The sequence below is a fragment of the Tenebrio molitor genome, chromosome 1 (assembly GCF_963966145.1).
Source record: "Tenebrio molitor chromosome 1, icTenMoli1.1, whole genome shotgun sequence".
Taxonomy (NCBI): Eukaryota; Metazoa; Arthropoda; class Insecta; order Coleoptera; family Tenebrionidae; genus Tenebrio; species Tenebrio molitor.
The window spans coordinates 20,067,151-20,211,329 of record NC_091046.1 but is presented as its reverse complement, the minus strand read 5'-3'; the positions used below and the strand labels follow the sequence as shown (position 1 = coordinate 20,211,329).

Below are 144,179 nucleotides of genomic sequence, written 5' to 3'. Positions count from 1 at the left end.
GATAGCCCCGGGATAATGTTGCATCTAGAAGATCAGCTCAACAGTGATGTGTTTATGTTAGGATTCTTGAAGACGTGATGATGCCCTCAGTTTCAAGAATTTTTTCGAATTTTAACTTCATATTTCAACAAGACAATTGTTCAGTGCATACAGCACATAGGGTAGCAGAATGATTCAGGAATAATAGCATAAACGTTCTTGATTGGCCGAGTCGCAGTCCTGATTTGAACCCTAAAGAAAACATGTAGGGACTTTTGGTTCGTAATTTGCAACAACGACAAGTGATTCGGAATAGGGCAGAACTTTTGACTGCGATTACTAATGCATGGCAATCATTACCTAGGAATTATTACAGAGATTTATGCCTCTCCATGTCGCGTCGTGTAAGGCGAGTTATTGATGCCAATGGAGCGATGACCAAGTATTGATTTTAAACTTCATTCATTTTATCTTTTGATTTAGCTAAGTACTTAAACAAAAATAAATGTTTCATTTCCTTGTCTTTGCCTTAATGTTTTTCGTTTGATTTTTTTAAAACTACGTCATACTCGTATAATTTCCACGGTTCTCTGTTTGGTGCTTTAATCCAAAAATAGCCGCAAGTCTGCCTCTAGTGCCACTAGCGGTCGTGTGGTAATTGTGTAAGAGTAGAACTTGTCCTTTGTATTTTGTATTCACAAAATTTGAACTGATGGACTGAATGACAGATTGTCAAAATGACAATAACGATAAAAAAAGCGAGGTTATTGGTGCTTAAGGGTACTTTACACTTTATGTCAGGGCCTTGAAAGTGACGGACGAAATTTTTTGGCCGCAATAGTACTGTCGCGAGCAATAAATTTTGGTCGTCAATGTCATTTCAAAATTTGGTTAGATTGTCACAAATTTAAAAATTTTCCCTGCCTGATTATGCCCATGTCAACAAAGTGTCAAAAAATGAGAAAAAAAATGACAATTAATGTCATACAACATGATGATAGGTTATGATATTTACGACTGTTTTACAATGGAGCATATTCGATTGCGTCAAAGAATGACCTTGACGATCAAAATTTATTGCTCGCGACTGTACCTATTAACAGGAGGTAGCAGTAGTGTTTTGAGCCAAAACGGTGCAAGAAGAAATGATGTGTTCAATGGTTTCCCCTTCAGTTCCGCAAATCCTATATTTATCAATGATCGATTGTAAACCGCATATGTGTTTTTTATAATTTCTTGTATTTATAACACGATCTTGTATTGCAAATATAAAACCCTCAGTCTCAGGATGAATATTTGATTTTTTAAGCCATGCATGAGAAGCTTGAATATTAATTTCTGGCTGTTCTAGTTCTTTAAAATATCTCCCATGTAAAGACTTTTGTTTTATATTTGCTATAGTGTCAGGTATATTTGGCTCAACAATATCTGAAATTATATTATCACTTAAATTTAAAGGTGTGTAACCTTTATCCGCTGAAACCAAAGCATTAAAAAAATGTTATCACGAGCTCTATTGAGAAAGTAATTTTTTAGTGAAGCAATTTGATTGTGTTGTAGAATTTCTAGATTTGAAAAACCCCTACCACCATTTTCGCGTGGTAAATTAAATCTTTCAATAGCAGATTTGGGGTGATTTTGTAAAGAGAACTCTAGTTTGAATATTTATATTCTGTAAATTAGTTTTGGACCATTTTATAACACCAAAAGAATAGGTCAACAATGGAATAACATATGTATTAACTGCTTTAATTAAATTATTACCGTTTAATTTTGATTTTAAAATAGATTTAATTCTTAAATAAAATTAGTTTTTCAATGTGAAGAGTGCAACAGGAACTTTAAAAATGAAAAGGGTCTTAAAATTCATAGAACAAGAATCCATGGACTAATGGGACAATCTTTTTTGTGTGAATCATTTTCCTCAAAAATTGATAAAACAAGAAGGAAAAATGAAACAATCCATCAATCTCTACCTACTTCCATGGACTATGAGAAACAATCCGGATCACAAGATAGTCAACCTGATGGATCTCAACGATTACGTTGTACTCTATGTCCTGGAAAATCATTTAAGGATAACAACAGATTGAAAATTCACGTAGATAAGTATCATGTCGATAATAATCTAGCAACTTTTTCTACTTCTTCTTCAACCAATTCAATAACAAAATTGCTAATTAATTTGAAACTTCAGTTACCAACTATTAGAAGAATTCCAAAAGCTTGCAGACATTTAGCTGCAGATAAATTAAGTTCCATTATTAATAATTGTCTTTCGACCAAATCATTATCATCCTTTGAGAATCTTTTGCTTTTTTCGTATAGAGCTTTCAATGTAGCAGAGAAATTTGATAAGTCGTTGAATAAGCATATAAAAGAAAATCTTTCTAATTTTGAAGTACCTCAAATACGAACTGGTTCTAAGAAACGTACAAATTTATCATTAGCTAAGAAAGTAGAAGCAAAAGTAGCCGATTTTGATATCAGAGGAGCTGTTAAATTATTGTCCTCGGATGACTCATTAGCTTCATTCAACGAAGATGTTGCTGAAGAACTTAAAAAAAAACATCCTTCACCATCTCGCGAACTTTTTTTCGCAGACCCTTTCAAACCAGGAGACATTAGTTTAATAGTCAATGAGCAAAACGTTCGAGAAGCTATCAATTCATTTCCTGCCGGTTCTTCACCAGGTTTAGATGGCATGAGACCACAATACTTGAAAGATATCATATCTTTGTCAGCGGGTGAAGCAGGTCAGAAGGCACTAAGAGCTTTAACCAAACTGTGCAATTTTTTATTATCTGGGCAACTTCCTTCAGAAATCTGCCATTTATTGTATGGTGCGTCTTTATGTGCCCTTAACAAAAAAGATGGAGGAATTAGACCGATCGCTATCGGAAACTGTTTGCGAAGATTGACCTCAAAGCTAGCCTGTTTTCAAAGTCGAAATATTGTAAATTCGTATTTATCTCCACACCAACTTGGAGTTGCAACTAAACTAGGATGCGAAGCAGCAATTCATACCACACGAACCTTTGTTAATAACGATCAAAACCGTGGCAAAGTTCTTCTTAAATTAGATTTCAAAAATGCCTTTAACTCAGTCGAACGGGATTGTATTCTGAAAGAAGTCCAATGTCATACCCCACTTCTGTACCCTTATCTTTATCAATGCTATAGAAATCCTTCAACTTTATTTTTCGGTAATCATTTAATTTCTTCTTCTGTTGGAGCTCAGCAAGGAGATCCCTGCGGTCCCATGATTTTTAGTCTTGCCATTCAACCAATTATTTTATCTTTGGATTCTCAAATGAATATATGGTATTTAGATGATGGAACCTTAGCTGATTACCCAGAAGTAGTTTTATCCGACTTTAAGAAAGTTATAAATTTATCTCAGGAAATTGGCCTTGAATTAAACTTTAACAAATGCGAGATCTTTTGCTGTTCTGGAGACACAGATTTAAAAGTCATAAAGGAATTTCAAAATTTAGCACCAGGCATTAAAATCTGTGACCGAGAAAGTTTATCTCTTTTAGGTTCTCCAATCTTTGACCAAGGTTTCAAAAACACAGTCGAAAAAACTATAATTACAGTTGAAAATCTTTTAAACAAAGCTGAACTCCTTAACAGACACGTGGCTTATACTTTAATCAAAAACTGTCTTTTCATACCAAAATTTAATTTTTTATTAAGAACAACTCCATTTTGGAAATTTTCTAATTATGTTAATTCAATTGATTCTTCTTTAAAGTCTTGTTTAGAGAGAATACTTAATTTACGTTTAACTGATTTACAATGGCGTCAGTCCACTTTACCGATTAGATTTGGTGGTCTGGGAATTCGTCGCATTTCCGATATTTGCCTCCCTGCTTTCCTATCTTCAATTAATGGGGTTAAAAAGCTTGTTTCTTTATTACTAAACTCAAAGGATAATGAGCTTAATATTCACCATTATGATGAAGCTTTAGCAGCCTGGGGTGTAGCAAATGAGAACGAAATACCAACAATTCCACAATTTCAGAAGAATTGGGATAATATTAATATCAAAGGAATAATTGCCAATGACTTAATCTTTAATTCACCTAGAGACTTGGCTCGTTTTAAAGCTTTGCAATGCAGAGAATCAGGATCTTGGTTACATGCAATACCTTCTCCTAATATTGGTACTCTTTTAGATAACACTTCCTTCCAAGTTTGTATTGGTTTAAGATTGGGTTGTAATCTTTGTACACCTCATATTTGCAAGTGCAATGCCAAAGTTGACGAAATTGGCACCCACGGTCTAAGTTGTTTCAAAAGCAGTGGTAGATTTTCAAGACACACTGAAATTAATTCCATTATCAACCAGTCTTTAACTTCAATTCATGTGAATTCAACTTTAGAACCAAACGGACTGTCTCGGGATGACGGAAAACGCCCAGATGGGATGACTTTAGTACCGTGGATTAAAGGTCAACCTTTGGTTTGGGACGTTACTGTTGTAGATACACTTGCAGACAGTTACGTATTGAAATCATCTGAAGTCTCAGGTTTTGCCGCTGAAATGGCTTGCAAACGCTAACATAGCAAATATAGTTCAATCATTTCGTCAAACTACGTGTTTAAAGGTTTAGCATTTGAAACCTTAGGCCCTTGGTGCAAAGAAGCCATCGATTTCATTAATGTCATCGGAAACCGACTTATCGCGGAATCAGGCGATTCAAAATCAAAGAAATTCCTTTTCGAGAGGATTTCCCTTGCCATTCAACGTGGAAACGCTGCAAGCATTCGGGGCACTTTTCCAGATTCCGCAATATTATCGGAAATTTTTGTATTATAAAACAAAAATGTTTATGTAATTATTTTAAATAAAATTGTTTTTCTAAATTTTCTTTTATAATTGAATCTTGAATATGATTTGATTGATTAATACCTAAATATTTATAAAATCCTTCTTTATTGAAATTTTTAATGATTTCTCCTTCTTTAGTTATATATTCTAAATTTTCGTAATGACCGCGACATATTGATTGCGTTTTACACTTATCAATACCAAAACTCATGCCAATATCATTTGAGAAATTTTCAGTTATTGTTAGTAAAGATAAAATATGATTCTTTTTAGATGCATAAAGTTTTATGTCATCCATATAAAGAAGGTGATTTAATTTGGATAGTGTGGTATTATTAAGTCTAATATTAAAACCGTATCCAGTGCTATTTAATAGATTTGTCAAAGGATTAATGGCTAGACAAAACCATAAAGGACTTAAAGAATCTCCTTGATAAAAATATTATTATAAATTTTATTACAATTGGCCTGGTTTTTTGACAAACAACTTATTACTGTTTCAAAATGTTGTCTTTAGAACAAAGAATTTCTTTAACCCAATATTGGACCGGTTTTTTGCACATAATTACAAAATTTAATGAAAAATTTCCTAACAGTTATGTATCAGGCATGTATGTTTAGAAGTTTAAACTTAATAGGATAGTTTTATATTCAATTATCATTTGATTTTTTTACAAAAAAGGAAAATATTTTTTCTGCATTTTCTTTGATTTTAATGTTAAGTCTTCCTCTGTGTTGAAAAAGACTTTTTAATAACGAAAATGGGGGTTTCAGATCAAGCAAAAAATATTATTCCTCTGAAGTTTTTGGGTAAAATCAAAAATAAAAAAATTTTCTCTCTTGTAAACTCAATCCGGGGACATACTGTGTATATTAATACGTGAAGGAAAACGTTTGTACCCCTTTTTAAGCAAATTTTCCGCACGGAGGGTTGTGAGATTTGGCATAGTTAAAGTTTATGTGGAGAAGGACTGCAGAAAGATAAAATTTATGTATAATATACAGGGCGTCCCCAAAAAAAGAGACAAATCCATAGCTCCCTTATTTATCGGACGATTTTAATTATCTACACAACAAATTAAATGGTTGTGAATAAGCTATAAAATGGAGTACTATGGCGGCCAAAAAATTTTGACCGTCATTGTCTGTCAATTCAAAAAAAAAAATTGTAATCCGTACTTTATTGTCATCATGATTACCGTCTTGATTATGAACGTTATTTTTTGGGTGGTAAATTTCAAAACTCAAAATTATTTTGTCATTTCTACTACACAGAACGTTTACCTCAGGTTATCTATGTACGATTGCTCTAATTTTGTTCATTCATATCGGATTTTTGGAATATCTGAGCTTCAAACAGTTTAAATTGATTGTCAAAATGACAAGAATCGGAAATGGGGTTACGATTCCTAAAGGTTTATTTACACTTTACTTGAATGTCAAGAAAGTGACGGCCAAAATTTTTTGGCCGCCATAGTACTAAATTCACGTAAAACCCAAAGTGCTTCAAGGTTAAACTGTCAAAATATTTTTTTCAAATACGGACACATACTTTTTTTTACTAATTCTGATAGAGATTTTTTATTCTGAAAACAACAATGTATGACATGTGTAACCTGATATAAGAAAATTAAAAAAAAAATAACACTACATTTTGAAACAAATAACGAGCACCAAGCGAGAAGCTATCAAAATTCATTGCGTTACAATGTAATAAATTAACCAAATTAAGTTAGGTGGAAAAACAAATGACAAATATGTAATAACATTTGGGATTGCACGTACAGAGCGCAGTTTAAGCATCGACGATAGTAGCATTTTTTAACTTTTTTTTTGGTTTTTGGGTAAGTAGGTGTACACTTGTGATACACTGTTCTTTTTAGAATAAAAAATCTCTATCAGAAGTGTTAAAAAATTATGTGTTCGCATTTGAAATTTTTTTTTTTGACAGTTTAGCCCTGAAGTCCTTGGACCTATATGTGAATTTATTAGGGCTTTTTGTAGTCTATTTAGGGCCATTTAATTTGTTGTATAAATAATTAAAATCCTCCGATAAATAAAGGAGTTATGGTCTCAAATTCTTTTTCGGGGACACCTGTGTGTTACGTCATACACTGTAAAAAATTAGCGGAGTAAATGCGGAGTGAATTTGGAGCGAATGTGGAGTGGGTGATTTGTAATTGATTTAATCCCACCCGCAGTGAAATCCACTCCAAGAGGGAGTTTATTTAGATTATTCATAAAAAAAACTCTTCGGAGTGAAATACAAAATTCTTTGACTATGAATGGTTTGCCACCACATAACCGAACCGAATGCAATAAGAGAATTTTGATTCCACGTATAAATTTAACATATTATTATTATTATTATTATTATGATCAGCGATCGGGCAGAGGCAGAAGCCTGTTATGCCCGCGCTATTGGTATAGGTAGCGCTTAGCGTTATGGTCCATCTGGTGGTCTAGACTTTAAGAGACTGTCATATTTTGCTTTAAAGGAATCAGCGGTTTTACAGTTGACAATCTCTGGTGGAAGAGAATTCCATTGGTCAAAAATTCTATTTGTAATAAAGTACTGTCTTGCAGTTGTCACGAACCTGTCCTTTAATAGTTTCAAAGAGTGTCCACGTGTGCGACCCCCCTCGTGCAGAGTAAACAAATGCCTAATAGGGGATTGTTCAGAGGACAAGGCGCGAAAAACTACCAGGAGGTCACCTCTCACACGTCTAGCTGACAGACTCGGAATGCCCATCAAAGAAAGCCTGGCTGTATACTGGGGTCTGCTTCTGCCAAACGGCACTCTAGTTGCTCTCCGTTGAACCGACTCAAGCAATTGAATATCCCGCTGTAAAACAGGAGTCCAAACACAGTTCGCAAATTCCAAGACAGGCCTGACATATGTCTTGTACAGTTTCGCAAATATTGCTGGACTACTTTTGCGGAAGACTTTGTTTAGAAGGAACAGCATGGAGTTGGCCTTCTTAGTTATTTTTAGAATATGATTGGACCAAGACAGATCAAAGGAGACTGTAACACCCAGATCACGATAGTTGTCAAAACTGTCCAGTTCCTTGCCGTTGATGCGATATATATGTTTGGGGTTAGTGTTACCTATGTGCAGTACGCCACATTTATCCGAGTTCAAGGGGAGTAACCAGTCACAGGACCAGTCATGAATGGCCAAGAGATCCTGCTCCAATGCCATACTTTGGTTGCTTATGTTGTATACTTTGATGTCATCAGCATACATTGCAAAAGGCGATCTCAATATGCATCCAAGGTCAGCAGTATAGGCTATAAAAAGCAGGGGTCCCAGCACTGAACCCTGCGGCACCCCACTGTGTACCCTGACAGGGCGACTATATGACTCGCCCACCCTTACACAAAAAATACGTTCGCTTAAAAAAGCGTTGATCCACGCCAAGAGATTTCCTGATATTCCCAGATGCTGTAGTTTGGAGATTAGCCGTCGCTTAGGAACCCGATCAAAAGCCTTGGAGAAATCCAAATACAGTACGTCCACCGAGTTGCCATTATCAACCTCCCTAGTCCAATCTGCCAGACAGGCGAGAAGGTTAGACTGGATAGATTTACCTGGTAGAAAGCCATGTTGCTGCAATGGAATTAAATCACAGTCAAGAAGAAATCTAACCACCCGGTCGTAGATTATCGACTCCATCGCCTTGACCACTAGGGAAGTTAGACTAACAGGTCTATAATTTGCAGCGTCGAATTTGTCACCTTTTTTAAATATGGGACGCACTATTGCCGATCTCCAGTCCGGAGGTAGAACCCCCGACCTAAACGACTGCTTCATCAAAACAGACAAGGGGACACTGAGTTCGGCGGCACATTTTGAGAGAACCTTGGCTGTGATAAGGTCCGGCCCTGGAGACTTAGACACCTTCAATTTCCTGATTTTCTCGCACACTACTGTTTCAAGAAAATCGATATCCGAGAGAAAAGTGGAATTGGGCGGGCCAGGGACAGCAGGGATCCGGTCCCGTGATTCTTTCGTAAAAACTTTAGAAAAAACATCGGCAAAAATGTCGGCGACAACATCGCTGTTGTCTGTCACGGAGCCAGTAATATCTCTGACCTGTGGAGTTCCCACTGGACCCGACAGTTGAGTGCGGATGTGCTTGTGAAAGTGTTTGGTATCTTTGGAATTAGCAATACTCGCCTCATATCTAGTTCTAGCCTCCTTAATAGTGGTGGAAAGTTTATTAGAGAAAGCTCTATGGGTCTTATAATCAGCTTCAGCCCCAGTCCGCCTGAAGGTACGCCACAACGATCGTTTTTTCCTAATCAACTTTAGAATCTTGGAGTCGATCCAAGGCTTCTTTGATGATCTTTTAAAAGTTACTCTAGTAGTATGCTGCGCAATCGTGTCTTGCAAAGTGGTTTTGAAAACTTTCCAGTTATGGGTCATAGAAGTATTAGAAAGTAATAAATTCCAGTCAACAACTGATAGATGCTGATTTACCGCAGCCCATTCTACCACTGTTCTCTCAAATGAAACAGTCTTCAATCTGGGACAAGAATAGATCTGAAGCTCGATTCCCAGGGTCACGTGATCTGAGATCCCAATTGGACTCAGGTGTTTTAAATTTGTGAGCGAATTATCATCTGAGGAAATGATTAAATCCAGAGTGGATGGTGTCTGATTGAGTCTGAACCTTGTGGGCTCCGATACAAGTTGACATAGGTGGCTGTTAATAATTAGATCAGCCATTAGTTGAGATGAGTTGCTGAATGGCCCGCTGGAGTCCAAAGGCCATAGCAAGTCCGGCATATTAAAATCACCGAAAATGAAAATCTTTTGTGATGTGTCCGCCAGACCTTTGATGAAATCCATCAAGATTTTGTCGTCACTGATAGACGACGAAGGTGGCCTGTATACGCAACCCAAAACAAATGATACCGTTTTGCTGTGCACCCCAAGAAACAGTGCTTCAATACCGCGGAAGTCCCCGGATATTGGTTGTATCTTAAAGTTGGTCAGAACTCTGTTCGCAAAGTACATACAAACACCACCACCCCTCCTGCCGAACCGATCCCTCCGGAATAGTGTGTAACCTCTTATGGAGACCAAACTGTCGGGGATAGAAGATGAGAGCCACGTTTCGGTCAACAGAATGATGGACGGCTCGTCCCGACCCACAAAAGCACAAAAATCATCGTATTTTGCTAAAAGTGATGCGATGTTGGTGTAAGCTATACTACAGGATAAATAATTTGCGTCTGACGTGAATGTTGTTATGTTAAAATAATTGTCCTTACTAGAATTTACGGCTCGCCAACTATGGTACTCAAGTTCAGGTCATCGGCGCTCACCGAATCCTTAGACAATAAGGCTTTCCGGATTCGCCTCTGTATTTTTCGACACCTGTTTTTGATGCTCTTGTGGGGGACCACGTTGTAAACATCATGCAAGAGGTTAATTACGCCTTGAGTATCATTTGTGAAAGATCGTACCAGAGCAAGTATATCCGTTTCACCGCTGACTTTCTCCATGAACTCGACCATTTGGTCGAAGTCCATTGGATACTGCTCAGAGTTAACAGCATCTTTTGCAAGCATTAACAGTTCAGAAGTAGAGGTCAGGCTTTCCACTGAGTCACTGGATCTTATCTTTTTGGATTTACCGGTGCTATCGGAATTCGCGTTCGTAGGGTTTGAAGGGCTTAACTCTGTCTCGTCGTCATCCGTCATTTGCCGCTTTCCTGCCAGAGTGTCAGTCGTAACATGCGTTGTAGGGTTCTTATTAGGGGTAGATGTTTCAAGGTCAGCATCTCTGTCTTGTGGACAGTCGCTCGCATAATGGCCAATCCTTTTGCACTTAAAACATATATCGTCGAAGGTCATAAATATACGGTAATTTGTATTATCGAACTTTAACACGACCGAATCTGGCAGCCCGATAGCGTCATCCGGCTGTACATATATTTGTCTGCGAAAACTAAGGACATGTGAATATTCATCATCTAGTATTCTTGCCCTGACAAACGACATTTGCGAAAGTACAGTAAATCCAAGAGCTCTAATTTGATTCTCGAAAACATGATGGGGAATTGATGGACAAACATTTGACAAAATAATACGACGCGCAGGGTTTATTAACCGACGTACCCCAACGACCTTGTCATTGATGGTGATGGATGAGTGGTTTAAGACCACGTCATCAACCAAAGACTTACTACTTAAATAGATGCAAATTCGTTCGTTAGAGATTCTCGATGCAAATAAAACGTTCTTGGGAGATACTATACTACCTATAGCTCTCACATAGTCCTGTAACATTAGTCCGTCGGTAGCATTACAAACTACCGCCTGCTCTTTACCAGGGAAAATTGTTGGCGAGTCGCTCGCCATCTTGCAATATGATTTGTATTAGCGCTCTAACCCGGGGGCGAAACCCGGAGCACAAAAATTAAATTTGAGGCGAATACTGCGAAAGGACGCAGTCATTCGCCTCCCGGCCTGCCGTTAAAAGAAACTTATCTCCGGTGAACAAAAACTCGGGCGATAATACCAGCAAGCAAACGCCACCAATGTCATAAATCAATCAACTGCTGCAAATCACAATTGCACCAATTTGGGTGTTTCTTATGAGACTTACGAGGAATCGACGATATACGAAATTAGGTGTAAATATACTTGCGTAAATCACAGTATGAGCGCTAAAAACGGAGAGCACGAAGAACACGTCTGTGCACCACACTCACTCACTCACACTCACTCTATATTCAGGTACTATTTTACCATTTAATTTTCAAAGAAGTCAATTTCCAATTATAACTGCATTTGCGATGAGAATGGCCCTCAAATGTCACATGATTTATATTGACAAATCACAACTCCGAATTGTTTGAATAGCAACCAATCACAATTTAATTAAGCGGAAATTTTCCCTAGGGAAAATTTCCGATATAATTGACCTAGGGAAAAATTTTTTCGGGCGATTCTCTTCCGAATATACCTCGGGGCAGATATATATCGCCAGAAATTTTTTCTTGCAGTCCAACACTCATGTTTGTCGCTCAAAATTACCCTCGCCGTTTGTTAGTCTCGCTAAAACTCAAAAACGGCTCGACCGATTTGAATAATTATTTTTTTATTTTGTTCGCTTTACTTCAGGTGTGGTTTAAAAAGAAAACAAAATCGGAAAAGTTGCCCGGAAAATTGGAAAATTCGGGAAAAACTGAAAGTGCTTTTTTCTGTGGGAACGGCTGGAACGATTTGGCAATTTTTTTTTTTAGTGTTCGTAATAATCCGTATGAGGTTTTTATGTAAAGAAAAACTGGAAAAGTTGCCCGGAAAATTGGAAAATTCGGGAAAAAATGAAAGTGCTTTTTTGTGATGGATATGCATTATTTTTTTTTTTTTTTTGTTTTGTTCGTTATAGTCGTGAAAAACTTTTCAGGAAAAAAAATCAGGACAATTACATAGGTAAGTCGAAAAATTCGGGCAAACTGCAAAAATTATAATTTTTGGATGCGTTCTCGATCATAACTGACGATAGGAACGACATATTTGATTAATTCTTTTTTTTTTTGTTCGATATGCCCCGAGATGGAAATAACTCAATTGAAAGTTTTTAATAGAAAAAAAAATCTGGAAGACTTGGAGAAAAATCTGGAAAAACTAAATTAAAATAATTCAGGGAAAACTGAACGTGCTTTTTTGTATAAACTCAAGACTCAGGATTCGAACGATGGCTATGCGTAATTCTTTTTTGGTTTTGTTTGTGAGGGTTTTGGACAAGTTTTCGGAAAAAAATTCGGGACAATTACAAAGGAAAGTCGGAAAATTCGGACAAATTTAAAAAATTATAATTTTTGTATGCACTCTCGATCATAACTGACAATAGGAGCTATAATCTATTCCATCTTTAAAAAAAACAATAGGTTGCCATGCTTTAATTTTATTAAATTGGCAGTACTGAGGAAAGTAGGAGTTATATTTCATTTCATGTTGGTTGTAAACCTTTTTGAACTAAATTTGAAATCCTATGTTGCAAGATGATTCTAAAACAAAAAGTAAATAACGTCATCAATAAATGTCATTTTGACGTTTTTCTAATTTATTTTAAATTAAACAACACAAAGTATTAATTTAAAGGGTTTACTAATGCATAATGCCAAAAGGTGTGTCTTTGGGGACAAAGCGTAGTGTGTTGAAGTGCTACACACATTTTAAACGAGATAGGCCCGATGTAAGTAACGATGCGATTATTATTAACAGATTGATGGCCATCTTCAATGTGAGAACAATGAATTTGTATTTGATTAAATCCTAAACTGTATACATTACCGGGTGGGGAATCGTATACGCGCACGCGAGAAATCGCGACTTCTAATTAAATAAAATTGTCGAAATTTTTCAGACTTACCTGGCTATTGGTAAGGTACATTTCATAATTTTTTGATAATTTTTCACTTACAAACAAAGCCAAAAAAAATTAAAATGTAAATTTCAACCAAAAAGTCAAATTCTGATTTTTATACTAACCTACCCAGATTCACTTCCTATAATTATTTACGAAATCTACGGAAAAAAATACCAATTAGATTTTGAATTAAACGCAGTTTTACATTTCAACTTTCAAAATCATTTTTATTTATGACCTGCTACTTGTGCTGTCGTAAATTTAGGTGACAATGGAAACTGTCAATTTTATGGCAAAAAGGTTTAAAACGGTCGGCTATACCTTTGTTGGGAAATTATACCATTGTGCCGTAAATCACCCGTCTGGTTTACGTTTAAATAAAAAAGCGAATTATTTAGCTAACCAAGTCAAAATTTGTAATTGTGCCACCAGGGTTTGATGGGCTAGCTAGATACAGATTCATTTAGTGTAAAAACTTTGTAGGTAAATTAACAGTTAATTTCAGAAAACTAATAAAACTGTTACGGCCTTATTTTTTAACAAAAAAAAAATTAAAAATTCTCAAATATACCTTATCAATAATTAGTCAGGTATATAAAATTTCACCAATTTTATTTAATTAGAAGTCGCGATTTCTCGCGTGCGCGTATACGATGCCCCACCCGGTACAACTTCCATAATTCGGACACACTCTGGTTCTCTAGTCGATTCGTAAAAAAGCGGAACATAAGTATGGCAACATTGTGACTTCAAAATGTTCAAAATTCCTAACCAAACTTTTCTTCAGATATACAGGATGAAATCTGTCAGATTGTCATGGCCAAGCATCGTTTTTTTAAAGTTGGAATACATTATACATATTTGCTTGATGCTTTTTTTTTGTTTTCAATTGAAAAAAAACCTGGAAGATTTGAAGGAAAATCTGGAAAAACGCAATCCAGTAAATTAAAACAAAATTACATTTGCTTTGTTTTGTTACGCGATCTGTCCCACAAATGTAGTAGTTGTTTTATTTCTATTCCAATTTATTTGCCTACATGCACAAATGTCATGTGACAGCTGATTGTGAAATTGGGAATCAAACCAATCGGATTGTTTACTTGAACATCGATCTTGCAATCGAAATCGAAATGTAAATATTGGGTGACTCAAAATAATTCAAAATAATGTGTACCTAATGAAATTTTAAAAATCAAATGCACGCTTATGAAATGTCATACAAATGTCAACTCTATCCCATTCACACAGTTGCCACATAAATTTTCGTACATAGTTGCAATACTTATTCATAATCATTTTGAATCACCCAAGAAAACTGCTTGAGATTCATTGTGATTTCAAATTTAATGGAAGAAACAAATAATTAGTTTGGACATGAAATTCTGACTTAATTAAATTGTGACTTAAATTCTGGAACAACTCGATCACATTCCAGGCACATCACACATTTTCAGTATTTCAGCAGTGTAGAATACTGCCGATAGAATTCATCTCCCATGTAAAATTCCTCATTTTTACTTTGTTTACAAATTTCCAATAGCTTTTCACAAATTCACAAAACGATCACAAACAAATTTAGGTATTGAAATTTGGACAAGACAACGTCTGTCGAGTCAGCTCTTCGCGATATTATAATATTGGGTTACCCTCCGGATCGACCACTCTTCTTCTAATTTGGAAAGAATGATACCTCGTAAACGTCAAATTCGCCTGTCAACTCTGTCAAAGCTGACAACCGGAAATCAGAAATGCGTTTAGATCACAGTTGTACCAATTGTATTTATATTTCATGTACATAAAAGACATCGAATTGATTGGAATTGTAAACAAGTTTCATTTAATAACCGAACGAAATTCAAACCGTATAAGATATAGCCAGTACTATTGATGTCAATGAATTGAAGTTGGAAGGTTGATTAGGATTGATTATGGCTAATCAAAATGTTACAAAAAAAAAAATTCAAATCGATGAAGCCGTTTTTGAGTTTTAACGAGACTAACGAACAGCGATTGTAGGTGATACGAAGTTCACCGGGTCAGCTAGTATTCAATAAAGGCAGTTCACACAAATTTCTCTTTCAAATATCAGCTGTGGCCAAGATCTCGTGTCCGGAATAGTATCAGTTGGAAAAGACATGCGGTTTCATCCTCAAGACCGACTCTGTTTATGTATTTTAATCAATTGTAGTATTTTTGGAAAACTAAGCGTAGGTATTAAATGTAAAGAGAGAAAATAAATACAAATTTAATAGTTATTTTTGTCTTAAGTGCGCAAAATGATTGTTTTTTGTTGGCGCATTCGAATGAGTTTGAGGTCTCGACCTGAGGGTCTCTCATCTTATGCACGAAATACCAACATTATTTTATGATATTTATCAAATAGGTACCGTTGTCGTTGAATACTTGGTCATAATTTAGTTTAAAATGCATTTCATCGAAGAAGCTGCATTTATTGCGTGCAGAAGTGTGTTGCCGGACAATTCCAAAGACCGGTAGATACAATCAAGCTTATGAAAATTTCATTAAATTTAATGGTGTGCAACGAATGATGTTTTTGACATTTTTTCTTTTTTGTCGTCCAGGGCACGAAAGTTTTTCATAGCTAGCAACTGATCCCCTAGCTCCCTAGCATGTTTTACTTTCACTTTCAATCGCCTTATTAAAACAGAAAGTTACACTTTCGTAGGGAGGAGAATGAAAAATTCATACCTACTACATATATATACCGGGTGTAGAATTGGTTTACGAGACATAGGATTTTACATGTAAAAATAAGGAGATCCAATTATTGGCTCCCCTAATAATTTTATGGCAAAATGGTTAAAATAAAAGTTAGAGAGAATTAAAAGTACTGTCTAATTCCACTCTTTGTTTTTTTCTAACATCTTGTGGTACTGAAAGAAAAGCAAGAAAAGAGTTAAGACAAAAATACTAAAAAGCAGTACTAGCAATGAAATTTGACTTCTAAAATTATTTGTCGGGTGGTTTCACTATTATTTAATTTTCTTTTGATCTGCCCTTCAAATGAACTCGTACAGGACTACAGGACGAATGAAAAGGTATCTTGCATTAAATGTTCAAACTTCTCTCCAATTCTTCGAATTGTTTCTATGGCTGAAATTGGTCAGTCTGGGAAACCTGAAGCAAATGTTGCTTGGAAGTTTCTTAAAGAAGATCCTCAATAATACCATCTAAAGAAAGAAATAAAATTTCATGCCTAGTAGCACTTTTTAGGATTTTTGTGTTAACTCTTTTCTTGCCTTTCTTTCAGTACCAGAAGATGTTAGAATAAAACTAAGATTGAAATTAGACAGTAATTTTAATTCTCTCTAACTTTCATTTTAACAATTTTGCCATAAAATTGTTAGGGGAGCCAATAATTGAGACTCTTTATTTTTACATGTAAAATCCTATGTCTCGTAAACCAATTCTACACCCGGTATATACTATATAGTATTTTTATCTTCCTAAGGAGTTTTGGCTTAAGTCATAAATAAACCGAACAAAGACCCTACTTAAAGAAATTTATTGTGATATTGTACCTGTCAATCACTAGCCGGCCTCGGAGAAAAAAATTACCTGGGGTAGTACTCAAAATATTTGTCGGAGACCCTCTAGTGATTGACAGGCACAATATGACAATAAATTTCTTTAAGTAGGGTCTTTGTTCGGTTTATTTAGGGTTTAAGTCAGAATTCCTTAGGAAGTTACAAGCACTATACAAAACGATCAGACATTCAAGTTGTCCGCTTGCGCTGGTCACTTGGTTACGAATTTTTGCAAAATTTTCTTTGGCTGTTTTAATAGGTATGTTTTTTCACTGATTTTACGATGAAAATAGTATATTAAAGAACAAGTTTTATAAGGGTTGATTTGGCGCACGAGTCCCAGGTGTAGAAAACTAGCCGTAGGGGAGTTTTCTATGGGACGAGTGCGCCAATGCCCTTATAAAACGAGTTTTTTTTGTTATTTTTTCGAATTTGCACCCTTTTTTAAACAAAACATACCTGCAAAACATGTGTGGTAATGTAAATAATACTACCTTGATTAAACCTCGCAACTTTCTGCGTCACATGTTGTAGTGACCCAGTTTAAAATTTAAATTTAAGTTTCCGGTACCGCCACAACAGCGCGCCAAATGTGAAGGTACTAGCGGCTAGACTGGGAACTACTAGCGGAAATATAGCGGGGAGAAAACGGGCTCGCGCGGGTGGTTGAAGGGGGTAGTTCACTTTTGTTTGGTTTTTCGAAACGAACAGACCTTGCGAAGAGCGATCCAATATTCCAAAAATCTGTAAGTTACATCTGAACCGATTACACTACCGTTCCGAGTAGATATTTTGTGTCCCCGTGAAGAATTCAACGTTTTTAATTCACCTGGGTAATTTATCCCACTTTCGTTGTTTTTTTTGTGTTTTGTTTTGGGACCAGGACCACGTGGTAAGGGTATGTTGTAGATTTCATTTTGTTGCATGCTGTTTCTTTAAGAGGCGTCCATTTGTTAATTTTAAGCGTTATCCCTAAATTTCTCCCGGGAGGTTCTTTTTTTGTAATCTTGTAATTTCGGAAATTAGGAGCCGTCGTCCGAACCGCGAGCGTCCATTTTGTTTTCTTTTTTCTTCACTAACATTTTACTTTCGCGGCACTCGACCCGCCATCTTTTTTTGTTTAACATTACCAGCGATTATTGTATTCGTGATTTATGTTGTTTCCTGATATTTGAGCCATTTAAAGTGATTCTATTCTATCGTTATTGAATTGCACGTTTGTTCTCTTTTATTTCCTCCTTGTTTAATGTTGCGGTTTGTTTTTGCTTATGTTATCCTTGTTTAATGTTGCGTTATGTTTTGTGTATTTCATCATTGTTTAATGTTGCGCTTTGTTGTGTCGAATTTTCGCATCGTTGAATGTTACGCGTCGTTCGATTGAATTAAACTCGGGTTTTCTTTATGTTGTTGTTAAGCACCGCTAGATTTCGGAAGAGTTAAAGTAAAATGTTGTAAGTGCGCCACTATGGGGGGTTAGGTTTCAATCAGGAAGTCGTGGGGTTGTCTAGTAAATTTCTGGGGAGGCCACGGTTAAGTTACAGCCGTTAGCGGAGGCGGACCTAAGTCCTGCTCGATGCGGCTCTGGGATGCTGACGTGAAACCTCCGTCGCGGTTCTAGAGATCTTAGGTTTTTGTCGGTAAACGGTTGGTTGGGGAAGGTGGAGCAAGCTCTGCTCGAAGCGGCTTGGGAAGCTCATCGTACAACCCCGAGGCGCTCTGTCACTATTGCTGGGTCGGTGAAATAGCCCGACGTTCATTACTAACCTGAGTATCTAGAAACGTCGCTGGTCTCAAGCCGATTTAGATTATTCTTCTGAGTCCCCTCGCGGCCGAGAGTTTGTTACCTCCAGCTCTAAGCTCCCGTTGGCGTACCTTGACCGCGTAGTTTCAAATAACCATTGTTTTTGTCATTAATCTAATTGTGAAATATGAGTAATACCTGGGATACGGTTTTTGAAGAGGGTTTTTCATCCGTCCCTGTCTGTAATAACTGCCTTATAATTTGTTTACATCAAAGTTATTACAGGCATTTTTAATAAAAGGTATTTTGCGTCCCTCACATGTGTGTTTTATTTGCGGCACTCTTCCAACTGGAACCCTCACCGTTTGCATTCCGAACCTTTTCCGCCAAAAGAAAATCACAACGTAGGGCTCCTCCGATTCGATGACGATCACGACCACATTTGTTACCGTTTTGCGCAGGTTCAAATATTTGGCGGAAAAAGTAATGTATTCAAATCATTACAATGTGGAAATCGCGTCGCGCCTTTGATTTGATTTCGACAGTACCTACCTACCTAAACAAAATGAACGATGTAAGGATATTACGATCATAAAATTTGGGACATCAAACTTCTGTCACATTAAAAAAATTACTCTAAATCATGCTTTATTGAAACTGTCACATGAAAGATGAAATTGTTGTCAATATGACACCCGTTTAAAATATAATTTTTTTAATATACGAGTACATTTGGGTATTTATTTTATATTTTTTATTAATTAAAACCTCGTTCTATTCCATTTGTCTGATTTTTAAAACTTCTTGAATATTTTCTCGGTAAATCTGACATTCACATTTTCAAAATTGACACAATCAAAATTGAGGTTATCAATACATAAGGGTCGTTTTAGAATGTATGACAGCACGATGACATTAGTGTCCAAAATTTTTTGATCGCAATAGTACTAACAAACACTCAATTTTTAAACAAACATGAAATAACAGAAAATACAACCGTCCGCTTCGCGAGCTAAAGGTCGAGAGCCAGCGTTTCTCCCAGTGTCCCTGAGCTGAAAACTGTCAAAATTTGTACAGTGGACGGAAGATCTTAATTTATAAATTTCAAATTACTCAGTGAGGAATACTGTTCTATTGATTTGTAATATTTAAACTATAAAATTAAAAGTTATTCTTCACTTTTTTAGGTCAGTGGAATGTTCTACGTTCTACACCGTTTATTTCGTTGGTCGAGTTGTTTGCGCATGCTTGCAAAGCGTTTCCATAATTACGCCATCTGAAATGCGAGAATTCATTTAACACATAGCGCATAGCCAAAGCACTGGCACAGCGCGCGCCGCTCGGTGATCAAAATTGCAGCGGCCCCAGATATCAGGTTCAAACGTGCAAAATAATAGTTATTTTCGATATAAGGACGGTGTCACATCATTTTTCAGGTCAGCTCAGCTCAGGTCAGGTCAGGTGTAGTCGGCGTTTTAATTTTCAATATTTAAAATCCGCGCTTAAACAGTTAGGGGCGGAGCGTGCTTAGGCTATGTGCTAAATGCATTCTCGCCCGTGGGCGACTGGCAACAGTGTAGCTTAATGTTGAAGAATAATTTTGTCAGCCAAATTAGGACTACGAAAAGTATTAAATTTTTGTAATTATATGATTATCAGTAACGATTATATATGTAAAAATTTATATTTCGTTACTGACAGAAGAAGTTTTTGTACAGCGATCTCGCTTAAAATGACCAGTACCTAAAATTTAATTATACTGATTGCGGTCAACCTTATTAATTAGCTACTGTAATCTTTAGTGTTTAACTGATACATTTTCATAAAGTTTTTGTGGTGTTAAGTGTGTGGTAAGGTGAGTGTTATTAGGTAGATTTTTGCATGATGTATTGTTAAATATAAAAATGTAATCAAACTTCTCGATGATAGTTGGTCTTAAAAACTGATTTTATTTTTTAGGTATATTTATCTAAATCTAAATTAAGATGGATATTTCTGAATTACCAGAAGATAGTGATACTAGTGATGAAGACTACCTTCCTGAGAAAAAACCAGAGGAAGTTGTATCAGAAGTTGATTCAGATGGGGATCCGGAAGATGACCTCGTAGGCAATGAGGATGCAGTTGAAAAACCAAGAAAACGAACTAAACATGCAGTAAAATCCAGAAAAAAGCAAAAGCATGGAAACTGTGGAATTGAAGTGTTCAGTAATAAACATATAGCTTCAAATAAAATATAAATAAGCTACAAATATTTCAGCTAATGATGAAGCTAAACAGCTCACAGAAGAAGAAAAGAAGAAAAAAGAAGAAGATGTTTGGGCAGATTTTATGAAAGATACTGGGTTTAAATCAAGAAAAGAGAGAACTGTAAATGTCTCAGCAAATAAAGCAGAGGGATCTGTTAAACCAAATGATGTTAAACTAATAGAAAAAGAGTCATCAACTGATAAAGTGAAAATTACTGAGATATTTCAGTTTGCAGGTGAAGAAGTGACAATTGAGAAGGAGGTCCCAAAAGATTCAGCACAAGCTAGACTATTAAGTAAAGCTATTCCAGAAAGTACAAACAAGAGTAATGGCCGAAACAAGGGTGGTTTAAGTGGGATAAGTGGTATTTTAAGCCACTTGGGTAAAAAGCCTAAAATAACTACTTTAGAAAAATCAAAATTAGATTGGGACAAATTTAAGAAGGAAGAAAATCTGGAAGAAGAGCTTAGAACCCACAATAAAGGGAGAGATGGGTAAGACGTTTTTGTTGAATAGCTAAAATCCTGTTAAAATGATTTTTACAGATATTTAGAAAAACAAGATTTTCTACAAAGAGCTGACTTACGGAGATTTGAAATAGAGAAAAAAATACGTACTATAGAGAGAAATAAAAGAGTTAATAATTCATAATTACCATGTCTGTGGAAAGTACAGTATTGATTGTATTTATTTTTTACATTCCACTTCATTCTTAAATGTTTTTTCATTAAAAATAATTTCTGATCTGCATGTACTAACATACATAAGTTACTCACTTTTTCCATAATCTAATCTGATAAATGAACAACAACTGAAAGAAATATATTTATTTATACAACATACAATTATTATTGTCAAAGTATAGGAGAAAAATTGTACAAAAGTTGAGTAATAAAGTTATATAATACAATAGTTTTTTTTAAAGAATATGTCTAATGCTTAACAAATCTCTTATATTTAGTAGGTGTGTAATAAAGGACAATTACATATGTATTTAGTTTAAAAAAGTATTAAGTAGTAGTACATGTACCATCAATACATATAATGTTATGGTATATATAATATCTAGGCCCATTTTGGATATTTTCAATGAATGCTTACGTACATGAGAACATAAATTACAAAGATGTTATGGATGCAGTAGAAAATATTCGTTTTAGAAATAATGTGCATGCTTTAACTCTAATTTTTGGATATTCTTTTGAAAAACATCAGAAGTTTCGCCAAACTGATGTTTATAAACTGACCGGAACTTTCAAACGTCTATTCAATGAAAGGAAAAATTGTTAATTGTTATTTATGATCTTTATGATGGAAGGCGAGAAAAGTCTGAAAATTGTGAAGTAGGAATATTTGTTATGTTTCTAAAACGACAGATTCAATTATATACAATATGTTGCATTTAAGATCAAGATAGCCTTTTGTTTTCTTTATTTTTAGTAATAGAAATAAGAACTTTTTGCACAGTTGCACACATTCATGAGGTGCATCGTTTAAGGTCAAGACGAAGTTTGTAAGTTGTAAACCCGACAACTGCGTCTTCGCGAATTTTCGATATTTTGTTTCATATTAGAGATATCAAAAAAGTTATGAAACAACCATTTTTCAGAATTCAATTTTATCTTATCGAGCCTTACAGGGTTACATGAATGACCCCCTTAGTATGTAATGTTGTGCATTAGTACGGAAACGAAATATTTGGTCAAAAACAAATGAAAAATAATAATAAATGAAGTTCTACAACTGCGCAAAAAAATCTGTATTCCCAAAAATAACGAAGATATCAGGCTTTCGTTATCTTAAACGAGACACAGTGTAGATATACCGGGTGTAGAATGAATTTTGGTACATAGGTACTTTACGTGTAAAAGTAAAAATCCTCGGATATTGGCTCCCCTAATTACGAGTATTTTAGAACAAACCCTTAAATACAAAAGTTGTAAGGTTTTAAAAACGGTTCCCAATTCGTATTTGTTTGGTTTTTTAACATCTTCCGGAAGTACACAATGGAAATAGTAATTTATTATACCTACGAGTTTTATAAGACACCATTTTGTCGCACGCGTTTTTTAGAGCACGAGGAGCGTAGCGACGAGTGCTATGAAGCAAACAAGTGCGACAAAATGGCTTATAAAACGAGTATAATACAATATTTTTTCTATTTTGCCCCTTAAATTTAAAAAAAACTTCAAAACATAATGGTAGGAAAATTATATGTGGCAAATATAAGGGTTGGTAACGCTGGTAAACAGACGAACAATTGTAAGTTTTGAATTTAAAGTATCGTGAAGTGCAGTGATCACCTAGCAACAACTCACTATGAGTCACTGCCAACATTAAAAATTTAAGTAAATGTTCCTGAAACGCGTATCGAAAAGAGCTCCTTTTCGAAACCCGTTTGAGTGTTATACTGACTGTGTTATAGGTGCAAAATAGAAAAAAAGTATTAAAGGATTTGTCAAAATAGCAATAGCTGGGAAATGTAAACGAGGTGACAACCAAAGATGACAATGTATGATATTAGACATGTCAAACTTGGAATTGGTCGCTCCGGATAGAATACAGGAAATGTTGGTTGCATGTATCTAAAAGACATGGCTATTACAATTTTATCGGTAGATTTTTAATATTTAATTTTTCTTGTCGAACAGAACCAGAAGGTGTTAGAACATAATTAGAAAAGGATTTTGGTACAATTTTTTTACTCTACAACTCTTGTGTTTAAGGTTTTGTTGGAAAATAATTAGGAGAGCCAATATCAGAGGATTTTCACTATTGCACGTAAAGTGCTTATGTACCAAAATCCATTCTACACCCTGTATGTATTCTGGTACCTATATGTATAGGTATAGAGAGTAGAGGTCTTGGATTTTCTCATGGACTCTGGGTCATATCTGCGCAAACGACGAATATCGGTCTCAATTAGGCGCTACAAACCGACCGGAAGTTCCGTTAGTTTTGTCTGCTAGACGTCTATTATCCGTTCACGATTGTTTCAAATTCGGACTGTCTATGAAAATCTGACATTTTAGTTGGCAGTATTGTGATTTGGCATAATAAATCTATTTTAGGTTATAATTGAATTACACTGAATCAATTAGGGAATTGACAACAAGACGAATATTTAATAATGAAACGTCATATGACAGGACCTGACGCCAATCTAACAAAAAAATATCGTGGCCTCCTGCGTGTTTAAAACAATCGTGAACGGCATATAAGAGTAGATAGTGTTCCTCCACGTGTTACTCCGTCGCTAAAGTAGTCAACATTTTCTGTTTTCATTTCCAGATTTTTCACTGGTTTATCGCTCCGCCTTTGCGCAGATATTTCCAAGGTCACAGCCCATGAGAGAATCCAACCATTTGCCCATGTCTACAAAATTCTCATTGAAGTTAACTTTGCACTTGTGGATTTTGATGTTAGGTAATAATATTTTTCGAAGTGAAGATGAACATTTATTAATTTAAACTGTACACTGCTGTGCAGAAAAATCGCGTAAGTACACTTCAAAAATCAAGTTTTCAAGTACCTACTATTCCTGCCAAAAAAATTTCGTCCACCCTTTTCCTGTCAATTCAGAAAATTTGAATTTTACTACTTACACACTACGTAGTGTGTTGATTTAGTGACCTTAATAAGAACAAGCATACAATTTAATTGACACGTCAACATGTGAAGCGAGGTTATTCGTTCCTAAAGGTTGCTTTACACTTTTACAGCATACGTGAGTGGAATGATAGTTGTGGACGAAATTTTTTGTCGCCATTGTATTTACCTACAATTGGTTGCAAAAAAAACGGAAACTGTCAGAATAAAACGGACACATTTTTACAATTTTTTCATAGTGTGAAACCTTCTTACAAGAGTTACGTTAGAATTATAGTTGACTCAAGTTGCAAAAAACCACTTGTCATTTGCAACAGCATTTTTCTCATATTTTTGAACCAAATAAAGGCACAAAGGGACCAGAAAATCATAGTTTGGGTTGAATATTTTCCATATAAGTACAGTTTTAAAGTAATTTCAACTGACTAATGCCATAAAAGTGCTGTTGCAAATGCAAAGTGGTTTTTTGCAACTTGAGTCAACTTTAACTTCAAAATTCAATGACATTTTTAAAAATTACTCGATGGGTATTGTCAAGTAGACAGTTAATTGACAAATGGACAAAATCAAATTTACATTAGGAAAATTTTCGTTTTCCATTTTTTTTGCAACCAACTGTATAGTTGGTCAGAATAAAATTGACACATTTTTACAATTCTAACATAGTGTCTACTGTCTAGTGTGAAATCTTCTTACGAGGGATAGGTTAGAATTAACGTCAAAGTTGAATGACATTTTAAAAAATTATATGATAGGTAGGTATTATCAACTAGACAAGTAATTGATTTATATTTGTAAATTAAATGGGTTATAAACTGTTAATGAGATTGTCAATATTTCATTTGTATTTGTTATTAGGAAAGTGAAATAGGTAGTTGTTTGCCACTGACAAATAAAAAGTCAAAACCAATCTAGAAAAATAGGTGTACACGATTTTTCTACACAGAAGTGTACAGATTTACTTACAGATAGGTATTAAGTAATTAAAGAAATTATTGAAAGTGATTATTTCCTGCCACAAGCATAAAGTCCCTGATCAACACTATTTTTATCTGTTCGTGTAACTTTTCAAGTTAGACTTGTAGTGATTTCAAAAAACACTTTAACATTTCAATGATCTCAAATTTTTTATCATGTTTTTGATAATAAAAATGCGAAATCTGTCTGATAAAATTTCTCATCTGAAAAAAATCGGTGCTGACGCTAGGGCATTGTTACAAATACCAAGGGGACTTCGATGAGAAATTTTTATTGACATGCTGTCGTTGCAACGACAATAAGGCCCGGTTTATTCACCTTCAAGTTAATTTATCTGGCCAATAGTTGTTATGATTTAGAATCTGCTATTGGTTCAAATAAAGTTACTAGAACTTACTAGAAGGTGGTCTATTGATATTTTTGTTTTAAAAGTTTTATCACAAAATATTTTAGGATTAAAGTTTATCTTGATTTCGTTTCATATAAAATAATGTCTTCAATAGGCTTTAAGGAAATTTTTGTATCTGCACTTTTTATCTTTTTGTCGGTTTTTGAAAAGAAACTTTACAAGTACTTAGGGGTTTTGTCCTAGCAACGACGATGTTGTATATATTTTGTACTCAATACAACAGTAGTGTAAGTACCTACTATTGTGAGAAATGAAATGTATTCCAAATTATAAATTGCGTAGAGGGATTAAAGTACTCGTACCTTCATTAGGTGACCTTATAAAACTATGTAGGAACATATTGCTCGTACGCACGTACAGTCATGTTCAAATAAATTTGGGACAACTGTTGTAACATACCTAACTCTCAATTTTACTTGTTCATTTAGGTATATGATTTATATCTGGCACAATTTTTTTTTTGGGTTTTAAATGTGACTTGAAGCACTTAATTAATATTTTATTAAAAAAACATTTTGGTTAAAATTAACAATTCACTAATTCAGTGGTTGTTATTTTATTATCATTAGGCATTTTGCGGTAAAATTGCTTTGAAAAGGATAATCACTTGTCAACTTTGACAAATAAATGAAATCTGCTATTTGTTCTGGCAGAAAAAAATCCATGGAAATATTGTTCAATGTTCAGCCCACATTACCTTCGAAAAATAAAATTGTCTCAGATTTATCTGAACATGACTGTACCTCCCTAAAGTAAATCTAATTCGGCTGTCCATATGTGGTCGTTTATTGAAGGCATTTATTAAAAACTTCAAAGTGAACAGTTTTTCTAGGCACATAGTTTTAAAACCAAAACCTGGATGAAAATTGTTCGAATTTATGTTAAATAAGAAAAATAGTAAACGAAAAAACATTATAAGTAGGTAATTGTTTTTTACTTGTGATAATATTGAAAACTTAGTATTCCCGCGGTGTGCGGTCTTAAACTAAACCAGTTCTAATAGAAAATAAAATATTGTCATGTGCTACCCAAACATACTTAAGGATAGGCGAAAAATCTTTAATTTATGTAAAAAGGAATACATACCTATTTAAGTAAAATTTTAAGTCGATTTTATGACAGTAAAAACAAAAACAAGTGCTTTCGCGGCCAAAATACATTGGTCGTCACTTTTTGACACTTCAAGTGTAAATCAAGTATTAATGTCAATGTACATGACAATTTCAAATTATTCTTGTCAAAAACATGGCACCTTCAGTTTTTAATAAATATAGAATCGTCTTACTTACTTCTGAAGGGTTGTCTATGGGGCAAATTGTCGAAGTAATGGGTATAGCAAAACGTGTTTTTACGTATGTAGGTATGTAGTTAACAAGTGGTGAAAAAATGGTTTAGTAGACATTTTGAGAACGGTAAAAAATAAGGCTAACCATCCTAAAGCTTGCTTTACAATTGAATATCATTAATGTCACATTGCCGATCAATGTATTTTGGCCGCGATAGTACTATGGCGGCCAAAAATTTTTAGCCGTTACTATCTTGACAATCATGTAAAGTGAAAATAAACCTTTAGGAACCGTAACCTCACTTTCGATTCTCGTCATTTTGACACTCATATTGTTATTCTGACAATCAATTTAAACTGTTTAAAGCTCAGATATTCCAAAAATCCAGCATGAATGAACAAAACTGGAGCAGTCGTAAGTACTATTTCGGACACGGAATCTTGGCCAACATTTTTTTGGAATTTCTAAAAAAAATGATGTAAAGCAATCATTAGCGTCATTAATAAATGACAATTATTAAAAATCACTTTGAAGTTTTTATTCTGACATTAAAAAAGCAAGAAAATGGCATTATCGAGTCAAAAGTTGGATTATACAGGTGATTTTGAAAGTTGTGCAGATATTTTAATCACGAGCCACTGGCTTCATGTAGAACTCGGAAAAAATATTTAAAAAATTCTAAGTCAAAAAATAAAATGACATTTATTTTTTGAGCTACAATTTTTTTTAATTGCTTTTAGTTTTCTACGTTGTCCTACAACCTCGTAGTTATAATTTCGGCACATTTTAAAAATACACCCTTGTATATCATGTTTTATAAAATGTACGCCAATGCGAAGTAACCTATAGGAAATATAAAACAAGGAAACCGCATTGGTGTACGTTTTATAAAATATGATATACAGGGTGTATTTTTAAAATGTGCCGGAATTTTACCTACGAGGTTGTTTGACAACGTAGAAAACTAAAAGCAATTGAAAAAAATTGTATCTCAAAAAATAAATGTCATTTTATTTTTTGACATAGAATTTTTTAAACATTTTTTCCGAGTTCTACACGAAACCAGTAGCTCGTGATTAAAATATCTGCACAACTTTCAAAATCACCCTATATTCAATAAAGGCCAGTTCACACATATTTGTCAGTTAAATGTCAGTTATGGCCAAGATTCCGTGTCCGGAATAGTACATAGAAAACTTGAGGTAAACGTCTGTGTAGTAGAAAATGACAAAATAATTTCGAGTTTTGAAATTTACCACCCAAAAAATACCAATCTTGATTATGACGGTAATCATAGTGACAAAATATGGCTTACAAATTTTTTTTTTTTTTGAAGTCAGAAATTGACAGCTAAAATTTTTAGGCCGCCATAGTACCTACAAAGTACAAACTGCAGAGTCTCTGTTGGTGTTGGTTTTTTGTTGATAAATTGTTTTGATAATTTTAATTTTTGAGCATACAGAAAAATATGTTGAGAAATTCATGTAGGTATAAATTAAAGCAATTGTTTTTTGATGAAGATGAATATAAAAATGTTTTCCGACGACCACTATGCAATATGGCACATTTCACACGGTTTTTCCTTAGTGAAAATTTAAAATTGCAAACGATTTCAACACGAACACGAACGAACAGCCTAAGCGTGTACAATGAAAAATTTGAGAAATCTGATTGGCCGACAGCTGTGTGTTATATTGTACACGGGCCGATGATGTCTATCTCCGTGCAACGGCATAATTATTTTGTCCGCAGCTCTGTCGAATGATATTTGAAGTTTGAAGGGATGCCGAATATTAGCGTTTTTTTTTTTGTGGTCGTCGGAAAAATATCGTGTATACCACGTGTTGAAAATTCGATTTCACACTCGTTTGCTTAAGCCACGCGCCTACGGCTTGTGGCTCAATTCTGCAAACTCGTGTGAAATCTTTCATTTTCAACTCTTGATATACAATATACTATTTAGACGTTAAGGGTTTAAAAAACTATTTCACGTTGTTAAAAATAAACGGAGTTGTGACCCTTTTATGTAACTGCGAATTTTCTTACTCGTTTAGTAAAATATATAGGTAAGTACTATTCCGGACACGGAATCTTGGCCACAATTGACATTTAACTGACAAATACAAATGTGTGAAATTGCCTATATTGAATATAACCTAACTTTTGACTCGATAATGCCATTTCCCTGCTTTTTTGATGTCACAAGAAAAACTTCAAAGTGATTTTTAATAATCGTCATTTATTAATGACACTAATGATTGGTTTACATCACTTTTTTTAGAAATGTCTAAAAAAATGTTGGCCAAGATTCCGTGTCTGGAATCGGACCTGCAAGGTATTTCACGGCGGAATTGAAAATGCAACCCAAATCCACAATACATTTGCAACGCTAACTACGGTATTGTTTTAAAATGAAACTATGAATCCATGATAGATTTGCTTCCAATAATTTTATTTGTCACAACTGACATTTACCAAAAAGTTAAAATACGACGATTAAAATGCATTCGAACCATGAGAAAAGAGACATGATCTTGATTTAAGGCGAATGTAACTAATAAAAATGCCTCTGCCATACCGTTGCGCTTTTATGCAGACAATAAACATTTTCCCCAAAACTCTTTGTTTTCTCACAATTTCATTTAGCTAAGCGAATATGACATTTATGTAAAAATTTTCGAAACTGCACAGTTAACCATATTTTACGTTTTTTAAATGAAAAAAGAAATATCCACGTTAGCGTTGCAAATGTATTGTGGGTTGCATATTCAATTCCGTGGGGCTCATTATCAGTCGTGAACTACCCTGTATATTTTTAAAATAACGTATTTTATTTCAGTTGTTTTATGTTTAAATTTCGTAGACATGCCTACTCATACACAGAGTAGTACAATGTGATCAAGAATGTGTTGGTAACAATGAAAATTTGAATGATTTTGGTACCACTGTAATCTAAACGCACTTCCGGTTGTCAGCTTTGACAGAGTTGACAGGCGAATTTGACGTTTACCATCAAAGGGTCATTTTTGTAACAGCATAAACATAACCGATATAACCTAATTTTTTTTTTAATGTCGTGTCAAGTTAAAACTTCGGGTCAGTGTCAATTACGAAACGAAAAAATACCAATATTTTTCAATTGTTTCATTGCCAACAGACTCAGTCATTGTTGATCACGCTGTATTTATTTTATTAATTTGTATAGGGTACCTAAGTATCTGGAAATTACCGAAATGCAAAATTATGTTTAGAAATGAGAGTAGGTAGATAGAACACATTGTACAGTGCCTACTTACAATAAATATTAAAACATTGATCATCTTAAAAATACCGGGATATCAAAAATTATCTTGGTCAAAGTTGGTCATGGATTTTCAAATGATTGTCGATGCGTTTGTGTCAATCGTTTTTTGAATGTCAAAATCTTTCAAACAGTTTTATTTTTTATTTTTTCCTATACTTTGCAGTTGCAGTCATGACGAAGGATTTTTATGCATGCCTTAGAAATCCACCAAATTCGACTAATTTTCAATTTAGAGAGGTGTCATGTGTGACTGTAAGGGATTTAATTGACGGTCTAAAAAATAGTAATTGCAACGACATCTACGATCTTAATGTTAATCTAATTAAAACCATCAAAAATGTAATAATCTCCCCATTAACTAAGCTAGTTAATCTATGTATTCGTGATAATACTTTTCCAGAGTGCTTGAAAAGAGCGAAAGTGATACCTATCTATAAAAAAGGGGATAAAAACAACCCGTCAAACTTTAGACCCATTGCGCTCTTACCGATATTTTCGAAACTTCTGGAAAAAGTACTGTCTATGCAGCTCTCAGAGTACTTAGAATCAAACAATTTAATATCAAAATATCAATTTGGTTTTAGAAAAAAAAAGTCAACAGTGGATGCTGTGTTAAATCTTTATAGCTTTGTAACTTCATGCTTTGAGAGCGGTGATATGGCTCTTGTTTCTTTCCTTGATCTCTCCAAGGCATTCGACTGTGTTTCTCACAGTATTTTAGAAAAGAAACTCCCATCGTATAACCTACACCCAAATAGCTGTAAAATGCTGAAGTCATATTTAGCAGATCGAAGCCAAGTCGTAAAGTTTAAAAACAAAACATCAAATTGCTTACCAATTAATCAAGGGGTTCCGCAAGGGTCAATACTGGGTCCATTACTTTTCATTATATTTATAAACGACTTACCACTATCTCTGAAATCGTCAAGTGGGTTATACGCAGACGATACAACTGTTAAAAATAAAGTAACGACCTACGAGTCGATACCAATAATTCATGAGTCAGCCTTAAATGAAGCCTTGGAATGGTTTCAGGCTAACAAATTGTGCCTTAATGTGCACAAAACACAAAACATGTTATTCTCTCTACGAAAAACTGAGACGCCAGAAAATTTTCAAACCTCAGCAAACTTCCTCGGTCTTCATATTGACCCAAAGCTTTGTTGGAGTATACATGGAGATTCAGTTGCAGAAAAAGTATGTAAAAATATCTTTCTCCTAAGAAATCTCAAAAATCAACTTTCTCCTGAATATCTGAGAAGTATCTATTTCGGAATTTGCGAATCACACCTAGTATATGGCCTCTTAGTATGGGGACACACTACTATTCGCCATCGGCTATTTGGCTTGCAGAGAAAAGCGATACGCATCTTAGCAGGTTTAGGCTATACTGACGACTGCAAAGTTTATTTTACATCATTAAACATACTTACCTTACCATCACATTATATATTGGTCTGTTTAATTTATGTTAAAACTCACCTGGATGAATACACTTCTCATCGCGAGATTCATACTTATGGAACCCGAAAAAAATCAAATCTATGTTTAAAAGAACTTAGACTTAATAAGTCTCAAACTGGAGTCTTGTTCTATGGTATTAAGTTTTACAACAAATTGCCAGAGGTGGTCAGGAATGCTAGTGTAGACAATTTTAAAATAAACATTAAAAAATTTCTTCTAAAGAAAGCCTACTACAGTTTCGAGGATTTTCTGAGGGACACGATTGATACATTAAATTAATATAGATATAGTTGGATTGGTTTGACCTACTTTTATTGTGTGCTATGTTGTTGAAGCATCGTGTATTGTGTTTTGCTATTTTGTTCTACATACTCTATTGTACATATTTTGTTCTTGTATATGTTTGACGGGTGCGATACCTATTGGGTGGTGCACGAATAAAAATTATTATTATTATTATTATTATTATTATTATTATTATTAAATTGTGTTGGTGTGTTTCGCGAAACTGGCTCTATGACTCATTAAAAAGATGCTGGTATGCCAATCGTTCGTACCGAAGAAATCGTCACACGAAATAAATTGAGACGGACGTTTTCCAATCCATGACCACCTTTGACCAAGATAATTTTTGATATCCCGGTATATTATACCTATATATTTTATATTTAATAGAGAACAATCAAACCTTCAGAATTTTACCTTGATGAGAATTGACATTTGGTAATTTTTTTTAACATTTGTAAAATGTGATATTTTATTTACTTAATCAAATAAGAAATAGTTTTTGAAACTACACTGAAAAGTTAGTAACATAGAAAATAAGCTTATCACAATAACATTAAATAGAATACAGTTATTTTAACCACAAACATTTCTTTAGTAGGTAAACCATGTGATATTTAGTGCCTTGAATATGTTGTGCGACGTTATACATCAATATTATCATTATATTTCACAGTGACAAATTTATGGCTTTATTATATTCATTACCTAGGTACGTTCTGTTGATAATTTTATTCTATAAATATAGTATGGGCACATAAGTTCAGGGTGCATCTAAAATGCGTGTGTTAATTTTAACACGTAACAGAGCTTATTATATAAAACTTTTTATCAATTTGAATTTTTTACAAAAGAGCGTCACAAATTGATTTAACATTTGGAATAAATGAGCAATCAAAATGTAGGTATACCTACTCACCTATGGGTATATTGTTATAGAAAAAATTAAATAATTAAAATTAAAATTCTCATGGTTATAAAAACACACAAAATGACTCGTTTGGTAAAAATTGGGGCGCAAAAAATCTTGTAAAACTTTTGCGAATTTTGCAAAATGTTATGTTTCATAAATTGACGAGTTCTTTCAGTGGTTAAAATTAACACACGTATTTCGAATACACCTGTATATGAAAATATTACGTACTGATTCTTCTTATAAATGAAGAAAAAAATCATAGATGCAATTTTTTTAATTTGTGTTTTTCGTGGAGAATCGCAAGTTGGAAAGTTTGTTGAGCATTTCTTGATGCTGATATAATATCCCCTTAGTCCATAAATTTGTGCACTATTTAAAATAGTAGATATTTATTCACATTTTTAGGTCGTCATTTTATTATTCGTAGTTGTTACGGTTGTTAAATCTTGGATGTAAATAATTAATTAGTAAATGATTTTAATATGGAAAAAATGTTTAAGTCAACTGTTTAATTGAGATTCAGATTTTAGATTTAATTGATCTTAATCATTTGTTGATATATCAGCGATGTTCAATCCATTGAAAAGAGAGAATTTTTCTTCTAGATTCTTACGAAATTCTATAGGTATTCTTTTAGCTTGAAAAAAAAAACGTTTCTGTCATGACGTAGACGTTCTATGAACTATGAAGATATCTTAAGATATCTCAACGATGACTGTGGATGTAATGCTAGCAAAATTTATAAATATACTGGGTGCCCCAAAATTCGCGAAACAACTCAATGGGGCAATGTCAACTCACGTTAGAAAATTATGAGAAAAATAATTTAAAAAATCTATACCTTTTAAATTTGAAGATTTGAAGGTGCAGTTTTGATCTCTTTTATTTTAAATATTAAAGAAGATTTTGACTATTTATCTTTTACTAGCCAGTGGCGTAATAATACTGAACGATTGTGATCAGGTTTGCAATTATTTTCTTCATTACTTACTTCCAGCATATCTAAATAGTACTTTTATGTTAATTTTACCTCAAATAACTAACGTACGGCAACATGCCTTTGATTTTTCTCTCTCATTTCTCTGGATCCAACAAAAATGAAATATGTATTTGCAGACTATTGAGATACATACAGTCTATTCACTTTTGTTTTAGACCAGAGTAGGCTATGGAAATTTGGCGAGTTGTATGGTAAGACTGTGGCTGAATGACAATATACATCATGTATAATATTTGAGGTTACACTTTCTTGTCAAAATTCATGACCATGTAGCCAAGCATTATCATTTTCCAATTAACTACATAGTTTCGAGGACTCAATAATGTGTGTATTTAGTGATAAATGTAAATATTGCACAAATTTAAAACTAATTTACCTTAATACTTAATAATAATGTCAAATTTGACACTGGCAGTTCGAACAATTTTGATTTTGTTATTTTGACATAGCCCTGATACCAACATTTAAAAAAATTAAAATAGCCTACTCTGGTCTAAAACAAAAATGAATGTATTATAGAATGTTTTTAAATGTTGCCACAGTTAGTGTAACAAATAGGTCCATATCTTTTATAAAAAAGAAGATTGATTTTTTTAAACATTTCTACTTGATATTTTAATGACTACTTAACAACGTACCTACTGCTAAGTTGTTCCGCGAATTTTGGGACACCCAGTATAATTACACATATTAAACAGAAAATTTCTCTTCTCTGAAAATGGATTTTTATTATCGTATACAGGTTGTCCCGAAAGTACATTTGAAAAAAGTCATAGAATTTTCTTAATAAACGTACGACTATCGAAAAAAATAAAAGAAATGAAGTTCTATAGATGCAGGGTTTTTATAGATCTGATTTGTCGAAAAATTTACTTTCGGCCGATATAATTTATTTCTATCTTTTTTATGAGCAGATATTTATAAAAAAACTGTTAAAAAAATGTCATGTTTTAATTTTTGCATCAGAATGTGGCTAATGGCGTATAAAATCAATATCTGCAATCGAAAAATGTTTGATAATTTTTGAATTAAATCGATTTTAATGGAAAATTTGCTTATTTTAATAATACCATGTGCTAAAATTAATTTAACATGGTAAAATTGTGTGAAAATACCTGAATGTACCACAAGGCTGAATAAATTAAACAACTAATAATTGAGAAAATGCCAACATTTGACCTAATTAACTTATAAATTTCATTTTTGAATATTGTGTGCCTTATGAATAATAAATTAGGTCTGCAAAATATGAAAACGAAATCATAATTTTTAAGATCAATTTTGTCACAGGCGGTAAAACATGAATCACCCTGTATAGGTACCCTGTAGAATTCTAATTGTAAGTATTCGACCGGAGCCGGCGCCAGACTTCCAAACCCATTTCGACCGTTGAGATTTTACCACAAATTATAAATTATGTGTTTACTTGTATGTAAAATGTTGTACTATGTGGTCAACATATTGTACTGGGTGTCTGCACGAAAACTTTGGAGAAGTTTATTTCTGGTGCCTTTAACGTTCAGATTTGAAATTTTAGAATACGAGTTAGCACATTCTGGGATGTAACTTTTTCAGAGTCAGCACCAGTCATGAAAATTTCAATTGACACCCTACAATTTTTATGATGGATTATGAAAGAGTACATCTTTTTTAGCACGTTCGTCTAAGGTGTTTGAAAATTCAATATCTTAATCGATTACATAACCGGGAAAGTGGTATATAACTAAATACAGGGTTATTCACGAGAGGGGTACTTCTGAATTTTTATTTTGCCGCAACCAACAATACCAATGGCAGTAACTACTAAATCAAATGTGTTATTTCTTTTAAATTAGAAATCAAAGTAAGTTGGATAGATTTATCAGAAATGTCAGATTGGCAGAGAACCTGTATTTAATCAAAATTCAACAAATAAATTAACGAATTAAGTTAATGCAAAAGGTGTTCGAAGTGTCTACCATCGGCTTGTAAACATCCGCAGCGGCGACAGAATTCTTTCCACACTCTCCATAAATGAGGTGCATGCCAGTCTTTTCGTTATTGTAAAAACAAATTTTTGCAATTGACAAAGATTTTTTGCTTTAACGTCAAAGAGACAGGACTAACACCATCGTGGATTCAGTTATAATTATTTTCAAAATTTGAAATGAAGATATTGTTGCAATGTGTATGATGGGTTGCGGCAAAAAGAAATTCAGAAATAACCCCTCTCGTGAATAACCTGTAGGTATATAAACTTTCCCGGTTATATACCTAACTTGACATCTGTCAAAGATAACCTCAAAATGTACAATAAATTAATGTTTTTTAAAACTTTGCCTAAACGAACACGAAAAATGTTACTTATTCAATATTCGTGCGCTGTCAGTTTTCAGATATTTGGCCTGTTTTGCAGCACTTGGCTGACGCCTCTTGCTCAAATTTCGGCCTCATACCTGAAAAGTGATCTGACAGCGCTACTCATATGAAAATAACTATTATAATATTCAAATGGGAAACTTTTTTTATTCATGGATTTGGAAAAAAATACAACGGCAAATTTGATATTTAAAGAAAAATCTGAAAGAAAAAAGCACCAAAAATTATTGCTAGTTTTAAGATAGGTACTTAAAGCTCAAATTTTTCTTACTCGTACAATTTCTGCTCAGTAAAGTTAAAATTCAATTTCGGAATATTGTTTTTTTTTTAAATATGTAGGTAGCAACATTTTTTATTACTCTTATCGGTATGCTCAACATAAATTGCATTTAGGAATCATTTTTAAATGTCAAATTTGACGTAGGTAAGTATACCGGAATTCAAGTGATAACTTGTCTCAGCTACATTTTTAACTTTTAAACTAAAGCAGCGGCCGCAAAATTTTTATTAAATCAATGAATATAAATGATTCCCACTTTTTGATAAGTACTGTATAATAATATGGGTTAACAGCAAAAATATCGTTTCAACCGCAAGGATGCGTTCTGTAATTAATTAGGTAACATAGTAATAGATGAATGTTTGTCTATATGACGTATCGCAAGTTCAAATGACTGAAATACAGTCTCTTTATATTTTGAGCATTATATCAAAGAATCATTGTAATGATCTTTTTTTTCTATTTGACATTATAATTCATAGTTTTAAAAATATGTTTTTTTTAGTCTGATTTTTTTTTGGAAACAAAAAATCAATAAATATTCACGTAATTTTAAAACTTCGTTTTCTTCAAATTTATGCATGTTTTTGGTTAAAAACAACAGTGTTTCAGGGCTTTCATAAATGATTCGTGTCACAAAAGTGCTGTGTCTTCATTTTAATAAATAGAGTAAAAACACACTTGATGCATGAATCATTTATGAAAGCCCTGTATTTAAAAAATACCATTCAAAATTCTATGTGGTTAAATCATCAGTCATCACTAATGTAGTCAGGAGTTAAATCGTACTGGCGCGTCGTAAGTTTGTAATCAGTTATTAATGTACAGTATGTATGTACAAGGTAATCTTGGTTTTTAACATTTACTCTACCAACAGGAAAGAGAATTAACTATCGAGCGATCAAATTAATTTGTAATCGAGTCCATGGATTTGAATCCGTATGTCTTTTGCGATTGATATGTCTAGATCTAACCTGTGTTTTAAGCCGTGTTTTTTGGAACGTGGAGTTCAAGAAACGACATACGACTTCGGATTCATGGATAACTCGATTACAAATTAATTACATTGAAAATTGATTGACTCTTAGACCTTTTTTGCGGGATATGAGGGATCCACATTGAATATAAGGAATTATGCATCTTAAAATGTTTGTTGTTAAGAAGACAGCATAGATTTAAGTAGCTGCAAGTATCGTAACAGCAAAGAAACTTTGCGTTGAAACGGTTGATAAATTCTATTAAATTAATCAATCGAACATCTTAATTTTGAGTTCATATTAGGTTTCACACATTCTTTGCTATTTAATTAAAATAGATAATTTTACAAATTTCAGTTTGAGTCTAAGATTAGTCAATGACTATAGAATACCTATATTCATAATGTAAAATCCTTTTTCAATATAAAAAGTGTTAAGATATGCTTAATTAGAAGTATAAATATAAAAACTCTACATAGACGAATACTTACACTTTCGTAATTGATAAATATGTAAATAATTAGGTCATATTGATAATAAGTGTAAGTATTACCATTTCAGTAGAAGGTGTAATCAGTAACACATTTAATTAATTACTTTTCATTACATATGCAACAAAATGCAAATGTAAGAAACTATTACTAAAGTATCTGCAAGTTTTCACAGTTTTTGAATTTTGAATCTTCTTTTCCGAATAGCCACGTAAACATCTGTCTTGCCTTCATACTGGCTTTCATCATACCTCTGCTCTTATACCACTGCTGATGATGGTCTTGATCTTCAGCGTTAATTACCTTCAACCTAATTTGGGTTAAAATTCCAACCAAAAGTTCATCCACATTGTGATTTATTCCAACTGAAACTTCTATAAATTTCGCTCTGAACGTGCATGCTAGACATTTGCCATCTGCAAAAAACAAGTAAAGAAGATATTAAATAAAATTCACCAAGTTATTCTAGGCGTTTTACATCTAAAAACTATGCTAAAAATACACTCAAAGATCTGCGGATGATCAGGCCAAGTAAAGACAGCCTCTCCGTAAGCCAAATTTCAATTGATTGTTTCAATGTAGTAAGATTTTTTAAATATAGAATTTATTTTTAACTACGTCGCATGTTTTTATGTTATGTCTATAAAATTCTTAAAAAAATATATGCGATACTGTATGATACTTTATCATAGCGTAAAAGTAGGCATAGTAGTCATATCCAAAACTTAATGTTAGAAGGAGGTATGGTTTTAAGAACCTAAAGTAACATACGTGGATAGAACATTAGTTGATTTAACTTGAACTGTAAAATTAAGTTTAAAGCGTTTTATAAATGGGTAAAATTTCAAGCAATTCGCATTTCAGACAACAAAGAATTACTAATAAGTTGGGCACCGTGCTCACGAATGCAGTCCTGTATCTTGTGAGGGATGCTGTCGATACTGTCGATTGCGTTCTCTATGAACGTTTCAGGTGTAAATTCCCCAGCCTCGTTTACAGCACGCTCATCGAAAGTTGTTTGAGTATATGAGGTAAAAGATAAAGTATGAGTGTACTGACGCATTAGTCCATATTTATAAAAAGAAGCATTACCTTTTGTTTGCTAAATATGAAACAATTGCTTCAGGTTATATTCATAAAAAAAAGTGAAGGAAAAGGTTTTGCTTCGAGGCGAGAGGATTTGCTTCAAAATTAAAGGTTTCACTTCTTCGTATTTATAAAAAGACTAGCTGACCCGACAGACGTTGTCTTGTCCAAATTTCAGTAGGTACCTAAATTTGTTTGTGATCGTTTTGTGAATATGTGAAAAGCTATTGGAAATGTGTAGACAAAGTAAAAATGAGGAATTTTACATTGGAGATGAATTCTATCGGCAGTATTCTACACTGCTGAAATGCTGCAAATGTGTGATGTACCTGGAATGTGATCGAGTTGGAACCATGAGGTTTTGTTCCAGAATTTAAGTCACAATTTCATTAAGTCAGAATTTCATGTCCAAACAAATGATTTATTTTCTTCCATTAAACTTGAAATCACAATGAATCTCAAGCAGTTTTCTTGGGTGATCAAAATGATTGTGAATACATATTGTAACTATTGCCCAATATTCAAAATGATTGTGGCCAAGTATGGCAACTATGTACGAAAATTTATGTGGCAACTGTGTGGGTAGGGTAGAGGTGACATTTCTTTGACAGTTCATAGGCGTGCAATTTTGAAAGTTGTCAAATCAATGTGCAATAGAATTTAAAAAATCAAATGCACGCTTATGAAATGATAAAATCAGAGTCAGCGTCGAAAGAGTTTAACAGTTTAATTTGAACAAAGGAAAAGATGTAGTGATGGTAGTTACAAATATAATAGGTACTATTGCGGGCAAAAAAAGTGGGACATCAAATTTCTGTCAGTTTTGAAAAATTCGATGTAGTTCAAGCTTTATTGTCATTTTTTTGACACTATTCCAGCTGACAGTTTAAGAATTTATTTTATACTCCTATTTTCCTTTTCCAAATGCCCTCTTCTTTTGATAAAGGTAGATTTTGATTGGAACTTTACATTAAATAAATATTCACTACGTGCTTACTTACAATCATTCCCTACAACCTACAATACTTAATGACAACGTCAATCAATTCAAAGTAGGGTTAGAATCAGGTAAAGGTTATTTCACATTAAAAGTCAAGACAATGACGTTGATGTCCCACTTTTTTTGCCCGCAATAGTACATGTTACCACTTTGATGGTCGAAACGGCAAGAGAGAATTAGTCTTACATTAGTTACATTTTAAAGAAAAGTGAAAGCGGCGCTTTCTGCTTGTGCGCACTTAGAAGTTAAAAGTCCCTAACTACAGTGTTAACAAGTTCCAATTGTGGCGCCAATGTCCATTTCTTAACATGAAATGTCATACAAATATTAACTCTACCCCATTCACACAGTTGCCACATAAATTTTCGTACATAGTTGCCATACTTGGCCACAATAATCACTCAATATGTACGAAAATTTATGTGGCAACTGTGTGAATGGGATAGAGTTGACATTTGTATGACATTTCATAAGCGTGCAGTTGATTTTTTAATTCCATTACACATTGATTTGACAACTTTCAAAATTCCGCGACTATGAACTGTCAAAGAAATGTCAACTCTATCCTACCCATATAGTTGCCACATACATTTTCGTACATAGTTGCCAGATTTATCCACAATTATTTTGAATCACCCAATATTTACATTTGGTTTGATCTCCAATTTCACAATCAGCTGTCAAATGATATTTGTGCATGTAGGCAAAAAAATTGGAATAGAAATAAAACAACTAGAGTTAAGCCGGCCTGAGATATGTCATTTGGTGGGGGTGCGCGAAGACGGAAAACAGTCGGACGAGTCTATCTTTCGTAAAATAGGGGTGTTCAACAGATTAAAAATCAGCTGATTTTTGCAGTGACCGGTGAACGAGTAAAAGTTTCCATTTAGCTGTTTTTGAGTAATTTAAGTGATTTGTTGTGAGTTTTTTCGTGAACTTTGAACAATTTAAATAGTTTTTAAGTGAAGTTCAATAATTTTGTGATTAGGTTTGTAAAAAAATTACAATTTTTAATTGCCATTACATTAGCGTCTTTCGCTAAAATACGATTTATAGAATAATCAGGAAGCATCTATTTCTTGTAGTACACCTTCTACTTTCGGCAAACAAGGTGTAATTCTGTATAGCCAGGCCCGTGAAATTGTTGCGAATGTCATAGATTTCATGAAGAAAGAAGCTGAACATTTTGGGCGTCGCGATGAGAAAACGAATCAAGTTTGTGGCAGTTGTTCATTAAATTCCTAGGTAAATATAATTCAATATTTTTATTTTCCATTAAACAAATTGTCTTTTGTTTCAGTATTTTAATGAATTTAATTTAACTATGAACAGTAATCCGGCAGTGTCCACGACAAAGTTTCACACGACTATTTACGCAGTTTTTTCCAGATTTATTGACAAAATAGAATCGCAGATGTTTATATCATATTTCAGTTATCACAAACCAATTGTTTCCATGTTAGAATGTGATGATTAGATTTTTTTTTTGTTTAAATATACAGATTAATAAAAATGTAAACAAATGCTTCATCAACAACTGCTTGTACGTCTTATATGTATATTTATTTTATCTGTTTTAGTTATAAATTAGGTAACAAGTGTTCAATTGAAATGTTCATTTGTTGGACAGATCGCGAAACAACACAAAAGTAAAAGCAAATGTAATTTAATTTTATTGGATTGCGTTTTTCCAGATTTTTCTTCAAATCTTCCAGATTTTTTTTCAATTGAAAACAAAAAAAAGCATCAAGCAAATATGTAATGGGTGTTCATTTAATATTCTGGTAGCATCACCTATGGAAATCTTTTGTTTTGAAAAACGGATGTCGCAGCGTTAAAATACGACATAACCTCACTATAAAATAACAGCATGACACGAATTATGATAAAAAAGTAACACAATTACAATTCACGGACAAATTAATCAATTTATTAAATGAGGTGCTGGAAATGTCAACCTTCTTCTTTTCGTAACAATTTGTGGCACGTTCCTACTTTCCTATACCTACAAGGTTCAGACTTCAGTCTGTCCCCAGTATGTCCCCGGATTGGGTTCACAAAAAAACTTTAGAGGAATAACATTTTTTGCTTCATTTGAAACCCCCATTTCCGCCATATAGAAATTGAGGAAGTTTTGTCATGACAATTCAACTCCTTCGTAAGCGCGTTGTCGTGCTCAAACTAGTAGTTTATTTGACGAGTTCGTGTGTAAGTGGACTTTTTTTGGCATGAGTTGGCCAGTTTAAAAAGGCGAGTGAAACGAGCGTTTTAAAGGTCCACGAGCGTTTTAAAGGCCCACGAGTGCCAAAAAAGCCCAATTTACACAAGAACGAGTTGAATACTACGTTTTTTGTTCGACGAGCCCCTTAAAGGTTCCAAATCGCTTAAAATCTTTAAAATTAGCTTGACGTTTCGTTTTGACAAGTTGCAAGATTTATCAAAATCCGTTCACACAGGAGAAAATTCTCAAATTCTGACAGTGTCGAACAAAAAAATATATTTTTTCTTAATATTTTGCATCTTTAACACAGTCAGCATAACACGTTTTATAAGCCATTTTGTCGCACTTGTTTGCTTTATAATAACACTCCTCGCCGCGCTCGTCGTGCTCTAAAAAATGCGTGCGGCAAAATAGTGTCTTATAAAACTCGTATAATAAATTACTATTTTACTTGTCCATTTAAGATCTTTGTTTGTGAATTTTTCGTTTAATTGACTCGGGAGATTCGTATAGTATTCCTCTGTGACTCCGTAAATTATTCGGCAGATTTGATATGTTTCCATTATTTTTATGCTTCTTCTTTTTGTTCTGGAATGTAATACTGAATCTATGTTGTACCAATTGGTTATAAATCTTTTCAAGATTGTAACTTGTTGTTACTTTTTCCCTGGCAGTTTGGAACATGTTTTTATTCATAGTTAGTAAATGTAAGGTCCATGCGGCGCAGCGCTGAGGCCTTGTCAGATCATGTCCATTTCCTTGTACAAGATGTAATGCAACTTCAATGCTTTCACGATCATGTTTCAAAAGAGCTGCCCCGTTTTTAATCATAGTGTATGAAGAGATACATTCACCCAGTCGGTTTTAATTTCAGTCGGTGTCATGCCCTTTTTAACAATAGTATATTATGATACAAGTTTATAAGGAAGCCTTTAATGCACGCGTGACGAGTTTAAGAGCACGACGCGTAGCGGAGTGCTTTTAACGTCGCAAGCGCTTTAATAGTATATTAAAGAACGAGTTTTATAAGGGTTGATTTGGCGCACGAGTTCCAGGTGTAGAAAACGACCCGTAGGGGAGTTTTGTATGGAACGAGTGCGCCAATGCCCTTATAAAACAAGTTTTTTATGTTATTTTTTAGAATTTGCACCATTGTTTTAATTTTTAAATAAAAAAATTAAATTTTCAAATTCTAGGGAATTTTGTATATTCAAGGTAACGGATGCAACTACATCTGCAACAAAAACAAACAAAAAGTAGAGTTTGAACATTAATATTGGAAGTTTTTTGGTGTAAATGACAATAATACACTGAAATATTGATACGAATTTTCTTAGAGATCTATTAAACTACGAGTGCTTTAAGAGGTATCCCTAAACGACTCCAAATTAAATACAACAATAGACTTATTAAAGACGCAGATTCTAAAAATTTTTTTTATTCTACCTGCACTAAAATCTGAAAATTACAACAAAAAAAAAGCAAATTGAAATACCTTTTCCGAAGTAATCTGTGTCATTAATCGTTGATATAGAAATGGTCAATTGTTGTTGTTTCGTTGCTATCATAAATATGATAAATGTCTATTTATCATTGTTCAAAATGTAGGTGAATTTGTTGTTACCTATGCGACCTTAAAGCTTTAGTGTTTTAAGGGCCCTTTTTCGCACGCATTTTAGTGTCAAAAATAGGAATTCTGATTCAGGTATAATAAAAAATATTTTATTACGACTGTCAAACTATTCAAAATACCACCTTCAAAATTTTCACATATACCAAATAAAGGCCGTCAGAGCATAATAGTAAAGATCAGTATTTTCCTTAATCCTTTCAAAAATTTTTACCACCTTATGAACAATTTTTTTGTAGTGGTTACATTATGTTTATTTTAAAACTGAATCTGGTGGATGCGCAAGTTTTTGATTTTTTAAAAATTGTCAGTACGAAGGATTGCTTTTTATAGAATTTGTTTAATAAATTGTTCAAATTTCTATGTTTATATATCTTACCTTGTGCAGAAACGGCTCTACTTCTTGCAAGATCGATTTTATTGGCAACTATAATCGCTGGGCGTGAACGCAGAAGGTCGGCGTCTTGCAGTTTGGTCAATTCTATTTCGACTTTTAAGAAACTTGCTTTATCCACCACGGAGTAAAGAATTACAAAGGCATCAGGAGGATGTGATTTATCAATTTCCTGAAAACAGAATTAATAACAATAAGAGATCTTAATATTAGAGAAAGTTGTTCAGGATCTAATTTTAATCTCACATATAAATTTAATTTTTATTTTTTAAATAATAAAATAATAAGTACCTACACTCAGTTCAACTTAAAATTTTCAGTTTTGAATAAAGTGCTGTGGAAAGGAACAAACAACAACATTTACATACATACAGGATGTCCCATCTAAGACTTTTAGGTCTCATATCATATCTCTATTATTTATGGACCGATTTTTGTGAAATTTAACAGATAGATAATTTAAAGGGTGGAGATTAATCTCGCGTTACTCAAGTACATCGAGTCTTAAAAACGCCATTTTAACTCCCCTTATTTGTGAATTAAATAATTTAAGATTTACAATAAACAATGACTTCCGGAAAAATTCGTCCCCTAAAAGTCGTACTACAGGAATAAGAGGAAAAAACCGTGTCGATTTATTTAATTTTTGGCAGAATTGTTCACTTGTTTCAAAGCGACTTGACTTGAATATCTCAAACATTTTAGCGCGTATTTAACAAAATAATTGATGTTTTATTGAAGTAGAAACTGTTAATTTGATTAAATTTTTTGTGTACACACATGTTTTCTAACGAGTAACAAGTTTAGTGTAGATTCAAATAAAAGAAAATGTTTTAAAATTACATTTTTTATTAATCGGGCATTTTATTACTAGTAATTTATTCTTCACTCACTAGAATATCTATCTTCCGGATTTCAAAAAAAATCGGTCAATAAGTAATAGAGGTATAAGACCTGAAAGTCTTAGGTGGGACAGCCTGTAGGTATATTACTGATCTCTAGCAATCTGTCCGATTTTTTAACGCTGTTATGTGAACTACAGGAAATAGCATACTATACTTTTTCTACGACCAAATGAGCATGCAAACATAACTTCTTTATTCAACGTTAATTTAAACATAAAATTCGAACCTGATAAACGTCAATTGACAAGTGACAACTAACTTCATTTTGAGTGTCACACTGTTAACATGATTTTTGCTATTAAAAAAACCAGAGCGTTACTAAATAGTCCGTTGCTAACTTCACCTCGTGATTAAAACGCACAAAGTCAAATGCGGTTTTCCGATTTGAGGCGTCGTTAGCTGACACGATGTTAACTAAGCTTTATACAGCGTTATTCTAAATGATAGTATAGTCGAAGTAGGCCTTAGGCCATGCCCATGTTATTACATTGTTGCCGCTTTCATGTGAACTGTCAGTTTTGTCGCTGTCACTGTCATTTTTTAGGTGAAAAGTGCGGTGATGAGATTTTTATTTATTTTTTGTTTTGCAATCAATTTTAAAAATATTGATTTTGTTTTGCACCCAATTTAACTGCCGTGTGTGAACGTGTACGCACTTATTCACATCATTTTGATGTTTTTTTATGTGGAGCGGCAACCATAAATTTTACATTCAGTTTTCACGTCTACTTCGACTACAATCATTTAGAATATATAACCCTGTACAACCGGGCCTTAGTGTCATGGAAGCATATGCGATAAATGGCGTTTTAAACATAGGAGTAGACAATTGGTGCGATTCTGATTTTCGTCGCGCATGCGCAGTTTGCTTAGCTAGTGGACACTGCTCAAATCAAACGTCAAACCCGTGTCAATTAATTTAAAAATTGAGTCTTGCCGTTCTTCTCCTAATGGTAAAAAAAGGAACAAGAAGACTAATTTCCAGCAAATGGAAATTATGGTCCAAACGTTGGAGAACGAGCATATTTTAGTAATTTTTAATTTATTTTAATTTCTTATTAATTTATATTCTAATCTCAATCTGGCCTTGAAACCACAAGAGAACTTCGTAATAGCAAAAAAGTACATATTATTCAATTATTTGACCTATATATGCATTACACTTACTGATTCTCCGCATTTTCTACGTTATTTTGAAAATGCATAAGAAAATTTGCTCATCTTTCAGATTAGCAAGATGATGTGTCACACGTTTAGGTATATAACAATCTTCAAATCATGATTGTTAGAAAAATGGTTATGATTTGGCAAACTAGAATAGCATTTTTTGACAATATTCTTTTTACATATAACCAGAAAATGTTTACATAACAATTTCTGTTATTGCTAAGGGATGACCATGTTGAATTAGAATCGCACCGATTGTCTAATAAATTTTTAAATATAGGCTGATTCACGTAGCCCCTTCGTTAGAAACTTTCTGATTTCCCAAAATCGTATTAATATAAAAAATTGGGATGGAGCCGAGTCGAAGACCCGGCTTAGTAACTTACCCAACATCAATTTAAACCAAGCTGAATTGACCCGAGATACCTACCTAATTTTCTGTTAAAATTATTACCGCTGAACTATAAACACGTAAATAACTTTATAAGCCGCCATATTGGACATTCTCGCAAATAGTACATATCATTTCCAACATAAAAACACATGCCCTTTCAACTGGTAATGCCAAATTTCCATGTCACCTCATTATTTTTTCGAGCAACCCCCACCCTCTTCCACCCCTCGTAGTCGGATTGACACCAAACTCTATTCGGTGGTCGCTATTACAGAGATATTTCCAATGCCAAGATCCGAGATTATTTTGTTAAAAGTTTCAGCAGTTATCGCCGTCGATCTATGAAGACGTAAATAACCTTATAAGTCCACCATATTGGAAAAATCCGCAAATGGTAAACATCGTTTTCGACATGAAAACAGATGCCCTTTCAAACGGTAAAGTCAAATTTCCATGTTCCCTTATTATTTTTGCTACCTACCCCCACCCTCTTCCACCCCCCGTGGTCCGATTGACACCAAAAGCTTTTCAACTCGAGAGACCATGGGTAAGTTTTGACTAATCGTGGGAGAACGAAAAGTAGGACAGACAGACGCACAGACAGACATCATTCTAAAAACTTCATTAACGTGTTTAGGGGACCTCAAAACGTAAAGATCTGATGAAATTAGCAATTCGAAATTTTGGACCGATCACAATAACTTACCTACCTTTGGTCGGGTAAGTTAAAATTGGTATCTGACTATAATCAAAGAGTATAATCGACTCCAAGTTTAAATAAAATATTTTCAAAATGGCGACCCTTCTGGAAACACCGGAAATCGACGCCATCTTTGTGTTTTTAAATAAAAAGGCCCCATTTTGATTTCAAATTTGAATTTATAACGTCTTTTTGTCAACACTTATCTTTCATCGTTTTTGACCTATATCATCTTTTTCGTAAAAAGCGGGATTGCAGGGCTTCATTAAAAAATGTATAACTCCTTCATCTAAGAAGTAGAGGAGAGAACACTGGACCAATGAAAGCACTTCTGCCAAATTAATTTAAAATTAGGAGTTGAGTGCCTCGTCATGTTAAACGTCAAAATATTAAAACAGTAATTGTCATTGAATGTGACAACTAAGTCAGTGGCGTATTGTAATTTAAGAAATTTCGCATTTTGTTAGCGTAATCTTTTTAAAATGGCTGGAACATATATTTTCTAAGAATACGCTGATATGTATTTGATATACGGAGAAGTTCATGCGAACAATTTCGCAGCACAAACGGTTTATCAGGGAAGATTTCCAAACACACGTGTTCCACACAGAAACGTTTTTGTTAATGTCGACAGAAGAATTCGGGAAACTGGTCAGGTTGGCCTAAATACAGCAAACAGAGAAAGACTGGTTGATGATGATGATGCTGTTGGCCGTGATGAAGCAACTCTAGACATTGGTAATGCCGACCCAACCCTCAGCATTCGACGAATTAGTCAGTCCAAACGTCAACATTCACATTCACAGTGTGGAAGGTGTTAACAAAGGAAAATATGCATCCATTTCATTATACCCGTGTGCAAGCTTTGCCTGCGGAAACTAGACCTGCGAAGAGTGAACTTCTGTGAGTGGATTTTACAAATGAATGCACAAGATCCGACTTTTATTGAAAAAATTATGTTTACCGATGAAGCGAATTATTCTCGGAATGGTAAGTTGAATTTAAGAAATCTACATTACTGGTCCGTCGAAAATCCACATCTGTACAGATCAGTGCATCATCAGCATAGATTTTCAATCAATGTGTGGACTGGTATTATTCAAAACGAGGTCGTTGGCCCATTTATACTCCCAAATCGATTAACTGGAAATGACTATTTACTCTTTTTGCGTAATGACTTCGAAAATTATTTGGATGAAATTCCATTGGAAATACGAAGGTACTCGTATACGTGGTTAATGCTTGATGGAGCTCCACCCAACATTCATCACCATATTGTATATTTTTTTCTTCGAACATTGTTGGATGGGCAGAAATGGACCAATTCCGTGGCTTCCACGCTCACCGGATCTTAATCCATTAGATTTTTATTTTTGGGGCACATTCAATCCGGAACCTGCTCATGTAAATGAATTGTGGAACAGGCTTCAAGTCGCGGCGGATACTATACGAAATAATCCTGAAAATTTTCAGTCAATAAAGAATTCCTTCATTAGAGGTGTAAGAACTTGTTTGCTACAAAATGGGACAAATTTCGAACATGTTTTTTTGTGTTTCATTTTTCTAAGAATTGTTAAATTGTAGTAGTCATGAGTATTTAAAAAAATCAATTTTTCTACTTCGGCGTCACAATGAGCATTTTGTGACATCGAAAACAGTTTCACAAAGATCCATTTTATAGCATCGTTTCTAGTTGAATGTGGGGTTGGTATTGATAGTAAATTTCAGTATTAAATGTGAAATGTCATTTGAACCTGAATCCATGTTTTGGATCAAAATAAACTATTAATGGGGTAGATTATTATTGTAACAACATTTGGGAGACAATTTCAAATTTAATTTTCATAAGGACAGTTAATTTCAAAATTATCGAGTACACCTCAAAAATCAAGAAGTCGATTTATTACAGTTTTTTTCACATGTAAACATGCCTTTTTGAAATTTGAGCGTCATATTTTTTATATAGGTTAGGTGATTTTGACAACATAAAATGTCGCTGATATTTTAGAACACCATAATAGTGTCTGTTTTATCCTCTGCACGATGCTCTTCGCGATGATATAATACTGAGCTACCTCTGAATCGACCATCCTTCTTCTAATTTGGAAAGAATGAGCATTTTCGCGTTTTCGGTTAGATTAGGCATTTTGTTTGTCAAAATTGATATTGATCATTGACAAAAAATGTAAGTGCAATTCACAGTGTAGAAAATTAGGTGTTCTCTATAATTTTGAAATTAACTGTACGAGTAATACAACGAGTGGGTACGAAATTACCGAAAATTTTCGATTTCAGATACGAGTGTTTGTTTCGGCGACAATTGTCTTAAGAAACAAATACGAGTGGTCTGAGGAGAAAATTTCCGGCAATTTCGTACCCACGAGATTGTATTCGGCATGACAATTCACCGAGCGGAGATTGAAAAATTCTATGAAAGAAATACTTGAACAGTAGTTTATAATTTAAAAAAGGTTATTATAGGAATTCGTCTATAAATAGTGAAAATTGTTAAATTCACGGGCTGAAAGACCTCGGTCAATGGCCCTTTGGCTTGTACTTACGAGTGCGGTTAATAAAATAAATATTGTTATACACCAGGTGTATTATGAAAAATCTTTGTTTTTTATCCGATTTTAATAAATGATACGTCAAATAAAACCGCTTTAGAAACACTATAGCCCGACATGCTATGATTTTTTTTTTTGACATTATATTCTTTGGCAGAGCGCAGCTAACTTTGTTCTTTTAAGTTGCACGGTATATATTTTTATCTTTCTTCTTCTTTTTGTTTCTATGCATGAGCATGGTTGTTTACATTTTCATATTCAAAATAAAAATCTCTATAAAACTGAGCAAAAAAAAAGTTAATACCTAGTGCAATTTGGAAAAAAAAAGTTGACTATCATCTGTCAAAAACAGAACTCAAGAACAAATATTGGATCAATTCAAATTGTAGCCCATTTAAAACGATTTTGTTTGACACATCATTTATTAAAATCGTACGAAAAATAAGAAAATGACAGCATCAAAGATTTTTCATAATACACCCGGTATATAGGAAAATTTCCGCGGCAATTTTTTTTAAACCAGCTTGATTGGTCCGTACTGACCAATTTCGTAAATCTGATTTGTCGAGAGAATGCGAGTCAGCGAGAAAGTCAGCCAACTTTAATTATAAATTTAAATGATCTCACGGTATCATTTTCAAGTACCTGTAACATTTTAAATTTATCTCGTGTTTAAGAATACGTGGGAGGATTGGGACAATTATTTTCCTTTCCAAGAAAAATTGTGGAATTCCCTATTGATTTTTGCCTAGTTTATTATTACATAAGTAAGGAAAGAAGGTTTTTATCCACGAAAATGAAGGTTGCCTGTAATAATTTAAGAGCCGGTTGCTTCAACGTGAGTTAAATTTAATTACAGATTAAAATAAACGAAAACATTGTTATAACAATATGTAACTAAAGTAACGAAGCATTTTAACCTACAGTTAACTACATCAAACGTGAGTGTTCAGCCAATCAGAACGCTCGCTTTCATTCAATTAAAAATGTTTATCGCGATAAAAATGTCCTGCTACTCCGTCATCTGTCAAAAGTGATTAAAATTGCATGCTACTCCTGTCAGATTCTCAAATTGTTTTTGATAATTGTGTTTTTAATAACTGCGTATTATAAATAAATTGTTAGCGGAGTTGAGTAAAACGCAGTGCACCGGGAGCAACAGGAGTATATTGAATTATTCACAGACTACACTACATAACATTAAAGAACAGATACAAGATACATGTGACAAAAGACAAGATGGCGTACGGCGTTACATTTATGGACGACTTCTTCGGTCATCGATCTCCGACCGCACATGCGCAGCGTCATCGTTTCGGTCGGTGTAACCGGACACTGTTTGGACGACAATACACCAGGGGCGGCGCGGGGATCGAGATTGTATGCACTAACATAAATAATTACCTAATGTTAAAGTTTGTATTCTGGAATTAATCTTGCCAAAAATAACACGACCTAATTTTTTATATCTGATAAATTTCCCAATTTTCACTTAAACATTTTTGTTTTAGATAATTTTACTCGTTGATATTTGGGCATTTTTATTCAAAGGTTATTCTAACCAGAATAAAAATGCCCAATTTCAACTCGTAAAATTGTCAAAGCAAAAAGTTTTCGTTGAAATTGAAAAATTCGTCTGACAATCCAACTCGAAAATTTTTAACCAATCGAATTGCAGCATTTTTCAAATTTGGACCAATCAAATTGATTTATAGTGAAAAAACACCGAGTAGAGTGAAAAAACAACCAGCTGAGTGAAAAAACAACTAGTGGTTTTTCAGCGAAAAAATTTATGTCAAAATGAAACGTCAAATTTATTAGGTCAACTCAATAAAAATTTTCTCGGTGGATTGTCAAGTCGAATACAATTCGTGGTCTAATTTTTTCTGCAAAATTTGTCATTTAAGACATTCGTAGCTTTTGCTTTTGGAAAATTACACTCGTCTCCTTCGTCGACTCGTGTAATTTTCGTTACAAAAGCTACTCATGTCTTAAGCTTGTTTGACACAATACTAAATTTTTGAGAAAATTTACTAGTAAATGAGAGAGGACCAATGAACGATCAGGATCTGACAAAGACAGACTATGATCCTGATCGTTCATTGGTCCTGTCGAGGGTCTCTCTCATTTTCTAACAAATTTACTACGAAATTTAGCATCGTGTCAAACAAGCTTTAAATGACAAAGTTTGTCGGAAAAAATTAGACCACTTATTGTATTATACAGGGTGTCCCAGAACTGGCTCCCCAGAGAAAAAAGGGAGCCTTAGGGCGAATATATTAACATGTATTTTGAAGAAAAAAAGTCCTATCTCAAATGATAACCGAGAAAAGACATTCTGAAGTTGACCAATTAGAGTTGAGCATCATTAAGGTGGAATAATCGCAATTTTGCGTTGCCTAGGTTTCCTTTTTATCCGTAAACCTCTATAATTCTGTCCATTAGATTTGGTCCACTACATTTATTAAAATGATTGTTTACGTCAGTTTGACATTTGTTATACAATTTCGCTGCGATATTTCATTCAAGTGTATCATTTAACATGTATTCTTCCTCTGAGTACGTAGATATGATTCTTACTTTTGCACGATGTGGGAACCATGCACGTGAAGCAGTAAGGTTGTACCGTGAACAATTTCCACAAAGACAAAGTCATCCGGATCATAAAACAATCCTGAAATTAATCGCTCGGGGTCGAGAAACGGGTCAGATGCAGCCAGTTCGAAGAAGAAGTTGGGGGTACTCCAAGAAATGTAAAGACTGTCGAACACGAGGAAGCCGTATTGAATGTCTTTGAGGAAGACGGCACCCGGAGTATTCGAACAGTTTCTCGTGAAATGGGTTTATCCAAGAGTTCGGTGCAGAGAGTTCCAGCTGATAATAGGAGGCATCCGTACCACTATACAGGAGTACATCTTCTGCCAGAGGATTATCCAATTAGGCGAGAGTTTTATCTGTGGTTAATAAACCAAAACGATGCTCCACACTTCTTGTCACGGATACTGTTTTCTGATGAGTCGCTATTTTGCCGGTAAGGTTGTTCCAATTATCACAACCTTCATATCTGGGCAGAGGAAAATCCAAGAGAATTATTTCCCAGAGGTTTTCAACATAGGTTTTCTGTTAATTTGTGGACTGGGCTATTGGGCGATCGTTTGGCAAGTATAAGCGTGGTGGATCATTCCATTTGTTAAAATTCCGAATCCCCGGCTCTAGATTGGACCGTTTGAATTCCCCGCAAGATTAACGGGGGCAAGATATGCTCAGTTCATTGGCACGGAGCTACCTGATTTACTTGAAATTGTACCTCTTGCTTATCGCATAAATGACTGGTTCCAACATTTTAGCAGAAACGTTCGGGAAATTTTGGATAACCAATATCCACAGCGCTGGATCGGTCGAAGTGGACCGCATCATTGGCCTGCCAGGTCTCCAGATCTGTATCATTTATCGGCGGCCCATAAATTCAGAGGCTGATCTGAGAGTTCGAATTCAGGAGGCTTTGTTTCAGTTACTGAAGAAATGATAACTAACGCTACTACAAGAAGTTTGTTACGTAGAGCACAATTGTGCATACAAATGAATGGTGGTCATTCCGAACATCTGCTTTAACATTGTTACCTATTTAAATAAATGGTTCTTTTTAGAATCGCCATTTTTATTGTTTTATTTCGAATTTTGCAATTGTCAAGTTTTGATGTTGAAGACAGATAAACGTCAACGAATTTTTATATCGGAAAACGTCAAAATTCCAGTTGCCCAAACATTTTTTGATTTGTGCGATATCAGAGACTTTTTGTTGTTGTTTAGCAACCGATCGGATTTTTTAGTAATACCTGAGGACGAGCTTCCGGGATTGGTGAGTTTTAAAACTTTATAACTCGGTAATTTGAGCTAGCAGAAAATTTATTTTAGTCAATTTGGAGTCTCTTTTGTTGTCGGCACATGCCTGTTTTCTCTGGGGAGCCAGTTCTGGGACACCCTGTATATGATAAAAAAATTGTCTTGTTATATTATCTTCGATCAAATATATAAAATAGATATTTGTGTATGAAGGGCGTGAAGGAGGCGCTTTTGGCCCGCGGTGGAATTATAAGCACGAGGCCCGAAGGGCCGAGGGATTATAAGACGCCAAAGGGCCAAAATCGCCGTTCACGCCCGAAATGCAATAGTTATTTTTGTATTAAGTGTGCAAAATGATTGTTTTTTGTTGGGGCATGAAAATGAGTTTTTGGTCGAGACCGTTAGGTCGAGACTTCAAACTCATTCGAATGCGCCAATAAAACAATCATCTTTCGCACGAAATACAAACACTATTTTTTCTACAACCGCATTTTAAAATTTTTGAATTTTTTAATTCTTGTAAAATTTTCCTTGGATGCTAAAACATTTGTCAAAAATTTCCTTGGGTGCTAGAATATAACTATTTTAGCATCCAAGAGAACTTTTTGACAAATATTTTTTCACTATCAAAAATGACATACTTTGCGACTTGATAACGATGCATAAATGTCACGTTTTTTTGACGGTTGTAGAAAAACATTATTTTTTGTAAAATTATAAATCATTTAAATCCACCTTAAAGCTTTGAAAAAATAAATGACATGATTCGTTCTCAAAAATCAAGAGTTATGTTGTTGGTTGCCAATGTGATGCAACAAATAAAATAGCTATTAAAATTAATTGTAGTTCTTTTAGGCCTTAGGGCGCAAAAGGCATTATTTACGCCCGCAAATTACTGTATAAATGACTTCATTTTGATACGATTTAAAAAAAATAGTTATTTACTATACAAGACGATAAAATTGTATTTATAGTCCATTTTTTAATTATAGTCCGATGGATCAATTAATAAGCAGAGCAACTGTTATATTGCTATCTCTTTTCAACATAATGTAAAACAAGCTATTGGATTTTTGTACGTATTTTATTAAGTCCGTCCCACTATGCATCTCGCTTTGACATGTGCGATTAGAGCAAGATGCGAATTGTACGTTTATTCCACTAGCGACGTCAAATTTTTAGATTAGGTCCAAACTACATTTGTGATAATTTTGTTTAATTTTGCTTGAAATTTCCGCTGTAAGCCAAGGAAAGGCTACGCAACTCTTTCTTGAACAGCACCCACTGGCAGAAACGGACCATTATTATCTCGTTCCCGTGTAAAATACATTTACAAATTTCTTATTAGCGTGTAAGGGCATTGACCTTATGTGGCATTGCCGAAACAAAATCTAAGAAGAAAGAAAGACAGTCCAAACCTAGTTGTTTATGTCGTTTTCAACAACTTTAATATATTTTACCTATTAGTTGATAAATAGTTATCAAATATTGGTAGCACCATGCACTGCTGTCAAATGTCGAAAGCAGACGCAGGTCATGTCGACTTCTTGATTCGGACTAATCTCATCATCAAAAAAATGGACTATACTTCCAGAGCGTTCGAGAAGATAATTACATTTTTTCGTCGTGTATAATATTCTATTTTTTTCTATAGCATTTGTATTTTATTATAAAAACATTTTTTTAAATCATTATTAATCGTGTCAGGTTTTAAAATCTCGTTAGTATGAGCGTTGTTAGGGTAATAAAAAAAATACCTAAATTACATTTTAAAATCTGGGTAGTATGAGCGTTGTTTTTAAAATTTTAATTGTCCTTTTCTTTCCGTGGGTATAATGCAGTCATTTTTGTAATGACGAACTAACTGGAACTTTTTTTTTGTTAGATTTTTTTACAAAATAAATGAAAATTAGACAGTTGGTAATGATTTAAATTGTCATATTATTGTCAGTATTGTCACTGCCAAAATGAATAAACTTCCAAAACGGAGTAAAGCATCAATAAGCAAGCAGACGAACCAGCACATTTTAAATGCTTTCAATAAAATAAAAGTAATTACTCATGGAGATAAAATGCAAGTACGAAAAGTACAAAATTGTAGAAGCTGTGGCGGATGTTTTTTCGGTAAATTCTAAACTAAAATAAAACTCTCCCTAAGTGCTGTACAGGCTTCAGTCCCAGAAGTATGTAGAACATTTTAAATGAAGGACAAGGCATCCATGACATATCCCCAATTATTGTTAATTTGGTTGAAGATTCCGATTCGGACTTAGGAAACAGCGACGATGACGAGGATGAGTAGCAAAATGCAAAATTATTTAATTGTTACGTTCAACTGCGTTTTCGTATTTGTTTAGTGCAACTTTGCTTTTTTTTCAAAATAATTAAACAAATTTAATTTCACAATAATTTGATTGGGACCAGTTTTGACAGAACAAATGACGTGACCCATAACCTAACTTTTTTTAAACCCAAATTCGCGGTAAAAAGATGTGTTCACAAGACAAAAGTTACTAAATTTAGTAACTTCATTCATAAAGAATTAAAGAAGTTTAGAACCTAAACAGGTTTGAAATGGCCCAGGATGTTCACTGGAATAACCGCATATTCTTCCATTCTCAGTCATCTGCGACAGTATTTTTTGATCACTTGTTGAAACAAACGCCGTTGCTATAGTAAACGACCAACAGATGTATGTATTTATCACTTATTATATCCCAAGTGCAAAATTTTTTATCGGAAAATTTTTTGCTAATGAACGAAAACATCCATAAATGAGGTCAGAAGACCAATTATTATCAAATAAGAGCACGAGACGAAGTCGAGGGCTTTTATTTAATAATAATTGGTCTTCTGACCGAATAATTTATGGATGTTTGAGTTCATTAGCAAAAAATTTTCCGATATTAAAATTTTGCACGAGGGGTATACGGCTGATTATGTCATGAATAGAATGAAAACAAACGCATTATTTCCAAACCTTTTTATTCAAAATAATTTATTAAAAAAAAATCAGGTACCGAGATTTTTTATCCGATTATTGCACAGTGTGCAAAGATTGTTATAGGTAACTAAAGTAATGAAGCATTTTAACTTCCAGTTAACTTTAACTGGCGTTGGTGCAACCGGCCCTTACAGTTATTAAAATTGTTATTAAAATTATTAAACAAATTGAAAATCTTACAGAAGTAGCATGCAATTTTAATCACTTTTCACAGATGACAGAGTAGCAGGACGTTTTAATCGCGATAAACATTTTTGATTGGATGAAAGCAAGCGTTGTGATTGGCTGAACACGCACGTTTGATGTATATGAGAATTAATCACTTTTAATATCAGGTGTTCATTTCAATTTCTCGTCAAAGTTAGCGTTGAATAGTCGATTGTGAATGCACCACGAATCGGATCACGGATCCCCTGTTTAAATCTTACTTTACCTTTTGCGTAGTTTGTGTTTTTACTGTGCAGACTGACGGGAAATTTAAATGAACACCCGTTAACAAAAAAAAAACACAGGTAAGAATCGGATTTGAAAAACAAAAACTTGAAAACGTGCGGGGTAGCTTCAACCATATTAGCTTTATGATGAAGAAAGTTTTCTCGAAACTGGAGCTCTTGGTTCTTTTCATAAATATTTGTGTTCTCGAGTCAAAATAATGTTTTAATTAAACAAAATTCATGTAAATGTGGAAACTTACAAATGACAATTTTTTAAGTTAAACTGCACGTTTTCAGAAATTTTGTTTTTCAGCTTCCGTCTAGAAAATATAGATTTTCCATTCGTCTAAAGCATCTCACTGAGGGTCAATGTCATGTGGAGTTTTTGTACAATTTTAAAGTGTGAAAAATGGATGTTGGGCAAATTTGTATTCTTTATCGGAAGCTATACAGGGAGAGAACGCACCAACTATTAGCAGTTGTACAGAATACAGGGAGAAGAATATAAAAAAATTGGAAATTTTTTTTCCCCAGCTTCAATTAAAAGTTACAGCGTGTTAAAATTAGAAAATTTTAATCAAAAATGTTGAAAAAAAATTTGTTTTGTTCCAATTAGGTACATTAGACGGAGTATTCGTTCAATTGCAATAACATTCACTAATTAAATTAGTTTTCTTTTAGTCCGTTTGCCTTTTTAAAAACCGAAATTTAAAATTTTCGTTACACAATTTTTGAATAAATCTTAGTCAATTAATCATGCGCTTGTATATGTCAACAAAAAAAAATCAAAATTTCGAAAAATAAGAAAAAACAAAAAAGCATCAGGAGAACATTTGTATTATTTTTTTTGACGTTCCTCTCACTACTTTATACGATTACAAGTAGTTGGTGCGGTCGTTTTGATACACACTGTATACATATTGTGTATAGCACAAGTCGAACCAGTAGAGGTCGAGGGGGTTATCAGACTTACGGGCAGGCTGCCACCAAGTCGACAACACTCGTGGACAACTGGCGACGGGTTAGGAATAACAGAGAGGACGACGACGGTTTTGAATATTTGAGGAATTGATTGACCTTTGTGGTGTTACAGTCGCTTCTTGGCTCTTTTATGTTGCCAATGGAAGAAAAATAAATTCCCTATCCACTAATATTGTAACAAAAATTATTATCTTTTGCTTTAAATAAATTGTCGGCCGAAAATGTTTTGTGTATTACAAGGCCAGAAACAGTTTTCCAAGTGCTCGCACTTGTGCGCCTCGGCTGACGCCTCTACCCATAAACCGTGCTCGCACTCGCACTTGCAAAATAATAGTTTCTAGTCCTGTGATACAAATAAGTATTTCTAAGTGAATAGTTACTTGAAGATGAAAAAGTCTTGAGTTGGCCAATCCAGTCACATTAGTTGATAATCCGAAAAGTATGAAATGGAATTCGTAAGATTATTCCACAGACAATATCTCGAATATCTTTCCCTGGAAAGCGAAGGTTAACAATTTTTTAGGATGTTTACTGTTTCTCTTTTAAAGGAAGGAGTATGCTTAAATACTCGTACTATTGGTTCATGTTAATTATCTTTTTGCAATAATCGCCATAAAGAAGGAAGACACGTTTTTGTGGATGTAGAACTGACAAAAATGCCACTTCTTTCTCTTACTTATTATAGAGCAATAAAATTATCGGATAAAAAAAGGTCTTGTGTAATTACTAAAATAAACATTAAATTAAAACAGAATTGTTGAAACAGAATTTCTATTAAAAAGGGACAAGTACCCTCACTATATGCTTTATTTGCCCTACGGGCTTTCGAATTCCTGATTACAATATAAACATAAAAATAACAATTCCAAAAAATTCATTACCCTTGCCCGATATCGTTTTCTGACGTTTCTGATCTTGTGGAGGCAGCGCGCAGCTTTCAGTTGGTGTTTTCAAAATTCCGCCTCTCTTGTAATATCACTCATTAAGTCATTAAAACACAGGAATTGTTGAAATTTTCGCATTCAAGTGTAAAATAAATCATGCAAATAATAATTACTTGCGGCTTTCAGTGGATTGATACGAGCTGTTCACGGAAAAAAACTTGTCTAAAGGTAAAATTTTCGATTCGGAAATTGTTTTTAGTGTGATTTTTGAGATTTAGCGATATAAAAACATATATTCAAAGAGGAACTAGCGCGATAATACGGGGTGATCAAGAAGGACTGTTTAAGTTGGTAATGCTGAATGGTTTTACTTTACGTAAGTACTTGGTCCAGTAAATTTAACGTACTACATTAATCATGTAAATTATCAATCCAATTGAAATTAACTGCGTTATGCGTCAATTGTTTATTTATTGTATAAAAAGTTTTTTAATTTTCACGAATAAGAGGTTCTTTGTTGTTGGCGCCGTCAAAATGTGAACGCCAAATTTTCCTAGTGTATGTTGAAACATCAATCATAGGCGTGCGTTAATCTGTCAGATTTGTGACATACTTTCACAAACATAATTCGTCAGCAGATTTAATTTATTTTTAAATGATATACATGCCACGACACTTGACCGATGCGGAAAAAGCGAGGGCTGTAGCCAAACTCAGGGAAACTTGTAATAGTTGTAATAGAAAGTTATAGGTAATAGAAATCTTTTCTTATCTCCCATACATATAGTACGCCACTGAACAAAGTTTTATTTAATCTAGACCAAAACAGAAGACGTTTCTATGGCACCAGAAATACCGGGTGATTTTAAATGAATGTGACTTTTTTTCATAGGTTGGTAATATTATTGTTGGTTATTCTGCTTTTTAATGTGATAGTTGACATAAACAACATAGGCGTCCTCGCCTATTTGACACAATTTATTAATCCTCGTTCCTTTCCCTCTCTCTCATTTCGCCGCATCTGTTCCACATGTGCGCGATCGTCTCTCCCTCCTCAAGGCACATCCTGCACATTCTTTCCTCTTCTTCCATCCAATACCCATTCTCTCTGTCCTCGTTCCCACATCTGAATCTCGCCATCATTTTTCTTTCTTTCGCGCTCTCTTTCCCCAGGTACACCGGAATATCCTCTGTTCACGCACCTCTCATACTCCCTGTTGTACCTCTATTCTCTGATTCTCTCCCTTCTCTCTTACTTGTCCGTATCTCTGTCCCTCTCGCTCAGCTCCGCACACATCCATCTTCCTTCCGCTCTCACTCTTTCCACTTCCTCAATGGCATACCCGTTCCTCCTGCAGTACTTCTCTCTCTCCTTCTCATCCGCGTTCTTTTTCTTTTCTCTATAGCACTCAATCAGTATCCTGCACTCTTACCTTCCACCCATTCTGTCCTCGAATTTTGCCGCTCTCTTTCCCGCTTTCACTCTCAACTTGCTCCTCTTGCACTCTTCCCTCACTATGTGCCCTGGTGTTTCTCTGTCCACTCCTAGCAGCCATCTCAAATATTTCTCTTGCACTCTCTCCACCTCCTCTTGTTCCTTCCATCCCCAGATCTCTGCTCCGTACATATGCACGCTCTCTACCATGCTCCCGAACATCATCATTCTCCTCCCGAGCTCACTTCCGCACTTTCTCTCTCCTATTCCTCAAACGCATCCAACTACCTTGTTCGCCTTCCTCACTATCTCTATCATTTGCGCCTTGTTTGTGGCTCTCTCGTTGAAGGTGTAGCCCAAGTACTTAAACTCGCTCACTCTTTCTATCTTACTTTCTTCCCACTTCCACTCGCTCTCCTCATTCTTCTTCTTTCTCTTGTTGAACACCATCATTTTCATTCTGTCCACATTCACTTCCAGCTTTTTCTTTTTCACGTACTTTCCTAGGCTCCAAACTTTCTCCCTGCCCACTACGACGCCCCCGCTTGCGCTTTCCTCAACATTTCGCACACGTCCCCCACGTATATCGTGAACAGCAGGGGACTGAGTGGGCAGCCCTGTCTCACTCCTTTTGTCGTCTCAAACTATTCACCTTCCGCACCAGCCATTCACTTATTCCTCTCTCTCTCATACATTCAAACGTTTTCACTCTGTCAACATTGTGGAACGCCGCCCTGAAGTCTACGAACAATGCGCACATCCCCCCCTTTCTTCCTCAATTCGTTCCTTGTTAAATGGTCCAGGATGTACACATTGTCCTTCTCTTTCTGAACCCTGCCTGACTATCCGGCAACACTCCTTTTTCCTCGATCTCTCTCTTCATCCTTTCACTCTCCTCCATTCACTCAACGCCTTTACCGCTTCCTTCTTCGCTTGCTCACATTCTCTATCCCACCACCCATTTTTCCTTCCTGCACCTTTCGACCCCCTTACTGTCACCTTCTTTGTCGTCGTCGCTTTCTCGATTACTTCCTTCAGCTCTGCCGCCATCTTCTCCACGTCCTGCTCCTCAAATGTTGCTTTTTCTAGTCTCCTCCTGTACTCTTCCACTCTTTGTTCATCCCACACTTTTATTGTCACATTCTTCGTCTTTTCCCTTGCTCCTCCCTTTCCGTTTTCTTCGTAGTTAGTTCCTTCTATAGTTTCTAGAGGGAGATGGTCGGAGTCTACTCTCTCTCCCACTTTCAATTTTTCCACTCTTTCCCATGCTGCGTTATTCACTATTGCATAGTTTATAACTGTTTCCCCTCTGCTGCCTACGTATGTCAATTCCCCTTCTTCATCCCCTTGTTTGTTCCCGTTCAGCACTTCCCATCCATTTTCTTCTATCCACTCCAACCTCTTCCCCTCTGTATTTTCCACCTTGTCTTTTGTTTTTATTCTTCCATCCCCCTTCTCTTCTTCCCAATTTCTTGCTCCTCTTTCTCCTATTCTCCCGTTGAAATCCCCTCCTACGAGCATGCATTCTTCCCTGTCCTTCTTCACTGTGTTCTCGACCCGTCTTGTTGTTGTCCTCATCTCCTTGCTATATACTGTTATTATTTTCCACCATTCGTTTCCTACATAAAGTTTCTTTCCATGCATCCCTGTTATTATTCCCCCTGCAGCTAGCTCTTCTTCTTTTTCTTTCTCTTTTTGCCCATTGTCCTTCCCATTTGTACTCTTTCGGTAGCGTCTTTTCTATTTTTTTCCAGCTCCGTTCCTCCACCTAAGTCTCCACCAGACCCACTACCTCGAATTGTCGTACATAGTCCCAAAATTCTTTCCCTATTCTACTTAATCCCGCTACGTTCCAATATAGTACTTTTACTCCTTCTCTCCCTTTCGTACCTTGTTTCTCTTGTTCCCCTTTGCGCTTTCTTTCCGTTTTCCCTTTTTTTTTGTCTATCTACCTTCTTCTTTATCCTTTGTCTATTTCCGTTGTCTCCTTTTCCTCCATCCCATCTTCCTGCCTCTACTGAAAAACCTTTAGTCTCCCCTTTTCTTCATTCCATCTCCTCTGTACCCCCTCTATGGTTATTTTCATGTACCCCACTTTTGCATCTTTCCCTTCTCTTTTTTCTTCTCTGGCGATGAAGGGACAAGTAAAATTAATTATTTATTAACTCAATAGTTATTTACAGTACGAGAGAGGAAGGCAAAACTTTCGTTTCCGCGAACTGTGTGTTTCCCAAATTTCCAAATACGTTAGATCCAGATTTACCCGATGAAAGAATATGGTATCAACAGGACGGAGCTCCACTCCATTATATGCTGTGATCGTTCGTAGATATTTAGACGAAGTTTTTCCCAATCGATGGACTGTAAGAAGAGGTCAAATCGAATGGTCGGCAAGATCTCCAGATCTTACTCCCTTCGACTTTTTTTTATGGGGATATTTCAAGAGTAAGGTGTATGTAACAAAACTGAACAATATTGAGGACTTTAAGCGACGTATTAGGCATGAAATTAGGCAAATCACAGCAGAAATGTTACAAAACGGAAGGGGTGCATGTTACTATCGATTTGTAATTTGCCACAAAAGAAATGGTACCCATTTTGAACATTTGTTGCATTGAATATTAATCAACTTATAAAACTGGGTTTTATTTTTTTAGCACGTAGACTTTGAAAATATTCAGGAAACAACTAGTGCGTTGTATTCCTTGCGAAGTGACCTTTCAAACGAGGTGTCACTTGGCATACCCTTACATTTGAAAAAAAAATTGAGGTGGTTGCGCACTTCCGGGAGCAGATATACAAAAACCATATGCGCTAAAATGTGGGAAAGGAAAAACAAATAATGACCTGCTTCGGGATTTTTTACAAAAATCGTCTGTTTTCAAATTATCAAGGGTGTTATAAGGTTGATAACGCGCGAGGTCGGCAGAGTGAAACCCGAGCACCTCTGGTCCGAGGGGAGCACGTCAACCGAGCGTATCATTATAACACCCGTGGTGCCTTCAACGTTTAATGTCCGACTGATTTGATTAATTTATACCAATCAGTCAAAAGTTGTTTGCAAATACATTAAACCTGATCGTAACTAAGCAACAACGCCCTAGAAACTGTTATTTAATGATAATGCCCTAGGGGATTATTTCTATAGTAACAGATTAGAAAACTGGGTCATTATAGTTCGATAACAAGTCGTACATTATTAGCTATTTATTATACAAGTGTCTTATAAGGCAAATAAGTCATGAAAGAAATGTTTAGTTTGTTAGAGCTTGCTCTAGTGGACTGATTTTTCTTGAGTTGATTTGCTGTTGAGGCACGAGTGTAATACATAGTTTTACCCAACACCTCTTTCTGTAACAGTTCTTCAATCATCAAAACCCAAAAATTTATAAATGTTAACGTAAGCCTCAACAAATGATTTCATCTGGGATTCCTGTTTCATATAATTCTAATTTTATGTATTACATTTTTTGATGTTCAATAAACTGTTCAATTCTCTCTAAACTGTTTAATTATAAAAAAAGTCCACTAGTGTCTTATAGACCTCATAATATATTCAAAATCGGCATTATTATGACTTCACAATAAACAGGTGTTGGATAAAGTTATTTTTTGTTCGACACTGTCAGAATTTGAGAATTTTCTCCTGTGTGAACGGATTTTGCTAAATGTCACAACTTGTCGAAACGAAACGTCAAGCTAATTTTAAAGATTTTAAGCGATTTGGAGCTCGTTTCACTCGCGTTTTAAATTGACTCACTCATGCCAAAAAAAGCCCAATTTACACACGAAATCGTTAAATAAACTACTATTATCTACAATCGTGTAAAAAGTGGCACTTTTTGCATTGAAAATCGTTGTCAAAGTTGCCGTCTAGTGAACTGACTGAATTGTGCAATAAAATTTTTATTGCACGTTTTTATTGCATAGACCTGTCAGAATAATATAATACAATTTGTTGGAAATGTTTCCAAATTATACTACCCCAAAAACATTGTTATTTATTAATTATTATTATATGAATAACGCACATTGACAGTAATCTTGCAATTGGTGCAACGGTCTGGTATTGGGTGTAGGAGGTACAGTGATGGCATCTTGAATCTTGCCATGACTGGCCGTTTCTTGTAAAAATTCATTTGAAATAGCAATTTCATTCTTGTACTCTTGTATTGGTTGCCTTCCAGAAGAGCATGAAGTACGCTAAGAATACGTTTTCCGTAACACTTTTAGACACACACCACTGCTTGAATTTCTTATACACTAATTCATATTGTTGTCGTGACTTCTAAGGAACCAAACCTGCAACTGCCTTTTCTGCAATGTTTGCTACCTCTGGAGGAGTGCTCGATGGATTGTTTGCTCCGTTATCACCATTATTATCAGACATTTTACCTTTATTTTTCAAAAACAGTAATGGCGACTCAAAATTCTCAAAAATTGTTTACAAGTAGGTTGCTAAACGACGTGGTTCTCAAACGACGTTGGTTATTCATAAAAAATTGAATCAATAATAATTATTTTATACAAATTTAAATTAAAACCGGTGCGATGATCGTAGATAAAATGTTGTAAGACATACGTGTAAAAATTCCTTTATTAAATAGCCGTTCGTACAGTTGGTTGCAAAAAAAACGGGAACTGTCAGAATAAAGTGAAACACATTTTTACAATTTTTTCATAGTGTGAAACCTTCTTACGAGAGATAGATTAGAATTAACGTGAAAATTCAGTGACATTAAAAAAAAATATTTGATAGATATCGTCAACTAGACAATTAATTGACAAATAAACAAAACCAAATTTACATTAGAAAAATGTTTGTACATAGTTATACTATCCCACCTCCACCCGGCGGCACGGCAATTTTGCCGGAGTACATACACTATTACGGATAATACTATCAAGTAATAGTGCAGTGCTTTGCAACATAATTACCGGCGTCTCGCCTCCACATTTTGACTTTTTTGTGTTTTATGTTCTGTGTCAATGTTAAGGAATATACAATATACAATTTTTTTTTCATAACATCGAATTTCAATTATGCGTGAATGAAAACCAGTGAGCGAAAGACAGTGAGCGAAAGTGAAACCTTCACCCACTGGTAACTATGGATATAGACTCACTTTCTAGGGAGATATTTTACCCGACTAGTAAAGAGGGAGAGGTAATGTGCTTCGGTGGGAAGTTTATTTTTTTGTTAGTCCCCCCTGTAGCCATAAACATTGAACAGACTTCGACAAGATTTTCACTTTTGGAATCACTGTTTCATTTATTTAGGAGGCATAGTTTATGCGTAACATCACGCTATCTTGTCAATAGTAGATACAAACCTGACCTGACAACAAATGAGGTAGGAATATGATTATTTTTTGCCTGTCCTAGAACTGCCTCTCTACAAAAAACAGAGATGTGCCAACAGCAAAAGAGACTCCAAGTTGACTAAAATAAATTTTCCTGCAGCTCACATAAACTAAGCAAAAATGAATAGGGAATTTTTCCATTTTTGAATTTTTTATATTTACAGTTTAAAATTTGTAATGAAATGTGTTAGAAATATATGTATATGCACATTTAATGTAACGTTTCAAGTACCTGTCACATTTCAAATTTATCGTGTGTTTAAGAATACGTGGGAAGATTGGGACAATTATTTTGCTTTCCACGAAAAATTGTGGAATTCCCTATTCATTTTTGTCTAGTTTATTACTAAAAAATCGGCCAGGTTGTTAGACAGCAAAAATAATTATTGACATCGCAACAATCAGCGAAAAGTTTCCTTGGACGTTTTCTGATGTGGCAAAGCAAAATTGCGGTCATCCTACCTTGATGGTGCTCAACTCCAATTGGTTAAGTTTAGGTTGTCTTTTCTCGATTATCGCTTGAGTAGGACTTTTTTTCATTAAAATTCAGATTATCACATTTACCCAAATACTCCCTTTTTCCCTGGGGAGGCAGTTCTGGGACACTCTTTGTATTAGTAATTTATTTTTACCTTGACACTGGAGAGATTTTGGAACGTCAATTCGGATTCTTCTCCATTGAGCATAATGGAAACAGTCTGTGCACCCTGTGTATCTGAAAATAAAAAATACATTTATGTATGTATACGTTTTTTTTTTTGTGTATAAACAATAATGGGCTTCATAATCAGAGGAATATTTTTCCTTATCTGATTCATTTAAATATTCGTATAATAAATTGAAACAGTGAAAGAAATTAAAAAGAAATTATACAGTCTGATTTTGAAAGATATTTTAACCTGAAGTACAGTGCGGAATAAAATGATTTACATCTAGTTACCTTTGCATTACCCTTGTAAAAATACGAAATGCCGCTCTACAAAAAAAAAAGAAAGCCTAACCTCAAAATATTCCAAAATTCCAAATAATGTGATTTATTGCGAAGGGATGATATGAATGCAAAGTAGAGATTGAAATTAAAAAGGAGCTAACAAAAGCAAGTCACAGCTAGTGTTCAAAGTGGCCACCAAAGTTTGTTAATTCAATTTAGTAAATTGTAACAATTGTCAATTCGATTGATGACATTTATTGACAGAACTAATAGTTCGGCACTTTACAAAAAAAAGTAGAGCGGTACAGGAAAATTTACATATGCAAAAATTCTAGATGTAAACTAGATGTAAATCATTTTTCTCCCTACCGGTTAGAAATGTAGGCTGTGGATACCTCATTTGAGGTGAGAAAATTTAACTTTCTCGCTAAGGTAAGAAAGTTAATCATGAAATGTTTATGGTAAAACTGTACCAAAATACAAATGTCAAAAGTGTCAAAAGTGAAATAAGTTATTGATAAATGAAAGCCAATTCAATGAAGTAAGTTGGTAGGTCAATCATATAATCTGGAAAATAAACACATAAGCTAGGTAGGTAGATTACTTTACCCTGTTTATATCAAATTTTCGAACAAACGTCAAATCTTCAAATGCGATGACAAGTTAATTAAACAAATAACACAGCCTACTATTCAATTCTCAAAATTTTCGTTTTAATCACGAATATAACCATCTTTTTTGACTTTTTTCAACAAAGTTGTGCCGGTAGGGAAAAAATTGTATTCAAACCTTGTTAAGAAAGTGTCCTTGCAGACCTTAGGCACTTACAAACCTCGTCTACGACTCGGTTTATAATCTTTGCCTGCGGTCTGCAAGAAACCACTTTCTTACCTTGGTTTGAAATATACTATTACTTCACACTGTAGTAAAAGAAGGCAAAATAACCCAACTTGCCTTATACTGTGAGATCATTTAAATTTATAATTAACGTAGGCTATGACTTTAAAATTAGATTGGCAACACCGTTAACACCTTGATTTGATTTGTCAAAGGGACAAATTCTGGATGAGATGTCATTAGCAGTGTTGAACAGAGTTGTGTTCCATCAGGACGGCGATACACCACATAATGCATGCATTAATGTTGCATTTTTAAATGATCATTTCGGTGATCGATAGAAGGGTACCTACTTACTTCTTTCTATGGGGATACATTCCAGACAATGTTAATTTGACTCCACCGGGTACCCAAAAAGAGTTAAGAAAAAGGATAGTGCAAGTCTGTCAGGAAATACCCCGAAATGTTTTACTGAATGCAACGATGGGCGTTACTAGAACAGCATGGAGGCAATTTTGAGCAACTAGAATAGATTTTGTATTGTTTACAAATTTGGTTACTAATCTATTAGGTAATGCATGACAGTAGTGGCTCGTGAAAATGAGAACCGGGTAGGCATTCATTTTGAATTCTTAGTTTTAGAAGTGCCGCAAAAAATGGATTTACTATCAGTATCTTTCTCTATAATTGTTTTTAAATTAACATTACGTTTACTAAACAATGAAACTAATTCTTTAAAATTTACGCGGTTAGAAGATCCTTCGCCTTCATCGTGTCCCCTGCACGAGAACTCCTGCTTACACAAAAAAATTGCAATATCAATTAGACTTGATAGTTCCACGATTTTCTCATACATTATTATTAAACTTTTCTATTTCTATTTTCCGAGCGGTGGCAATGTTTTGTTTACCAAAAATAACGAATTTACAAGCAGAAGCAATATGCTCTTTACTCTTATTGTGCTTCTCTGTGCACACCCTAAATTTTTCAAATCAGAATACCCTGCTTTCGTCCAAATTGTCTCACTATTTGTCACGAACACGAACAGAATACATGGCCAACAAAAAAGTTTTTGAAGTAATTTACTTCCAACAAGCCAATCATATTTCCCGTACCACGAATTAGCAAGTAATTATCAAAGTTTTACTTCGGGCCGGTTGCATAAAGCTTAGTTAACATCGTGTTAGCTAACAAGGCGTCAAGTCGGAAATCGGCCCATTTGATTGGCTGATTCAAATCCAATGTTAAATATCTCCCAATCAGATCGCTTGACAGTATGTTAACTTTAACAACGAATTGACATCGCTTTATACAACCGAGCCTTAGATGGACAGGGCCTCTTTAATTGTAAAACTTATCTTCGTAAGAAAGTTTACAAAATCGGCATTTATTTATTAAAAAATCAACAATATCTTCCGAATTTCTAACATCGACGTTAACAGATCCGACAACCGCCTCTTGTTCTTGATTAGTGATTGTCATTGAGATAGTTTTTATTAAATTGTCAGTTACCGTTACCTAGCATGCATATCGGCAATATTTAAAAACATTCAACGACTCCTGTTCTCTGTTCGAGCTCAACCGCATGGCGCATGACCATGATTAATTTTTCATCCTTTATTGAGGCTTAAGCTTGTTTGACACGATACTAAATTTTTGAGAAAATTTACTAGTAAATGAGAGAGGACCAATGAACGATCAGGATCTGACAAAGACAGACTATGATCCTGATCGTTCATTGGTCCTGTCGAGGGTCTCTCTCATTTTCTAACAAATTTACTACGAAATTTAGCATCGTGTCAAACAAGCTTTAGCCTCAAGTTGCACTTTTTCTAACACACAGAACTAAGAAAAGTGTATGACGGGTTGATGGTATTCAGTTACCAAGCACACGGCTCAGATGGAAAAATAACGAGGTTAATTTTGCCATGCCTCTACGCTACGCTCTGCAGTGGTCAGTTAGGTATATTAACGATGCGAAGGCGCCGAATGCAAAACGCGCCAAATACAAATAATCAAATTAAGACGTGCAACAGTTACATTCTTCGATAATGAATTATTCAAAGTACGAAATAAAAGTGTACAAATACAAATAGTAGTTTATTTGACGAGTTTGTGTGTAAATTGGGCCTTTTTTGGCACGCGTGGGCCAAACGAGTTGAATACAACGTTTTTTTGTTCGACGAGCCCCTTAAAGGCTCCAAATCGCTTAAAACCTTAAAAATTAGCTTGACGTTTCGTTTTGACAAGTTGTGACATTTATCAAAATCCATTAACATAGGAGAAAATTCTCAAATTCTGATAATGTCGAACAAAAAAATATTTTTATATTAAAAAATTCAAAAATTATCACTTTTAATACCCCAAGTGTTCCACTCGGGCCAATTAATACGTTTTGGCATATGCACGAGGCCATATTCGGTAAGAAAATCGCAACTACACGGACATTATACAGTCTGTGCATTCTCAAACTCGAACGTAGACAATTAACATTGTATTGAACGGTTTTGCTGATTCCTGCTCGCCAATTGAACTTATAGGTAAGGTAATGGTATCAATAGAAAGATAAAATTATTGCGCTTGAAATAATACTAATAAATAAGATTAAAGGTGCTATTTTTATTTTAAAATACTAATTTAAAACTTGGCGATTTTTAAATATGACATGCCATGATTTTCAAATTGGACAGCATTTATAAAAAATGTAGCAATTTGTTGGGTTAAGTCAGCGAATTTCGGTAAATTACTGTCAACATTATTTACGGAAAAATGCATAGTTACTCCATACAGATTAAGACAAATTTCTCTTGAAGTAAGTTTATGTACTCGTAAATCGCGGATACTGAATATCCTCAGGAAGTACAAATATCATCCCTACAAGACAGTGTCATCAACAGATTTTTGCTGTTGATGAAGAAAGTAAGAGTGAAACCTGTTATGAAAAACAGGAGTGTGCTAGTGATCGTCGTTTTCTGTCGACAATTTGCTTCACAGACGAATCTACTTTTACACTAAATAACGAACCAAATGTTCAAAACACGCGATATTGGGCTCAAGAAAACCCTCGAGTAAATATTCCTACTAGAACTCGGTATCCTCAAAAAATTCATATCTGGGCTGGGATTTTTAGTAACATTTGAAATAAAGGGAAATTTAAATTCAGCAAATTATTTAGATTTATTATTAACTAAGGTAGGAACTGCATTGTAATTTTTTCAAAGAATTTATAATAAAAACTGCTTAAACTGTTAATTACTTTAATATTATAATTTAATTCTATGATGTATCGAAATAATGGCATAATATCTATAAACTGAATGTACAGTGTTAATTGCCTATGTTCGACTTTGAGAGTGGATACCCGGTATGTACTTCCTTAATTATAAATTTCTGACAAAAAAAAAACAAGTTGTATAACAGAATTATCCTTGACAACGGAAAAAAAATGAGATTTTTAATAAATATGTAAATGATTTTGATTAGCTGAAAAAATTTCCACTTATTAATTTCATGTTGGGTTAGCTAGGTGCAAAAAATTCCAGGAAATCTCAATATTGTTATAGAAACGACACCGAATTCTGTTTTTCTGGTGGCTATTTTTAAGTGTTGTGCGATTTTCTATTAAAAATTATTTTGGTTAGTAAAGTATTTGGTGAGGCACTGCCTCACCTGCCTACCCAGAGAAGCTGCCTCTGAATTGCATGAAGTACATAATACTGTTTTGGTCACTTGATTTTCGATTTTTATTTTTTTTTCAATTGAAATACAAAAAATTTCATTCCTTTAATGAATGGATATTCAGAAGAAAAATTTCCATAAGAACGAATAAAAAGACATACTGGGTGCCTCAAAATTCGCGGAACACCTTAGCAGTACGTTGTTAAATAGTCTTCTTTGTTGTCGAAGCTATGGACCTAGTTCTTACACTAAATGTGGCAACATTTAAAAACATTCTATATACCTATCTCAATAGCCTGCAAATATGTCATTTTTGTTGTATCCATGGAAATGAGAGAGAAAAATCAAAGCCATGTTGCCGTACGTTATTTGAGGTAAAATGGACATAAAATTACATAATGAAGAAAATAATTGCAAACCTGACCACAATCGTTCAGAATTATTATGCCACTGGCTAGTAAAAGACAAATAGTCAAAATTTTTTTTAATATTTAAAATAAATGAGATCAAATCTGCACTTTTTGAGCCCCCATATCTTCAAATTTAAGAGGTATAGAATTTTTTAATTATTTTTCTCATTATTTTCTAACATGAGTTGTTGCGCGAATTTTGGGGCACCCAGTATACAGCGTAGTTTGAAAAAAAGTTGGCTATCGTCTGTAAAAAAATATCGAATCAGATAATGTGTTTTTAGAACAATATTATTTGATGTGTCATTTTAAAGAGTAACAGCCCTTTCACAATGGCGTTAACGTTACGTCGATGTTAAAACGTTAATGTTAATGTTAGATCTAATTACATGTATTTCAGTACTTTTTATAAATTATTTCCGTTGGCTAATGTTAGAATGTAACGTTAAGAATACAGAACATTTCTAGAACTAACGTTAACGCTAACAATATCATGCAACATTAATTTTCATCATAACGTCATTGTGAACGGTCCACAATGAAATACATGTAATTTTGAATTTCTAGATCTAACGTTAACATTAACGTTCTAACCTCGACGTAACGTTAACGCCATTGTGTATGGGCCTTTAGTAAGATACAGCGTCAAAGGTTTTTATTCAGTCACCCGGTTTTCAAATGGAGAGGTAAAACATAGGGACCTGCGAGATGATTTTCAACAATCCCAATTCATACGTTAATTTATTAAAATGACTGCTGGAAGTGACGCTCTTGGATTTCGTGAGGAATGTCTTCTTCTGCAACTAAAATGCAATCTTATCTGAGGCGGCCAAGATTAAGCGTATTCATTTTGGAAACGCCCGAAATCGCGAAGATGCTGCACAACGTTTATAAAGGTTCGTGCATTGGGGAGTATCCTTTGAGGCAACCTTTCACCGTAGATTTTCCGTGCTAGCTCTAAATGTCCACGGGCTTCGCCATAGATCAAAAACCATATCGGTTTTCTCCAGGTTGGTGAAAGACACTTATGATTTAAACTGAGGTTAAGATTGATGTTCTTGTCAAAGTGACTTAATTTTGAATTAAATGACAACAAAAAAAGTCTACTATGATTTTTTTTTTGACCCATTTTTTCATAAAATTCAGTAGTTCCCAAACTTTTTTTTTTTAAACTTTTACTCCCTTTTTCTAGAAAAATATTACCATTTGTATAAAGAATTTGTTAAGTACTGTGTCCCAGTACGAAACGAACAAAATACGCAATATGATTAATTTGAACAAATATCTTTACCTGCCACAAATCTTATTATTAACAAGACCTAATTTTTTTATCGGATAAATTTTTCAATTTTACGAGTTAAATTTGAGCATTTTTATTCTTGTTAGGCCCGAGAGCTTTAGCTCGAGGGTTTAACCTTTGAATAAAAATCCCCAAATATCAACGAGTAAAATTGTCTAAAGCAAAAACGTTTAAGTGAAAATTGGGAAATTTATTAGATATAAAAAATTAGGTCGTGTTATTTTTGGCAGGATTCATTCCAGAATATAAACTTGGTAATTATTTATTTATAATTCAGTTATTAAGAACGCAATTATTAAAAACAATTTGAGAATCTGACAGGAGTAGCATGCAATTTTAATCACTTTTGACAGACGACAGAGTAGGAGGACGTTTTAATCGCGATAAACATTTTTGACTGGATAAAAGCAAGCGCTCTGATTGGCTGAACACCCACGTTTGATGTACGTGGGAATTAATCGTTAAAAATAGATAAAAATAAGCTAATAAATAAGAATAATGTAATTAATTACTAATTCATTAATTCATTAATATTATACAACATATTATAGGTTATGCACATTTCACACTAGAGCACTTTCCATAGTGTTAAAGGCTTACTTTGACGGGCAAAATTTATTGCCCGCCACAGCACGGAATTTCGGGCAACAATTTATGTGTCATTAAAAAAAAACAATGTAGTCTAAGCTTTATTGTCATAAATGTCATAACAATTAATTTTGACTGAACTTTAGTTATTGATTTTCAAAGTTTAATAAAAGACAGTTCAATTTTCGGAAAATGACATGTAAACAAATGTTCAGGATTGATGAATGTAATTTGTCAAAGTGACAAAGTGACAAAGTGACAAAGTGACAAAGTGACAATAATAGATATTAAAATGAGGTTGTTAATACGTCTAGCACCTAAAGCCTATTTCACATTATACAGGTGTCCCGGAGTTGCGAAAAAGCTACATAATTTGTTTGTTATTAAAGATATCAACTTTTTCTTTTTTCTAGATGATAGCTACGCTTCTACTGCATATTCGGAAAATATTGCGGTATATATACAGGGTGTCCCAATATTATAAAAACACTAAAGATACCAAGATAATCAGGTAATATCTGTTCACGTTGGAATGAACATCAGTGGTGCAAATGAACAACTCATAGAAAGTTAATGCCAAATGTGTGCGATTTGTACCACTGATGTTCAATCTAACGTGAACAGGATATAATCACCTTTAACTCAGCAGTGTACTAGCAATTTTGACCAAATTTTCAATTATTTGTACCTCGAAGACGAAAAAACTTTTATAAGAAAATTTTTTTGTTTATGACTTCTTCTCATCGTCACCAATTACCGGGGTATTTTTCCAAACTTATTTCAGAATCACCCTGTATATACAGGCTGTCGTCACATTAATGTTCTTAAAAACCCATAATAAATACAAATTTATATGTCATTCTTACTAGTTTTCTTTATTATCACTTTTACCTTAATTGTTTAGCAATTAACTAGATAATGTGCTATGGGCATCGTCATATTAGATTCGACTTATAGGGGCTCTGCGTTTAAAAAAGTTTAAGAAACGCTGCTTTAGGGAGTGTTTGCTTCAGCTGCATTTCCGAGACATTCACCCAAAATCAATCACATGTCGGCGTACTCATTGAAAATATACTTCGTAGTAACAATCCGTCTTTGTAACCTCAATTAGGTTAGCCAGTGCATTGGCTATGTTGCCGTATAGTCCCAATTGTTGAAGTAGAGATTTAATTATTAATGATTTTAAATCCCAATGACATCACATCTTTCATTCTTTTAACCTCAAACTCTTCAAAGCGATGAGTTGTACATCCAAAATAGATACTTTGGTAACCTAAACTCGTTTGTGTGCAACCGTATGGGAAATGTGCACTTCGCGTACAGAAAACAGGCCGCGAAATCCAAGCTCGCGGCCGTTAAGTATACGTCATTTTAACATTTGATACAAATCGAGCTTCCATGTTTTGTTTTGTTTTGACTTTTAAATTGAATTCAATAAACATTGTACGATGAACTTTTAGAAATAATTTATTATCACACTTACAACATATCAGTCTTCATATTTGTGGTGTAATCTTACAAAATCTGAATTGGTGAGAGTTAAAGTTCGATTTATGTCAATTTTTGTGTCAGGAACGGTCACTATTAGTACAGAATTTTCATCCTGAATGTCATTAATAGACATTTTGGTTAATTCGTCTCTTCGCACAGCCCCTGAAAATGACCTAAAAAAAGTCAGATAATGCAACTTATCATAACAGAACTTAACATTTACCTTCCACAATAAATAAATTCCAGTAAATAAGCCAATACAACATTTTTCGACACCGTTTTCACATTCTTTTTGTTATACCAATCTCTAAAGTCATTGTATAATATATTCTGTAACGAGCTTAGAATTAAAATTCGATCTACGAGTGGAAGATTCCGAGCGCGAGCGTTAACGAGCGTGAGGAACCACAAGTAGATCGCATTTTCATTCTAACCGAGTAACATACTGTATTTTTTCCACGATCAAAAAGTATGAATCAAAAACTAGGGTGCTATCTTAAAATCACTAAAAATCACTAAAATAATTAAATGTTTAATTGTTAAACACTGTTTTGTTGGTTGATTCATCTTTATGGAGTGACCATATTGTGTGATTATCTTTTGTTAGGCCTACTAGATTTTTGTATTGTCTTTTTATAGCACCCTAGATTTTCAGATTCGACTATGCGCTTGCCCGATATCGTTTTCTGTAACGACAACGGTTGCGCCAATATTTCCATCTCACTTAATTTGGAGTCTATGGAAGTTAATCTAGTCGACACGATACAAACATCCCATGACACGATACAAACATCCCGTAAAATTGTGTATACTTCTGTCTTTGTCACACTCACGGCATTTGTCGATATGTCCTCTCTTTTAATTTGGAGTCTCAAAAATGAACAATGAGTTGTCGCTACCTTATTTATCATCGAGAACCTTAGTTTTCTGACGACTGCCGCGCCGCCTCGCGGAGGCAGCGCGCAGCTCTCAGTTAGTGTTTTCAAAATTCCGCCTGTCTTGATATGTAATATCACTCATTAAAACACAGGAGTTTTTGAAATTTTCGCATTCAAGTGTACAATAAATCATGCAAATAATAACTTGCGGCTTTCAGTCGATTGATTCGAGCTGTTCATGGAAAAAAACTTGTCTAAAGGTAAAATTTTCGATTCGGAATTTAGAGAAATATTGGCGCCTCAAAACACCAATCTTTATAAATTGTTGCTATATTTTAAATACAAATGAGTAAGTTCAACGATAAAATTTCGATTGGGAACGTTTTTAGTGTAATTTTTGAGATTTGGCGATTAAAAACATTGGGCCGCATGATTTCCTTTCATTAAAGTTAAAGAACGTCGTGAAATTGTTTTGTCTTTGTCTAACATAGTGCTTGGCATATACTCTCACTTTGTCTAATCAATTACATATTTAGCTAATGAAAGGCTTAACGAGTGGGAAATCATACGGCCCATAGGTATTTAAAGAGGAACTAGCGCGATTTTAACACTACTTATTTGGAACATTCTCATTGCCAAAGAGCAATTTCATGCACAAAATTGCGATTTTTTGTCTATTCTCCTAAAGATCAAGTGCATATTAAGATGCAACGAAATAAAAATGTTTTGAGGACAATAATTCCTAACATTCAATGGTTTTACTTCAAGTACTTTGTCCAGTGTATTTAACGCACTACATTAATCATGTAAATTATTAATGCAATTGAAATTAACTGTGTTATGCGTCAACTGTTTATTTATTGTATAAAAAGTAACAATTAATTGTTGTTTTTTAATTCTCACGAATAAGAGGTTTTTTGTTGTTAGCAAGTACGCATGCCAAATACATGATTAAAATTTCAATTACCGATTCTTTTTTTCGGTATTTTGGAAACCCGGAACACAGCAAACACCTCCCCGATTGATCATTCTTTTCTTTTTTCTAAATAATTTGAATTTCTTACTTTCAAAAAGTCGATTTTACACGTCGTCAAATACGAAACTGTTTGTTTACAAACTGAAAAACGCCAAGCTCCGCCGCTTGGCGTCGCGTCAATCGATGTCGGGCCAAAGCCAGTCGATTAATAAAGTAGCGACACGATTTGACGTTTACATAAAAGGCAACCGTAACGATTTTTTCGCTACAAGAGGCGCTGATATCGCTATTTTGACTGGCTTTGGCATGGATTTATTAGTAATAAATTACTAATTATTACTAATAAATTACTAATTATTACTGATAAATCCATGGACTTTGGTGAACAAATGTTCACCAAAGCCAGTCAAAATAGCGATATCAGCGCCTCTTGTAGCGAAAAAATCGTTACGGTTGCCTTTTATGTAAACGTCAAATCGTGTCGGTACTTTATTAATCAACTGGCTTTGTGTCGGGCAAGCGTATACAAACCTTATACAGGTTGGTCCCGATATAACCTGCCAGAAGAAATCCAGTAATAGGTGACGATGAGTAGAACTCATACACAAAAAATGTTTCTAATAAAAGTCTTTTCGTTTTCGAGATAAAAATAATTGAAAATTGGGTCAAAATTTGCTGTACGCTAATGAGTTAATCAGTTTTAAAAAAGATAATTTTGGTTACTTGGCTACAATTTCTTTAGCAACGGTACCTGTAACACCTATGACATTTGTTAAGTTTAATTTTAAATTTGCGAATCCTTCAAAAAGTTATGAAATTCACAAAACAAGAATACGCCGATTTGCATTTACTCTATGGCGAAACACGTGGTAATTCAAGACCGGCAAGGCGACCATACGGCGAACGTTTTCCTTCCGTCCCGTTATACTTTTGTGGAGCTACATCTGCATTTATGTGAGGTTGGTTCTGACTGATTCCAATACGATGGCGTCCCCGATCCTCCATTTAACCCCTCTGGATTTTAATTTTTGGGGCCACACGAAAGACTTGGTACCTATACGAAGTTGAAATAGATACAAAAGGCTAACTCCAGAAACGCGTAAGAGACGCCGCGAACCAGATTCGTAAAAACCCAGAAATGCTGAATTCTGTTTATCAAAATTGGTACCGGCGTACTCAAATGTGCTTAAATGCCAACGGGAGGCACACAGAACATTTATTATAAAATAATTTTTCTAGTCTAGTTTACCTTTCATTAGTTAGTAGACATTCGCAGTTAGAGTTGAAAGTATGTATGAATAGGTATGTAAAGTGTAAATAAATTTATTCAATACATTATTTTGGCTGTTTAACCACAGTTAAGATGATGCTCTTATTACACACAATTTTGCACACACTACCTCTACATTTATTTACACATTGAGGAACACCACTTTATTTATTACTCATTCATCTCAGTCTACAAAATCAGCTTTTGTACCTAAATAAGCTGGTGAATTAACGCACACAGTGTACAGCATTTTCAATAAATGTCATTAATTTGATTTAGGCCCGGTTTATTCACCTTCGAGTAGGTAAATTTATCTAATCAGTAGTTGCTATGATTTAGAATCTGCTATTGGTAGATCCATGGTAATTACCGTTCAAATAATGTTACTTGAAGGTGAATAAATCGGGCCTTAGTTTGTCAAATTTGAGATTTGTCATAAATGATTCAAGTACCTATGTTGCTTAGATACTGTCATCCTTACAAACACCAACAATTAATTCCTGAATAGGTACGTATTTTTGTGGTCAGCAGTGTCGAATGGGTATGGATAGGGGTTAATTTATCCCCATTATTTTGGACCTAATGAAAAGGAGTTTTTTGGACTTGTTAGATCCTTCTAATGACCCAGAATTTTTTTGGCAGGTTATATCGGGACCACCTGTATTGTTCAAAAGCTTGTCAAAAAAGCTTTCCATCAGTGCAATAATAAATACGGGGTGCCATTTGAAAAAAATGAGTTTTTGACATTTCTATTTCGTTATATTTAAAAAATCGCAGCAACACTCAGCAGATGCGGCAAACATTCAGAAATCAAACAGCGTCAATCATTTTAATTTATGTGCAATTTGGAAGGTACGAATTTTCGAAGGAACCCCTGCAATTCGAAATTCTGGTAAAAAAAGCGCCACTGATCAAAAACGGCAAATACGTACTCGTAAGTAAAAACGACCCGTATAAATTTGATTCATAATTTAGCATAGAATTCAAAAATAAAATCAAACTGGGTAGGTTCCGTTTAAAAAAACATAACTTTAGTATTTTTATAATATTGAGACACACTGTATATACCGCAATATTTTCCGAATGTGTAAGGGAAGCGTAGCTATCATCTATAAAAAGGTAAAAGTTGATATCTTTAATAACAAACAAGTTATGGAGCTTTTTCGCAACTCTGGGACCCCCTTGATATGTATAGCTCAAATTTCAAAATTCCGTGTTCGCAATAGTACTTTAGATAAAATATGTAGTAGATTACATTATCCGGCTGGTTTGACTGGCTCACAGTTCATAAAGCTTTATTTTTGTTCCACATAATATATGCATTTATTTTTTCAAACGAAAACCTAAATTGCAGCCAAACTGGAAATTATAAAACAATTATAACACAATAATTAGAATTTGAAAAATTTAGATCGAACTGAATCGTGAGCAGTAATTTTTCTATGGTTATGATGTAGGTATAGTTAAAATTAGTACCGGGTGATTTTAAATGATCGTGACTTTTTTTCTTAAGTTGGGAACATTTTTCATAAATTATTCTGGTAAACTTGATATGTACGGTTGGTGGACAAAAAAAACTGGGACACGCAAAATTTCTTACGTTTGTATCAAACTTTAATTGTCAAAATAAAGTCAAAATAAAACTGACTTTTACAAACACTGTTGACAGTTATCTTGTCAGATATAATGCCAAATCTAACAGAATTACAAAAACACGTAATTAGACAACGCCTTGGGGAGGGTATTACCATAAGAGCAATTGCTAACGAGCTAAACGTTAGCAAAAACACTGTTTTGCTCGCCAAACAAAAACTTAAAACTTTTGGTAACATTGTAAGAAGACCAGGCTCTGGCCGTCCAAAAGTTACCACAGATAATAAAGATTTTGAGATGATAAACTTTCTTCGTTTACATCCATTTCAAACCGCCATCAGAGCTCGACAGGAGACGAATTTTCCTGCTCCTTTAAAAACAACAAGAAGAAGAATAAAGAAATCTGAATTAAATAATAGATGTGCAGCAAATAAAAATTTTTTAACTGCACAGAATAAACAACAAAGAGTTATGTTTGCTTAAGAATATATTCATCAAAATATATGGGATGCGATAGTCTTTTCTGATGAAAAGACATTCCAGTCTTCTAACACTGGACGACTCCGCGTATACAGGATGTCCCAGAACTGGCTCCCCAGAGAAAAAAGGGAGCCTTAGGGCGAATATATGAACGGGTATTTTGAAGAAAAAAAGTCCTATCTCAAATGATAACGGAGAAAAGACATTCTGAAATTGACCAATCAGAGTTCAGCACCATTAAGGTGGAATAATCGCAATTTTGCGTTGCCTAGGTTTCCTTTTTATCCCTAAACCTCTATAATTCTGTCCATTTGATTTGGTCCACTACATTTATTAGAATGATTGTTTACGTCAGTTTGACATTTGTTATACAATTTCGCTGCGATATTTCATTCAAGTGTATCATTTAACATGTATTCTTCCTCTGAGTACGTAGATATGATTCTTACTTTTGCACGATGTGGGAACCATGCACGTGAAGCAGTAAGGTTGTACCGTGAACAATTTCCGTAAAGACAAAGTCATCCGGATCATAAAACAATCCTGAAATTAATCGTCGAGAGTCGAGAAACGGGTCAGATGCAGCCAGTTCGAAGAGAAATTGGGGGTGTTCCAAGAAATGTACGGACTGTCGAACACGAGGAAGCCGTAATGAATGTCTTTGAGGAAGACGGCACCCGGAGTATTCGAACAGTTTCTCGTGAAATGGGTTTATCCAAGAGTTCGGTGCAGAGAGTTCTAGCTGATAATAGGAGGCATCCGTACCACTATACACGGGTACAACATCTTCTGCTAGAGGATTATCCAATTAGGCGAGAATTTTGTCTATGGTTAATAAACCAAAACGATGCTCATCCACACTTCTTATCACGGATACTGTTTTTTGATGAGTCGCTATTTTGCTGGGAAGGTTGTTCCAATTATCACAACCTTCATATCTGGGCAGAGGAAAATCCAAGAGAATTATTTCCCAGAGGTTTTCAACATAGGTTTTCTGTTAATTTGTGGACTGGACTATTGGGCGATCGTTTGGCAAGTATATATGGATCCTTCCATTTGTTAAAATTCCGAATCTCCCGCTCTAGATTGGACCGCAAGATTAACGGGGGCAAGATATGCTCAGTTCATTGGCACGGAGCTACCTGATTTACTTGAAATTGTACCTCTTGCTCCACCACATTTTAGCAGAAACGTTCGGGAAATGTTGGATAAACAATATCCACAGCGCTGGATCGGTCGAGGAGGACCGCATCATTGGCCTGCCAGGTCTCCAGATCTGAATCTGAATCATTTGAAATCTATCATTTATCGGCGGCCCATAAATTCAGAGGCTGATCTGAGAGTTCGAATTCAGGAGGCTTTTGTTTCAGTTACTGAAGAAATGATAACTAACGCTACTACAAGAAGTTGTTACGTAGAGCACAATTGTGCATACAAATGAATGGTGGTCATTTCGAACATCTGCTTTAACAGTATTACCTATTTAAATAAATGGTTCTTTTTAGAAACGTCATTTTTATTGTTTTATTTCGAAGTTATTATCTTTTGCAAGTGTCAAGTCTTGATATTGATGACAGATAAACGTCAACGAATCTTTATATCGGAACACGTCAAAATTCCAGTCGCCCAAACATTTTATTGATTTGTGCGATATTAGAGATTTTTTGTTGTTGTTTAGCAACCGATCGGATTTTTTAGTAATACCTGAGGACGAGCTTCTGGGATTGGTGAAATTAAAAACTTTATAACTCGGTAATTTGAGCTAGCAGAAAATTTATTTTAGTCAATTTAGTCTCTTTTGTTGTCGGCACATGCCTGTTTTCTCTGGGGAGCCAGTTCTGGGACACCTGTATAGAGCTGTAGGGACAAGATATAATGAAGAATACGTTCACGCCACCAATTGAAGTGGACGATTTACAGTCAACGTAGGGGGATGCATCAGCATTAGGGGCCCAGGAGTTTGTGCAATTGTGGAGGAGAGACTAAGAGCACCGGATCTACGTCAACTGGACGCGGTAAACTAGTCGCGCGAAAACTGGTCGCCGCAACCTGGACGCGCGACAATTGGACGCATGCGACAATTGGACGCGACGAAAATTGGACTCGTGAGAATAATTATAAGGTAGAATATAGCCTAAGGGAGTCCGTTTCGGCTCAGGGATGCGAGTGTCGAGAGTTCGATTCCGACGCAGGGCGAAAAAAAAAGGCTATATTCTATCTCGTGATTCGGAAGTCACGTTAAGCCATTGGTCCCTGTCTATTGAGTTGGTCATCATGCCCCTCATAGATTTGTAAACCAGTCCTAGACTGTGAAACTAATTTATTGTGCTATTATATATTAAATATGTGCACACTCGTCAACAAAAGAAATGAAATAAAATAGAATTTACATGTTTATATATTTATCATTATATTCCTGAAATGAATAATATGCTTTATTACACAAGAACCATTTAATGCGCATAAACCGAAATATTTACAAAGTACCGAACGCCGAAAACCTGTAATTTTGTAGTATTTCAGTACCGGCTTAAATAATCTTGCCAGCAACTGTTTTCTTATTTCCCTAATTGTTTCTTAAGAAGGGAACCATCCCACTGATAAGAATGATACCTACTCTGGACGGAAGGGTTAGATAGGTAAATATTACATCCCTAACAAGCATAATAAAATTCTAAAGAAAAAGAGAATGTTTCCTAAAAGCTGTAACATACATAATATTATTGATACCTTTAATAAGGAATTTATGAAGTTAATTACTTCAAATATTGTCGCATGCGTCCACCGTCCAATTGTCGCACGCGTCCAATTGTCGCATGCGTCCAATTGTCGCGCGCGTCCAATTGTCGCCCGTCCAGGTTGCGGCGACCAGTTTTCGCGCGTCCAGTTTTCGGCGTCCAATTGACGTGACACCAAGAGCACCGGTCTATGTTAGAATTCTAAGGGAGATAATGCTTCCCTCAGTCACACATGTGTTTGGTGAACGAAATTTTATATTTCAAGACGATAACTGTCATGTCCATAGAGCCAGGGTTGTTAGAGAGTTCTTGGATGAGCAAGGGGTGCGTACTTTACCGTGGCCTTCCAAGTCACCCGACTTAAATCCAATAGAAAATATTTGGGGGCGTATGACCTCAATTATGTATAAAAATGAGTTTCGTCCAAATACTGTCGAACAGATGGTCATTGATAATAATGGTGAAATGACGAAGTATTAGGTTTTAGGTTTTTTGTTCGTTAACAACTTGTTTTAAACAAATATGCAATGTATAAGTATCCAACTTACCTTTACCTACGTGTTTTTATAAATTGTGTGGATTTAAAAAAGGAATTGAAAACGGATGAAATCTAAAATTCGATTTGATGTTTGTAAGTGTCACACGTGGCATTTTTGTCTTATGTCATCATATCATAGTTAACCTATTTGTTTGCAAGTCTGAATTAAACGGTGCAAATTTGCCAAATTTCGATTTGAATAGTTGTCATTTTTATCCTAGTTTTTTTTGTCCACCAACCGTACCTTAATTAACACATTGGCGTACGTACGTTATTTTGACATTTTATGTATTAATAAATTGTGCCAAATAGGCGAGGACGCCTATGTTTATGTCAACTATCACATTAAAAAGCAGAATAACCAACAATAATATTACCAACCAATGAAAAAAAGTCACATTCATTTAAAACCACCCGGTATATTAAATAGTGTTGGCTCCATCCTGGTTCCAGGGGCGTTTTTCGATGATAATTGGCTGCATTTTTATTGTCAAAATTATCATTATCTACGTTTAAATAAAATTGCTCATTAATGTTTCTAGAGTGAAAATAAAATATAAATATTATGTTAACTATTTAAATTTGCTTGAATTACCTTCACAAATTTTGTGAAAACCAGGTTCCCAACTCAAATCTAACTCTCAAACCTCCCCTAGGAACCACGATCGAGCCTACTTTCTCTGGGTATAGTTTGTCCAGCGAGAGATTGGTTGACATAAAAATCACTAAATTCTACGTAGAGAATGTAGTACATACCTAGCACCCGTAAAATTTGAAATATATCCTTCATAGTACGAGATACCACTGCAAGATTTCTACGTTCATCTGTTTTTTAATGAAAATAAAAATTTTATAGATAATTAAACTAGGCAAAAATGAATAGGGAATTCCACAATTTTTCTTGGTAAGCAAAATAATTGCCCCAATCCTCCCACGTATTCTTAAACACTAGATAAATTTAAAATGTTACAGGGACTTGAAACAGTACATTTAATGCGTATATATTTATATTTCTTACACATTTCATCACAAATTTTAAACTGTATTTATAAAATTTTGCCTAGTTTATGAATAGAGAAATATGTTTCTGCCAGGTTGCCTATCAAAATATGGCCGCAAGTATTTTTTAATTAAAATTAAATTATAGCTATTAATACAGGGTGATTCTGAAATAAGTTTGGAAAAAAAACCGGTAATTGGTGATGATGAGAAGAAATCATTGACAAAAAAATGTTCTTATAAAAGTTTTTTCGTTTTCGAGATACAGATGATTGAAAATGTGGTCAAAATTGGTAGTACGCTGCTGAATTAAAGGTGATTACCTGATTATCTTGGTAGTTTAGCACCCGAAGCTTGAAAACAAACATGGTCAAATCATTTTATTTTTTGGCTACGTGGTTGTCTTGTAAATAGTGACATGCAGGGAACCAACATAATGCGAATTTACAAATGTTTAGCTTACTAGCTCTTTTTAGAAAATAACACTTTCGAATAAATTAAATAATTTTTTTTTTCTCGATTTTTTCCTATTGCAAGTGTCAACTTTTTTTACGCATTCAAATGTAGAAAAAAAAGCTTTACAAGAATAGACTAAGAAATGTATAATGTACTATTGAAGAAGATTTGACAACGTCATCTATTGTAGTTTCATAAGCGATTTACAAATATATATGGTTTGCTATACTTTTTCTTAAAATAAAAAGATATAGGGGCGCGAATACCAATCTGAATCACCCGGTATAAAACAAAGTCGGGTTAGTTACACCATTTATAACTCAAGAACGACTGGACAGATTTTTTATGGTCTTTATATTGTTGGATTTGTCTCCGCCCCGAATAGCAGAATAAATATTAAAACATCGAAAAAATTCACGAAAAAAATTATGAAGAAAATTCATTTTGAAAGGTTATGTCATCTATCATAGTACGCGCATCGACAATTTGAACTTAATTGAGATTTAACGTCAGCTGAGTTTTGACACCAAGTGTGATCAATGGTGATCAACACGTATTATTCTCACCTACTACTTTTACATTGTACAGGGTGCGACAACATAACTTCCTTTTTTGAAATGCGCGCCATTCGGACTGTAGGAGCCTAGGAGTCGTAATGGGGCGGAAGTGGTCTCATTCGGAAGCCGTAGTTTTAAAGATTTGTTCCCTATCCCTGTCAGCTGCCATCATGCGTTGGAAGAGTGGAGAGCCTGCGTTTGCCGTCGAGGTCTACTTTTCAAACTGATATTCTGTGATCGCAACCCTTCAGAAATCAATTGTTACAGGGGTTACTACGTTTAGACAAACCGGGAGTGCGACAAGACGAAGAACTGGAGTCACCTCAATAAGGGACAATTTGTAGTAGAGAGCCCGCTCGCCCGATTTGGCCCTTTGCGATTTTGTTTGTGGGTTTTTTTGAAATCTCGCGTTTATATCAACGATCAAAGGACCTTACAAGACCTGAAGGCCAACATCCGTGCAGAAATTGCACATCACGTAACGTGAATACGAATAATCTCCGTCAGAGGGCGTAGTGCTTAGCATTAAATTAAGGTATTAAATTTGTGTATGCATTCAATCATTATATTTCAATTCATTTTGATTATTCATTTTATCCTAATAAAAAAACTTAATTTAATTCAGCTAATAAGTTAACAGAACATCTATTGATTCTGAGGCGGTACGAAGTTCGCCGGGTCAGGTAGTTATAGTATAGTATAAATTTTACTAATAAAGAATAAAATAAATCGAAATGTTTAAAATTTATAATTAATTTATCTAAAGGCGTAGAAAAAGTATAGTCTGCAACACGTTTGGAATGGCAAATTCCAAACTTGTTGCAGCATATACTACAGGGTCATTATAAATTATTGTCCCATAGCAGTAGGCGTTGGTGACGTAGTTGAATGTGCCGCAAGCCTCATAACATGAGTGAGATTAGTATCACCGATAATTGGCGCTACCGGCGCGGCGGTAGTGGAAATCTCTACTATATTATAGTTTGATGTGCTGGCGGCACATCCAAAATTTGTGTAGGTTTTCAACGCCAACTACGATGGGACAATCATTTATAATGACCTCTTGAATTATGCTACTGCCATTATTGTGTAGTGAGAATGTGTGAGAGTAATTTGTAACTTTAATTTCTCAAGAATAATTAAAGATGACTAAATGTACACTAAAACTAACAAGAACTTTGACAGAACATAAACATTCACGTTTCGAAGGTCGATTGTTAAAACAAATTTTACCTTTGTACGTTGGCATTATGTTTGTACAGAGAAAACTATGAACTCTTTTGCATTGTGAATGAAATAGTCGAAATATCTCTAGAATTTTCCCGACGCTGCGCTGTTCCCGTAAAGCTACGGTTTCTGAGAAGAGTACGCGACGCACAACTCACAGTGCGCTCAAGTCAACGAGTGCGTCCAAATCAAGTCGAAACTGATTACGACCTACACCACCCAACTCATACGCCAACAATGCGTTCAGCTGAACTTTTTCTAAGAAAACTTACCACCGCGTACTTCTCTAAGAAACCGTAGCTTAACACGTGTCACGTCGGAGTGAGCTGAACCATCGCGATCCAACGTGGTACTGGATTGATTCCGGAACAGGCTCTAACAGAAAAAGGGATTACAACTGTTCACCATACAGTCCTGCCTCCTGCGCTGACCTAACTTATAGTGACATCTTCCATTCAAAGATTTGAAAAAAGTTGCCTGACAATATGATGATGAAGTCAGCCATCGATGGTTATTTTTCAGATAAATCTTCTGATTATTTTTTTAAGAGTTGTAAAAACTTTATAATCGTTTTAAATCGGTACAGATTAACAAACCTAACGTGGCTGGTGAGGCGAGATGCATAGGTATGAAATTCTGGATATTTCTCTTTTTTTTTCTTTCTCTTATTCTAGCATATTTTGTTTTTATTTGCTTTCTCCTTTCCCTATATGCTAAATTTGTTAAGCAAAAGTAAAACTTTGTGCTTTTTCCCAAGTTTTCCTTAGAATAAACTACTGAAGCTGAATTTAATTCTTGATTTAATTTCATGTTGTTAATCATTTTATAACTTTATTTAGCTGATAAAAAATATTAAATTTGACATGACACTTAGGTAACAGCGATTCAAGCCCAATTTAGGTTTCAAAATAATGTTAATTTGTTTCATTTTAATTCTGTTTAATTCTTGGTGTTGATTTTTATTATTGTATAGATTCAGTGTTCCTGTTTAATTGTGTTTGTTACATTTTTAATTGTGTTTCTTTCTTGATGTTGAGGTTTATTATTGTATAGAGTCAATAATTTAGTGTTCTTTTTCAGAGTTCTAATTCAACAACAAATTATGTACATTCGGTCTGGTCCTAACAAAAGTCTAAATTTAAACATTTAAATTAATGGTGGAAAACAGAAACTGTAATTTCAAAAGTTCTAGAGATATGGAAAAGGTGTCGCGATCGGCGTAAAGTAGAACCGAGCTGATTGGTCACTTTGGTGAAGTAGGGGTTGCGAAAGTGGGGTGCGCCAGAAATGATAAAACCGAATGCGAAACGGGAAACAGGGCTTTTTTGATTCACTAGGGGTTTGATTTCCAAAGTAGCCGGAGGTACGTTCAGTACTTCCAGCAGCCATTTTGTGACCACGTGCTTAACATTTACAAGGTAAATTATTTTTCTAATTCTTGTACATTATTTGTAATCGCGATTTAATTAGTCAAACAGCAACTCTTTAGAATCTTGAATTAAATTCTTAATCGCGAAGTATGTGATCTTCTCGCATTTACCGATTGGGGAACCGTGTTCTCGCCAAGGCGACCTATTACAACTTATTATGAAATAGCTTCATTAATTATCCATTACTTGGAGGTCTTCGACGTCGGGGAAGCTACCACCAGTGTCCGTCGCACTCAATTAGCTGTGGTCCGGCGTAAGTGCACAAACAGCCGCGTCACCTGTAAACGGGACAGTCTGTTAGAACCTTTTTCCCTTTTATTTGAATCACCGGAGTAGACCAGGCTTTGACTGAAGGTTTTCAGGGCATCGCGTTGGGTTCAATTAAATTGTGGGGTAATTTAAATCTACATCGGATCACATAGTTCGCAACTCAAACTCTTATAATGCTGTACGCGCTATAAACTCCTATATTTGCCCAGCTTAGTCATTTATTCATGAGTCAGATATTAATTCGCGGGCTGCAAGTCAAATCTCATTGGGTCAAATTTCCACCAACTTCTGTTATTCAATTCATTTATTTATTTCTACCATTTGTTGGGACCAAACTCCACCACACTCGATTATTTGTTAAATAAAATTTAAGTGAAGTGTGCTCAATCGTTTTAATTTCATCTTTGAAAACCTTCCAAAGGTACGGCCTCTCGTTAGAGCCTAATTAAACAAAATGAAAAATAAAACAACGTAGGATCCATAAATATTTCCTTTCTCATTATTTTTGTTTCGTATTTTTCCGCAAAAATTGCGTCCGAGACGAGCGTCTAGCTGCAGGGATAAACCCTCCAATAGAAACGTGGGATGGTTGGAGCATTTAATATTTGCCGCCAATTGACTGTGATAGGGTGTGTTTGCAGTAGTGTGGTACAGATACAGAGTGCCTGAAGAATTGAAAAGTGGTATAGGGTGCAGGCTGCATGCATTTCGGTAGCTGGTGGTAGGCCGCTTTCCCTCTTCCATTGAGTTTGTGATATTTATTGCGTCTGTGAATATAGTGCGGTACTGTTTCATGATTCTTAGCTCTGCTAGCTAAACGTAACAATACCAGCAGGGCAATACGTACAGGGTACAGGGTTATTATTATTATAAACGATTGTAGTAGGCTTAAAAACTGGATAAAATCTATGGTTGCCGCTCCATATGTATAAAAAACATCAAAATGATGTAAATATTTAAGTGAGTACACACCGTTCACACTCAGGAGTTAAATTAGGTGAAAAACAACTCAATATTTTTGGATTCAATCGGTAATTTAAAAATATAAATAAAATCTCATCACCATACTTTTCACCTAAAAATGACATTGACAGCGACAAAAATTGACAGTTCACATGAAAGCGGCAAAAAGTTCATAACATGGGCATGGCCTGCTTCGAATACAATCATTTATAATAATTACTCACCCTGTAGAAACGTTACTAAAACTTTGTTCATTGAAGTTATCGGGTAAAATTTGTACTCGCGCATGCGCATTTTGTTCTAGATTTTCATTGGAGGCTTTATCCCTGCAGCTAGACGCTCGTGCATCCGAGGGAATGCGGCAACCAACAATACACCAAATGAGAGAGGAATGTTTTCATCGAGGAGAAGTCAAAGAAATGAAACGTTTCAGTAGGCAGGGTGTAGAATGGATTTTGGTACATAGGCACTTTACGTGTAATAGTAAAAATCCTGGGATAATTTTCTAACACCTTCTGGTTCTGTTAGGCAAGAAAAATTAAATATTAAAAATCTATCGATAAAATAGTAATAGCCATGATTCCCGACAGCAATAATAGTAGTTTATTTGACGAGTTCTTGTGTGAATTGGGGTTTTAAAGGCCCACGAGTACCAAAAAAGCCCAATTGACACACGAACGAGTTGAATACAACGTTTTTTTGTTCGACGAGCGCATTAAAGGCTCCAAATCGCTTAAAATCTTTAAAATTAGCTTGACGTTTCGTTTTGACAAGTGGTGACATTTATCAAAATCCGTTCACAAAGGAGAAAATTCTCAAATTCTGACAGTGTCGAACAAAAAAGATCATTTTTTGACAAACGTAACGAGTTTGCTGAATCCTCAAAGAATGAACTATTTTAACAAAGAAGAAAAAGTTAACTTTGTAAAATGGTATTAGTCCGGATTGTCTTTTAGAAACATGCAAGCAAAATTTCCTGCATTCTATCCGGAGCGACCAATTCCAAGTTTGACATGTCGAATATCATACATTGTCATTTTCGGTTGTCACCTCGGTTACACTTCACAGTTATTGCTACTTTCACAAATTCTTTTTTCCATTATTGTGTACTTCCGGAAGATGTTAAAAAATGAAAAAAAAACAGAGTACATATGTCGTAAAGACGCACGATAGAAGTGAAACTTTTGTATTACAGGGAAACATGATAATTATTCATCAATCACTTTTAAATAGCATATTCACAACAAAATTGTATATTTTAATGAAGAATAGTTATTTTTATATTAAGTGCGTGAAGAGAGTGTTTTTTGTGCATGAAAAGGTCTTTTACGCCGAGACGAAGGTCGAGGCAGTATAAGCCTTTGAATGCACAAAAACATCTTCACGCACGAAATATAAACAATATTTTTTCTATACTTAATTGATTCAAAAAATTGAAATTAAAAATTCAAATTTTTGAAGGAACTCTGAAGTTTCAATGCAGTGACCATGTTGCTAGGTAACTAATAAAATACAGTGCGTGAAGTGAAACACAGAAATAGTCGTGTGCGTGAAATCGCATTTCACACACTGTTTTGTATGGTTTCTATGGTTTCGATCTTACTAACAATGCAAAAAGAAATACACGTTAGAGAATGACCCACTTCAGGCACCGATAACTATGCGTGAATTTCAATTTTTTGAATCAATAATAGAAAAAATAAATTATAAACAACGATAACACTAAACAATATCGAAATGCGTAACTCATTGTTCATTTTTAAGCCTCCAAATTAAAAGAGAGAACATTATCGATAAATGCCGTGTGTGACAAAGACACAAGTATACACAATTTTAAGGGATGTTTGTATCGTGTCAAACAGATTAACATACATTTAAGTGAGATGGAAATATTGGCGCAACCGTTGTGCGAGACACTGCTCCCACTCGATCCGACAGTGTTTACCCCCACCACTTTTCGTCACACAAAAAGGTTGCCGATCAGAATTTCAAAACCCTCCAAAAAAGTTTCACTTCAATAAAAATTGGGAACCATTTTTAAAACTCTACAACTTTTGTATTTAAGGCTTTGTTCTAAAATAATTAGGGGAGCCAATATTCGAGGATTTTTACTTTTACACGTAAAGTGCCTACAGGGTGGTCCAACACTTACCATTTTTGCGATTACGCGGTTTCTAATTATCGAAAAAAATTTACACTTGGCTAGGAAAAGACACACATTATGGAGCTATAAGCCTGTCCCATTATTTTATTTATTATCAATTGGGTTTCGCGTCAAGAGGCGATAAAGTGAAATTAATCAAAATTCAAAAAAAAATTTTTAATCTAAATAGGTTCAAACTAATACAGAAAATAGAAATATGAAAATAATAGTATATTGTTATATAAGTGAGGAAAGGGATGCATTGCTAAACGAGAATGACAATTGGATCACGAGCGATAGCGAGTTGATCTAATCATTCAAGTTTAGCAATGGACCTTTCCTCACGTATATAACATACTATTTTTTCCAACGTCAAGAGCTTTCGGTTTATCTTGCATAGGTATTATCAGTTTATTATTTTATGCAAATCAATATAGAAGTAAAATTTGAAAATCACGTTTCCATGCTCACAGTAAACAATAAAATTTAATTAATGAATGTCAAGTCGTGTTTTTACCAAAACTTGAAAATTACTCAGAATTTACTAAACAAATAGTGATGGAAGTAGAAGATAAGTGTTGTAAATTTACCAAATCCAGAAATTAAAGAAGCAGCGAAGTACAGCTTGACCAGAATAGCTTGGCGTATGAGATGCGCACAAGAGGAAACGAGCGAGTCTCTGTAAGACAAGGATATGGCTATGGTTGTAGGTACGGTACACTCAATGAAGCAAATCTGCTCAAAACAGCCCGGACATGCTGTTCCCTTGAAGCTACAAGACGTACCCGCTTTTCTTAATAAATATTCTTAACTCTTTCCCCTACAGTTTTGAAGCTTGAAGCGCTGATTTTCGCCCGTTAGTACACGATCTAAACACTTCCAGACCCAACAGACAAGTGCGCTCCGCTAATGGGAGGGATTTCAGTCCACTGCGTCACTCGCCAAGCTGTTCTGGTCGACCTGTAGGTATCTTTGGAATTATTACCTATAAAATCTCGAGCACGCTACGGAAAGGAATACAATGCGTTACTGAGATGGAGACAAGTAGTAAGAAGCGCTAGTTTGGCGTCAACGTCAAGCTCTGTACCGACACGTTATTTAGAAAAAAAAATCAGGAACATTTGGAGTTTTAATTCGTGTAAAAAATTGTACATTTAATTTCTATAATACTGATAAAAAAGTTAAGTATCTTTGTAAGTGCTAATTGTTAATAAAGAATTCTTACAAATGTATATATATGTATATTTGAACGTTATTTTAAAGAAAGTATGTACATACCTAAATGGGGATCAATTTTTTTTTTACTTTCCCCACTAGTGAGGGAAGTGATTTACTTTCCTCACATGTGATGCAAACGCCTACTTTCATCTCTAAATTGAGTGATGGAAATGTCATTTTCAGACTTGACGGAAAAAAAAAATTAAAACTCATCACATTGCCGATTTATTTGCAATTAAAGAAGGTGCCGCACAACTGACAGGAATTTATAACGCAGTTACACTAAGTGCCTAATCACAAACCAAACCAGAAGTAAGATTTACAATACTCCATCGTCAAACTGCAGGTACTTACCCTGTCAGGGCCGAACTCGACTATTTTACGCCTAGCAATTTCGGCAAACATTCTGAAGAAATTTTCAAATAAATTACGTAATGAAGTTGAAATTATTCAATATTCAGTTTTCTAAAATATTTATTTTTCATTTAAAGAAAAATCCTTTACTTGCTGCGAATCGTTTCTATCATAAACTGGAATTTCACCAGTACTGACCTGAAAAATGGTTTCGGGGGAGCCGACAGCCCTGCGTCAAAAAGATTTATTGGGGGGCCATCACATTACAAGCTGTCCTATTCAGCTCTACCATAAACGGTCTTGAATTCCAGCTTTCTTTAACTTGATATTTGATCGCAATTTTCACTATTACCTAATTATAATTCAAAGTCGGAAGTGGATCAATCAAAAAGGTGAGGAGTTCTGTAACTAGTAGAGAAAAAAAAAGCTTTCAATATTTGGACCAATTTGATATTAAATCGCTATAAAGTTAGCTCCATCACAAAAATTTAATTGAAAAAAACTGTATGTACCAAAATCCATTCTACATCTGGTATAATATGTATGTATACAGTGCATTCGTAAAATTCGGAATATGTAAATTCGATAAAACTGTAAGTATTAATTTCTGAGACAAATCCTCGAGGTCAACTTTGCTTTTAGAAAGTACATATTCTTCAATATTTTACTTGTGCTGACAGCTTTTCATCTCCTAGTTATGACGTTATCAATAATTTTTTTAAATGACAACCCCCACTTTTTTCTTCTTTTTCTGATAGGCCTCCCCACTACCTAAACGATGAATGAAAAAAATTCAAACCTTACATAACAATTTTTTTGAGAAAATGACAAATTTTACTCCAAAAATTTAATTTAATTTTTAAAAAACAAACAGACATCTAAGGTTATCAATAACATTCAACGCAATGTTGAAACTGCATCTCGCCAGCCGCCAACCATTTAGCACTTACCGACACTTTGTACACTGCGCTCAATAATGTCAGGGCTTATTTGTTCCATTTCAGCGCGAATTCTCTGCCGCAAATGTTCTAAATTGTTTGTTCCATTAAAATAAACCTTCGATTTTAACTAAACCCATACAAAAAAAATGTTTACCTAAAAAATTAAATTAAATTTTTTAATTGTCAATTGTCATTTTCTCAAAAAAAATGTTATGTAAGGTACCAATTTTTTTTTTGTTCGACACTGTCAGAATTTGAGAATTTTCTCCTATGTGAACGGATTTTGATAAATGTCACAACTTGTCAAAACGAAACGTCAAGCTAATTTTAAAGGTTTTAAGCGATTTGGAGCCTTTAAGGGGCTCGTCGAACAAAAAAACGTTGTATTCAACTCGTTTTTGTGTAAATTGGGCCTTTTTTGGCACTCGTGGGCTTTTAAAACGCTCGTTTCACTCGCGTTTTAAAATGGCCCACGCGTGCCAAAAAAGACCCAATTTACACACAAACTCGTCAAATAAACTACTATTTGCTCATCATTTAGGTAGTATGAACGTCAACCAGAAAAAGAAGAAAAAAGTGGGAGTTGTGATTTAAAAAAATTATTGATGACGTCATACTTGAGATGAAAAGTTGTTAACATAAGTAAAGTAATGAAGAATATGCGTTTTTAACAAACAAAGTTGACTTCTTCGAGGATTTTTCTCAGAAATTAATACTCATAGTTTTATCGAATTTATTCCGAACTTTACGAACGCGCTGTATGTACAGTAAATAGTGATTTTCCTGTAAGTGCTAGAGGGATCTCAAACTAGGAAGAGGCCAGCAGTAAAGTGGCGCAGAAACGCATTTGGGATGGGTCGTGTCAATAGAAAATAAAATCGCTTGTTATACCCCATAGGCGGGTCGTAGATCTGAGAAAAGGAAATGTTGGTCATTCTGTCGAGAGCTGCATGCATTCAGTGTGCGATCTGGCGTACGCCACTGGTACCGTTTCATCGCGCATCTTTCGCTCCGCACTGGCTACTTCCTAGTTCGAAATCCCTCTACTACATAATTTTTACATAGAAAATACAAATAATGAATTATGATATAATACCATTAACAATTTTATGAATACACCAACCGATTAGCGTTATCTCCGAGTTAAGGTGGCCACACACACAGGGGGGAGAATGTGCAGTTAAAAGTGTACACGCTTGTTAAACCCATACTCTCTGTGAGTACACACACACACTACTGCTTCCCCATCAGTTGTGCAGCAAACGTTCATCGTAATTGTGACCAAAAAGAAAACTGATGACAGTGGCGTCCCTTTGTATTGTATTCGCAAGACATATTTCGTAAATCAGACATAATATGGCCGATACTGAATTTCAACCGAAGCATGCAGCGACTTGTCGCCACACACAGAAAGTTATCTCCGCGCGGGTTTGAATGTCCACGCCAAACATCAAGACAGTTTTGATTCCAACTGACTTGAATGCGCGTGCCACATTCTTCTTCACACACAGGGAGTTTTAACTGTACCCCGTGGCGTGTGCATTCAAGTCTTGACTCTTCCGTCTCTGTGTGTGGCCCCCTTTGTCAGGGGCGGCTTCTCTGGGTAGGCAGGGGAGGCAGTGCCTCACCAAATACTTTACTAACCAAAATCTTTTTTAACAGATAATTTTTGATTTTTTTAGTATAAAAATATTTTTATGTTTGTATACTTTTATTTTGTACCTACATTGAATTAATTATTATCGAAGAATAACTGTTGAATGTGTTAATTTGATTATGTATTTTGTATTTGGTGCGTTTTGCATTCGGCGCCTTCGCTTCGGACTGCAGAGCCCAGAGCGTAGACTTATTCAGAGCATTCAGCGTACCGTAGAGGCACCGTAAAATATGCCACTTCATTTTTCCGCCTAAGCTGCGTGGTTGGTGGAATAAAGAACTGAATACCATCAACCCGTCATACACTGTTATTGGTTACTGCGTGTTACCAAAGTGCAACTCGAGGCAATGCCTCTGTAGGTTTGTCATTTTCATTGTAGTCGCAAAATTTTATTTTATATTATGATTATTGTGACTATGAGCGATTAACGGACACAATGGTTGTGTCGAAAAGGTTGGGAAGCGGCGTGGGCGTGAATCATGCGTTCGTTCAGCTCGACCTCGAACAGAAGTTGAAATTTAATGTTGTTGTTAAACATTGCGGTTTAGTTAGGTTATGCAGGCTAGTGATGGTAAGTAGGTAAGTAGCAATTTAATAAAAATGATCTCAATGGCAAGTACCAGTCAAGAACAAAAGGCGGTTGTCGTTCCTGTTAACGTCGATCTCGATTTTTTGATAAATAAATGCCGGTCTTGTAAGCGTTCCTACGAAGATAAGTTTTATGTAGATTAAACAGTTAAAGAGACCCTGTCCTGATGTAACTGATCTAAGTAAAACTTTGGTAACTACTGGCAAACAGAATAGTGCATTTACTAATTCGTGGTAGGTACGGAAAATATGATTGGCTTGTTGGCAGTAAATTACTTAAAAAACTTTTTTTTTATTCTGTTCGTGACTAATAATGCGACAGTGTGGACAAAAACGGGGTATTCTGATTTGAACGATTTAGGGCGTGCATTAGAGAAGCACAATAAGAGTAAAGAGCATATTGCTTTTGCTTGTAAATTCGTTCTTTTCGGTAAACAAAACATTGCCACCGTAATAGACCCCACGGCAACGGCCATACCACTTTGAAAAGCCCCGGTTCTCGCTCGTAATAGTCCCCGCTCGGAAAATGGAAATAGAAAAGTTTAGATAAGAATAGCGTACGGGAAAATCGTGAAATTATCAAGTCTAATTTATATTGCAATTTTTTTGTGCCAGCAAGAGTTGTCGTTTATTTTCCATAATAAACCCAATGCATGATATTGTTTTCTTAATGTTACTGTCATTTTCAAAACGTCCAGGTTAGGGAAAAGTGGAACATCTTGAAATTACGTCTTACCTTTGTAATAATAAGCATTATATCCATCACCACCGCTGAACTGGTGCAAGGTCAAAAAAAAAAAAATAATGCGAAAAAACTGACCAAGTGACTGACCAAAAAAATTGCTGGTGCCTACCCGGCTTTGATCTTGACGAGCCGCTACTGCCCTTTATGTTAGTGGCGCATTGCAGTTACAAAATATTTTTTTTTGGCCTCCTGTGATGGAAACTTTGTAAATACGCACTGTTCACGTCACATGAAACTTTGTTTTTACGGCGACTGTGCGACGGTGAATTTTTTCCACATACTATGCGGCAAAGTAAATAATCCTTATTTTTAAACTTCAGGAACGTAGAAGAAATACACAATTTTAAATTAATAAAGCTTGACTTACAGGAGAACAATATGTATAGGTACAGTCGCGGAATCAAAATTTCGGGCAGTATTTTTCTGTCACTTCAACAAAATCTCTGTAAACCACCTTTTACTGTCATGATGAAAAATCAAAATTTTCTGTGTCGGTCACGCAGTCAGTTTTTGAATTACGAGTTTTGAGTTAATTGCGCTTAATGTAATTAAATCATCGCTTCCACCTGCTGCCTGCCTGTTATTATGCTATAAATCACTATTTATTAATATCAAGATGATAAATATGACAAGAGTAAAAAATGAGGTTATATTAACCTAAAGGTTGTTTCAGAGTTTACAGTATGAAAATGACAATGCTGCCCAAAATTTTAATTCCGCAACTGTACATTTTGAATCAAGAAGTCGATTTATTACAGTTTTTTCCACATGTAAGCATACCTTTTTGAAATTTGAACGTCATATTTTTTATATAGGTTAGGTGAGTTTGACAACATAAAATGTCGCTGATATTTAAAACACCATAATAGTGTTTGTTTTATCCTCTACGTTTACACGATGCTCTTCGGGATGTTATAATACTGAGCTACCTCTGGATCGACAATCCTTCTTCTTACTTGGAAAGAATGAGCATTTTCGCGTTTTCGGTTAGATTAGGCATTTTGTTTGTCAAAATTGACATTGATCATTGACAAAAATTGTAAGTGCAATTCACACTGTAGAAAATTAGGTGTACTCTATAATTTTGAAATTAACTGTAGTTTGCCGCGATCTGCGTCAATTTTCGGGGAGTAAAATTCATGTCCGCACCGGACTTCAGTTCTTTGCTAAATGTAACAAAAATTATCAAAACGTGAATAGCAAACGATTACCACTTACTGTGTTTTCAATTTGGTTGTAGGTCGTAAAATTTTATGGTACTTTAAGTTAAAGATCTTGCGGGGCTTATAAATCCTAGTTTACCACTAGCAGGTAATATTTTAAGCAGGGTTGTATTGTACATTTTGTATATTTGCATTGTACGGCAAACGGCATGCGCCGCTTCCCAACCTTTTCAAACCCAACCATTGTGCCCGTTAATCGCTCATAATATGCAATAAAATTTTACGACCTACAACCAAATTGAGAATACAATACAGCTGTTTACATTTCAACAGTGAACGGTTATTTTTTGCGTTATTTTTTAATTTTGACATCATGGCATCTGACATCCACGCTGTGGCCAGGCCCACAACGCCACAACGGGCGGCTCGTCTTTAATCACAGTCGAATCGATTAAATATTGGATAATAATTTCGTTATTTCGCTTTTTCGCTTGTCTTTAATAGGGATAATTTAATTATTACATATTTCGTGTACTTAATTGATAATTGTAATTGATAAATAAATCGTGACAAACATTTCAAATGACCTTACATTTGACCCGGTCGAGCCGCCTGTGGGACACTTCTACTCCTAGGACTTGAAGTACGTCTACTCCGCTCAGAAAAAAAAATGTCTTTATGGAGATACACAAAGGCGCGATTTTCGACCGCTTGAAGATAAAAGCTATTTTTTGCAAAAGGAGTGATTCGCACGACTGCTTATTCGAGGTTCGAAGAATGAATCACATTTGACATCTATGTTTTGGACAGCTGATGAAATTACGCTATACGTTAACGGAAACAAAGGCAAGCAAGCACCAGGCCACTTGACCACAAATTTGTTTGAACACTATCATTTGAAATAGCTTCAGTTCAAAATCATTACCAGCTAAAAATAAACGTTCTACGAACAATGTAAAAGTGACCTTATGATATTTTTACCCCTAAGACAAAAATTCCCACGAAGGAAATTATTTTAATTATTAACTCACCAATCGAATTTAGTAACATTTAATAAATAATAAATAAAAATAAAAAAAGTTCGCGCATTGAGTTGTTACCTTGATGGTAGTATATCTACTATTTTAAAATGATTATAGTAATTGTAATCATTCAGTATCTTTACTTATACCGTGAGATCACTTGAATTTATAATTAAAGTAGACCATGACCTTTAAATTAAATTGGGAATACTGTCGACAACTTGATTTGAAGTGTCAGTGACGCTCCAAAATTCAATACAAAATATGAAACACTTTGAACATTTTATATGATTGTTAATAAAACTGTATTATTTTCTAGTGCTTCATTTCTTTTAAATTGAAACGAATGAACATAATAATCCTAAACGTCAACAGTGTTGCCAATCTAATTTAAAAGTCATAGCATACTTTAATTATATATAAATGGTCTCACGATATATTATGTAAAATTTAACCTATAAACTTATCTTACCTTTTTGACGATCATAGGCATTTATGCATTCTGAAGTCATGAATTGACTAATAAGTGCAGTCTTGCCAACACCTTGAGCACCAAGTAATGCAACTATGTAATTGGAAACTGGTACAGGGTGTTCGAATTCATTCAAAAGAGGAGGAGGTGTTGCACCCGTTAAAGTTGGCGGGCATAAACTATTACTTCTTGATCGTCTTCTTCTAAATGAATCTCCTCTATTTACTATTCCTAAAAAATAGATAAAGCTATAATTAAAATTAAATCAAGATTAAATCTACTTTTTTCATTAAAAAAGAAACACGATGTGTAACAAAGAAAATTTTTGTTTTTGTATTGAGCAACAATTCCAACAATAATTAATACGAGAAAATTCTCGTATTAATTATTGTTGGATTTTTTTTTTGCGACAATTAAAACATTGAAAATAGTTATTTGTATCACAAGGCTAGAAGATGCCATTTTGCAAGTGCAAGTACAAGCACGGTTTGTGAAGCAGAGGCGTCAGCCGAGGCGCTACAAGTGCGACCACTTGCAAAACATTTTCTAGCCGTGTAATACACAACAATTTTTCGGTCGACAATTTGTTTAAAGCAAAATATAATACTACTATCCCACCTCCACCCGGCGGCACGGCAATTTTGCCGGAGTACATACACTATTACGGATATTACTATCAAGTAATAGTGCAGTGCTTATCAACATAATTACCGGCGTCTCGCCTTCGCATTTTGACTTTGTTGTGTATTATGTTCTGTGTCAATGTTAAGGAACTTCCTCACGATGTGACATGAGTAATAATATACCTTTTTGAATTTCAACTACCAATGTGTTATCTAAATCCAGAATTTTTAAATTTTTAAAAAGAGATTGCGGTACTATTCCCGTTACAATTACAAGTGGTAAAATCGAAATTTTTTCTAAACACCAAAGATTTATCATAGCAACGGAGAGCTCTAAATAGTTATTAATTTTTGTGTTATATGTCTGTGTTATATTGTGTGAATTTGGAACAGCTATATCTAAAAGATATGCTTGCTTTTGTTGTTTATTTAAAATAATAATGTCTGGTCTGTTATGCTTAATATGAATGTCAGTTAAAATTGTTCTATCAAAATATGACTTGTAACTGTCATTTTCCAAACAACTTTCTGGTCTATAACTATAATGTGGTTGTGTATTCTTTAATAAATTGAATTTAACAGCTAAATTCATGTGTATAATTTTAGCGAATATATCGTGATGTTTTTTATATTCGCTTTGAGCCAAAACGGTGCAAGAAGAAATGATGTGTTCAATTGTTTCCCCTTCAGTTCCGCAAATCCTACATTTATCAATTATTGATTGTAAACCGCATATGTGTTTTTTATAATTTCTTGTATTTATAACACGATCTTGTATTGCAAATATAAAACCCTCCGTCTCAGGGTGAATATTTGATTTCTTAAGCCATGCATGAGAGGCCTGAACATTAACTTCTGGTTGTTCCAGTTCTTTAAAGAATCTCCCATGTAAAGACTTCTGTTTTATATTTGCTATAGTGTCAGGTATAATTTTTGTTAAAATATTACCGGATAGGGAATTTATTTTTCTTCCATTGGCAACATAAAGGACCATCGCTTGATACCCCCTTCGGTCCCTACTGTTATACACAATGTACAGCTTGCCATAAAGGATATAAATTTGCCCGACATCAATATTTCACACTTTAAAAATTGTACAAAAATTCCACATGACATTGACATTTTCTGCTGCCAATCTAAAATCTTTCATTTAAAATTCCTCTTTCGATTTTCTTGCCTAGGCAAGGGAATGCTATTTTCCAAAGGATTTAGAGTATTTAGACGAATAGAAAATCAGTTTTTCAAGGCGGAGGCCGAAAAAAGAGTTTTTCTCCAACCGCCTTAAAAAAGGTTACTTTTAATACCGTTTTATGTCACTAATGGCCGGTTGCACCGCATTTTCGTTAATCATATATTAACTAAAACGAGATTTAAACTTAAGGGTGTATTAAAATTTGTTTCATTGCACCGCATATTTTAAAGTCTGTTTAAGTAAACATGATTAATTAATTAATTTAAACACTAATAATCGAATTGTAAACAAACCCCTTGACAACGGAAGAAGAATTCCGCTAGAGGCGCTACTATTTGACAGTTTCAAAGTTGACAATTTCAAGAAAAAGTGGAAAAAGTCAGAATAAATTGTAAACAATTTGTGAGAAGTTCGAAAATTAATGATTTCCATTTTATAAAATGATGAAAAACGAGACAAAAATGAAGAGAAAACGTTGTCCGAATTATTCCCCGGAGGAAAAAACGCTTCTTTTGAGTATTGTACATAAGAACATAAGTACAAGAGTATCATAGCGAATCAAAAAACAGACGTGGTTAGTTCGGAGGAAAAAAGTAAGTGTTGGTCGAAAATTGCCAAGGATTTTAATAGTCAAAACCCCCGCTACACAGATTTTTGTATCCAACAAACAAGAAAAACGGCTGCTAAAGAAAATAAGGAAACACACAAGACTGGTGGAGAATCCAAAAAGAACAATAAAGGGAATTCAAGTAGTGAATTGATCTTGAGCAGCGTTAACAAAAAAACTGTACAAGGACTTACAAATGAGTTTGATTGTGATGCTACATTGGAACCAGCGGAATTAGAAGTAAATAAAATTAAAGTAAAATGTGCTTTTATTAAACAATTGCGAAATATCTTATAACAACTTACATATCAGCAGGAAATTCTATTTCCTCTTCAATTAAAATCAAAAAATGTAAAACACTTGCTTTTGTGAGATTGAACGTCGAATAAAATGTAAATTTATCCAGTTCATGAAAACGATCAGACCTTGTGAACTGAAACCGTGGAAAACCAAAATCTATGATCTCCAAGAAGTCATCAAAATCTTCCATGTTGATTTTAAATTTGAAGTCACATTGACATTAATGACATTACATAAACTCTATTTAAGGGTTAAGGGGAAGAATACGCCAGTGGTGAGAGCCAAATTAAGGCGATTTTTGTCGACAAATTGTGGCCAAACTAATTAATAAATTTTCCTGAAAAAAATATATGCCATAAAACTAGTGTAGATTGAAGGCTCTTGATATTCACAATGTTCAAGACGGCCTTAGTTTTCCCAAAAAAAAAAAAAATAAGAAATCGCCTTACTTCAGAATATTTTTCTGAACAGGACTTTATTCAGATGAGAACAAGAATAATCAAGATGTATCGATTGATGTGTTGATGAAGTGTTTGTGAAATTTCAAATTTGTTGAGTAATTAACTAATTACAATCGTTGTAATTCCTTGACAAAATTTGATTGTACGGAGTGAAAATGCAGCTATCAGCATTCTATCCTTCGCGTGTTGTCTCCGTCAAAGGCCTGGCGCCTCGACTGTGTTGGACGGGGTCGCACTCGAAATGTTTATTGCATCCTGGAATTTGCGTTCAGGTAGAGTAAAACTAGGAGCGTAATGAAATTTACAAGAAAAAAGTTTCTGCATCTACGTTCTGCATTTACTTTTAGCTTGATTTGATAGAGCATTGACTGTGAACAGTTGATATTCGTAATAAAGCGTAATAATAACACTTCAGAAATTTTTCCTAGAATTATCACTGTCATTTTCTCCTCCTTCCTCGAATTTTGCTAAACTCATTTTTGATGCACAGTAAAATTTTTGTTGTTTTCAACTAAGTTAACTAACGCTTTGAGAGTCATAAAGACTACGTATAAATTAAAAAAATTCATGGAATTGTCATGCCGAATACAGCTCGGTGGTACGAAATTACCGGAAATTTTGCTCCACATTTTACTCGTATTTGTTTCTTAAACAATTTGTCGTCGAAACAAATATTCGTATAATGAGATCGAAAATTTCCGGCAATTTCGTACCCTCTCGTTGTATGTATTAGTACTGAAAATTGCATGACACTATGGAAGAACCAATCTGAATTTAGTATTTAATAAGATTACCATAGCAACACATAAAAATTCCGAAAATGTTTTGACTACTCTAAAATTAATAATAAGTGGAAAATTTTTTCACAAGAACTAACCCCTGATTTTTAAATTTCTCTCTTTGCTTTATTAAATTTGAGTTTTTTCTTGAAATCGTGATGTCATGCAATTTTCTTATCGAAGACCACTCGTATGTTGATAGAATCCGGGAATTTTGTTCTCGTGATTGTCAAAAACGTGATTAATTAGTTCGAGCGGAACAATCAACACACTCGGGGTATTGTAAGTGAAAATAGAAAATATTATTTAGAGGAAGGTGAATGTATTTTTAAAAACAATTAGCGGTACAGGGCTCATAGTTACGGGTAGCCGGAGTAGCCAGAAGGGTCCGGCACCACTAAGTTGGGGTAGAGAGAGGAAACGATTGAACAGTGATAAAAAAATTATATTTATGCTTATTTTCCCTCAACATCAAATTGAAGGGTATTTGTTTTAAAACTTTCAATTGCAGCCTCCATCCAGACATGCAAAGTACTTCCTTCGTCCAGTTTAATTTTACTGACACTAGTAATAGCCAATGTTAATTTTTTTTTTTAATATCTATCTTTTTTAATCTCAAAATCATACGGGCTGAAAGGTTATAGTTTTGACCTAATGTATTTTAATTATTAGAAAATATTTTCAGAATTTAGCGACATTTGAGATCCAGAGCGAACTAGTGTAACTTAGAGGTGTTAAATAAAGCGTTAAATAAGTTAATTGAGTTTCTTTAAATCGTCGATCCACGGAGTGTGAAAACGTTACACTATTACCTATTATTATGCCATATATCCGCAAAATAAAGAATACATAAGTTGTCTGGCAGTTGGGCACCACTTGTTCTTTCAAGTGTCGTAAAACTGGTGACAAAACTGTCGTTGCCCTGTTGTAAACTGATTATGAGAAGGTACCAGAGAAGCCAACACGACGTAGAAAAATTTTATACCGAACACAGCATTTCGTGAAGAGCGCTAAATATGAAAATTAGAATTTGGCTCTCACCGCTGGCGTATTCTTCCCCTTAATTCGCCGATTTTGGCTACTTTACTAAACTAAGATTAAAGGTTATTTAAAGTGCGGTGCAAACAAACTTGTCAAATTAAATAATACTTAAGATTTATCACTGGATTAAAAGTGCGGTGCAACCGGCCATAAAGTTGATGTTTTTGAAACTGTACAAAAAATTACGCGTTACTAAGGCAACAGTTTTACCTCCTAGGATTAAAATCAACTCTTTCAATGATTACGCAAGTTAATGTTTTAATAGTTATTTTTGTTACAAGTACTTAAAATATGTATGTACAGTTTTTGCGCGCGAATCGTTGTTGCTGAACAGCAGATGAGTCTGCAAAAACTTTTTTTCTACTTTGGGTCTATATAAAAGCTATTACGACACGGATTTTAAATGCTATAATAGAAATTTGCGTTTAATGGTTGTATTGAAACATGCTTTATTTACCTAAATGATCCTCAAAAGTTTTTAGGGACTCATTTTTGAGAGCATATACAAAATAGTTATTTGTGTATCAAGGCCAAAAAGTGCATCTTTTTCGTCCGAGTCTGGGTTTTCTAGTCGAGGTGCTACCGAGATTTTAAAACAGACGAGGACAAAAGGCACTTTTTGGTCGAGGTGCACATTAAATTTTTTAGGCGACGGCACGAACTACAAATCAAAAGACATCATTGGAAAAAGTACAATAGTTATTTACACTACGAGAGAGGAAGGTAAAGCTTTTGTTCACGCGAATTGCATGTTCGGCCACGAGGCACAGCGGAGTGGACCATGCAATTCAAGTGAACAAAAACGGCCTTACTCTCGAGTGCTGTATTTGGTTTTGTTCGATACCTTAGATACCTCCTTGGAAAATGAGTCTGTAACTTTACATTCAAAATTTTAAATAAAATAAATAAATCACATTTTCGGAGAGATCTGTTGTTATGGAAAAATATAAAATTCAAAGTAAACAAAATTTTATAAAGTCAATAAAGTGATTGTGTTCACGTTGTGGAAATGAATGTTGAAGAATTCTATGTTCCTAATGATGTCCTGGACGAGGCAAGTGCCGCGAAGTACCAATCGGTGCCTACGAAATCAAAATTACGATACACAATGGCAGACCGAGAAACGGATCAAGGGAAAAGACGAAAATGTGATGGCATATTTTAAAAATATAGAAGCAGCATCAGCGTGGTCGTGATATTCAATGTTGAAGAGTAGCTACACTGTTTGTATTTCAAAACGTTGACATCTCCAGGTAAGAGGTTTTTTAATAAGCTATTAGTCGTTTTAATATACAATAATAAATGGTACAGGTTCAGCAGTCTCACCTCCTTTTTGAAAACAAAATGTAGAAAGTATCAGCCGAAAAAAGCTGCAACTTGTTCACGAAACGATGTTTGCAAGTTTTTACTGGAAGCGGCGGACCAAGAGTGGATCCTTCAGATAGTTGTATTGATGATGGGCATATTCGGTGGCTGTCGTTGTGATAAATTATGTAAAATGATGAATTGTTATAGTTATTTACTATCCCACCTCCACCCGGCGGCACGGCAATTTTGCCGGAGTACATACACTATTACGGATATTACTATCAAGTAATAGTGCAGTGCGTATCAACATAATTACCGGCGTCTGGCCTCCGCATTTTGACTTGGTTGTGTATTATGTTCTGTGTCAATGTTATTATTGGTATGTAATTATTTTCAATATACAAATTCTTTTTCATAAAATCGAACTTCAATTATGCGTGAAACCTTCACCCACTGGTAACCATGGATGCAGACCCACTTTCTAGGAAGGTATCGAACAAATTTATTTTGTATCTACTTTTTTCAAATATGTATGTAGATACATTTATTAATACATATTAGCAATTTTTATAGTATTTTTTATCACCTTGCCAATAAAACGAGAAATTTACTATTTGTAATACAATTACTTATTTAAATAATTTATGGTGCCAAGACAATAATTATTGCAATTATCATCTGCGATGTCCGGCGGCGTATTAGACATTATACATCACTTTGGCTGACATTTCTTCATCACCCTGTTGCTGTCGATTATGTGAACGTTCACTTTCTTATTATGCACCAAATAAACACCAGAAATAAACGATACAAAATTTTTCGGGCAATTAAAATACTTGGTTAAATTTATTTGTTTTAAGTCGGTTTACTCGGTTTTGTCGGTTTCGTTGTTAACTTACTAAACAGACGCGTTTTAAAATGGCCCACGCGTGCCAAAAAAGACCCAATTTACACACGAACGAGTTGAATACAACGTTTTTTTGTTCGACGAGCCCCTTAAAGGCTCCAAATCGCTTAAAACCTTTAAAATTAGCTTGACGTTTCGTTTTGACAAGTTGTGACATTTATCAAAATCCGTTCACATAGGAGAAAATTCTCAAATTCTGACAGTGTCAAACAAAAAAATCTTTTTTAATATTTAAAATAAACGAGATCAAAGCTGCACCTTTTGAGCCCCCATATTCTAATATGGGTTGACATTGTCCCATCGAGTTGTTCCGCGAATTTTGGGGCACCCAGTATACCACTTTTCACGTTAAACTTTATTATTTTGACTATTTCCTTCAAAACATTTAATTTCAGTCAGATTAAAAATGCCAAATGTGTATGTTACCCAAGTTTATCAATCCCTCATCTTTTTGTTCATTTGAAGCTTTAGGCCGACCCGAACCTACCTTTCGTTTTCCCATTTTTTTTTAATTCTCCATATACTTACTGCTTTTTCAAACTTCAAATTCTAGCGCTATACATTCAAAATTGTCCTATCATTTTCTAGGTGGGAGACTATTCTACCTGTATCTACGGGGTGATCAAGAAGGACTGTTTAAGTTGGTAACACTGGATCGTATTTTAAATCGTATAACAAGAGTAACTTCCGGCTGTTGGTGGCTTGTCGTTGTTAATGCTATACCTATATCAGATATTTGTCAAAGAAACCAACAAAACATATCCAGTTGCAGTGTTATAAATAATCGAATTAAAAAATTTTCTTAATTGTACTGCCAACTTTAACAGTCCTTGATCACCCGGTATTTCGCTTAAATGAGACATTGTAAAAGTTCGTGTAAATTGGTAGAAAAAATTTTGATAGGTACTGTCAAGTAAACAATCAACTGACAAATATTTAACACCAAATTTACGTTAGGAAAATTTTCATTTCCCGTTTTTTTTTTTTTAATTCAGCTGTATGGCGACCATTAATTTGGAAACACCGGCCTAATCTAGTTTACTGGATATTTCTAATATTTGATAGTGTAAGCATTATGTCATGAATTCATGTCACTCATGTCATCCTTGAGCGCATTCAACAGACTGTCGCAGCCGAAATTGATATGTCAATAACATTGTCAAAGTGACAAACAATTTACAATAGAAAAATCTTGGTGTTTTCAAATTAATGGCCGTCACTGTATGTGGCAATAATTTGTTTCGACGAACTATCAACAACTGACAAAACGATCACAATTTTGTCATGACAGTTTTTTTCGCCCCATCTAAGCAACAAGTTTTGCGTAATTACAAAGATAAAGGTATATACTGTCGTGATCAAAAATTCTGGTCGTCAATGTCATTACACAATTTGGTTAGATTGTCACGAATTAAAACATTTCCCTGCCTGATTATACCCATTTCAACAAAGCGTCAAAAAATGACAATGAATGTCATACAAAATTGATGATAGGTAATGATATTTACGACCGTTTTACAATGGAGCATTTTCCATTGCGTCAAAACATGATTTTGACAACCAGTTTTTTTTTGCTCGCGACAGTACATTCTTTATTTTGTCTCTAATTAAATATGATATACCTACTTACCTACGTTATAATTTAAATTTACATTTTACGTAAAATTTGGTGGTGCGTTTGGTTGTGGCTTCGCTTTTGCAATTTTATTTAAAAAACAAATGAAATTGTTAATAATGTAATGAAATGTTAATGTCCGATGCTTGGAAACCTTGCATATAATCAAAATCTTACTTAAACTTTTGTGTTTTGATGCGACGTAATTATTTACATTGAATGTTTCTACATATGTTTCAACACTTAGACATCAGTTACGATGGGTTTCCCAAATTTTTTTAATCGATACTAACATTTTGTGTGTGTGAAAATACAAGTAACTAGATGTTGACCTGGCGTCGGTTCGTGGACATCTTGATCTTGAAAATGTCTAATTAATTTCTTTGTTATAACGTTATAAGGCTGTCAAAAGGTCAAATCAAAAATCTCAAAAGAGATCATGTGTAATGTTATAGGGGTTTTTACTGGCGGACAGAAGAATATGACTGGCGAGTCGTAGACGAGTCTATCACCTTCTGGGGCCGGTAAAACCCGTTACCTTGCGTGTATTGTTGAATATTTTATTTGTTCCTCACTTGTAAATAGTTATACAAACTGGAAACTAAATATTAAAAATTCCGGTATTTGAAAAAAAATCGTATGAGCTTTACACGTATTGCTTTGGAAACTTATATGAGCACGGGTGTAAGATTTTACAGGCTAGCCAGTTAAGAGACATTTTCAAGGTGAATACAGTGACTTGATAAACTGATGTTTACAAGTGCGAAACTATAGTTATTTATGTATTAAGGCCATAATCGACAATTATGCCCGTGGTACATACGTTTTATTCTATTTTATAATTTCTAAAAGATTCAAACAAATATTTAGTATTCCTTAAAGGAAATCAACTAAAAGTTGTGTCCATGCAAATTTAGTTAGCTATTTTGATGTAGTTAGGGTTACTGTGTATATAATGTATGATTTTCTTTAATAAAATAATGTTTGATACCATTGTTTGAATGGTTAAACCAACCGTTGCTTGGCAGATTTTTGACAGATCTGTGCCATAAAGGCCAATTTATGCCCTCATTTAGGGGCGTATAAAGTCGATTATTGACTAAAATAGAATAAATTAGAAAATAATTCGAGGGCAACGTGTTTAAAAGGTCGAGGGCCGCCAGGCCCGAGAGTTTTTAAGTTGCCCGAGAGCATAAACATCGAGTAATGCCCGTGGTGCATACAACGTTTTATGTTTCACTGCATTTGAATTTGTGAACATTTAAAAAATTTATAAATTGTGAACTTGATTTTGCTAAATTTCCTAGTTTGCGGTGGCTCGTATCTATGACGACTTGTTTGAGCGGGCGTAATAAGCGGGCATTATGATTTATACGCCCTAGGGCATTATAGCCTACTTAATATATCTCGTTGTCAAGGTATAAAAAACAAGTGAAACATAAATGTAATTGCATTTACTATTTTGGTTAATCTTTTTCGTTACTATTCAGCACCCTCGCAAGTGACGAATGGTTTTTGTTAAATTTGAGCTGGCCAATTCTCGATTAGTACAAACACCATCGAAATCTGTTCAGCAATTTTTTAGTTATAGGTGGACAAGTGATACCTACCTACATATGTGTATAGAAATCTTGTCTTCTACCGGGTTTTCATAGATGATTCGTGTCACAAAAAGTCTGCGTCTCCATGACACAGATACATGGAGTCACAGCACATCTGATGCATGAATCATTTATGAGAACCTGTACATAATATATTAAGATTAAGATAATACATATTTCGAAAAATATTCCAATTATGTGTTTAAGATTCTTCCTTATTTGAAAATACTCGTATGTGTATGGCAACATTAAATAAAAATCTTTAAAAACAGGAAACAAATTTGAGGCAAAATTTGGAACGAAACTATTTTTAGTATTTTTACATTGAGATTACAGTTACACGCATAAGCTGTATTTGTGCTACGTTTTTAATGATCATTAAAAATTACTAGCTAACTCATATGATTCTTTTGTTATAAATTACTCTTTCTTTTTTATTATCTAATAATATGCATATTCCATGCATACCATTTTAGCAAACACAATTGTAATATTTCGGCAATGATAATAAAAAAAGTATTATATTTTAATATCAAAAATAAACTATTAAAACACAAAAAAAGATAAACCTTTTATACAGTAATACAGTCTAAAAACAGTTTCGATAACTGTTTCCAAAAATATTAGTTCAAGGAACTTAACGCAGCTTACGATTTGAACTACACTTCCAAACGCTCACATGGTTGTCTATTATTAGTATAAATATTTGCAAACATTTTCTCTGAGCGGTAACACTAGTGTTCTGTTTCTGTGTGTACTCAATAAACAATACCACCACGGATCAGTTTAAGTGCAAAGTTATTTTTATCCCCATCCTAAAAATGTATCTGAATCGTATAATTTCAGAAGAAAAATAATGTAAATTCCCATATAAATTATAAACTTTTGATACGTTTCAAGCTTAGTTTCGCTTAATTTCATTCAGTTGGTGACTTGCCAATTTTTAAAATAAAATCATTGTTTGAATTTTTTCGTTTTAAGAAATTTAAATTAATAACATATTATTATTTAAATTACTTTGAACGATAATCTTCAATTTACATTATTTATCAACTGTAATTAGTACACAAGAACTTTTTTTATTGGACTACTTCCCTCACAATATTTAAGCCAATCAAATCGCTTAAATTTTCAAAAATCATCCAATTGGAGCCAAATTAGGCGATAATTTGCACGAGATCATTCTTCTTCATAAAAAACTTTGTGGTCCAAATACCGAATTTTATTTTTGCTTGCTACTTTTTCATAAAAATAACATATATATTTGGGTAAATTTTGTTCGGGAAATAGTCCTCCTAATACCCCTCGGGCATGACAAATTGCCGATAATTTTCTGTTTTCAAGAAAAACTGCTAGCTGAGAATTTTTTGAGTCAAATTCGAACAGAAAATTATCGGTTGTAATTCCAGGAGAGCTCTGAAATGATCGATTTTTAACACGAGCGCTCCCCTAGGTAACAACGAGTGTCACTTTGACAGTATTAATTTCTCGACACCGAAGGTGGAGGGAAATTATGTCAAAGTGACACGAGTGGTTACCTTTTGAGAGCTTGAGTATTAAAACAGATCATTTCAAGAGCTAGAGTGTAATTCGATTGATTATTTCATGAATTAAATAGTACCATTTGACAACAGTATTTATTTTATTAGGTACTTTAGCAATAGGATTGAAAACATCTGAGAAACCTACTTGACGAATTATCGAATTATCACTATAATCCAAAAAATAAAGGCTTAAGATTGGTCGAAAATGATGATGAATGAAATAATCTAGAAAAACGCGTAATTCGACGAGATTATTTTTTAAACAGTCCTCTCAGCCAATCGTAATGAGGAAAAATTTCAAATGGACCAATAGCATCAAAATTACACTGACTATTTGCTAGTAGCTAATTACCGTGACAATTTTTTCGTTGTTAAGGTAGCGTAGCCATTTGTCTCAATACAAACATTAAAAATTCAGCACCGTCGCCATTATGGAGTACCAATCATATTTCGCTTTTGAGATTTGACATAGTTTAAAAAATAGTCACGCCGAATTACATTCGTGATGGTAATTTTTTTGACTATGGCTACAAAAATGTCTTGATAAATCATTCATGGCCTGTTACGAATAAAGTTCTACTTGCTCCTAATAGATTAAAAATTAGAATGACATTTAAATATACAGGGTGTGCTATATTTTTGAACTCAGAAAAACATAATGAATCTAACTGTACCAAAAAAATTGTATGTTGCTATTTAAAAAAATAAAATTGACCCTTGCAAGGTAGGTTTGCTAAGGGCAACATTTTATATCCAGTTTATAGTACTTTTTGAACCCTTTAATTTGACGTATCCCTTGTTGAAATCGGATTTTAAATAAGAGAGATATAAGTTGGGGCGTTTTTTGTATATACTGGGTGCCCCAAAATTCGCGGAACAACTCAATGGGCCAATGCCAATTCATGTTAGAAAATAATGAGAAAACTAATTAATAAATTATATATCTAATAGATTTGAACATATGCGGGCTCAAAAGATGCAGCTTTGATCTTGTAAAAATATCAAATTTTCCTTTTTTCTAGATGATAGCTACACTTCTACTGCACATTATGAAAATATTGAGGTATACAGGTGTCTCAGCTAAGATTTTCGAGCCTAATATCTCGGTAATTTTCCAACGGATTTTTGTGAAATTTAAAATGCAGATATTTTAGACGGTGAAAAGTAAAATCCCTTTAATTATAATGGAATAACCCAAGTCTTAAAAACGTAACTTTTACATACCTTTTTAAAATGTTGAATAACTTAAGATTTATATCAAAAAATTGATCGTCAATAAAAAATGCTGTGAGGAGAAACTCGTCCTTGAAAGACGTCTGGTTTAAAAGAAAAAAGAAAAAAACTGTGTTAAACGTGGTTGCAGATGCAAAAACCTAGACGCGCACGATCACCGAATTTTGGTCACCCCTTTTCGCACAAACGCTTTATCTTTCTAACCTTACAAAAACTTACAAAGTTAAATTTTGACAAGCTTGTCTTTAGAGGAAAAGTTGCTCCCAATTTAGTGATTTTAGGATAGCACCCTAGATGTCTAGATTTTCATATTCGACTCTGTAGTCGAACACCCTGTGGTGTTTTCGAAGTTGGGGCGTTCCTTGTAACACGAGGTACTATAATACATTATTCTTAAGAATTTTAGCCTAAATCTCCTTAGTAAAATGTTTGTATTAAGGGAGATAATTGATTGTATATTTTTGTTTTCTAAAATTTTAAGTCCGGTCCTGTCTATTTCTTCGCTGTACTAGATTAATAACTGACGTGGCCCAGGATGGTGTCTTTCTGGAAATCGTTCTGCGTACTCTCTAGACGCCGCAGCTGCATTTTGATACCGTGATAACATTGCCCATACATTAGCAACTTATCTGTGAGCTCATTATTTTCGTAATGATAAAGCCAATCCGACTAATTAGATGACAATTCTGACAGTATTTTTCATTAACGTCCATGCTCATTTGATTTTTTTTTTGTCAATTCTAATTTCTAACAAATCAGCGCAAATTTGAGCAGGACCGGTTTCAAAAATTTCAAAAAAATTAACTTATTTTATCTTCATTGCCGTACACATGTTACTAAGGAGATTTTGGCTAAAACTCTTTAGAATAACGCATACTATCACATGTTAAAAGGAACGCCTCAACTTCGAAAACAGCCTGTATACAAACCCTATACTATACCGTTCGAAAGCTTGTCAAAAAAGCTTTCGACCAGTGCAATAATAAATACGGGGTGCTATTTGAAAAAAATGAGTTTTTGAGATTTTTATTTTGTTGTGTTTAAAAAATCACAGTAGCTATTTACGACTGAGCAGGTTGTTGAATAAACACTCAACAGATGGGGCAAACATTCACGAATCAAACAGCATCAATCATTTTAATTTATGCGCAACGATTTGGAAGGTACGGTCGCGATCAATAAATTTTGGACACTAGTGTCATCGTGCTGTCATACATTCTAAAACGACCTTTATGTATTAATAACCTTAATTTTGATTGTTGTGTCAATTTTGAAAATGTCAGATTTACCGACAAAACATTCAAGATGTTTAGAAAATCGGTCAAATGGAGTAGAACGAGGTTGTAATTAATAAAAAATTGAAAATAAATATGTAAATAAAAACTACGGGGTGATCAAGAAGGATTGTTTAAGTTGGTGATACTGACTTTTATTTTTAAATGTTACAATTGGAGTAACTTCCGGTTGTTGATGGCTTCACACTGACAGCCGCATCAGTGACAAGTCAAACTTGACATTTCAAATTAAATTAAACATGCTGGTGAATTGTTCGAGAGAAGAGTTAATTTATGTTTAGAGCAAAATGGGGAGCACTTCGAGAATTTCCTTTAGTTAATTTTTAGATTATTATTCCGAATTCCAACTTTGATTTCTTTTGCCGTTAATTTTTACTCTCATAACCTACCATTTTGTCGTTGTTAATGCTACGTCAGATATCTGTCAAATAAACCCAAAAAACATATCCGGTTGCAGTGTTGTAAATAGCCAAATAAAAAAATGTTCTTAATTGTATTGCCAACTTAAACAGTCCTTCTTGATCACCCGGTATAAACTTAATATTTTGTCATCGCTCATATTGACAAATTGTAGATAAATTTGACAACAATTTCATTATTCATGTGTGACAATTTCAATAAAGCATGATTTACAGTATTTTTTTTTATATGACAGAATTTAATGATCGCAATAGTATGAATTTTCGAACGGAACCCTGCAATTCGAAATTCTGGTAAAGTAAAGCGCCACAGATTAAAAACGATGGCAGATAAGTAAAAACGACCTCTATAATTTAGCATAGAATCCAAAAATAAAATCAAACTGGGTAGGTTCCATCTAAAAAAAACATAACTTTAGTATTTTTATAATATTGGGACACCTGTATATATACCGCAATATTCTCCTAATATGCAGTAGAAGCGTAGGTATCATCTAAAAAAAAAAGAAAAAGTTGATATCTTTAATAACAAACAAGTTATAGAACTTTTTCGCAACTCTGAGACCTGACCTGTATATGTACGGTTTTTTTTATGAAATCGCAAAACGGAAAGCAACCACGAGTATAATTTTCATGCAACTTTTTAATTTTATACTAAATTAAGCGATTGTTAAATTTTATTTTGAAATACATTTTTAATGACAAAAAGAAACTCTTAGATCCTTAGAATCTTAAATGGGTATGGTTCTCTATTATGTCTACGCGCGGAATTTCCTACTTGTGTGGTGGCTATACTCGTAAGTATGTATACCGGGGTTAAGTAATTAATGAAGGATTATCTGCCACTCTGTCTAACGTAACACACCAATAGCAAATATGCTCGTAACATTAATTTTCTTAATATAGTTGGATATATTACACCTACGAGAAATTTTATCTTTTGCTTAAGCACTAAATATATTTTCTAACATAGATTATTTAGAGAGAAAGACAATAAAAATGTTGTTAAATACACATGTCAATATTAGCAGTATGTACTTCAATTTTTTTTTCACTACTAGTCTCAGAAGGCGTCATTATTTACTCCTGAACCGAGCCCAGAAGTAGAATTTCTCTCCCACGGTATTACACTATCCCACCTCCACCCGGCGGCACGGCAATTTTGCCGGAGTACATACACTATTACGGATATTACTATCAAGTAATAGTGCAGTGCTTATCAACATAATTACCGGCGTCTCGCCTCCGCATTTTGACTTTGTTGTGTATTATGTTCTGTGTCAATGTTAAGGAACTTCCTCACGATGTGACATGAGTATAATAATATACCTTTTTGAATTTCAACTACCAATGTGTTATCTAAATCCAGAATTTTTAAATTTTTAAAAAGAGATTATGTGAATTTGGAACAGCTATATCTAAAAGATATGCTTGCTTTTGTTGTTTATTTAAAATTGTAATGTCTGGTCTGTTATGCTTAATATGAATGTCAGTTAAAATTGTTCTATCAAAATATAACTTGTAACTGTCATTTTCCAAACAACTTTCTGGTGTAAATATAATTTTTTAAGGTAATTTTATATCTACACGCGATTGGTCAATTAACACCGTTCTTATTTTAAAATTCGATGAGGATGAATTTTTTAAAATATTTTTCCAATTATTCCCAGAAGATGATGCTTTCACCGTATTATTTTAGTCCGCCAGTTCTGATAGACTCTGTAGAACTTCATCGTCTAACTCCACAGTTTGGATCTAGATTTCACCAGTCATATACTCATATTAGTCGTTTGGCGATCTTTTTGGGACCGAGGTGGCCATGACCATCTGGTGATTTTGTTGGCAGTACCCCGGTGGTAACTACATTTCCTGAAGGAAATTGACACTTTTTGTGTTGGGTTAGGTTGTTTTCAGTTTAAGGTTGCATTTTCTGAATAGGTACAGTCACCTTCAAATAAATCTGGGACAACTATTATAACGTAACTCTCAATTTCACTTGTTCATATAAATCTGGAATAACTTATTTTGGGTTTTAAATGTGGCTTCAAACACTTAATTAACTAACATTTTATTAAAAAATATATTTTGGCTAAAATTAACAATTCAGTGGTTGTTATTTTATTATCATAACGCACTTTGCAGTTAAATTGCTTTGAAAAGTAGAATCAACTTTGTAGTGACCTAGTTTAAAATTTAAATTTTTATTACCGGTACCGCCACGAGAGTGCGCCATAGTACTAGCGGCTAGACTCGGTACTAAGCGATGGGGTTGGTAATCCTGGGGAGTGGTGAACTCTGCGAGCGAAAATATAGCGGGGGTAAAACGGGCTCGCGCGGGTGGTTGATGGGGGTAGGTCACTTTTGTTTGGTTTTTCGAAACGAACAGACCTTGCGAAGAGCGATCCAGTTTCTAACATTTGTAAGTAAAATCTGATCAATTTCACTACCGTCCCGAGTAGATATTTGTGTCCCTGTGAGGAATTCGACGTTTTTCATTCACTTGGGTAATTTATTCCACGTTCGTTGCCTTTTTTGTGTTTTGTTTTTGGGACCAGGACCACGTGGTAAGGGTATCTATGTTGTAGATTTCATTTTGTTGCATGCTGTTTCTTTAAGAAGCGCCGCCCATTTGTTAATTTTAAGCGTTATCCCTAAGTTTCTCCCGGGAGGTCCATTTTTTGGTAATCTGTTAATTTCGAAAATTAGTAGCCGTCGTCCGGACCACGTGCGTCCATTTTGTTTTTCTTTCACTAACACTAACGGCACTCGACCCGCCATATTTTTGTTGTCTGGTCTGTTATGCTTAATATGAATGTCAGTTAAAATTGTTCTATCAAAATATAACTTGTAACTGTCATTTTCCAAACAACTTTCTGGTGTATAACTATAATGTGGTTGTGTATTCTTTAATAAATTGAATTTAACAGCTAAATTCATGTGTATAATTTTAGCGAATATATCGTGACGTTTTTTATATTCGCTTTGAGCCAAAACGGTGCAAGAAGAAATGATGTGTTCAATTGTTTCCCCTTCAGTTCCGCAAATCCTACATTTATCAATTATCGATTGTAAACCGCATATGTGTTTTTTATAATTTCTTGTATTTATAACATGATCTTGTATTGCAAATATAAAACCTTCCGTCTCAGGGTGAATGTTTGATTTCTTAAGCCATGCATGAGAGGCCTGAATATTAACTTCTGGTTGTTCCAGTTCTTTAAAGTATCTCCCATGTAAAGACTTCTGTTGCTATTGTGTCAGGTATATTTGGCTTAACAATGTCTGAAATTATATTATCACTTAAATTTAAAGGTGTGTAGCCTTTATCGGCTGAAACCAAAGCATTGAAAAAGGTGTTATCACGAGCTCTATTGAGGAAATAATTTTTTAGTGAAGCAATTTGATTTTTTAGCAGTATTTCTAGATTTGAAAAACCCCTACCACCGTTTTCGCGTAGTAAATTAAATCTTTCAATAGCAGATTTAGGATGGTGTTTACTAAATTTGGTAAAAAGAACTCTAGTTTTAATGTTTATGTTCTGTAAATTAGTTTTGGACCATTTTATAACACCGAAAGAATAGGTCAGTAATGGAACAGCATATGTATTAACTGCTTTAATTAAATTATTACCGTTTAGTTTTGATTTTAAAATAGATTTAATTCTTAAATAAAATTGCTTTTCTTAATTTTCTTTTATAATTGAGTGTTGAATATGATTTGATTGATTAATACCTAAATATTTATAAAATTCTCCTTTATTTAAATTTTTAATGATTTCTCCTTCTTGAGTTATATATTCTAAATATTCGTAACCCAGGGTTAATAATGAATAACCGTCACCTAGCAACGTTTCAACATTTCACTGGTTAACGTAGACGATTTTCATAGCAATCGTTTAGAAATGACAACTCGGATCCGTCGCATCCGACAAAATAATTTTTTTCACTACTAGTCTCAGAAGGCGTCATTATTGACTCTCGAACCGACCCCAGAAGTAGAATTTCTTTCCCAAGGTTAATAATAATTTTCATTATTAACCAAGGTCAATAATGAGCAGCCGTCACCTAGCAACGAAAGATTTTCTTTGATTTTATTGGTTAACGTAGACAGACGATTTTCAATTTTCATAGCAACCGTTGAAAAATGAGAACTCGGATCGTCGCATCGGACAAACAAATTTAATTAATAATTATTATTAGGAAGGGTTTTAACGGATCTAGTAGTGAAAAAAATAATATATACACCACGCTAGAGAAGACAATTTTAAGCCTCGCTTAAAAAAATGTCTTATCTACCTTGGCGTATAACATACTATTATTAATACATAATTATTATCAGAAAGGGTCTTAACGTATCTAGTACCTAGTGAAAAAAAAAAGTATATAAACCACGGTAGAGAAAGAAGTCCCTTATAGCCTTCGTGCCTTACATCTAATCTTGGTGCTCTGGCTCATGAACTTCTCCACCTTGGTGTATAATATACATACTATTATATAAATTTGGCAATGTATGGAAACTCTTTATTTGATTACCGTAATTACACGTTAATGCCGATGGTCATATTAGAAAGGGCATTCACATCATAGTACAGGCAAGTACTAATGACATCTCAGGAAACTTTACACGTTGGATAGAATCTGAATCAAAAGATTTTGAATGATTAATTAAAAACAAGAAGGTTTTTTTTTTGTCATTGAGTGTTCTATGCGCTAACTAAAACATTCCCACTCAAAAAAAAGGTTCGTATGAAATGATACAATAAAAAATTTCAAATTACACATATCTATGATATGATATCGCGATAGGTGGCGAAAATTACATAAATGTGTGATTCTAAAGCAGCAATGGTAAGTTTAGTGATCTCAATTTAAAATTTAAACAGGAACGAATCTTTAAAATTTAATAAGTGGCTGCAATTCGCGTCAATGATCAAAGAATAATGTCTGAAAGCATAATTAGGGGAATATCTTTAACAAATACTTAAAATCTATTTCAGGTAAAAAGGTCATTGACCTTGAATTGAATTTGAAATAATTTCACTTAAATAAATTGAAAATTTTCAATAAAGCAAAATATTTGGTACAAGTTAGTATAATAGATTAGATAATAGATAATACAAAAAATAAATTCTACACTCGAAGTGAGTTGGACGTATTGCATTGAAATTGTGGATATAAATAATTTCCTTTATCTGTTTTGTGGAAATGTTAGAACATACATACCTACCGTATAATAAATTAGAGTAGGCAAGTAGGTAAACAAAATAAATAAATTATTTAAGATTAAATTTGCGATGTTTATTTGCTCGTATTTTAGATGTGATGTTTATTTGATTAAGAATTGAATAATAAACAGATTCCACAACAAAGAAGATTCATAAATGCGTTAAGCGCTCAAAGAAAGAGTGTTACTGTTTTAGATAGACAAATAAAGTAATAAATCTGCAATGGAACGTATTTAGTATAGCGCTTTTATATGTTTTTCAAAGGTTTGAGATTTTACACATTTTTAAATTTGAATAAAAGGAGTAATCATCTACATTATTGTAATTTTTATTTACGACCAATCTAGTATTTTTAATACAAAGTTTTTTAAGTAGTAGGTATCTTACGTTAAAAGCACAACAAATTAACATTTATAGTAATTCGCAAGTAACATAGGTACGGAAATTAATTTGTAATGCATTAACATTTATACATATGTTAACCTTAAATAATAATAGGTACAGTGTGATCAACAATGACTGAGTCTGTTGGCAATGAAACAATTGAAAAATATTGGTGTTTTTCTATTTCGTAATTGGCACTGACCGGATGTTTTAACTTGACACGACATTTAAAAAAAATTTGGTTTTGTCGGGTATGTTTATGCTATTACAAAAATGACCCTTTGATGGTAAACGTCAAATTCTCCTGTCAACTCTGTCAAAGCTGACAACCGGAAATGCGTTTAGATTACAGTGGTACCAAAATCATTCAAATTTTCATTGCTACCAACAGACTCAGTCATTGTTGATCACGTTGTATAATGCGGCGTATTCTGTAATTTTTAAAGGGGCGTTAAAATTTTAGCGTCTTTTAAAATTTAACTGCCTTTAAATTTAGCGGAGCAGTTACAGAATACTCCAATATCGGTTGATTCAAAATGATTGTGGATAAGTATGGCAACTATGTACGAAAATTTATGTGGCAACTATGTGGGTGGGGTAGAGTTGACATTTGTATGACATTTCATAAGCGTACATTTAAATTTTTTATACCATTGCACATTGACTTGACAATTTTCAAAATTGTGCGACTAAGGGCCGGTTGCACCAACGTGAGTTAAATTTAACTACAGATTAAAATATACGAAAACATTGTTATAAGAATAGGTAACTAAAGTAACGAAGCATTTTAATCCACAGTTAACTTTAACTGGCGTTGGTGCAACCGGCCCTAAGGCCGGTATTTATAGTCGGCAACTTAAGTCCAACTTGAGTAAGTTGTACTCGAGTCCTGAGTTTTGCTCAAGTCTAGATCTGTATTATAGTGAATACTTCGGCTAAACTCGTAAAAGTTAGACTTGAGTCTTACTTCAGTTTTGTTTGAGTCGTGTTGCCATGGTTATACCATACACCTTGTGACAGCTTGTTTTGAATTCTCTTGCAAAATGGAAACCGCGTACAGTTTAAAGGAGAAAATTCTGGTGGTTTCTTTCATACGCGATATGGGAAAGGCAATAGAAAATAAAAAAACAGATGCAGTTTCGGTGGAACGAAAAAATAGTGCTTGGGAAAGGATTACCACCCAATACAATAGCCAACCAGAGAGTACCACAGTACGCACGGCCCAGCAATTGAAAAAATTGTGGGCCAATATAAATATACAAAATACGTTGTTGACGTAGGTATATTTGGAGCTTCTTCTTCTCCTACTTCGTCAACAAAGTCGTAAACATTTTCCATCTTGCGATAGATAAGTATTTAATGCGTACCTACATCTAAAATTCAAATTTGAACATTAGTACAGTCACGATCACGGAATTTCGTCAGTCGTTGTCATTCAACTGACATTAGCTGTAAACCAGGTTTTATACAGGTGTTTATGAAATACGTGTGTGAATTTTAACCAGTGAAAGAACTCGCCAATTTATGAAACTTTTCTCTATAACATAAGTATTCCAAGATTTTTTGCCCCACAATTTTTACCAAACGAGTCGTTTTGCGTGATTAACTAGTTTCTATTTTTTGTAACCATGAGAACCTAAATTTTGATTATTTATTTTTTTCTATAACAATGGAACTTTTTAACAAAGCTCTGTCTTGATTATGATTGGTATTTTTTGGTTGGTAAATTTCAAAACTCGAAATTATTTTGTCATTTTCTACTACACAGACGTTCACCTCAGGTTATCTATGTACGACTGGTCTAATTTTGTTCATTCATGTCGGATTTTTGGAATATCTGAGCTTTAAACAGTTTAAATTTGTTGTCAGAATAACAATATGCATGACAAAATGACAAGAATCGAAAGTGGGGTTACGGTTCCTAAAGGTTTATTTACACTTTACATGAATATCAAGATAGTGACGGCTAAAATTTTTTGGCCGCCATAGTACCTATCGATATAATTGAAACAACGAAACGGAAAAACAGCAGCTGTCAGACAGTATAGAGACAATTTTGGACCGCTAAACTCATGTAAACAAGACTTGAGTCTGCCTAACCCCTACCTTGGGCTTGAGTCAAGCTTGAGTGCTCATCAATGCTCAAGTATTGTTTATAAAACACAAATCGGAACTCAAGTCTGTCTCAAGATTGAGTCTAACGTAAATTTGTACTATAAATACTGGCCTATGAGCTTCAAAGAAATGTCAACTCTATTCTGCCCATACAGTTGCCACATAAATTTTCGTACATAGTTGCCATTTAAAAAAACTTGAGAAAAAAATTGTTTTTCTTCTTTTTTCAGTTTATGATTTATCGAATTGTTGCGTTACTTTTGCCTCTCACTGTATAAGTGAATATTTTGTGTACATTTTCTTGAATACAAATAGAAACAAGAAACACATTTTGCAGTCCCCTACCTTCTTTTGAAGACTACTCAAATATCATATATGTAACACACTTTAGCTCACGAACATCTGTTACAGATGTCGTATTGTCCTTAAGTCTCCTGGATAATTTGACAGACCTTCTTTTACATTCCTAGGATTTATGGCGGTAGTTGCCTATTGTCGGGGTATTTAACTCCCTGACAACAGGGCTGGTAGTAAAACCAAATTAAAAATGGGAACACTATAACAATAAATATTATCTGAATAACGGCAGGAGCGTGGTAGAGGATGGGCAGTAGTCAGTCAAGCTGGACTGAAATTTGGGGTTATCATTGCTATACATTGCTATTTGCTTAATATACTATTATTATTAATGATTATTCTATTTTATTTTACGTGGATGCTTATTTTATTTTTGCTATTTAAATTAAAAATCATAAATGTCAAGTGTTCAATTTTTTTCATCAGTGAATAACCGCTTTATGAAGAAACATTTATACATATTTCTAACAAATTAAGGAACTATAAAAGAAGATTTAATAGTATATTGGGATATAAGGTTAGTAAGGCCGGTATTTATAGTCGGCAACTCAAGTCCAACTTGGGTAAGTTGTACTCAAGTCCTGAGTTTTGCTTAAGTCTAGATCCGCATTATAGTCATTATTTCGGCTAAACTCGTAAAAGTTAGACTTGAGTCTTACTCCAGTTTCGTTTGAGTCGACTTGCCATGGTTATACCATACACCTTGTGACAGCTTGTTTTGATTCTTTTGCAAAATGAAAATCCCGTACAGTTTAAAGGAGAAAATTCTGTTGGCTTCTCTCATACACGATATGGAAGAAGCAATAGAAAATTAAAAAAACCGATACAGTTTCGGTAGAACGAAAAATAGTGTTTAGGAAAGTATTAACACCCAGTACAATAGCTAACCAGAGAGTACTACAGTACGCACGGCGCAACAATTGAAAAAACTGTGAACCAATATACAATACAGGGTATTTCACGAGTGATAATGAGCCTAACGGAATAAAAATGAGACCCACACTACATTTCCGAAAAAAGCTGGCTACTGAAATGAAAATGTCCGGCTTTTTTTGAAAATATATTGTGGGGTGCATTTTTTTATTCCGTTAGGCTCATTATCACTCGTGATTCGTGAAATAGCCTATATGCAAAATACGTTGTTGACGTATATGTATTTTGAACTTCTTCGTAAATAAAGTCATAACAATCTTCCATCCTGCGATAAATAAGTATTTAGTGCCTACCCATATAATTGAAACGAAATGAAAAACAGGAAAACAGTAACTGTCAGACAGTACAGAGACAATTTTGGACCTCTAAACTCATGTAAGCAAGACTTGAGTCTGCCTAACCCCTAACTTGGGCTTGAGTCAAACTTGAGTGCTCATCAATGCTCAAGTATTGTTTATAAAACACAAATCGGAACTCAAGTCGGTCTCAAGATTGAGTCTAACTTAAGTTTGGACTATAAATACCGGCCTAAGTCCATTATAACCAGTTTTAGGACAAAATAGTCCCCGACAAGTCGACCAGTACAACTTTGCGTAATACCCCGCTCACATATAAACACGACTCAGCTAGTTCGCTTTAGTGCTTGTTCACAATGGACATAAGACATAAGAAATACATAAGAGATACCTAAGAATAATTTATAAATTTTGGCAATTGGAAAATAATTTATGTGTCCACATAACTCGAATTCTCCATGCCTTTTTGTACACAACAATTATGTTCACTTCTCATAAGTTACGTAAAAATTAATAGTATATAAACGGCATGTATCATGAATTTCTTATGTCCATTGTGAATAAGCACTTAAACAACAGGCGAACTAGCTGAATCATGTTTATGTGTGAGCGAGGGATTACGCAAAGTTATACTGGTCGTCTGTCCGGTACTATTTCGTCCTAACACTGATTATAACAGAATAGAGGAAGAATTTTCAACTTCCTCGATTCTGTTATGGTACTTAGGCCGGTATTTATAGTCCAGACTTAAGTTAGACTCAATCTTGAGACAGACTTGAATTCCGATTTGTGTTTTATAAACAATACTTGAGCATTGATGAGCACTCAAGTTTGACTCTAGCCCAAGTTAGGGGTTAGGCAGACTCAAGTCTTGCTCACATGAGTTTTGCGGTCCAAAATTGTGTCTGTACTGTCTGACAGCTGCTGTTCTTCGTTTCGTTTCAATTATATGGAAGGTACTAATGTTCAAATTTGAATTTTAGATGTAGGTAAGCATTAAATACTTAATATCGCAATATGGAAAATTTTTATAACTTTGTTGACGTAGTAGGAGAAGAAGAAGTTCCAAATATACGTCAACAACGTATTTTGTATATTGGATATTGGCCCACAATTTTTTCAATTGCTGGGCCGTGCGTACGTGATACTCTCTGGTTGTCTATTGTACTGGGTGGTAATCCTTTCCCAAGCACTATTTTTTCGTTCCACCGAAACTGCATCTGTTTTTTTATTTCCTATTGCCTTTCCCATATCGCGTATGAGAGAAGCCACCAGAATTTTCTCCTTTAAACCGTACGCGGTTTCCATTTTGCAAGAGAATTCACAATGTGTAAGTATAACCATGGCAACACGACTCTTACAAAACTGAAGTAAGACTCAAGACTAACTTTTACGAGTTTAGCCGAAGTATTCACTATAATACGGATCTACTCGTAGACTTGAGCAAAACTCAGGACTCGAGTACAACTTACTCAAGTTGGACTTAAGTTGCCGACTATAAATACCGGCCTTAATAACCCTATAGTCCATAACGCACATACGAAATTAATTGACTTTGAAGTAGTTTTTTTGACAAGAGTATTTTGAAGTATACACCAGGGAACGTGGATATCGCCGGACAGAAAAATAGTTAACCAGATCGATGATCTATTAATTGAGGCAAAACACAGCAAATATGTAACGGATCTGAGGAGTTACAAAAAAAAAAGACCACCAAGAGAACAAAAAGAGATGAATACCAGAATACGGTACCCAACGGCAAAATGAAAAGAGGAAAAGAAGCCTAATAGAAAATAAATGAGAAGTTGAATGAGGATATCGGAAAGAACATGGAAGAAATTTGGGAAGACTTTGAAATAATAACGAGAGAAGGGGCGCAATTGTTAAACGAAGGAAAAAGAAAAATAGGGAAATCATGGTTTGACGAAGAGTGTAATGACGTGATAAGTGAAAGAGAAAAAGCCAGAATGAAAATGATAAATAACAATAACATAAAAAACAAAGGACAAAACGAAAAATGTAGAATGAGAGCAAAGAATGTGCAGGAAAAAGAAAAGACAAAACATACAACAGCAAATAAAAGAATTAGAAGATAATTCTAAATGTTTCATTAAATAAAATTGTTCTTCTGGATGCGTTTTTTATCTTTGGAATTGGGAAATCTTTTAATAATAATTTTCGTAATTTATTTCAGTGTCAATGGACACAGCCTACTAACTTTAATGAAATTTACAAATGGGTTAAAATGGGAATATAGCAATTGTTACATCATTATTTCGTCTCCAGCCGCCCCTAGATACAGTTGGTTGCAAAAAAAAACTGGAACTGTCAGAATAAAATTGACACATTTTTGCAATTTTTCCATAGTGTGAAACCTTCTTATGAGAGATAGGTTAGAATTAACGTCAAAATTCAATGACATTTTTAAAAATCACTTGATAGGTAATAGGCATTGTTAGACAATTAATTGATAAATCGACAAAACTAAATTTACATTAGAAAAATTTTCGTTTCCCGTTTTTTTTTTTGCAACCAACTATAGTCCCACTACGAAATTTTGAATGACACGCTACATTTTTAAAGAAGGATTATGAAAGATGACATAATTGTTGGGGTGCGCACGAGTTCCCGTCAGCATAAAATTTTATATCTGGGCTTCGACGTAGGCCGACCAATTCCCGTCAAGGTAAAACTACAGGTGGTCCAACACACATTTAATAATTGTCCAAAAATTCTGAAACTCGGTAAGCACAATCTACAATTAATATTCTATGATTGAGCATGATCAACTTTTTTCAATTAAATTTGAGTGATGGAGCTAACTTTATAGCGTTTTAATATCAAATTGGTCCAAATATTGAAAGTTTTTTTTCTCTCTACTAGTTACAGAACTCCTCACCTTTTTAATTGATCCACTTCCGACTTTGAATTATAATTAGGTAATAGTGGTAATATGGTAGAGCTGAATAGGACAGCTCGTAATGTGATGGCCCCCCAATAAATCTTTTTGACGCAGGGCTGTCGGCTCCCCTGAAACCATTTTTCAGGTCAGTACTGGTGAAATTCCAGTGTATTATAGAAACGATTCGCAACAATTTTTCATCCGTAAAGGATTTTTGTTTAAATGAAAAAAGGATATTTTAAAAAACTGAATATTGAATAATTTCAACTTCATTACGTAATTTATTTGAAAATTTCTTCAGATGTTTGCCGAAATTGCTATGCGTAAAATAGTCGAGTTCGGCCCTGACAGGGTAAGTACCTGCAGTTTGGCGATGGAGTGTTGTAAATCTTACTTCTGGTTTGGTTTGTGATTAGGCAGTTGGTGTAAGTACGTCATAAATTCCTGTCAGTTGTGCGGCACCTTCATTAATTGCAAATAATCGGCAATGTGATGCGTTTTAATTTTTTTTATTGCTTCCAACTGTCATAAATTCTCATTTTTCTCCTTTGTAAACTGCCTGCTAACTGCTCTAAAGCAAAAAATAGCAGATAATCAACCGTTGCCCTAGACAACACATTCAAAGTGACATTTGTCGAAAAATTTGTCAAAACTGTAAAAAGCAAATGCGAAATCATTTTAAATAGATTTGGAAGCTTTGGGGTGTCGTTTCAAACAATAAAAGTTTGTATGCAACGAGGTTCTGTGTAAATTGGGTTTTTCTAATTGCCCGAGAGGCCAGATTGAAATACGAGCGCAGCGATTTCTGTTTTCTGTATTAGTTTGAACCTACTATTCCGGACACGGAATCTTGGCCAACATTTTTTAGACATTTCTAAAAAAAATAATGTAAACCAATCATTAGTGTCATTAGTAAATGACAATTATTAAAAATCACTTTGAAGTTTTTCTTGTCACATCAAAAAAGCAGGGAAATGGCATTATCGAGTCAAAAGTTGGGTTATATTCAATAAAGGCCAGTTCACACATATTTGTCAGTTAAATGTCAGTTGTGGCCAAGATTCCGTGTCCGGAATAGTATTTACATATTTAGATCAAAAAAATAAAATCGAATTTTGATTAATTTCACTTAATCGCCTCCTGACGCGAAACCCAATTGATAATAAATAAAATAATGGGACAGGCTTATAGCTCTACACGTGTGTCTCTTCCTAGCCAAGCGTAAATTTTTTTCGATAATTAGAAACCGCGTAATCCCAAAAATGGTAAGTGTTGAACCAACCTGTATATTGAAATAGTTATTTACACTACGAGAGAGGAAGGTAAAGCTTTTGTTTACGCGAATTGCATGTTCGGCCACGACGCGCAGCGGAGTGGACGATGCAATTCAAGTGAACAAAAGCGGCCTTACTCTCGAGTGCTATATTTGATTTTGTTCGATACCAGACATAACTCCTTAGAAAATGAGTCTGTAACTTTATATTCAAAATTTTAAATAAAATTAAAATAAAATAAATAAATCACATTTTCGGAGAGATCTGTTGCTATGGAAAAAAATAAAATACAAAATAAACAAAGTTTTGCAAAGTCAATAAAGTGATTGCGTACACCACGTTGTGGAAATGGATGACGAAGAATTTTGTGTTCCTGATGACGTCCTGGAAGAGACAAGTGCCGCGAAGTACCAAATGGTGCCTACGAAATCAAAATTACGATACCAGAAAGAATTGGAAATATTTACACAATGGCAGACCGAGATCAAGGGAAAAGACGAAAGCAGCATCAGCGCGGTTGTGATATTCAATGTTGAAGAGTACCTACACTGTTTGTATTTCAAAACGTTGATATCTTCAGGTATCCAGGTAAGAGGTTTTTTAATAAGCTATTAGTTGTTTTAATATAATAAATGGTACAGGTTCAACACTCTCACCTCCTTTTTGAAAACAAAATGTAGAAACTATCAGCCGAAAAAAGCTACAACTTTTTCAAGAAACGATGTTTGCAAGTTTTTACTGAAAGCGGCGGACCAAGAGTGGATCCTTCAGAAAGTTGTACTGATGATGGGCATATTCGGTGGCTGTCGTGATGAATTATGAGTGAGTTTTTTTTAAGACTGGCCATAGTTAACTTTTGTCCTCATTTAAATATTCAACCCAGTTTTGTAGTAAAGTTGTGGGATATGATAATGTATTGAAACAATTTCAATTTAATAACCAGAATCAAGTAATAAGTTATCAAAAAGACATTTTTTTTATTCCGTTTGCTCCAATTTTAAATTTTCAGTAGGCTAAAATTTCACCTGACATTTGTAATTTTGATATGTAATTGATTGTGTGATTGCTTAACTGGCTCTGGAGGCCATTTTGAACATTTCATTTAATTTTTATTAAAGTAAAGAAACTTGTTATAACATAAATAATGAATCTATCGTTATTAAATGTAAAATATTAATGTTCACACTATTTTTTGCAAATAACATTTTATTCGTAAATTGTCTATTACAACCATTTAGGTATTACAAAATGAAGTAAATGACTAGATAATACTATTGTTTAATCTAAAAACAGCGCTAGGTTTTGTAATTTTCACAAAAATAAAAGTTAACAGGGGGTTGAAAAATTAGCATGTAAAACCCTCTGGCCAGTCTTAAAAAAACGCACTGTATACGTTATTCACGTTGAATTGAACATTTCAAGGTCAAATAATTTTGCAAATAGTGACATGCAGGTAAATACCGTTCACGTTACATGTCACTATGTATTTACAAAACATAATTACAGAGCCAAAAAATAAAATTATTTGACCCTGAAATGTTCAACTCAACGTGAATAACGTTTAGTTTTTATTGGTATGTAATTATTTGCAATATACAAATTCTTTTTCATAAAATCGAATTTCAATTATGCGTGAGCGAAAGTGCGTGAGCGAAAGTACGTGAGCGAAAGTGCGTGAGCGCAAGAGAATGAGCGAAAGTGAAACCTTCACCCACTGGTAACCATGGATACAGACCCACTTTCTAGGGAGGTATCGAACAAAAAATACTCCCAGAACTCTGACGTTTTATGATAAGCAGTACTAATAACGAGGGGATTAGTATTTGGCACCTCCTAGTGAGAAGAGGAGTAGTTCGTCCAAGAGAAACTACCTGGTACCGTCTGTCCTCTTTCTAAATGCAGAGCCCTCAGGCTAAAGACCGACCCTTAAAGGTCTGTTTATTTACGACCATTACATGATTATTTGTTAAGCTATTTAACTTCATTACGAAATCGCCTATCATAAAACGTTAAAATTCTCGGAGTACTATACCGGGTGGGGCATCGTATACGCGCACGGGAGAAATCGGGACTTCTAATTAAATTAAATTGTCGAAATTTTAGATACACAACTAATTATTGATAAGGCCGTAACCCCTCGTTTCCAATCACTTATAATTATAAATTATAATTACGACTTATAATTAACAAAGTTTGGTCCATAGTTGTGAATGACGGTGTGCACAATAAAATTACATATAATTAAAAAATTATACTTAACAAATTGTGCTTCATTTGTGTTTCACTTATAATTATCAAATTCTTGCAAACTCCAAGGTTTTTACGTATAATTAGATAATTTGACCAGATCATTAGCTGTCTTTAACCCCAAATCTCTGAGGTCGGTTTTTTGCCAAATGGACGCATTCGATGAAAAATTGGCGACAATTAGTTTCAATATCCATTACGCTTACCTTCGTGGTACTTACTGTAACTATTTACTGGGTATATCTAATTCCACCAAACTAAAACTAGTAAAATGTCAAAACTAGTGACAGTTGTTTGGCAAATTTTCTCTAGTTTTTCATTGGTGTGTAGTTTTTATTAATAAAAATTTAAAAAAAAAAAAATAATAATAATAATAATAATTATGATTGTGAACAGCAAAAGTGAAAGTATTTTTTGTAAAGTATAATTTTCTAAGTATAATTTATAATTATAATTTCTTAAGTGATTGGAAACAAAGGGTAACAGTTTTATTACCCCTCGTTTCCAATCACTTATAATTATAAATTATAATTACGAATTATAATTAACAAAGTTTGGTCCATAGTTGTGAATGACGGTGTGCACAATTAAATTATAATTAGAAAATTATACTTAACAAATTGTGCTTCATTTGTGTTTCACTTATAATTATCAAATTCTTGCAAACTCCAAGGTTTTTACGTATAATTAGATAATTTGACCAATCAGATCATTAGCTATCTTTAACCTCAAATCTCTGAGGTCGGTTTTTTGCCAAATGGACGCATTCGATGAAAAATTGGCGACAATTAGTTTACGCTTACCTTCGTGGCACTTACTGTAACTATTTACTGGGTATATCTAATTGCATCAAACTAAAACTAATTAAATGTCAAGACTAGTGACAGTTGTTTTGCAAATTTTCTCTAGTTTTTCATTGGTCTGATTGTGAACAGCAAAAGTGAAAGTATTTTTTGTGAAGTATAATTTTCTAAGGGCCGGTTGCACCAACGCCAGTTAAAGTTAACTGTGGGTTAAATTACTTCGTTACTTTAGTTACCTATTGTTATAATAATGTTTTCGTATATTTTAAACTGTAGTTACATTTAACTCACGTTGGTGCAACCGGCCCTAAGTATAATTTATAATTATAATTTCTTAAGTGATTGGAAACAAAGGGTTAGTTTTCTGAAATTAACTTTTAATTTACCTATAAAGATTTTATTTGTAAAAAACATGTATTTAACATGCAAATTAGAAAAAATTGCATAAAAAAACTTGTTTTATAAAACATCCATTTACAGGCACTCTTGCCTGCGGCAGTCGTGCTGCAAATCTCCATCATTGAGATTTAAAAACGAACTGTGCACTGTGAGCAGGCGCTCCATTATGCACAGTCAATTGCAAAAAAATCGAGTACATTATAAAAATCACGAGCATTAAATTTTCCTATTATACACATGTAAATCATTCTTTTATTTTTTTATGATGTACTCGATTTTTTTTTGTAAACGACTGTAAGTACCACATAACCCTCCGAACTAGCAACGGCACGTCATCCAAGGTCATTTAATACCTACATATTGTCAAAAAATTAAGTATTCTTCACCATTTAAATGTTGAAGTAAGACATGTGTCCCGATCAAACGATTCCAAATTATTCCTGCCCATACGTTAATTGAAAATGTTTGTTGGAAACCACGTTCTCGGTTTTGGTGTGGAGTTTCTTCCGACCAGATGTGGGTTTTCGCAGTACATATTTACTTTTTGTGCGTTAACCTTTTTTATACGAAGCCGTTGTTCTTTCACCGCCCCATCCATAAACAACTCGATGACACAGAATATGGTGAAAATAAATTTGAGTATAAATTTGAGTTTTCGAAAAAAATTAATCATTTCATCTTCAAGCGGTCGAAAATCGCGCCTTTGTGTATCTCTGTAGAAATGATTGAAGTGGCTCTTTTTTTGTAAGCGCAGTAGAAGAACTTCAAATCCTAGGAGTAGACGTGTCCACAGGCTGCTCGACCGAGTCAAATGTAAGGTCATTTGAAGCATTTGTAACGATTTATTTATCAATTACACATAATATTTAATAATAATTAAATTATCCCTATTGCCTATTAAAAAAAGGCTCTAAAAAAGCGAAATAACGAAATTATTGCCCAATATTTAACCGGTTCCACTGTGGTGTAACACGAGTCGTCCGTTTGCAAGATGGCCGTTCAGTGTTAAAAAGTAAACAGTTGTAATCGTATTCGTTTGCTATTCACGTTTCGATAAGTTTTGTTATATGCCTCCAGAATTGACGCAGATCGCGGCAAACTTTATGCAAGATCTAATCCCACCAAAGTCTCGAAAAGTACATAATGCTCCTGATGAAAAGTATCTGGCTACAAAGGTAAAATTCTGAGTTCCCTAGAGGAACAATTATAAATTTTTATTGTAGGTTATATTGATACTAGGTGTGACCGGCGCTTGTCGATACGATGAAATTACCAATTTAATAGTGGGACATATCTAAGATTTGGGCTCTGCTATCTTAGTTACTTAAGATACTTAAGATTACAAATCACGATCATTTACCATTTTGGAAAAGTTTTACCTAGAAATTTACAGAAAGTACATCGGATTGTAGACTAATATTATCGAAACTTCAAGTACCAATAATATTAGAACAGGGGAAGTAAGAATTCATTCAGAATAGAAGGTCTTTTTGTGTTTCTCCCAGTTGCAACCTCGACTTCGCCTTGGTTTTCAATCTTTGGGCTCAGCACAAAAAGACTCATTTCTACTTTTAATGATATAATCTACTACTCTAAGGGCCGGTTGCACCAACGTGAGTTAAATTTAACTGCTGATTAAAATATACGAAAACATTGTTATAACAATAGGTAACTAAAGTAACGAAGCATTTTAACCCACAGTTAACTTTAACTGGCGTTGATGCAACCGGCCCTAAAAGCAAGTAATTTATAAGGGAGAATATGTTTTAGAGAAAAAAATATAATCAAGACAAAATGACGAGAAAGCAATTCGTTATTTTATTAGCTAACAATATGACACGTATAAACGACATAGTAAAGTATTTAGAGCTATCTTTTGGGACTGGATCTGATAGTTTTCATAATAATAATCTTTTAAATTGTGAAAACAAGTTTACGTGTAACTGCTAAATTAAAATATTATTAATAATTAAAGAGAATAGAATTACAATCTCTGTCACAGTTAATTGTAACTAAAACTCTTGAAGAGAAAGTAGATTTCTTAGATGATATATGTTTAACCGAAGGTAAATTATATTGGAGGTTTTTAAAAATAATTAGCATCTACACCTGTTTTTCTTGAGAATACAATTTTTATAATAAATTATAATGAAATTTGAAATTATTTTAAACGTAGGCACATAAAGAGGGATTAAATTAATTTGTAATCGAGTTATTCATGAATCCGAAATCGTATGTCGTTACTTGAACTCCACGCTCCAATAAATACAGCTTGAAACACAGGTTAGATCTCGACATATCAATCGCAAAAGACATACGGATTCAAATCCATGGATGACTCGTAAGAGTACGAGCCTGGCGAATTCTAAACGCAACACAAAATATATTTGACAATGGGAACTAGATTCCTTAAAAATTATAAATTGCAGTTTTGTACATCCCTAACTAACACAATCGTTCACACTTTTTTGCAAATGTGTGAACAAGAGAGAAATCTAAAAAACTTCAAGGATATCCAAACTATTTTTAGTAAAAATATGATTTTTTACACCTACATAGTTACTCATGAAAATTGAATATTGCGTAGCATTTTGAGTTTGTCAGGCTCATACTCTTACGTGAAACACGCTGTATATTTATTATTAATATGCATCTCCAGGAACTACTCTCAACAATCCGTTTCAAATTTATCGACCTGTTAGAAGTAATGCTAAACACAATTGTAGCAGTAATTTCAATAAATTTGTTCCATAACTAAGTAAGTTTTATTAGCATCGATGAAACGTATACTTTGTTAATCGTCATATTTGTTGAATTTGTATTTTCGGCTTTAAAGCACAACATTTAAACTGACACTAAAAATTCCTGACCCATAAAAATATTCCATTTCTAAATTTCAGATTTATGGTCTGTAAACAAAATAAACGCCTTGTAATAATTCTGGATGCTGTACAAGAGCCACCCATATTAGAACGCTCTTTTATTCTGCAGATAAAATCTAGATTTACCGGTTAACTGAAAACAACACCAAATTAAAGAGCATCTTTACAACATCAATCAAGTATTTAATCAATATACCGGCCAAGTTAAAAGAAAATCGCATTATCATAAAACTCGAATTCCTCCATTTCAGCTTTCTTTTCAAAACCCATTTAAAAATGAATTCCCACCAATTGCATCAAATATACACATATTACTACTGTAAATAAATTAGTTGTGACTTATATTTCTCACCTTTGGAAGTAAAACTAAAAGATCGTAGTCTGTACGAATCTTCATCTTCTTCTTCTGGGTTTCCCCTTGAAGACCGAGTATCCGGTACATCAAGAAAAGCAGTAGACTTTCTGTGATAAACTGAAGTTCCTCGTCTTGCAGAACCTTTTCTTTTTATATTTGGTGATACTTCAGGAGTTGCTTCGTTTTGTTCTGTTAGTTTGGGTTCACTATTACAGTGAGTTTTCACTTCCAGCTGGTTTGTTGCTAATGTCGTTCTTCTTTTCATCGAACGATTGTTATTTAAACGAGCACTCTGAGACCGAGTTGCGGGTTTTCGTCTGCGACTTTGCGGGGTACCTCCGTTGGGGATGCCACCTATTGGTGCGATAGCCTCTAGGCTGGTGGCGCATATGGAAGCAGATCGGCCTTTGGTGCGCGGCACGTGTGTATGTTCATCCGCCATAGCACTGACTGACGCCTCAGAAGCCCAGTTCAGGCATCGGCAGAGTTCGCGACGTCGTGATGCATGGACGCCATCGCGGTTATTTTGGGACCGACATTCACCTCCCTAGTGGAGAGTATTAAGGACGGGACGCGTGGAAACTGGAAAATGAAACAATGATAAAATGTATTGTTTGCCATTTACAGGTGGATGCCGACTGTGGAATATTCCTAGTGTTGCAATTTTTTTTTTAAACGATAATAACTGAGGGAAATTAGCGGCCACAATTATTTGTATTGTTGCTTTTTATAATTATAATTATAATACAATTAGTAGGTGCATATTTTTTATCACTAACGTATTGATCCACATTTTTAACGATCAATACAAAGACAAAAGTTATGGTTACTAGCTTGTTTAGATATTAGTGAAATTCTACACCGCTCCAAAATGATATTGTTAACACTTTTCCAAAAATAAAACAATAATACATTCATTGTTTAGGCTTTCTACGTAATTTAATTATAACGAGCGATCTACTAAAAAATATCTCAGAGCTAACGCATTAATTTGTTTTTTGTTTTTTTTGTTCGACACTTCAGAATTTGAGAATTTTCTCCTGTGTGAACGGATTTTGATAAATGTCACAACTTGTCAAAACGTCAAGCTAATTTTAAAGATTTTAAGCGATTTGGAGCCTTTAAGGAGCTCGTCGAACAAAAAAACACTCTATTCAACTCCTTCGTGTGTCAATTGGGCTTTTTCCACTCATGCCAAAAAAAAGCCCAATTTATACACGAACTCGTTAAATAAACTTTTATTTAAAAATTGACGATACTTTAAACAGTAAAATAGCGACTTTTTGCTTACGTCAAAATACTGCTCAATTTATTTTTTATTTAAAATTTTAATTGCTGAATTATAAACCGTATCATATATGTACTTACTTATAAAAATTCATTTAAAAAAAAACAATTTGTTTTGAACATTCAACTCGTTAAAATGTTTTGTTGGAAATAACTGCTGCTTCTAATCTTGAGTTAGAAGTAAAAATAAGTTCCATTATTGGACATTAAATTTATATACAGTGCGTTCAAAACTTTGTTTTTAAAAAGTGCATATCCCTCAGTACTTTACTTATGTTGACAGCTTTTTATCTCCTAATTATGACGTCATCATTTTTTTTTATGATAACCCCCACTTTTTTCACCTCATTCAGATAGACCTTCGTACTACCTAAACGATGAGTGAAAAAAAGTGGTACCTTACATAACAATTTTTTTGAGAAAATGAGTTTATTTTAAAGACCAAACAATTGAGAAGATTTGCAGCAGAGAATTCGCGCTGAAACGTAACAAATAAGCCCTGGCATTATTGAGCGCAGTGTACAAAATGTCGGTGAGTGCTAAATGATTGGCGGGAGGTTGTTATGCAAGGTATCAATTTTTTTCATTCTCGTTTATCTAGTACTAAGGCCTTTCAGAAAGATTAAAAAAAGTGGGGGTTGTCATTTAAAAAAATTATTGATGAGGTCATAATTAGGAGATGAAAAGTTGTCAACATAAATATAATACCGGGTGTATTATGAAAAATCTTTGGTGCTGTAACTTCCTTATTTTTCATACGATTTTAATAAATGATGTGTCAAACAAAATCGTTTTAAATAAACTACAATTTGAATTGATCCAATATTTGTTCTTGAGTTCTATTTTTGACAGATGATAGTGAACTTTTTTTTCAAATTGCACAATTAACTTTTTTTGCTCAGTTTTATAGAGTTTTTTATTTTGAATATGAAAATGTCAACAACCATGCTCATGCATAGAAACAAAAAGAAGAAATAAAAAAATAATGTATTTTTTTTAATCAAGCAGTCACATTAAACAGTAATAAAAGTGCATTCTAATTTTGTAAAGTGAGCTATGGACATTAAAGACATTGGGCCGTATCACGACACCCTTATTAAATTTAATCATGACTCTAATTACCATGGTGAGGAATTTATCTCTTTCTGGCAGGTTATAATTGCATAAACCTATATAGTTTTTTTTTTTACTTTAATCACGACTTAAGTTAACGGCAAATTTAATAACGGTGTCGTGAAACGGCCCAATGTCTATTTGACTCCGGCCGATAACAGAGATCATTTAATAAGAAGAATCGTAGCAGTATGTGAACAAATACCCCCAGATTTTTTTTTAAACGCCGCAATGGGTGTCAGTGAAAGGTGTCGAATGTGCCTTAGAGAGAATGGGGGTAATTACGAACATTTGCTATAGTAAATTATTGTTACTTGATTTTTGGAAATTCAATTTTTTTTTTATTAAAAACAAATTTTTTATTTTTTATTTTAATGTTTGTGTATTCAGAAGATAAACAACTATAAGAATAAAGATAAAAAAATATACAGTGCAACTTAAAAAAACAAAGTTAGCTTAGGTCTGTCAAAAATATAATGTAAAAAAAAATCATACCATGTCGGGCTATAGTGTTTCTAAATCGATTTTGTTTGACGCATCATTTATTAAAATCGGATAAAAAATAAGGAAGTTATAGCACCAAAGATTTCATAATACACCCGGTATATACCATTCACCATTATTTCAAATTCGGACTATCTATGAAAATCTGACATTTTAGTTGGTAGTATTGTGATTTGTCATAATAAGTCTATTTTATGTTATAATTCAACCGTACACTGCTCCCAGGTTGTTACATTTTTTAAATAATTGAACGCATTAGGAACAATAATCATAAAATTGTAATTGAAATGAAACATACATATTGGTAGGGCAGTTCTGGGTAAATTCTTATTAACCAAATTAATGACGGAATTGACAACAATGCGAATATTTAAAAACGAAACCTCATATGACAGGACCTGACGCCATTCTAATAAAAAAATATCTTGGCCTGCTGCGTGTTTAAAACAATCGTGAACGGCTTATAAAGTACTGAAGAATATGCATTTTTTTAAAACAAAGTTGACCTCTTCGAGGATTTTTGTCCAGAAATTAATAGGTACAGTCGTTGACCAAAATAAAATAGGACAAAGTAAATTTCGATTGTGTAATTCGATATTTTTGCGAAATCCATCTCTTAGGAAACAAAAGTGTCAAAAATAAAAAAACAATTCTGATAAGTGTCATCAGACGACAATATTTCAAAAACTCATAATCATTCAATTGAACATAGTGACAGTGACGAGATGGCAAGTAAAAAAACACAACCTAACTTTTTGTAAATCAATTGTCAAGTCAAATCAAGTTGGAATCTGAGACACATTCGCCTCAGTTACACTACACAAATCTTTGAATTGTGAAACTGTCTAAGGTAACACTTTGTCCTATTTTATTTTGGTCAACGACTGTACCTACTATTCCGGACACGGAATCTTGGCCATAACTGACATTTAACTGACAAATATGTGTGAACTGGCCTTTATTGAATATAACCCAACTTTTGATTCGATAATGCCATTTCCTTGCTTTTTTGATGTCAGAATAAAAACTTCAAAGTGATTTTTAATAATTGTTATTTATTAATGACGCTAATAATTGGTTTACATCATTTTTTTTTAGAAATGTCAAAAAAATATTGGCCAAGATTCCGTGTCCGGAATAGTATTAATACATCGAATTTATTCCGAACTTTACGAACGCACTGTAAATAAAAATGTACGATACGATTACGTTAATACTTGTTCTTAATGTTTTTAATTTCTCGATCGTTACAATTTTCTGTTGATAATGCTATGAATGAGAAAACAATAATAACTGAGGGAAATTAGCGGCCACTATTATTTGTATTGTTTCCTTTTTATAATTAGGAGTACCTATATATTAGATAACACAAGATGATCAAAAAGAAAACAAATCAGAGGAGGCGTTGCAGATTATCGTACATGTCGTGGCGGAATTCTATGCAAATAAGCGTTCAATGCAATTGCGTAGACAATTTGTGGTCTCAAACGCCAATTTTAGACATTGGAATTATAATTGCACATTTTATTATTATTAAGTATCTGATAATGGGAAAATTTATAAAATAAACAAGAACAACATTTTACATCGCCAAACGCGACGCCACTGGTAAGCAGATTTTTCGTGAAAATCGTCAGAGAAACGTCAACGATGTGCTCTTGTGTTAACCTACAAAACAACTTTTCGATTTTGGCAAAGTTTACTCTAACTATAACTTACAAGCAACAATAAGTATCCCAGAATTAAGTGGTAAAATGCGTTTTACCATTGAAAAGAAAGCATTTTATTAGAATTTTACTTTCAAAACGGAGTGAATATGCAACCAATAAAACATACAACGTAAAATGACTATGTTCAGTTCTAAAATGGACAAGTCAATTCATTTGAAATAGGTAACCAAACTTACAGATCCATGAATCCTATGTTCAGTAAAATAAAAAACTCACGGTATACAGGGTGATTCATCTTTTACCGCCGCTGGCAAAATGACCCTTAAGAATTGAGAAAAATTTATGAAATTTACAGATTTGATTTGTCGAAAAATTTACTTTCGGCCGCTATAATTTATTTCAAAAAAAGTTTTTTTTACGAGCAGATATTTATAAAAAACTGTTTTTTAAAAAAATCATGTTTAAATTTTTGCATCAGAATGTGGCTAATGGCGTATAAAATTAATATCTGCAATCCGTTTCGAAAAATGTTTCATAGTTTTTGAATTAAATCGATTCTAATGGAAAAATTGCTTTTATTGGTACTCGTTGATTTTTAGTGTTGTAAATTTTCTTTAACAATAACTACCCTGTAAAACTGACCTGCTCAGGTAAATTTGTTCGATTTTACGAATAGAGTTGTAAAGGACCCACTGCGGTGGCAATAAAGATCCCAATACATCTTATTGTTAAGATATTGGGACATTATGTCGTAAATCATGAAGCAAATACAAATTTAAATATCAAAATGCGTTTATTTCAATAATGCCATATGCTAAAATTAATTTAACATGGTAAAATTGTGTGACTATTTCCTTTGAAAAATTTAAGTTAAGCCAATCAAAAAGCTCGAATATTTGAATTTTAGCCAATAGCGATCGAATTACAGCGATAATACTGCACTAGTGCAATTATCGATAATTTACACTAGTGCCAAATTTTCGCGTAGTCCTAATTAAAACAGCATTTGGTATTAACCAATTTTTAAACACAGAATTACGTTTATTTGTACTTACTTATCATGTAAATTTTTCCCAGGAAATAGTCTGCCAAAATATCCTCTCGTGCATGTCAAATTGGGGCTCCGCGCACTCGAGCAAATTATCGACAATTTGACATGCACTCGGGATATTACTAGTGAAAATACCTGAGTGTGCATATGCCACAAGGTTGAATAACTAATGGCCGGTTGCACCAACGTGAGTTAAATTTAACTACAGATTAAAATATACAAAAACATTGTTATAACAATAGGTAACTAAAGTAACGAAGCATTTTAACCTACAGTTAACTTTAACTGGCGTTGGTGCAACCGGCCCTTAAACAACTAATAATTGAGAAAATGCCAAAATTTGACCTAATTAACTTATAAATTTCATTTTTCGATATTATTATGAATAATAAATTAGGTCTGCAAAATATGAAAACGAAATTATAATTTTTAAGGTCAATTTTGCCACCGGCGGTAAAGGATGAATCACCCTGTATAAATGATTGTCCCATCGCAGATGGCGTTGAAAACCCACACAAATTTGGAGGTGCCACCAGCCTCGCAACGTTAGACAAACTAGTTCCGCTACCAAGGTTGGTAGAACTGTAGTAGGTTGCCTCGTTGCCATTTAAAACAATAGTTTGAATTTTCCCCCCCGCAAAAGTTACTCGTGAAGTCATAATGCACTAAACTTTTACTACAGAGTCTCTCGACCAGGCATTAGGTATTCCCTCACTAGAATAAAACCCAAAAGACCATCCAATAAACAGCACGGAGCTCATAAACCTTGGATCTATTCGAACACTCAAAATGTCTGGGTTGATTTTACATCACAAATTACATATGTACAGTGTGGAATAAAATGATTTACATCTAGTTACCTTTGGAATTTTTGCACATGTAAATTTTCCTGTGCCGCTCTACTTGGATACGAATGTTTCCTGGTTAAGTGTCTAAAGCTAGTTTGACACGATGCTAAATTTTGTAGAAAATTTGTTAGAAAATGAGAGAGGACCAGTGAACGATCAGGATCTGACAAAGACAGACTATGATCCTGATCCTTCATTGGTCCTGATCGAGGGTCTCTCTCATTTTCTAACAAATTTTCTACAAAATTTAGCATCGTGTCAAACTAGCTTAAAGTACGGTTTTACTGTACCTTTTTGAAGATTATACAATTTTTTTAAGAATATAGAAGATATAGAGGGTTATTCTAAATGATTGTAGTCGAAGTAGGCCATGCCCATATTATTACATTTTTGCCGCTTTCATGTGAACTGTCAGTTTTGTCGCTGTCACTGTCATTTTTTAGGTGAAAAGCGCGGTGATCAGATTTTTATTTATTTTTGTTAAATTAACTATTGAATCCGGAAATATCGAGTTGTTTTGCAATCAATTTTACAAATATTGAGCTGTTTTGCACCCAATTTAACTCCCGTGTGTGAACGGTGTGTCCTCACTTATTCACATTATTTTGATGTTTTTTTATGTGGAGCGGCAACCATAAATTTTACATTCAGTTTTCACGCCTACTTCGACTACCTACAATAATTTAGAATAACCCTGTATAACACCTCTAGATGAGAACATGTCGTGATCGAACAATAAATTTCTTGCATTTTTTCTACAATGAAAGTAATCAAAACTTAGAAGTAGTGTGGAAATAATGGTAGGAATGGTTGGTCAATATGATTTTTTAACGTTCCGCTACAAAGATTTTAAATAAAACTACATTTGGTATATGATTGTCAGTAACAAGCCGAAAAACAATAAAACCACAATCTGTTAAAAGATTTAAAATTTCCAGGGTTAAAGTTGAAAATTGTGCTGTTGTTAACGTTCAATGGAAAAAGTACCCGGCAGGAATTGTGTATACACGGGGTCCAAGAACTCGCGCCCCAGAGAAAAAAGGAGAAATCTTCATAAAAGGACAAATAAATAATCCCAATGAAAAATTTTTCTATGTTGAACGGTATTCAAGAAAAGAACAGTTTAATTCGACCAATCAAAGCATTTTAAGCCATCCAGGTCTATTTCCCGTTATTGTTGCTAGGTTGCATATTTTATTACGTTTTCAATAAACTGACCGGCTATGAAACTTTTGAGAAACGTCAGTGTCAAAATTTCATTCAATTTGTGGGTTAGTCTATTGGAGAATCGTGTGGTATGTCTGCAATAGAAATTAAATTACAAGTCATCGAACTTCCCTCTTTAGGTAGGACCTTTTGAATTTCGTGCACGGTAAGCGCGAGACATTCACCCAGAATTTTTGAATGGAGAATTTTTGAACACAGAACTTCCCAATTTGCTTGAAGACATTCCACTTCTTTTTTGTGCTACCAGCTAATTTCAACACGACGGCGTACTACCACATTTCAGTCGACAATTTCGAGAAATTTTGGATCAACAGTATCCTCATCGATTGACAAGTTGTGTTGGTCCACGACACTGGCCTGTGCGGTCCTATTGCCCTATTGCTACAGGAAAACAATTCAGGAGTTGCGTTCAGGAAGCTTTTGCCACAATTACTCCTGAAATGGTTACGAATTCTAAACTGAATCTTTTGCAACTGGCACGGTTATGCTTGCAAATGAATGGTGGCCACTTTGAGCACTTCCTCTGATTGTATTTATTTTTCGTTTCATAATCCCTTTGGCTTGTGTTATACCTTTTCTCCTGTTTTTTACGATAAGCTCACGTGCATTAGAATAAACAAGGTTGTTTTTAGAACCGCCATTTGTTGTTTTATCTAAAAAAATAAAAATACAGTCGGAACGTTAAGGATGTGGATTGGGGACTTGTTAAGTTGGCACTACCAGCAAAAGTAACCAGGCGCGCCAATAAGGTTATTGGAATTTATGACAGATCTCACTAATGTACAGTTCAATCATAAGTTTTAAGCGACCTTGAGTTTGACAATCCATATCCAAAACATTTCGAGTATAGATTAATGTGATCGTAAGGTACTATATCTTTAGAAGGTAGCGCCATTCCACTCCACAATTTTTTGACTGGAAATTAAAAGAGATGGCATTATCGATAAATCCTGTGAGTGTGACAAAGATAGAATCTGTCTGACTCGATACAAACATCCCTTAAAATTGTGTATACTTCTATCTTTGTCACACTTACAGGATTTACCAATAATGCCATCTCTTTTAATTTCCAGTCAAAAAATTGTGGAGCGGAATGGCGCTACCTTCTAAAGATATAGTACCTTATGTGATCGATGGCGAGTGGGACATCTTGAACGACATCTGCCTTAACCTAGCATGTTGATGTTGACACTCTGGCAAAAATGTCATTCTGACAGTGTGATAATATAAGCTTAGCAACCGATTCTATTCACATTAACTCCTGGAGTTCCTTTTCTGGAATTGGTGGTTTTTAGATGTCTCACAACTATGTTATGCAAGCCATTCATTTTTCTTCGTTTGCATTCTTGGAATCTGGA

General features: G+C 34.2%; 2 protein-coding genes across 2 annotated transcripts; one reads left to right on the top strand and one right to left on the bottom strand.

The window, feature by feature from the left end:
• The first annotated feature begins 19,838 nt into the window (after window positions 1–19,838).
• On the top strand, window positions 19,839–21,657 carry Yeti (yeti). Its single transcript, XM_069062336.1, has 4 exons — window positions 19,839–20,352; window positions 20,457–20,705; window positions 20,758–21,241; window positions 21,293–21,657. Exons 2-4 carry the CDS (start codon window positions 20,483–20,485, stop codon window positions 21,396–21,398), a joined length of 813 nt encoding a protein of 270 aa, XP_068918437.1. The 5' UTR covers window positions 19,839–20,352; window positions 20,457–20,482; the 3' UTR covers window positions 21,399–21,657.
• Window positions 21,658–24,839: 3,182 nt separating this feature from the next.
• Window positions 24,840–135,606, bottom strand: Rgk3 (Rad, Gem/Kir family member 3). The gene is made up of 5 exons (XM_069062332.1): window positions 135,119–135,606; window positions 100,026–100,256; window positions 66,745–66,827; window positions 44,421–44,607; window positions 24,840–38,520 (listed from the first exon to the last, which is right to left on the bottom strand). Exons 1-5 carry the CDS (start codon window positions 135,561–135,563, stop codon window positions 38,255–38,257), a joined length of 1,212 nt encoding a protein of 403 aa, XP_068918433.1. The 5' UTR covers window positions 135,564–135,606; the 3' UTR covers window positions 24,840–38,254.
• Between the last annotated feature and the right edge of the window lie 8,573 nt (window positions 135,607–144,179).

Coding starts and splice junctions, on each gene's coding strand:
- Rgk3 (XM_069062332.1), bottom strand. CDS start 135,563: ATGGCGGATGAACATACACACGTGCCGCGCACCAAAGGCCGATCTGCT. Junction 100,257..135,118: donor TTTTAGTTTTACTTCCAAAG/GTGAGAAATATA, acceptor TCTATTTTTTAG/GAATAGTAAATAGAGGAGAT. Junction 66,828..100,025: donor TGCCTATGATCGTCAAAAAG/GTAAGATAAGTT, acceptor TTTTATTTTCAG/ATACACAGGGTGCACAGACT.
- Yeti (XM_069062336.1), top strand. CDS start 20,483: ATGGATATTTCTGAATTACCAGAAGATAGTGATACTAGTGATGAAGAC. Junction 20,706..20,757: donor CTGTGGAATTGAAGTGTTCA/GTAATAAACATA, acceptor CAAATATTTCAG/CTAATGATGAAGCTAAACAG. Junction 21,242..21,292: donor CACAATAAAGGGAGAGATGG/GTAAGACGTTTT, acceptor TGATTTTTACAG/ATATTTAGAAAAACAAGATT.